Consider the following 144,179-nt stretch of genomic DNA (forward strand, 5'->3'; position numbering starts at 1 on the left):
TAGCAGTCCTAATACTGACCCCTGAGGAACACTAGTCACTGGCAGCCAACCAGAGAAGGTCTCCTTTATTCCCACTTGTTGCCTGCTGCCTGTCAGTCATTCCTCTGTCCATTCCAGTATCTTTCCTGTAAGACCATAGAATTTTATCTTGTTAAGCAGCCTCACGTGTGCTGAAAAAACAAATATCACAGAATATGCCAGTGATATTAAACCTAATTCTGATATCCGCCTCATGTTCAGCAAAAGAGAACTCTGGTAAGTAAAACTGAACTTTCCCTGAATCCCAATTCTTTTAAACAGGATTTTAACAATGGCTGCTAAACTACTGGGCAAAAGAGTGAAGTGCAAGGGTAGTGTGGGACAGAGGGAAGTGGTGGGTGATAACGAGCTGCTCTCCAGCACTGTGCTTTTCTTGTCAGCTCTGTGGAAATGGAGAGACACACATACACTACTTCATTGCAATTTCCATTGCACTGTGATGAAACTGAGAACCACTATCAATCACAGTGACAGTGCACTCGAGTTTCCCACCGCCCGGTGTCCAACAGTTTCTTGCAGGTGGCTCAGAGAATGTGTTGTCACAGGAGCAGATCCTTTATCGTTACTGAAAATGAATTAAAGTTTATCACCTTCCACAATCAATGGTCACAGGCCATCTCTATCACTAAATTAAAAATGTCTGCAACCAGCTACTCAAATTAAAAGGAAAAACTCAACATGCCAAATGTGAATGGGCTGTCCTGGGACACCAAAAATAGAGGTTCACCGAGAGTGTCCTCTGAAACACTAATCACTAGGTTGTCCAGTCAGCTGGTGGCACTGCAGTTTTTTCAGCAATCTGGAATGGTGAACAGCACGCTTCAGTGCAGAGTAAACTAGAACCTGAGCAGGCAGTCATACCAAGGCAATAATAAACATATCTTAGCCGTGCTACACCAAGGGCCAGATATGTTACCCTTTACCAAACTAATCAAAGACTGATAAGTGCATGCTGTACTCCGAACATATAGTGCCTAACGCTAGTTCAGCTAGGCTGTTTAATTCAAACCAACAAGGAACCTTGTGGAAATCTGGTTCCCCTGTGGGTAACGCACAAGTTCATTGTTATCATTGTGGGTGTGGACTGTGATTCAACTTTATATGTGTGGCTCGTAATGGGCAATACATCACACCCTGGACAACCTGACACTCCAAGTATTGCAATATGGCAATTACAAATATCACCTTTCTAGCACAAAGTATAGTCAGAAGTTATCCAATATAAAGTTAGTGTCTACACCATGACTATTAGCTACCACAATAAACACTACTGTATCCCTGAAGTCATATTAACAACAGTGCCACAGCCTAACCTCGACATCAGTGCACAGACGTGACTACAAGCCAATGGAATTAGCGATCAGAAGTGAAATGATTTCACCTGACAGCCATTTAACAATGATCAGACCACACCAGGCTGTCAGAGCAGCAACTGCGTTCACAGGGCACTGAACAAGTGCAGGGTGTGGACCTCCCTCCGTCTCACATGCACTTCACTCAACTACAATGAAAATCTCACACATTTTTCAAGGCAGAGAAATTTTTGCTGTGTCGCACAGACTATCAGAACAGAACACAGAAAAACAAAGGTCTCTTTATAATGGTAAACGAGTATATTACAATTATTTTGCTCTGCATCTTGCCTGGAGTTAAGGCCTCACACTAGGCCAGATGTGTGAAAAGTCTTCAGTTCTAGTCAGTCTAAAAAACATTATTTTTGTTTTAAGTATTGAAAAACATTTAATTATATAACCCTTCATCAGCGTTCTATTCTCTCGTCCAGGTTAAATTCTCTTCAGTGGAGGCCAGGTTTACGCCAGCAATTGGCAGAAAGATTACAAATACATCCGTCTCACACCAATCACATGATGAGTTCGTCCTGAGGGGTTTCAGCAGTCCTCACACTGGAGTTCATGACAGTTTCCAGAGGTCAGCAGACCCTCTCGCTGCACAAAATGCTGCCACGCATCAAAAATAAAGTAGAAATCAAATCTGCCACTTGAGAAAGGCAACTGCCAGACTCCTTGTATCTGGAGCGAAACCATATTATACTAAGTTATCCAAAGATATACAATCGATGGTTCCGCCTGAAGCCTCCACAGAAACACAGCGGAAAGGCCTTAGTGTCCCTTGTAGTGCACATAGTGTGCGTGCGCCCGCCTTCACAGCTGGGCTTCAGTGCAGGTTGGCAGCAGCAATGGCAAAAGCTTCCTGGATCTCTCGCACGGTCAGAATCCGAGTCAACATCTGCTCCATGTGCTCCTTACTAATGGGCTGGGTTGAGTACCAGATCGGACTGTTCGGAGCCACCACAGGCTCGGGCGTCAGGTAGAAGGTGTCGTTCCTGCCTTTCACACTCTGGGGACTGAACAAGATATCACAGGTTATTTGGGAAAATCAATCTTGTAAGACTTGCAACAGGTTTGATAAGAATTCAATGCCCGTCACCTAGGTCACACCAAGACACCCCCTCCATTGGCACCAGTCACCAGGTGAGAGCACACTCATCACAACTGTCCAAGCAACCGGTGGCAGGTCCTCAGGGAGTTCATGACAACCCTACGTCACCATGAGCAATAGTAAGGGCTGTCCTCAATAGATGATCATTTCAGTATTAAATGGACATCCCTTTATTCTAAGGCTGTACCCTCAAGGCTTAGACACCCCCCCCCCCCAACTACTGGAAACACCTCCTCCACACCTACTATCTAGGCCTTTCAGTATTTGATAGGTTTCAATAAGATTCCCCTCATTCTTCTAAACTCCAGCAAGCATAGGCCCAGAATCAAACACCTCATACACCAATCCTTTCGTTCCCAGAATCATTCTCATGAACCTCCTCTGGGCTCTCTCCAATACCAGCACATCCTTTTATAGATAAGGAACCCAAAGCAGAACAGTTTTCAGCCAGCCAGGGAATCAGCACAGAAGAATACGGTGTATTGACCTTCATCGATCATGGAATTGAATTTAGGAGCCGAGAGGTATTGTTGCAGCTATATAGGACCCTGGACAGACCACACATGGAGTACTGTGTTCAGTTCTGGTCACTTCACTATAGGAAGAATGTGGAAACCATAGAAAGGGTGCAGAGGAGATTTACAAGGATGTTGCCTGGATTTGGGAGCATGCCTTATTAGAATAGGTTGAGTGAACTTGGCCTTTTCTCCTTGGAGTGACAGAGGATGAGAGGTGACCTGATAGAGGTGTATTTAACACTGAGGCTCGCCCAGCTCATGTTCATCTAGGGTAATCAGCCTTAGGCTCCACCAAACTGGGTAATCACGTTTGTGTGGATGCTGTGTAATGTACCTCTCGTTACAAACCCACAACGCAAAATATCAGACAGTACACCACATGCAATTAAATGATAGACTTTATGAATCTTAATCTGAATATAGGGTTAGTAATGAAAATAAACAAAACAAAAAGAGCCAAAGTCAAAGTCCCCGTTGGAGCTCACTCAGTAGTCATTCTTCCACCATCGGTCTCCTCCGAACATCGCCGACCTTCGGACCCTCAGATCTCAGTCCACTCTGTCCGGTGGTCTACCAGCTCTTTCCACATGTGTCCACCCTCTTCATCTCTCCTCAGCAAAAGAACCACGAGAAACCCGGCTCCCAGACACACAAGAGCGAACAACATTTCTCCCATTGGATAGCCACTGAATTCCAAAGTCCCTTTATCTCTAGTCATAACCCAAACATTGCTGCTACAGAGAAACCATTACCTTAACAGTGGAACATTACTTAGAAGCCATTACATTAGCCTTAGCAGTGAAACCTTACAGCGTGTTACATGTATAACATGATGAGAGGCATTGATCATGTGGATAGTCAGAGGCTTTATCTCAAGGCTGAAATGGCTGCCACAAGAGGGCACAGGTTTAAAGTGCTTGGAAGTAGGTATAGAGGAGGTGAGTGCATGGAATGGGCTACCAGCAATGGTGGTGGAGGTGGATATGATAGGGTCTTTTAAGAGACTTTTAGATAGGTACATGGAGTTTAGAAAAATAGAAGGCTATGGGTAACCCTAGGTAATTTCTAAGGTAGGGACATATTCAGCACAACTTTGTGGGCCTAAGGGCCTGTACTGTGCTGTAGGTTTTCTATGTTTCTAAGAAATGACCACCTACACTTTGAGGACAAAGTATTTGTTTGAATACATGTCAGAGATTCCCAAAGTGGGATCCACAGACCCCTTGCTTGTTGGCCATGGCATAAAACAAGTTGGAAACCACTGATACAAATAAATGAATTATTACTATGAAATAGCTCAATGCTGTTCATTGGCTGACCCAGCTGGAATCCACCCTGTCAAATCTAGGTAGTCACATGAGAGCACTCAACTCATTCTAAGTACAGTGCAAGAGAGTTTAGTTCAATCCCCGAGTGTCATTCAGCCAGGCATCAGCCAAGTGGAGATCACTCTGATCCACTGCAAGTGGCTGGCTAGATCAATGCTAAAAACCACGAATGCAATAGGAGAATTCATCAATAAGTTTGAGGATGGAGGCATTTGCCCCTCATTTACAGAAACATTCTCACCATTTGAAGAGGTAGAAGTCATACAGTTTGATGGGACAGCGCAGTGGGTTCTCAGGGTTCTCCGACTGCTCTGCATACATGTCATCTGTAACTGAAACGCAGACAGATTTCAGATTACAAATCAACATTACACGTCAGCATAGGACTGATGTTCTGCACTTTGAGAACAAAGTATTTGAACACAAATCAGGGATTTCCAATCTGGGGTCCACAAACCCTTGGTACTAGCCTTGGCATAAAAAAAGTTGGGAAAAGTCCAAGACAACTGGGGACAGGCAGTAATGCTGCCAGAGTCTGTTCAACTATCCCCAAAAACCATTGCTGTCTTGCCCCAGCTTCTAAACTAGTAGCAGGTCCGATGTCAAGTTGGAGGAGGAGGTTTAGCGAGACAGTGAACTCTAGTATAAGTGTCTGCTCTCAGAAGGGCTTGGGATGAGAGTACCAAGGCTTCAGCAGGGGTGGTCTCGGTGTGGGGGCAGGCTGAATGGTGACGGGGGGGGGGGGGGGGGAAGAGAAAAAAAAGAGAGAAACATAACTACAAATGCTTGAATCTGGAGCCAAACTGCTGGAGGAACTTAGGAGGTTGATTAGAATCTGCGGAGGCAGAGGGATAGTAAATGGATCAGGACAATATCCTGATTCAGTCCTGGCATGGGCCATTACCACACCTCTGCCTCCACAGGCGCTGCTCCATCTTAGTTCAAGGCAAGGTTTGAGCAGCCAAAATCTTCCTGAATGGTGCAGAGAGTTGAATGGATATATGGCAGCTTGTGCTCCTAGTTATTTACTCCACACTGTCCTTTCCCATTTATATTCTCTTTGGGGATTCTTCTTGTCAGTTTGTCCTCCATCTTCACTTCTTTATAAAATTGGATAGCCTACACTCAGTCCTCCATCAGAGCCTTTAAGCATAGGTTGCAAATGGCAGGGTTCAGTCCCAACCCCCACCAGTAACCCCCCCCCCCACCCTCAACACTGATTCTGTTTTCTGTCCCCTAACTAATTTCCCTCAATTCTAGTATCCCTAATCAAGTGACTCCTATTCTGAGAGCTGTGAGGTCCATATCAGAGGCACCAAGGTGGGAGTAGAGGATACTGCAGTATCAACATACACTGAGTGGCCAAGTTAACCTGCTTGTTAATGCAAACATGTAAACAGCTAATCAGGTGATAGCATCTCAATGCATAAACACATGCAGACATGGTCAACAGATTCAGTTGTTGTTCAGACCAAACATCAGAATGGGGAAGAAATGTGACCCAAGTGACTATGACTGTAGAAGGATCGTTGCTGCGAGATGGAGGGGTTTGATCATCTCACAAACTGCTGATGATCTCCTGGGATTTTCACCCACAACAGTCTCTAGCATAGGGGTTCCCAACCTGTGGTTTACAGACCCTTGTTTATTGTTTAAATAGACAATAGGTGCAGAAGTAGACCATTCGGCCCATCGAGCCTGCACCGCCATTTTGAGATCATGGCTGATCAATTACCATCAATACCCGGTTCCTGCCTTGTCCCCATATCCCTCGATTCCCCTATCCATAAGATACTTATCTAGCTCCTTCTTGAAAGCATCCAGAGAATTGGCCTCCACTACCTTCCGAGGCAGTGCATTCCAGACCCCTACAACTCTCTGGGAGAAGTAGTTTTTCCTCAACTCTGTCCTAAATGACCTACCCCTTATTCTCAAACCATGCCCTCTGGTACTGGACTCTCCCAGCATCTGGAACATATTTCCTGCCTCTATCTCGTCCAATCCCTTAATAATCTTATATGTTTCAATCAGATCCCCTCTCAATCTCCTTAATTCCAGCGTGTACGAGCCCAGTCTCTCTAACCTCTCTGCGTAAGACAGTCCGGACATCCCAGGAATTAACCTCGTGAATCTACACTGCACTTCCTCTACAGCCAGGATGTCCTTCCTTAACCCTGGAGACCAAAACTGTACACAATACTCCAGGAGTGGTCTCACCAGGGCTCTGTACAAATGCAAGAGGATTTCCTTGCTCTTGTACTCAATTCCCTTTGTAATAAAGGCCAACATTCCATTAGCCTTCTTCACTGCCTGCTGCACTTGCTCATTCACCTTCAGTGACTGATGAACAAGGACTCAGATCTCTTTGTATTTCTCCCTTACCCAACCCTACACCGTTCAGATAATAATCTGCCTTCCTGTTCTTACTCCCAGTGGATAACCTCACACTTAATCACATTAAACGCCATCTGCCAAGTATCTGCCCACTCACCCAGCCTATCCAAGTCACCCTGAATTCTCCTAACATCCTCATCACATGTCACACTGCCACCCAGCTTATTATCATCAGCAAATTTGCTGATGTTATTTTCTATGCCTTCATCTAAATCATTAACGTAAATGGTAAACAGCTGTGGTCCTAATACCGAGCCCTGTGGCACCCCACTAGTCACCACCTGCCATTCCAAGAAACACCCATTCACCGCTACCCTTTGCTTTCTATCTGCCTTTTTTATCCATGTCAATGTCTTCCCCCCAATGCTATGAGCTTTGATTTTACCCACCAATCTCCTATGTGGGACCTTATCAAATGCCTTCTGAAAATCGAGGTACACTACATCCACTGGATCTCCCCCGTCTAACTTTCTGGTTACATCCTCGAAAAACTCCAATAGATTAGTCAAGCATGATTTACCCTTGGTAAATCCCATTAACAATAAGTATACCGTACTGGATACTGTTGATGGGGATGACCTACCAGGAATGAGTTGTAGTGGTCCTGCCTCTGGCACAGAGGTTGAACCCTCAACTAGAAAGGGGAGGAGGGAAGAGAAGAGAGCGATAGTTTTAGGGGATTCTATAGTCAGGGGGGCAGATAGGAGATTTTGTGGGGCAGATCGGGAGTCTCGGATGGTATGTTGCCTCCCTGGTGCCAGGGTCCGGGACATCTCAGATCGGGTGCAGGCTATTCTTGAGAACGAGGGCATGAACCCAGATGTAGTGGTCCATGTAGGGACCAATGATGTAGGTAAGGTGAGTGAGGGGGTCCTGTTTAGAGAGTTTAGGGAGTTAGGAGTGAAGCTGAAAGGCAGGACCTCCAGGGTGACAATCTCGGGATTGCTACCTGTGCCACGTGCGAGTGAGGCGAAGAATAGAATGATTAAGCACACTAATACGAGGCTGAGAGCATGGTGCAGGAAGAAAGGGTTCAGGTTTTTGGATAATTGGTCTTTGTTCCAGGGACATTGGGATCTGTTTCGAAGGGACGGTCTACATCTGAACCGGAGGGGTACTAACATTCTTGCAGGAGTGTTTGCCAGTGCTGCTCGGGGGGGTTTAAACTAGATGTGCAGGGGGCAGGGATCCAGATCCAGAGGGTTGGTCAGAAGGAGCATGGGGTTAAATGTGTAGAAGGTTTGGGTGATCTTGAGAAGGTCATCAAAATTCAGGGTGCAATTAGCCCGATGGAAGTTCAAGGAGCTGGGTTAGGTACAGTAGACAGTGTTTTAAGCAAAGAGAGGAGGAATGGGCTAAGAATTCTATACTTGAATGCGCGTAGTATCAGAAATAAGACAGATGAGCTTGAAGCTCAGATGAAAATGGGGAACTACGATATTGTTGGGATAACGGAGACATGGCTGCAAGGGGATCAGGCCTGGGAATTGAGCGTACCAGGGTATACGTGCTATCGTAGAGACAGAAATATGGGAAGAGGGGGTGGGGTGGCCCTGTTGGTGAGGAATGAGATTCAGTCCTTAGCAAGAGGTGACTTGGGAACAGGGGAAGTAGAGTCTGTGTGGATTGAGCTGAGGATCAGTAAGGGTAAAAAGACCCTAATGGGTGTTGTGTACAGGCCCCCAAACAGTAGCGTGGATATTGGGTACGTTGATTAGGGAGTTAACATTGGCATGTGCTAAAGGTAATGCAGTCGTTATGGGAGATTTCAACATGCAGGTGGACTGGGAGAATCAGGTAGGTGCTGGACCCCAGGATAGGGAGTTTGTGGAGTGTCTAAGGGATGTATTTTTGGAACAGCTTGTGCTTGAGCCAACCAGGAACGAGGCTATTTTGGACTTGGTGATGTGTAATGAACAGGAATTGATAAGTGATCTTGAAGTAAAGGAGCCATTAGGAAGTAGTGATCATAACATGATAAGTTTTTATCTACAATTTGAGAGGGATAAGGGCAGATCAGAGGTGTCAGTGTTGCAATTAAATAAAGGAGACTACGGAGCCATGAGGGAAGAGCTGGCCAAAGTTAAATGGGTGGATGCCCTGGCAGGAAAGACAGTGGATCAGCAGTGGCAGATATTCTTGGGCATAATACAAAAGATGCAAAAGCAGTTCATTCCAATGAGAAGGAAGGATTCAAAGAGGGGGAAGGGGCCACAGTGGTTGACAAAGGAAGTCAGAGATTGTATAGCATTAAAGAAAAAGAAGTATGACAGGGCTAAGATGAGTGGGAATACAGATGATTGGGAAAGTTTTAGGGAACAGCAGATCTTAACTAAAAAAGCAATACGGAGAGAAAAAATCAGGTATGAGCTCAGTCTAGCCAGGAATATAAAAGGGGATAGCAAAAGCTTTTTTAGCTATGTGAAGAGAAAGAAGATAGTTAAGAACAATGTTGGCCCCTTGAAGAATGAATTGGGAGAAATTGTTATGGGAAACAGGGAAATGGCAACAGAATTTAATGCGTACTTTAGATCTGTCTTCACCAGGGAGGACACAAGCAATCTCCCAGATGTATGGATGGGCCAGGGTCATAAGATATCAGAGGAATTGAGACAGATTGACATTAGGAAAGAAACTGTGATGAGTAGACTGGTAGGACTGAAGGCTAATAAATCCCCGGGTCCAGATGGTCTGCATCCGAGGGTTCTAAAAGAGGTGGCTCAGGAAATTGCGGATGCATTGGTAATCATTTTCCAATGTTCCTTACATTCAGGATCAGTTCCTGAAGATTGGAAAGTGGCTAATGTTGTCCCACTTTTCAAGAAGGGAGGGAAGGAGAAAATGGAGAACTATCGCCCTGTTAGCCTAACGTCAGTCGTGGGGAAGATGCTTGAGTCCATTATTAAGGACGAAATAGTGGCACATCTTGATGGCAGAAATAGGATTAGGCCGAGCCAGCATGGATTTACCAAGGGCAAATCATGCTTGACTAATCTGTTGGGAGTTTTTTGAGGGTGTAACAAGGATGTTAGACGAGGGTAAGCCAGTGGATGTTGTGTATCTAGATTTTCAGAAGGCATTCGATAAGGTGCCACATAGGAGATTGGTGAGTAAAATCAGAGCTCATGGCATTGGGGGCAGGGTTTCAACATGGATAGTAAACTGGTTGGCAGATAGAAAGCAAAGGGTAGCAGTGAATGGGTGTTTCTCGGACTGGCTGGAGGTGACTAGTGGGGTACCACAGGGCTCTGTATTGGGACCACAGCTCTTTACGATTTATGTCAACGATTTAGATGAGGGCATTGAAAACTATATTAGCAAGTTTGCTGATGATACTAAACTGGGTGGCAGTGAGACATGCGAAGAGGACATTAGGAGAATACAGGGAGACTTGGATAGGCTGGGTGAGTGGGCAGATACTTGGCAGATGTCATTCAATGTGAATAAATGTGAAGTTATCCACTTTGGAAGCAGGAACAAGAGGGCAGAGTATTGTCTGAACGGTGTAGAGTTCGGTAAGGGAGAAATGCAAAGAGACCTGGGAGTCCTAGTTCACCAGTCAATGAAGGTGAATGAGCAAATGCAACAGGCAGTGAAGAGGGCAAATGGAATGTTGACCTTTGTGACAAAGGGAATTGAGTACAAGAGCAAGGATGTTCTTTTGCATTTGTACAGGGCCCTGGTGAGACCACACCTGGAATATTGTGTACAATTTTGGTCTCCAGGTTTAAGGAAGGACATTCTGGCAATTGAGGAAGTGCAGCGTAGATTCACTAGGTTGATTCCTGGGATGGCAGGGCTGTCTTACGCAGAGAGATTGGGCTTGTACACGCTGGAATTGAGGAGATTGAGAGGGGATCTGATTGAAACGTTTAAGATAATTAAAGGATTTGATAGGATTGAGGCAGGAAATATGTTCCAGATGTTGGGAGAGTCCAGTACCAGAGGGCATGGATTGAGAATAAGAGGTCAGTTATTTAAAACAGAGTTGAGGAAAAACTTCTTTTCCCAGAGAGTTGTGGAGGTGTGGAATGCACTGCCTCGGAAGATGGTGGAGGCCAATTCTCTGGATGCTTTCAAGGAGCTAGATAGATATCTGATGGATAGGGGAATCAAGGGATATGGGGCCAAGGCAGGGACTGGGTATTGATAGTGAATGATCAGCCATGATCTCAGAATGGCGGTGCAGACTTGAGGGGCCGAATGGTCTACTTCTGCACCTATTGTCTATTGTAAATCCATACTGGCTCAGCCCAATCCTATCACTGCTATCTAGATAAGCCACTATTTCATCCTTAATAATGGACTCTAGCATCTTTCCCACCACCGATGTCAGGCTGACAGGTCGATAGTTCTATTTTCTCCCTCCCTCCTTTCTTAAAAAATGGGATAACATTAGCCATTCTCTAATCCTCAGGGTCTGATCCTGAATCTAAGGAACATTGGAAAATGATTACCAATGCATCCGCAATTTCCAGGGCCACCTCCTTTAGTACCCTCGGGTGCAGACCATCTGGACCTGGGGATTTGTCAGCCTCCAGTCCCATCAGTTTTCTCATCAACGTTTCCTTCCGAATGTCAATCTGTTTCATTTCCTGTTACCCTATGTCCTTGGCCCATCCATACATCTGGGAGATTGCTTGCGTCTTCCTTAGTGAAAACAGATCTAAAGTACTCATTAAATTCTTCTGCCATTTCTCTGTTTCCCATAACAATTTCACCCAATTCATTCTTCAAGGGCTCAACATTGTTCTTAACTATCTTCTTTCTCTTCACATACTTAAAAAAGCTTTTGTTACCCTCCTTTATATTCCTGGCTAGCTTGTGTTCATACCTCATTTTTTCTCCCCGTATTGTCTTTTTAGTTAAGTTCTGTTGTTCCTTAAAAATTTCCCAATCATCTGTCCTCCCACTCACCTTAGCTCTGTCATACTTCCTTTTTTTTAATGCTATGCAATCTCTGACTTCCTTTGTCAACCACCGTGGCCCCCTCCCCCCCCCCCCTTTGAATCCTTCCTTCCCCGGGAGATGAACTGATTTTGCACCTTGTGCATTATTCCCAAGAATACCTGCCATTGCTGTTCCACTGTCTTTTCTGCTAGACTATCCGTCCAGTCAACTTTGGCCAGCTCCTCCCTCATGGCTCCATAGTTTCCCCTGTTCATCTGCAACACTGACACCTCCGATCTGCCCTTGTCCTTCTCAAATTGCAGATAAAAGCTCATCATATTATGATCACTACCTCCCAATGGCTCCTTTACTGTAAATTTCATCGCACAAAAAGTTTGAAAGCCCTGTTCTGAAGTATACAAAGAACAATGAGAGAAACAAAAAATATATCCAGTGAGTGGCAGCTCAAAGGGTGCATATGCCCCTTGAATGAGCGGTCAGAGGAAAATGGCCACATTGGTTTAAACTGACAGAAAGGTGACTAACTTAAATAACCATACATTACAAAAGTGATGTGCAGAAGAGCATCTCTGAATACATGACACGTTGAACATTGAAGTGGATGGGCTACAGCAGCACAAGACCATGAACATACACTCAGGGGCAACTATTAGATATAGGAAGTACATGATAAAATGGCCACCGAGTATAGAAAACAGCGACAGACCAATTGGCCCCAAGAGTTGTTCTGCTATTTAAATAGACAGGGGATGACATGGAATTAAGTGTTGCTGATAGTGAAGGTTACTGCAGATTACAGGGAATCTTATCAATTTGGGAAGTGGGGAGGCATGGCAAATAGATTTCAACACCGATAATGTGAAGGGTGTACTTTGGACAAGTCAAACCAATGTTGCACTTGCACTATGAATGATAGAGCATTAGGGAATGTCATGGAAGAGGAACTTAAGAGCACATTGCTCATTGAGAGCAGCAACGAAGGCAGACAGGAGGGTGAAATGGGTGTTTAGTACACTGACCTTCAGGATGATTAGATAACTGGATTTTAAGACACAAAAGACATCAAGGTTATCCAAAGAGAACAAGAACACTATTGAGATAGTGGAGAGGAGACAGCTACAAATCAAAGGGTACAGTATAGTACAGGCCTTTCAGCCCACAATGTTATGCAAATCCTTCAACCCATTCCAACATCTATCCCTTCCCCACCACATAGCTCTCCATTTTTTAAAATCATCCATGTACCTAACTAAGAGTCTTAAATGTCCCTAATGTATCTGCCTCTACCATCACCCTGGCAACATATTCCATGCACTCACCAGTAAAAATAAACCCTACCTCTGACACTTTCCCCTCCATGCATTCCTCCAATCACTTTAAATGATGCCCCCTCATATTAGCCATTTCTGCCCTGGAAAATAAGCTCTGGCTATCTACTCGATCTCTGTCTCTTGCATACATCTATCAAGTCATCTCTCATCCTCCTTCACTCCAAGGATAAAAGCTGTAGCTCACTCAACCTCTCCTCAAAAGGGACACTCTCTAATCCAGGCAGAACATGTTGGAAAGGCTGAATAACCTGTAAGGCAACTGCACTTCAATCTCAGACATGATTTAAGGCTTAACAGACATTTTCACATTTAAACCAGGTCATCCCAATTCAGATACAGTGACCAACACCAACAATTCCATCAGCGTGCCTGGATTACAAGAGAGAGGAGCAGAGCAGGTTTCATTTACCAAGATTAATTCAGAATTGGGTTAGCGTTTCTTCTCTATGGAGCTGTGAATCTCTGAACCTGGCTGCAGACCAGATAGTTAATTGATGTTGCCCTTGTCCATCGATACATTTTGGAAAGTTAAACCAAGCCAGGACATAGTGACTGGTAGGGCCTTGGGGAGCGTTATAGAACAGAGAAACCAAGAGACACAAGTGGTGACACAGGCAAAAAGAATGGTGAAGATAGAGCTTGGCACATTTACCTTCATTCAGGTCACTGAGTACAAGAGTTGGGACATCATGTTGCAGCTGTACAAGACATTGGTGTGACTGCAGTTAACAGTATTGTGGGCAGACACACTACAAGAAGGAATTCACTTAGCAGGAAAGATTCACAAGGATGTCACCAGGATTGAAGGACTGAAGCTAGGACTGTTTTTCTTGGAATGGAGGAGGCTGAGGAGTGACCTTACAAGGTCATGAGGGGCCTAGATAAAGTGTATAGTCACTGTCTTTCCCCCAAGATATAGCAAATTTAGAGGGCATAGATTGAAGGTGAGGGAGAAAGATTTAAAGGCACCTGAGGGACAACTCCTCTCATACAGAGGATGGTGGGTATATGAAATGAGCTGCCAGTGAAAGTGGTAGAGGCAGGTGCACTAATAATATTTTAAAGATATTTGGATAGGTATATAAACATGAAATGCTTAGAGGGATACGAGCCAAATGCAGGAAAACTCAGGGCAACTTGCTGGAACTGGGTAAGTTGGGCCAAAAGGCCTGTAAAGCTCTATGACTGGTGGGACCAGCTCGAGATGCCTGATGGTCTACATCTATATCTTTGTGATTAGCAGCATCTCCTCCATGATCTCCATCAGCTTAGGTGCACCACAAGGCTGTGTACTTAGCCCTCCTGCTCTAATTGCTTTATACTTATGAAGCTCCAATGCCTTATTTAAGTTTGCTGATGCTGAATCAAAGGTGGTGACAAATTGGCATATAGGAGGGAGACTGAAAAATCAAGGAGCTGTTTATTCACTTCTGGAGGAGGAAACCAGAAGTTCCATGAGCCAGCTCTCATCAGGAGACCAGAGGTGAAGAGGGTCAGCAACTTTAAATTCCTCGGTGTTATCATTTTGGAGAACTTGTCTTGGGCTCAGCACACAAGTGCAATTACGGAGAAAACACAGCAGCACCTCTACTTCCTTAGTAATTTGTGAAGATTCAGCATGATATCTAAAACTTTGTTAAACTTCTAGTGATGTGTGGCAGAGAGTGCAAAACCATTTCCACCATTGAGCACATCTAAATGAAACATTATCGCAAAAAAGCAGTATCCACCATCAGTGACCCCACCACGCAGTTCGTGCTCTCTTCTTGCCACTGCCATCAGCGCACCAGGTTCAGGAACAGTTATCACCCCTCAACCATCAGGCTTTTGAACCAAAAGAGCACAACCTCTTTCAAATTCACTCACCCCATCAATGAACTGTTTCACAACCTCTAGACTCAAAGCATCCTCTCATCATGTGTTTTATTATTGTATTTGCAGTTTGTCTATTGCACACTGACTGTTTGTCCTTCTTGTTGAGTGCAGTCTTTCATTCATTTTATTGAATTTCTTGAACTGAGTATGACCACAAGAAAATAAACCTCAGCGTTGTATATGGTGACACAAGTACTTTTGAGTGTAAATTTACTTTGACTTTGAGTTCTGCGACCATTCTTAATAAACTAGGAACTGTCAGCCTTGTGTGCATCTTGTGTAAATGTCTCCCTTTAGAGCTGGAAGTACTTTCTCCAGAGTTTCAGAGATTCACCCCCTTGTTGCATATGCAATCTCTGGGATGAAGCAAAACCATGAACAAAGTACTAACAAGTAATGAACAAGTAACAGATTTAAACTACCAAACCAGTGTGTTTCAAATGCCCAGTTTTCCAGCTGCACAACCATTTATGCTTAGCATTTACTGAGATTTAGGAACTAATTTTGGAAACCAAACATCCAATCTTTGTTGTGTAAACGTGGAGGACTCCCAGGGAGGGAATTGTCAGGAAAACTGCTTCCCAATGACATACAAATAGTTTGAGACAGGTAGGTGCTGACCTTTCTGACCAGTCTGATGGAGACCCAATGCTTTCAGATAACGAATACTTGTGCTTTTGTCCTTGGGATTGACTGGGTTCTTTTTTGTCTGTCGAACCACCTTTGAGAAGGCCAGTTTCATGTGCTGTTCCACACTCTTCAATAGGAAGTACCTGAACAAAGAGAACAAGACGAAATTTTGCTATACATAGAAACAGAAAACCTACAGCACAATACAGGTCCTTTGGCCCACAAAGTTGTGCCGAACATGTCCCTACCTCAGAAACTACTAGGTTTACCTATCGTCCTCTATTTTACTAAGCTCCATGTACCCGTCTAAAAGTCTCTTAAAAGACACTATTGTATCCGCCTGCACCACTGTTGCCGGCAGCCCATTCCACGCACTCACCACCCAAAGTAAAAAATTTACCCCTGACATTTCCTCTGTACCTACTTCCCAGCACCTTAAACCTATGTCTTCTCGTGGCAACCATTTCAGCTCTGGGGAAAAAAGCCTCTGATCAATGCCTCTTATCATCTTATACACCTCTATCAGGTCACCTCTCATCCTCCTTCACTCCGAGAAAAGGCTGAGTTCACTCAACCTGATCTCATAAGGCATGTTCTCCAATCCAGGCAACATCCCTGTAAATCTCCTCTGCACCCTTTCTGAGGTTTCCACGTCCTTCCTATAGTGAGGCGACCAGAACTGAGCGCAGTACTCCAAGTGGGGTCTGACCAGGGTCCTATATAGCTGCAACATTATTTCTCTGCTTCTAAACTCAATCCCATGGTTGATGAAGGCCAATACACCACAGCCTTCTTGACCACACAGTCAACCTGCTTTCAGCGTCCTATGGACTTGGACCCCAAGATCCCTCTGATCCTCCACACTGCCAAGAATCTTACCATTAATACTATATTCTGCCATTCCTACATACTTGTTCTTTGCAAACCATGCACAAGGACACTGCACCCCTCTGTATTTGGATAAACTTTATTTGTGCTGCCAAAGTGGATAATATCACATTTCCTACAGTATACACCATTTGAGGGACCTCTGCACACTCACTTCACCCATTTCTCTTTACAGCCTCCTTATGCCGTCTTCACAATTCACTTTCCTATTGATTTACCAGTCTTTTGTGATGTCCACAGCTAAACCTTCAGCTCTTCTCATCCATATTATTTATAGAAATTGTAAAACCGAGACCCCACCACCAGCCCCATGCCTACCCACACCAACATGGTACCAAAGAGCCTGGGAATTTTCTGTTCCACTATAACTGTTGCCAGGTTTTTAAATGACTAATAGAAATGTGAGCGGACATCTGCTTGTTCCTCTTCACCCACAACATGTCTCTTAGAGTCATAGTGTTACTTCTTCAAAAAGCTCTAATAAATTGGTTGGAAACTATTCCTTTTCTCAAAGCCATCTAACTTTGCTGATTAACCTGAACTTTGAAATGCTGTGCATTAACTTTTTAAAATCATTTTTGCCTAAAAAAGTTGACCACATCAGCCTGAATATTGCAGATTTGGTTCTGCCATTCATGTGGGATAAATTCTAAACTTTAAAACCAATAGGTTTATATCCATTTTTGCTTTCCCTTCCACTCCCTTTTCAAATGAAGGACTTACATTTATTATTTTTTAAAATTTAATGGAGCTTCCCCTCTATGTGGAGGTGAGAATTATTTTAGCTCCGCACCAAAACATAGGAGACAAAACTGAAGCATACTTCCCAGTGTGAAGCAGATACACTTTTCCCAAACGCACATGGGATCATGCTATCCGTAATTGTTTGCACAAGAATATGGTATATTCATGGCATCAGCTTTATAACATATAAATGCAAACCATAAATGCAAACAGACACTGAATAGCAGCATTGGTGGTACTCACTTGGTGTTGAAGAACATGAGGGTTGTGAGGAGAGTGGAAGGTGAGTGAGCCCCGAGCTGTTTGCATTCCCACAGCATCTCCTCAGTGATGTGACTGGGGATGATGTAACCTATTAAACAATACATCACATTATAAATGTTACATGACTAGATACTAGCTATTTAGTAAGTACTTCCGAGAGCCTCTGGCTAAGTTGGGAACATCAATGCCATCTTGGGAACCAGAGCTAAGATTTTCTGAGAGCAAGTTACTCAGCAAGAGGGACAGTTAACCTGATCAGAACTCAGCAATGGTAGTCAATGTAAAACAAGCTTCCCATGTCCCAATCAGCTCATCTGCCATCTAGATGTTTTCGTTTCTTTTTTATTAATTTTTTTTTAATAAGTTTCTACAGGACATAATGTCTCTAAGCCATTGAGCATGAGTGGGTGGGGCAACATCTCTTCACCCAAGAACTAAACGTCTAGCCAAAAGAGATGAAAAAGATAATGTTTGACGTTTAGTCGGACTCAAATGCATGTCAACTTCACCTAAGGTGCCAAAAAGAGCAAAGGGTTAGGTTCTAAATGGCAATTAAGAATATGGGATAAAGTTAAACATCCCTCCAAAATTTCTCCAAACTAGGATATATGAATAAGAGAAACCTCGCCCCCTTTACACTTATCAAAAGGGACTAATATCAGGATAGAACCGCGATAATTTAGTTTTAAACCTATGAGCCATATGTACAACCTTGAACTGAAAAAGGCACATAAAGAGGTTGAGTTAACTGATTTAAGAATTGAATCCCAAGCCTCATCGGACAGAGAAATATTTAAATCACGCTCCCAGACAGTTCTGATTTTATCAAAGGGGACATGCCTCAAGGTCACTAACCTATCGCGAATGGTAGATATTAAACCTTTGCCCAATGGGTTTATACAAAGAAACAAGACCACAACGTTTTTCTCGGGCATCTCAAGAAAGTTTGATATTAAAGGGCAAGTAGAATGTCTTATTTGAAGATATCTAAAGAAATGAGTATTTAGTAGGTTAAACTTTGCAGAGTTGTTCAAAAGTTGCAGAACGATTATCAATGAAAAGATCTTCAATGCACCTAATGCCCTTTCTGTACCAGTCATGAAATGTTAAGTCTTGCATAGGAGGTCAAAAAAGATGGTTATGTAAAATAGGACTAGAAAGAGAGAAACCGTGAAGGCCATTACATCTTCTGAACTGAGCCCTTATTCTCAAAGAACATCTAACAAGAGGACTAACAATTAGTCTAGGCAAATGACAAGGAAGTGCAGATCCAAGAAGTGCAGAAATGGAAAAATCCTCACTAGGGTTCAACTCCATTGCCACCCATTTTGGGCAGTCAGGCTGATTATGAAAGAAAGTCCAAAAAGTAAGACAGCATATGTTGGCTGACCAGTAATATAAACAAAAATTGGGCAAGGCCAGACCAGCTTCCTTTTTAGGTTTTTGAAGGTGAACTTTAAGTCTGGAATGTTTGCCCTTCCAGAGATAGGATGAAACAATAGAATCTAATGAATCAAAAAAGCTTTAGAAATAAAAAATTGGTAAAGGTTGAAGTATAAAAATTTAGGCAGGATATACATTTTAACATCTAGCTGTTTTCTAAACTTTTCAAAAGTACAAATAATAGGAAGTAGAGTGCACATAAAAGCTTAAAACCAAAAGTTTAACAAAACTTAAATCAGTGAGGCAAACTGGCCAGTTTTAATGCATGAATTAAAAGACGATTTATAAGCAGGCAGGTGAATTAATTTCACAAATAGAATTGAATGGGGCAATTCAACAGTGATTGCAGGGATGTAGTTGCAAAGTGACCAAGATCAAGAATGTTCCTGGATGGTTAACTTTAGAAGAGAGATAAAATGGAAGACATAGTTGGGAACCGAGGATCTGATAGTCAGGTGGTCTTTCTGGAAAAGTATATTTTCATCCAAAGACAGAAAATGATTTAGTTTATGTGAAACCAGACTGCGGACGACTGGTGACAGGACAAGTGAGTGAGGAGTAATACTAAATGCTGGGGCAGTAAGCCCACAATGGTGTGGAGGACTGGTGACAGGAGAGTGAGGGGTAACATTAAATGCTTTGGTAGTAAGTCAGCAAATATTAACATTCAGGAATAACGAGAGAGGGATCAGGACCATTCAAGGATAGAGGAGGAAGCATGCTTGGAGGCAGAGGATGTGGGCAAGGTCCTAAACAAGTATAGCACAAGGACCACAGTCAGTGCACCTAGAGTTCAGGTCCTGTCAGCAGCTAGCCCTGGGGATGATATCAAAGATCAAAGACCAAAGGTTAAAGGAAGTTGAAACCCAACTGCCAAAGCCTGGAGATCTGTCCTGGAGCTGAAGGACTGCCCATGATTATGGGTGGGTGGGTAATAACAGGACTTCCTTTTGTTGGTTGTGGTGTTCTGCTGAACATTGTGGGCATTTATGTCAACAGCTGCCTGAAAATGTCTGCACAGATAGACAGTGGTAAACACAGCACATGTACTTTCTTCATTAGCCAAGACACTGAATTCAAGAGTCAGGAAGTTACAATGCAGCTTTAAAAAATTGATTAAGCCTCATTACATTCAATTCTGGTAACCCTATTACAGGAAGTGCATAGAGGCTATTAATATAGCCATATAACAATCACAGCATGGAAACAGGCCATCTCGGCCCTCCTAGTCCGTGCCGAACTCTTAATCTCACCTAGTCCCACCTACCCACACTCAGCCCATAACCCTCCACTCCTTTCTTGTCCATATACTTATCCAATTTTACCTTAAATGACACAACTGAACTGGCCTCTACTACTTCTACAGGAAGCTCATTCCACACAGCTATCACTCTGAGTAAAGAAATACCCCCTCATGTTTCCCTTAAACTTTTGCCCCCTAACTCTCAAATCATGTCCTCTCGTTTGAATCTCCCCTACTCTCAATGGAAACAGCCTATTCACATCAACTCTATCTATCCCTCTCAAAATTTTAAATACCTTGATCAAATCCCCCCTCAACCTTCTACGCTCCAATGAATAGAGACCTAACTTGTTCAACCTTTCTCTGTAACTTAAGTGCTGAAACCCAGGTAACATCCTAGTAAATCGTCTCTGCACTCTCTCTAATTTATTGATATCTTTCCTATAATTCGGTGACCAGAACTGTACACAATATTCCAAATTTGGCCTAACCAATGCCTTGTACAATTTTAACATTACATCCCAACTTCTGTACTCAATGCTCTGATATAAAGGCCAGCGTTCCAAAAGCCGCCTTCACCACCTTATCTACATGAGACTCCACCTTCAGGGAACTATGCACTGTTATTCCTAGATCTCTCTGCATTCCTCAATGCCCTACCATTTACCCTGTATGTTCTTTGGAGAGCACAGAGAAAAATTACCAGGATGCTGCCTAGATTAGAGAGCATGTGCTTATTAGGAGAGATTACAAACTTGGATTGTTTTCTTTGGAGAAGCAGATCCCAAGGGGAGACCTTGTAGATATTTATAAGATTACTAAGGTTATAAAACAGCTAAAAAAAAAATCACTTACAGAATTCACAAAAACACCAAACATTGAGTATTGAGTAAAATTCACTCTTATGTAAATTTATTTTCACAAATGTACAAGAACTGGTTTGCAAAGAGCAATGATTGCAGGCTGCCAGTTCACAGCAGGAAGCCACTTAAGGGATTTGCTTTGGCAACTGACAAGGCAATCTCTTCTATTGACAATTATACAACAATACTTTATCCAGCAATGGAACAGCTGCAAGTCAATCTAGTAATTAAAATTACAACCTTTTCTCTTCTACCTACAATTAGAATTTCCTTGCCTGTCATCTGTACACCCACTGGAGAAGAGGGATCATGTTACAGAAAATTTCTGTTAGAACACAGCCCCTCCATGTCACAGCAATACACTATTATTTCAAGGGACAACCATTTTCTAAAAATAAGGCAACGGTTAAACACATGTGGCTGTAGTGAAGAACCTACAGCATCACTTACCCAGAGAGCTGACCTGAGGTTGCCAGTCCTTTAACACTTCCTGTAGTTTTTCAGTGAACTTTGTATAGTAGATATCTGAAAATATATCATCTACTCTGCCATTTTCAAATAGATACTGCAAAAAAGTTAGAGAAATTTTCAATTTAACATTAAATCAGGTATTGAATCTCTGCAAATGATGGAAAGTTGAAACAAAAAGCAGCAAGCACCCAGCAAGTCAGGCACAAAGAAACTGGTTGACAATTTATTTTATTTTTTGGAGATACAGTGTAAAATGGGCCCTTCTGGCCCATCAAGCCACTCTACCCAGAATCCCCCAATTTAATCCTAGCCCACTCATGGAACAATTTATAATAACCAATTAACCAGCCAACCGGTACATCTTTTGATTGTGGGAGGAAACTGGAGCACCAGGAGGAAACCCATACAGTCACAGGGAGAATGCACAAACTCCTTACAAGCAGCTGCGGGAATTGAGCCTGCGTTGCCCGTACTGTAGACTACCATGCTAACCACTACACTACTGTGCTCCCCAAGTATGATGTGTATACAGCTGAAGAGTTCATTAAGCAGCCAAGTTTTTCCCCTTCACAGGCACCGACTGCCCCCACCAAATAGATCCATCAACTTACAACTTTGTTTTCACAAAGGAATAAATGATTGTGCGCAATAAAAACAGAATACTCAGCAGGTTCTGTAGAGAGAGAAACAGCTGTTATTTCAGGAGAACTGGAGAAGTGAGAAAACAAGATGCAGAGGACAGGAAAACAGGAAGTAACTGCAATAGGATGCAGACTATTGTCCAGCTGACAACTGGCTTTAGTGCCAATGAGATTTAGGCTTTAGATGTTTCAGAAAGGACAGGGAGGGAGGCAAAAGAGTTGGGGGCAGCTGCAGAAAAGGAGAAAGTCATGGAGATTGTCTACTGAGTCTAGAAGTTAGAAACAGGAAGGGGTCAATAACTCTTCTGGGTGTTTTTATATACACACACACACAAAATAGTAACAAGGACATCAAGGAGTAGATAAGCAGACATTCTGAAAAGGTAATAATAATAATAATAGGGTTGTCGTGGTGGGAGATTATAATTTCCCAAATATTGATTGGTACCTCCCTAGAGCAAGGGGTTTAGATGGGGTGGAGTTTGTTAGGTAATATGTAGATAAGTAACAAGGAGAGGCTGTATTTGATCTGGTATTGGGAAATGAAGCTGGTCAGGTGTCAGGTCTCTCAGTGGGAGAGCATTTTAGACACAGTGATCACAATTCTATCTCCTTTACCATAGCATTGGAGAGATACAAGAACAAACAAGTTAGGAAAGCATTTAAGCGGAGTAAGGGGAAATATGAAACTAACAGGCAGGAACTTGGAAGCATAAACTGGGAACAGATGTTCTCAGGGAAATGTACAGCAGAAATGTGGCAAATGTTCAGGGGATATTTGCATGGTGTTCTGCATAGGCACGTTCAATGAGACAGGGAAATGACAGCAGGGTACAGAAACCATGGTGTACCAAGGCAGTTGAAAATCTAGTCAAGAAGAAAAGCTTACAAAAGGTTAAAAAAAATTAGTTAATGATAGAGATCTAGAAGATTATAGGCTAGCAGGAAGGAACTTAAGAATGAAATTAGGAGAGCCAGAAGAGGCCATGAAAAGGCCTTGGTGGACAGGATTAAGGAAAACACCAAGGCATTCTACAAGTATGTGAAGCTCAAGAGGATAAGGTGTGACAGAATAGGACCAATCAAGTGTGACAGTGGAATAGTGCGTATGAAACCAGAGGTACTTCGTGGATACTTTACTTCAGTAATCACTATGGAAAAGGATCTTGGCAATTGTAGGGATGACTTACAGCGGTCTGAATAGCTTGTGCATATAGATATTAAGAAAGGGGATGTGCTAGAGCTTTTGGAAAGCATCAAGTTGGACAAGTCTCCAGGACTGGATGAGATGTACCCCAGGCTACTGTGGGAGGAGAGAAAGGAGACTGCCAAGCTTCTGGCAATGATCTTTGCATCAATGGAGATGGGAGAGGTTCTGGAGGATTGGAGGGTTGCAAATGTTGTCTCCTTATTCAAGAAAAGGAGTAGAGATAGCCCAATAAATTACAGACCAGTGAGTCTTACTTCAGTGGTTGGAGAGTTGGAGAAGATCCTGAAAGGCAAGATTTACGAACATTTGGAGAGGTATAGTATGGAGGGATGGGTTTGTAAATTTGCTAAATGACACAAAGGTTGGGGTTGTTGTGGATAGTGTGGAGGGCTGTCAGAGGTTATAGCAGGGCACTGATAGGATGCAAAACTGGGCTGAGAAGTGGCATATAGAGTTCAACACATGTAAGTGGGAGGTGGTTCATTTTGGTAGGTCAAATATGATGGCAGAATATAGTATTAATGGCAAGACTCTTGGCAGTGTAGAGGATCAGAAGGATCTTGGGTTCTGTGTCCATAGGACGCTCAAAGCAGCTACTCAGGTTGACTCTGTGGTTAAGGAGGAATACGGTGCACTGGCCTTAATCAACCATGGGATTTGAGTTCAAGAGCTGAGAGGCAATGTTACAGCTGTACAGGAACCTGGTCAGACCCCACTTGGAGTACTGTGCTCAGTTCTGGTTGCCTCACTACAGGAAGGACGTGGAAACCATAGAAAGGGTGCAGAGGAGATTTACAAGGATGTTGCCTCAATTGGGAATAGGTTGAGTGAACTTGGCCTTTTCTCCTTGGAGTGATGAAAGACGAGAGGTGACCTGATAGAGGTGTCCAAGAATTGATATGAACAGCATTGATCGCATGGATAGTCAGAGGCTTTTCCCCAGGAATGAAATGGCCAACACCAGAGGGCACAGTTTTAAAATACTTGGAAGAAGGTACAGCGGAGATGTCGGGAGAATGTTTGTTTTTAAATACACAGAGTGATGAGTGTGTGGAATGAGCTGCTGGTGACTGTGGTGCAGGCGGATACAATAGGGTCTTTTAAGAGACTCCTGGATAGGTACATGGAGCTTAGAAAAACAGAGGGCTATGGGTAACCCTAGGTAATTTCTAAAATAAGTACATGTTTGGCACAGCATTATGGGCTGAGGGGCCTGTACTATGCTGCAGGTTTTCTATGTTTCTGTGAGAGAGGAGAGAAGTTGTTGGAAATATACAATTGGTGAGATAGCATCTGGAGAGAGGAATGGACAGATATTACAGGTGGATTACCAATTCCAACATACCAGAAGGGATGATTATCCAAAACTGTTTAATTCAGTGGACACTACAGGCCCAGATTCATTAGCTGGACACTCAACCACTTGTTGACACACTTCTCCCACTCTACACAACTAAACTCACTTTTCTCAGTATTCTACTTTTGACAGACTGTTTCTCTCTACCAACAAATGCCCAGTATTTCCAGCTTTTTCTACTGCATTTCCCCCCAAATCTCAACTTCTGTAGTATTTTATTTACTTCAATAGGTTACATGAAAACAGACTGCACACAGTGAGATCAGGCTTGCTTGAAATTTTGACCTATTTACTCAATCTTCATACCTTTTGAATGCAGAGACAGATATAGTAGAGCATGTCTGGATCATAGGCATCCCCCTCTGGGTTGCGGGCTTCTTTCAGCATCAGGCACAGTCCGTAGTTCAGTTCTGCCACCGCTGAGGACAGAAGGTTTTCCTGGAAGCGCAGTGGCTGGCGGCCTTGCCGAGAAAGAAGATAGCATCATCACTGGTGCACTGCATAAATGTACCTTCTCCAAATTTATTCTGTCAAAAGTAGCCTGTCCTTGGGACTGACCAACAGCAGGATATAATGGGAATGTACTACGAACATTATTCCTGTCTTCGGAAGTGAAAAATCTGGAAGGGGCAACTTTCTTCCCCCATAGAGGGTGGTGATATATTGGACGATCTGTATGAGGAACTCGCAGAGGTAGGTACGATTACAATATTTAGATATTGGATAGGTACATGGATAGGACAGGCTTAAGAGCAGGGGTTCCCAACCTTTTAAAAAAAAAAATGCCAAGGGGATCTGTGAATCCCAAGTTGGGACCCATTGGTTTAGAGGGATATAGGGATAAATTGCAGGCAAGTGGGATGAGATTGAGTGGACAACTTGGTCAAATTGGATCAGTTGGGCCGAAGGGCCGGATTCCAGTAAACCACAAGACAGAGGAGCAGAATTGTGCCATTTGGCCCATTGAGTGTGCTCTGCCATTCAATCATGGCTGATCCTTTATCCCCTCTTCAGCCCCACTTCCTGGCCTTCTCCCTGTAACCTTTGATGCCATGTCCAGTCAAGAACCTATCAATCTCTCCTTTAAAAACACCCAATGCCTGGCCTCCACAGTTGCCCGTGTTAACAAATTCACCACACCTGGCTAAATAAGTTTCTCCGCATCCGTTTCAAATGGATGCCCCTCTAGGCTCATCCTAGATTCTCCCACAATGGGGAACATCCTTTACACATCTGCTCTGTCTAGGCCTTTCAAATTTGAAAGGTTTCAATGAGATCTCCATTCATCTTTCTAAATTCCAGTGAGTACAGACCCAGAGCTATCAAACATTCCTTGTGTGATAACCCTTTCATTCCCAGAATCATCCTCATGAGCTTCCTCTGAATTCTCTCCAACCCCAGCACATCTTTTCTTTAATAAGGACCCCAAAACTGTTCACAATGATCAAGGTGATGCCTCACCAGTGCCTTATAAAGCCACAGCATCACATCCCTGCTCTTGTATTCTAGACCTTTGGAAATTTACCTTCCTCTGCACAGGGATTCCCAAGGCCCTCAGCAGCTCAGATTTTTGGGTTTTCTTCCTGCTTAGAAAATACTCTGCCCATTTATTTCTACTACCAAAGTGCATCACCATGCATTTTCCAACATTGTATTTCACTGGCCACTTTCTTGTCTACTAATCTGTCTAAGTCCTTCTGTAGCCTACCCGTTTCCTCAGCACTTCTGCTCCTCCACTAATTTTTGTATCATCTGCAAACAAGGCAACAAAGCCATCTATTTCATCATCTAAATCATTGATATACAGCACAAAAGGAAGTGGTCCCAGTACAGACCCCTGTGAAACACCACTAATCACAGGCAGCCAACCAGGAAAGGATCCTTTTATTCCACTCACTGCCTACTACCAATCAGCCAATGCTCTCACCACACCAGTAACTTTCCTGTAAAACCATGGGCTCTTAACTTGGTAAGCAGTTTCATGTGTGGCACCTTGTCAAAGGCCTTCTGAAAGTCCAAATATGCAATACCCACTGCATCCCCTTTATCTATGCTACAAAGAATTCTCCTCAAAGAATTCCAACAGGTTCATCAGGCAAGATTTCTCATGAAGGAAACTATGCTGATGTCGTCCCATCTTGTCCTGGGTCATTAAGTACTCCATAACCTCATCCTTAACAACTGACTGCAAAATCTTCCCAACCACTGAGGTCAGGCTTACTGGTCTATTAATTCCTTTCCGCTGCCTTCCTCCTTTCTTAAAGATTGGAGCATCATTTGCAATTTTCCAGTCCTCTGGCACCATGCCAGAGTCCAATTACCACCCTGGAGGTCCTGCTTCTCAGCTTTCTGCCCAGCTCTTGAATTCACTTTTCAGTACCTTGTTGCTTTTTCTTCCTTTGTCATCAGTACCAATATGTTCCACGACAAATAGCTGCTCTCCCTCTGCCTCCAAAATGCCATGGACATGATCCGAGACATCCCTGAACCTGGCACCTGTTCAGTAGTAGAAGAGACTAGGAACCGAGGCAACAGCCTTAAAATAAAAAGTCCTTTAATACTGAGATGGAGAACTTCTTCAGCCAGAGGGCAGTGAATATAAAGAATTTGTTGCCACCAAGACATAGGTGTATTTAAGGCAGAGATTCTTGATAGGTAAAGAGGTTCAGTATTACGGGGATGTGGTGAGAAAATGGGATTAAATGGCAGAGCTGACTAAATGGCCTAATTCTTACAGAGCGCAGGCTGACTGTGCTGTGCCCGAAGCATTTTCTATTTGGTTTATTTTAATCTCAGTTGCTCCCATTGTAATAACAATAGTTGAACAACATGCTTGACAGTTATGACAGTCATGCATACTAGCACTGTTTACTTTCATTGTGACTCAGGACTAACCCAACACATCAGTTACACAGAGCAGGTGAAATAATGTTTGAATAGAAGCACCACATAAAAAGGACTGCCCTGGCACATACCTGGAGAATTTAGAACCAAGCCACAAGCAGGTTTATTTGACCACCACAGAGTTAATATTTATTTTATCTGAAAACTATTTTGTCTTTACTACTTTTCCATTTCACCATTTCCTAATTTGAGGAAGCACCATCAATACTAAACTCTGCACCAACTGCACTGCTTATAACTTTATATATGAGTGAATCAAATACTATTACACCAAGTAACACATTGACCTGTGAACAAAGCAATACACAATGAACCAGAGGTGTAGAAAAAAGGAAGCAGATTCTCCAAGCCCTAGAGTACAGGTGCCCAAAACAAGAGCACATAGTTTTAGAGGGGGTATAAAGAATCACTCAGATGTGGTTGGAATCTGGGACTATTTGTCAGGGGGTAGTGAAGGTAGAGACTCTCACCATATGCAAGAACCCAGACAAGTAGCTGAACCGCTGAAGCAGAGATGGGTATAGACAATTATTAGTAAATGGGATAAATATAGGTGGGTACATGGTGGCTGGTGCAGACACCGAGCCATAGTCCTAACCCTAATGCAATGAAGAAAATGAACACATTCAGTGCGCATATCAGCGCTCAACTTAATCCTTAAATGTGATCACACATTCTTAGACAAACTTTTTCTAGAGAAAGAAAAACAGATTTCTGGAAGCAGTCCTTGCACACGAGACAACACTTCACCTGTGAATCTATTAGGATGGTCTAGTGTCTCCAGTGTTTCCAATGCTACACTGGTGAGACCAGACGCAAATTGGGGTACCACTTAGTCGAGCACATTTGTTCCATCTACCAAGAGAGGATTTTCCCAGGGGCCAAATATTTTAATTCCCAGACCAACATGTTGGTCCATAGCCTAATTTGCCATGATGAGGCCACTTCAAGGTGAAGGACCAACACCTCATTCTGTCTGGATAGCCTCCAATCTACCAAGCGAGGATTTTCCCAGGGGCCAAATATTTTAATTCCCAGACCAACATGTTGGTCCATAGCCTAATTTGCCATGATGAGGCCACTTCAAGGTGAAGGACCAACACCTCATTCTGTCTGGATAGCCTCCAATCTGATGGCATGATCACTGATTTCTCCTTCCAGTAAAAATTTCTCTTTCTATTCCCACTCAGGCTTCATACCTCTTCTCACCCACCTATCCCCTCCCCCCCCCCCATGCCCCACTCATCTCTCCTTATCAGATTCCTTCTCTCATCCTTTACCTTTCCCACCCACTTGGCTTCACTTCCTAGCTGGTCCTCCTATCCCCATCCCTGACCTTTTTATTCTGGCATCCTCCCCCTTTCTTTGCAGTCCTGTTGAAGGGTCCGAGCCCAAAACACCAACAGTTTATTCATTGCCATAGATGCTGAGTTCCTCCAGCATTTCGTGTGATGCTCTAGATTTCCAGCATCTGCAGATGCTCTTGGCTAGCAGATTTGTTTTAAGCGTTCTTGTACATCTCAGTATCTGATGGACGGAGTCACACTCTTCAATAGACCCCACTTCTAAACACCAGCTTTGACTGCATATATTTCTTCCCCCCCCACCCCCCCACTTCCTCATATTCTGGAATTGAAGTTAATCAAATCTCACAGCCCAGTACATTGATGCATTACCTACAGAGACATTCTTTAAACAGGTTATTCAGCTGTAACAGTACTTACGGCCAATGGGAGCTGGTCTGTTCTCAGAGTCCTTGTCAAACTCTGCATTCTTGGTCTCTGCCCAAGTTTTCCAAACGCCAAGGCCTTCCTCCGGTTTCAGAGTGTTTGGCAAAAGCATTTCTGAAGCTGCTGGAGGCTGAGGTTCCACTTCAGCCACCTGCACTGCTTGACCCTAGTGCCCAACAAAAACAAGACATTTCCAATGCTCTGACACCGTGAACAAGCACAAAAATATAAAAAGCCTAAACACAGGCGAGCAAACATAGGTGTGTGCTACATTTCATTCTGGAAAGCACTGAACAAATGTGGGGCCACTCTGGGGTTTAGCATGGTTTGCACTTCTTTATAAATTGACATTTTATAGAACACTTACAGCTTAGTTTTCCCACAAATAAAAAGTTACGGTAAACTTGGTTTGCAGAAGTTTGACATCAAGTCATGAGAAGGTAGCTTACTAAGTTTGTGTGTCTGTCAGTTTCATGCTAAGATAGACTGGCAAATGATACTTAAAAGGGTTGACGGTGGATATGCAATGGCAAGCATTTAAAGATCGCATGGATGAACTACAACAATTGTTCATTCCAGTTTGGCAAAAGAATAAACCAGGGAAGGTAGTGCACCCGTGGCTGACAAGGTAAATTAGGGATAGTATCAAGTCCAAAGAAGAAGCATATAAATTAGCAAAAAAAGTGGCACACCTGAAGGACTGGAAGAAATTCAGAGACCAGCAGAGGAGGACAAAGGGCTTAATTAGGAAAGGGAAAAAAGATTATGAGAGAAAGCTGGCAGGGAACATAAAAACTGACTAAAAGCTTTTACAGATACGTGAAAAGAAAAAGATTGGTCAAGACAAATGTAGGTCCTTTACAGTCAGAAACAGGTGAATTGATCATAGGGAACAAAGATATGGCAGACCAATTGACTAACTACTTTGGTTCTGTCTTCACTGAGGATGACATAAATAATCTTCTGGAAATAGTAAGGGACCGAGGGTCTAGAGAGATGAAGGAACTGAGGGAAATACATGTTAGTAGGGAAGTGGTGTTAGGTAAATTGAAGGGATTAAAGGCAGATAAATCCCAAGGGCCAGATGGTCTGCATCCCAGAGTGCTTAAGGAAGTAGCCCAAGAAATAGTGGATGCATTAGTGATAATTTTTCAAAACTCCTTAGATTCTAGATTAGTTCCTGAGGATTGGAGGGTGGCTAATGTAACCCCACATTTTAAAAAAAGGGAGAGAGAAACCTGGGAATTATAGACTGGTTAGTCTGACATCGGTGGTGGGGAAAATGCTAGAGCCGGTTATCAAAGATGTGGAATACAGCACATTTGGAAAGAGGTGAAATCATCGGACAAAGTCAGCATGGATTTGTGAAAGGAAAATCATGTCTGACGAATCTTAAAGAATTTTTTGAAGATGTAACTAGTAGAGTGGATAGGGGAGAGCCAGTGGATGTGGTATATTTAGATTTTCAAAAGGCTTTTGACAAGGTCCCACACAGGAGATTAGTGTGCAAACTTAAAGCACATGGTATTGGGGGTATGGTATTGATGTGGATAGAGAATTGGTTGGCAGACAGGAAGCAAAGAGTGGGAGTAAATGGGACCTTTTCAGAATGGCAGGCAGTGACTAGTGGGGTACCGCAAGGCTCAGTGCTGGGACCCCAGTTGTTTACGATATATATTAATGATATAGACGAGGGAATTAAATGCAGCATCCCCAAGTTTATGGATGACACGAAGCTGGGCGGCGGTGTTAGCTGTGAGGAGGATGCTAAGAGGATGCAGGGTGACTTTGATAGGTTAGGTGAGTGGGCAAATTCATGGCAGATGCAATTTAATGTGGATAAATGTGAGGTTATTCACTTTGGTTGCAAGAACAGGAAAACAGATTATTATCTGAATGGTGGCCGATTAGCAAAAGGGGAGGTTCAACAAGACCTGGGTGTCATTGTACACCAGTCATTGAAGGTGGGCATGCAGGTACAGCAGACGGTGAAAAAGGCAAATGGTATGTTGGCATTCATAGCAAAAGGATTTGAGTACAGGAGCAGGGAGGTTCTACTGCAATTGTACAAGGCCTTGGTGAGACCGCACCTAGAGTATTGTGTGCAGTTTTGGTCCCCTAATCTGAGGAAAGACATTCTTGCCATAGAGGGAGTACAAAGAAGGTTCACCAGATTGATTCCTGGGATGGCAGGACTTTCATATGAAGAAAGACTGGATCGACTAGGCTTATACTCACTGGAATTTAGAAGATTGATGGGGGGATCTTATTGAAACATATAAAATTGATGAAGGTAGTGCAGTGAATGTAGTGTATTTGGATTTCAGTAGGCATTTATAAGGTCCCCCATGCGAGGCTCCTTCAGAAAGTAATGAGACATGGGATCCAAGGAGACCTTGCTTTGTGGATCCAGAATTGGCTTGGCCACAGAAGGCAAAAGATGGTTGTGGGTGGTTCATATTCTGCATGGAGGACAGTGAGCAGTGTTGTTCTCCAAGGATCCGCTCTGGGACCCCTCCTCTGTGATTTTTATATAAGACCTGGATAAGAAGTAGAAGAATGGATTAGTAAATTTGCTGATGACACAAAAGTTGGTGGGTGTTGTGGATAGTCTGGCGGGTTGTTAGAAGTTACAGTGTGACATTAATAAGATGCAGAACTGGGCTGAGAAGTGGCAAATGGAGTTCAACCCAGATAGTGTGAAGTAGTTCATTTTGGTAGGTCAAATTTGAAGACAGAATATTAATGGTAAGACTCTTGGCAGTGTGAAGGATCAGCGAGATCTTGGGGTCCATGTCCATAAGACACTCAAAGCTGCTGCACTGGTTGACGGTGCTGTTAAGAAGGCGTATGGTGTATTGGCCTTCATCAACCATGAGACTGAGTTCAAAAGCCATTAGGTAATGTTACAGCATGCAAGACCTTAGCTAGACCACACTTGGGAGTACTGTGTTCAGTTCTGGTCACCTCACTACAGGAAACATGTGGATACTACAAAGAGCGCAGAGCAGATTTACAAGATTGTTGCCTGGATTGGAGCATGTACCTCATGAGAATAGGTTGCATGTACTTGACCTTTTCTCTATGGAGCAATGAAGGATGAGAGATGACCTGATAGAGGTGTGTAAGATGATGAGTGGCATTGATTGTGTAGATAGCCAGAGGTTTTTTCCCAGGACTGAAATGGCTAACACGAGGGGCTTAGTTTTAAGATGCTTCTAAGTAGGTACAAGGGGGATGTCACAGGGAAGATTTTCCCCGGAGAGTGGAGGGTACATGGAATGCACTGCCAGTGAAGGTGGGAGAAGCAGAAATAATAAGATATTTTAAGACACTTAGATAGGTACATGGAGTCTAAAAAAATAAAGGGCTATGCAGTAGGGAAATTCCAGGCAGCTTTTAGAGTAGCTGGTTGGCACATTGTGGGCCGAAGGGATTGTAACATGCTGTAGATTTTCTATGTTTCTATGATACCAACAAACCTCAATTAAATTAAGAGTTAGTAATTTTATGCAAGGTTGATTCTTGATATAAACAGATCTTTGGATTCAATTACTGCAAGGCTGAACTGGAAACTGGTGTCTCTACTACAATTGATGTGTTTAGTTATTTATCAGAAATTCTGAAATTTGATCTCTAATTATTTCCTTGCAAGGCCCTTTAAGCATGATATGAACGGTTAAAACACGAGCTATGGACTCACAATAGTGGGTTGGACTACAATAGCAAGGCTGCTTTGAACACAATCATTGGTCAAGCCCCGACTGGTATGCCATATCTAATTTTGGTCACAATAGTTTAGGTTCTAAAGAGGTCAGGGAGAAAATGACATGGAAAGGTTGCAAGGTGAGGGGTTTCACCTACAAGATTGGAGAGGTGAAAGGGGTTGTCCTGTTAGATCTGTTTGATGCCCACAAGGTCCTCACTGGCTAAAAGGGCATTTAGACAGAAGCTGCTTCCAACTATGGATGGTTCAAAGAACAGGGAATTTTCAAAGTTCTGAGCAAGACATGGAGAGGACTGGGAATACTTCAAGGGCAGTGAAGGTTAGTGATGAAAATGAGAAATACCTGGTGGTACAGTCAAGTCCCAGTGATTTCCTTTTCATTGTTATTGCTTCCTTAAATCTTTCCTCTTTAAGATAATCCACAAAATCTCTTAGTCACCTGTCTCAGTATCTCAACATCTGTGATGCAGGGTCTCAACTCAATAAAATGACGTATACCCTTTGCCTCCATAGATGCACTTGACCCACTGAGCTCAGAGTTCAGCATCTGCAGTCTGTTGTCTTCTCTAATTTCTCTTTTGTCGGTCAGAAGCAGAGTCATAGAGCACTACAGCAAAGAAACAGGCCCTTTGGCCCATCTAGATCATATCTATTATTCTGCTTAGTCCCATTGACTAGAACCTGGACCATAGCCCTTCATATCTCTCTAATCCACCCACGTATCCAAATTTCTCTTAAACACTGAAATCTCTCCTGCACCCACCACTTCTGCTGGTAGCTCTTACTGAGTGAAGTCCCCCCCCCCCCCCCCGTTCCCCTTAAACAATTCACCCTTAACCCATGACCTCGAGCTGTAGTCTCACCAAACATTCATGGAAAAATCTGCTTGCATTTGCCTCATCAATTCCCCTCAATTTTGTCTACTTCTATCAAGCTTCCCCTCATTTTCCTACACTACCAAAGGAAATTGGAGATGGCAAGTAGAGGGGCATGGGGCTGTGGTAAGATGTGTTACCGATTCAAGAAGCTGTAGCTGACTCCGCAGAGACCAGGAAGAAACGGGTGAGCAAGGTAATTACTCTCCTGCAGCCCATTATACACAGTCAGCTACGGCTCACTGTCACTCTGCCTTACCTGTAGTTGCTGTGGTGGCTGCTGCTGTTGCTGCGGCTGTTGTTGCTGTTGTTGCTGTGGGTCCCAGAGTTGTACAGACTGCGCCTGAGCCTGGTATGAACCTCCCACTGCCTGCACTGCCACTGGAATATGGATGTTCCCATTCATGAACTGTGCCGGAAAGATGGTGTTGGCCAGTGTGTGAACAACCTCCTCATGAGAGTTCTTCATTACAGAGGTCACCAGCTTATCTTTATCATCCTCCAGCTTCACAGCTGCCACAGTGGTGGGTGAGCCGCTGACGTGTACCACATTATAGGCCTCCTGAGGGATGGCAACGTGTGTGGGCGTTTGTTGCTGCTGGATATCAGTACGTGGTTGTGTGGAATACACGGGGATGGCCCACGTTTCCCCACTAGGACTTGTGATTGTACCAGCTGCAGTCGTATAGAGATGAGCACTGTCCACTGTCAGAAGGTCAGGCCTCAGAGACACATATCCTTGCTGCTGCCCCTGTGGAATAGTCAGCACTGTGGCTACCGGCTGCCCAGTAATGGTGTAAGACACAGTGATTGGCATGTCCACCTTGCGCTTCTTGACTGGCTGGAGTACGTTTGAAGTACTGGATCGCCTGTCCCCCTCACGGGGAGACCCCTGTGGCTGAGTTGGGGAGAGGGTACCCACTGTCTGAATCTGTATCTGCTGAGCTTGGCCAGAGACGAGCTGGGCTTGGATCTGCTGGTGCTGAATGTGCTCCTCGGAGATTTCCGATGTCTGCATTTGCTGGGAAGGCTGGATGTGCTGTACAGAGATCTGGGCAGCCTGCAGCTGCTGTGCCGTGTTGGGACTGTGCATGGTCTGAATCTGCTGTGAGGGCTGCTGTGGGGCAGCCACGGGCTGTGACTGCACCTGCACTGGAATCTGATCAGGCGATGGGTGCAGCTGGGGAGACAGCTGCTGTGTGGACACATGCTGCGGAGACTGCTGCACCTGAACCTGGACCTGCAAAGACCACAAAAGCACAGGCATTTTATAAAACAGCACTTCCCAATCTCATCCATGTCTATTTTTTTTAAAAAAACCAGGCCAGGGTAATAGTGGAGAAATAACAAGTCAAGTCACCGCACAGTAAAAATTTAAACAGCAGTTCTACAATGACCTTGATAACTTTGAAAGCTTTGTTTAATGATTAGCTCTTTTGGGTAATTCCACCCACTGGCAGAAAGAAAGAAAAAAATTGATTTGTGTGGTTAAACAGCACTGCCTGAAAGATTATAGAAGAGATTCAATCCAGTCTGAACCAGACCAATTTACAAACTGCAAAACACTGCAGGAACTCAATGTCAGGCCAAGCGAGAGCAAGACAGATGGAGAGCATCATGGAAGTTCCTCAGCTAAAGGCCCTGTTTCACTTCCAATTTTCTAAAACTGCCATCTCACAAAGGGCCCCTCCATTTCTGATCCAAAAGCATGTCCATCTGAACTAAATGACTAGTAGACTACTCAATGGAACCACCTTGGTCATGATGGCTACAATCTTGCTACTGAACACTTTCCAACTCCTCTGCAGCGCTGAGAAGAGGAAAATGGAAAGCAAAAACAGGATAAGGAAAAGCCAACAGTGCCATATTACTAGTGAATCTCCTCTGCACTCGCACTAAAGCTTTCACATTCTTTCTACAATGCGGTGTTCAAGTGTGGTCTAACCAGGAATTTAGAGCTGTAACATCATCTCACAGCTCAAACTCAATTCAGTGACCATCCAAGGCCAACATCTTCTTAACAACCCTATAAACTTGCATGACAACTGACATGGATCCCAAGGTCCCTCTGTTTCTCCACACTAAGAATGCTGTCATTAACCCTGTATTCTGCCTTCAAATTCAACCTTCCAAAGTGAATTACTTCACACTTCTCCAGATTGAACTCTCAGTCTATGTCACATAATCGATGACAACTCTCCATAACACCAACTGGACACAGTATTCCAAGTGTGGTCTCAACAACCACTTACATAGTAAATCTGCAACATAATGTCCCAACTCCTATACTCAGTGCCATGATTCAAGGAACATTTGATGGCTCTAGGTCTGTACTCACTGGAATTCAGAAAGATGGGGGTGGGGAGGCAGGATCTCACTGAAATCTTTCAAATATTGAAAGGCCTAGACAGTAAATGTGAAAAGGATGTTTCCCATGGTGGGAGAGACTAGGACAAGAAGACACAGCCTCAGTATAGAGGGGTGCCCTTTCAAAACAGAGATGCAGAGAAACTTCTTTAGCCAAAGGGTGGTGAATTTGTTGCCACATGCAGCTGTGGAGGCCAGGTTGTTGGGAGTATTTAAGGCAGAAATTGATAGGTTCTTGAATGGACACGGCATCCAAGGTTACAGGGAGAAGGCCAGGAAACAGGGTTGAGGAGGAGATAGAAAAAAAGATGCATCAGCCATATATGGCAGAGCAGACTCGATGGGCCAGATGGCCCAATTCTACTCCTATGTCTTATGGATTCATGAAAGCCAACATGCCAAATGCCCTTTTCACCATCTTGTCTGTGTTGCTGCTTTCAACAAACTATGCATCTGTACTCCTAAGTTCGTCTGTTCCATTACATTCCCTAGTGCCCTATCAACCGTTATACGTCCAACAATGGTTTGACTTTCCAAAACGCATTACTGCACACTTATCTGTATTGAAATCCATTGCCACTCATTGGGCCACTTACAAAACTGATTAAGGTCAGCCTGTAATTTATGATAACTTTTATCAACAAAACTTAAATTCATGGCATCTGCAAACTTTTTGATTAAGTCTTGTGCATCTACATCCAAATCATAATGAATTACAAGGGTCAAACACTGACCCCTGCAACATGCTACTAGTCACTGGCCTCCATTCTGCAAAACAACCTTCAACCAGCACTCTGTTTCTATCATCCAAGCCAATTTGGAATCTCCCTGGATACCATGGGACCTTACCTTCCAGATTATGCAGCACCTTGAAGTCCTAGATAAAGTCTAAATCAGGGTTTCTTAATCAGAGTTCCATGAAAGGTCACAATAAAAAAAAAACGCATTGTTTTTTGAACTTCACGCAACATGTTATGCTAGCACTCGCAATGGTGGGCAGTGACCGAGCAGTTACGTTACCAAGAGGTCCCTCAGCCCAGTATGGTAGTGCACAGTAGTATTGTGTTTAATTGGTTGTCCAATCTCAGTTTTTGACAAAAGATGGGAGAGGCCGTTGATAATTGATGAGTGCTGCATTGCACTGAGGGGTGGACTGTAGGCCTTTGAGGAGCATGAAGTGCATTTTACAAGCATTGAATGGACGTGCCCAACTTGGGCTGTGATGCCAGCCTCTCCCTTCTGAATTACCTCCCCCAACTTCCCCTTACACACCCCAACTGACTTAAGGGAGTAAACAAAGTTTACTAATGTGTAGAAAATTGGAGGGAAATTTTCATTCTAAAGAGGTAATTTTTTTAACATGTCATAACTCATCAGAACCTATTACCCAGAAAAGGGAGGGGGGGAGAAAATCACACGGTTGGTGAGAAACTAATAATATCAACATGTAAACAGTGGGTAAAATGCTAGGACAAGATGCAGTATGAGAAATTGAAAAGGTTTCACTCTCAATCAGTACTAAAAGTTTATGTATTGATGATGTCACATGACACAGAAGAGGTTTGTATGATAAACTGACAAACAAAAGTTTCTCTAACCATGTTAATGAGTTAACAGATTTCACTCATTAATGTCATGATGCAAGATGACATTTGTAAGATTTGTAAACAGTGAAATTCAAGAAAACTTTCTGTTGCAAAGAGCTGCAGAAAGGAGCAAAAGCCAAGATATATTTAATGTTTTGTCTTCATATCTGTAAATAAAATGTCTGTCTTGGAGGAACTGGCTGGCATCTGTATCGATTGTGCCCCAATGGTTGGCTCCATGAGGGGTTTCATTTCTTTTGTTAAAGTTGACACAACACACTGCTTTCTTCAGGTGTTGATGTCAAAAACTCTTGGAGATGAAATGCAAAAGTTCTAGATGATGCTACAAAAAGGTTAACTTTATCATACAAAGAACAGTTCATTCAAGAATGTTTTTTTTAAAAACTGAAAATCTGGACAAAGAGCACAGCAAACTCCTGCTACACACAGAAATCCAGTGGCTTAGCAGAGGAAGAGTTCTCAACAGGGTGTTTGAGCTAAAAGGTGAATTGCAGGAATACTTTCAAGAAAATATTAAGCCAGATTTTGCTGAGTGCTTTGAAGATGAAGAATGGCTACAGAAACTAGCCTACCTAGCCACACTTACATCAACCGGTTGAACAAGTGTCTGCAACGCCCCGGAGAAAATATTGACTTCAAGTGACAAAATTCTTGATTTAAACAGAAACTAACAACTTACTAATCATGCTAATGATATTTTATATATAATATATACAATTTACTTTTTTTAAAAAAACACAAGCGTTTCCTGAAAGCTGAAAATTTCAAGGGTTCCTTCAGGGCAAGAAGGTTGAGAAAGGCTTGCCTAAATAGACAATATTCACTACGCTATCTTCATCTACCCTTTTGGTTACCCCTTCAAAAATCTCAATAAAAGTTTGAGAAAAACTACTTCCCACTCCCAGAGTTTGTCTATCCAAATATCAGAAGATCCCTTCTCTCAGATTACCTTTCAGTAACTTCCCCACTACTGATGGCAGGCTGTCCAGCCTGTAGTTGCCTGGCTTGAAAATTACTAAGACAAACATATTTCAGAAAAACTGAAACAATCTTATGCTGGTCACACATAGTCTAAGCTGGGCTAGCCTACCACAAACTCAAAACACTGAATTCAAAAGGCAGTGAAAGTTATTTTGCTGTGTTCCAGACACAAATAGCAGTTCACAGGTTTAATCAAACTTTTGAAAGTTGAAGTCAAAGGCCAAGGAAATTTGGGCCTCCTAGCTTTATTGAAGAGATAATCATGTCTACCATTTTGCATACATTACTGCTCATACAAAGTTCAAGTAAGTGCTTTTGACACAAAAATTGTTAGCTATTTCTGCAGCTACATAATTACAGTTACACAAATACTAGATTAAACAAGATCACCTCTCTGGTGTTACATTATTTGAAGAGAGTATCTGATTGGTTAACTCTTATCTACGAATTTGACTGGAATGCTTATTTATTGAGATACAGCACAGAACAGGCCTTCCTACCCTGAGACGCACTGCCCAGCAATCTCCCAATTTAATTCTAGCCTAAACACCGGACAATTTACCAATTAACCTACCATTTGTACATATTTGGACTGTGGAAGGAAATCGGAGCACCTGGACAAAACTCTCACGGTCATGGGAAGAACTTACAAACTCCTTATAAGCAGAATTGAACCTGGGTCGCTGGTATTCCAAAGGTTTGGGCTAACCACTAGGCCACCACGTCACCTCAGTTTCTCATCTTTGAGTATAAATAGAGCTGACCATGAGGTGACACCTTCTTTACCTCTCTTCCTCCTGCTCCTATGCTCTGCTGCAGTTACTCTCATTTTCAATTCTTTGTTCTATTAATGCTTAAAATGAGACTGTTGCCTGCAACAGCACCAGCTGTGACTCGCTTCATGCTGTGAACTCAGTTTTGTGAACTTTAGTTCTGAATGGCACTGTATTGTTTGCACAATTCGTTTTTCTGCATGGGTGTTTGACTGTCTTTTTTTAAAAATGGGTTCTAATGGGCATCTTTGTTTTGTGGCTGCCTGTAAGAAGATGAATCTCAAGGCCGCTTATAGCATACACACTTTAATAATAAATGTTTTTTTGATCACTGAGAAAATACTCTTGATTTTTTAGATATTCAAACATTCTTTAGAGTTTGACTTGTAAATAATACAGACAAATATTCCTATTTCTTAACGAGTGCAGAACTTAAACCATTACGTGGCTCATTCTGCAAGTGATCCAGTTAATTACTTTAACAGCCGTTGTTCAATAAAATGGAAGCTGGCTGCTGGGATTAGAAGAATTCTGAAATGGAAAGCTGCCACCACTTGCAATAATTTCTTCCCTTTCCATCCAAACCTTTTACTCACACAGACATGTACAACAATCATCAGTGACAAAGCAGACAATAAAGTGAAGTGGTAGCAATTCAGTTATACAACATTGAAACTGGCCCTTCGGTCCATCGCATCCATGCCCACCCAGAGCTAGTTCAACTTGTGTGTTTAACCCTTTCCTTCCTGGCTTTTCAGCTTAATGTACCTGCCTAAATGCCTTTTAAATTTAATGGGCTCACTCTCTACCACTTCCATATTCCATATACCCACTGCTATCTCCGAAAAACTCTACAAGTTATTAAGATGTGACTTGTGGAGTCAAAAGGGTTGTAAATGTTGGTATTTCAGTTTGAAACTCTTCATCAGCACAGGGAATCAGATTTAATATCACCAGCACGTCATGAAATGTATTGTTTTGCAGCATAAGTACGAGGCAACACATAATGAAAATATAAATTTAAATTAGTGCAGTAACCAAAACTCAGGACACAGATAGTCTAGAGAAGTGAGGCAAACATGGCATCAACTTCAAGCACCCTGTACAGACTACAAACAAGGGTGTTTGCTGTCTTGAAGCAAATTAGGGTGGATAAATCCACAGGCCTGACCTGACAAGGTGTTCCCTCGGATCCTACAGGAGGCAAGTGCAGAGACTGCAGGGGCCCTAGCAGAGACAAAAGTACCACCAGAGTATTGGAGGACTGTTCAAGGACAGTTCTAAAATAAACCAGGAAATTATAGGCCAGTGAGCCTGACATCAATAGTGGGAACGTTATTGGAAGAACTTCCAAGGGAGTGACCATACATGTATTTGGATGGACATGGACTGATTAGGGATAGTCAGCATGGTTTTGTGAGTGGCAGATCATGCCCAATCAATCTTAGTTCCCCCCCCCCCCAAAGGAAATTACCAGGAAAGTGAATGAAGGCAAGGCAGTGGATGTTGTTTACATAGATTTTAGTAAGGTACTTGACAAGGTCCCACAAGGGAGGGTGGTCAAGATTCAGAGGCTCGGTATTCAAGATGAGGTAGTAAACTGGATTAGACATTGGTTTTGAGGGAGAAGTCGGAGGTAGTAGATGGTTGCCTCTCTGACTGGAGGCCTGACTAGTGGAGTGCCGCAGGGATCAGTGCTGGGTCCTTTGTTGTTTGTCATCTGTATCAATGATTTGGATGTTAATGTGGTTAACTGGATCAGCAAGGCCATCATGACTTGCAGAGGGATCTGCATCAACTGGAAAAATGGGCTGAAAAATGGCAGATAGAATTTAATGCAGACAAATGCAACTAGGATAGGTCTTAAACAGCGAACGGTAGGGCACTGAGGAGTGTGGTAGAAAAAAGCCATCTGGGAATTCACTGAAAGTGGGGTCACAGGTTGGTAGAATCATATAGAAAGGTTTTGGCCAAATATCCTTCATAAAACAATGTATTGAGTACAGTAGATGCGATTTAAGTTGAAGCTGTACAAAAATTAGGGAGGCCTAATTGGAGCGTTCTGTGCAGTTTTGGTCACCTACCTACAACAAAGATGTAGAAAGGCGTAGGCAAGATTGAAAGAGTACAGAAAAAATTTACAATGATACTGGATCTGGAAGATCAGATTTATATAGAAAGACTGAATAGGTTAGGGTTTTAAACCTTCAATTATAGAAGACTGAGTGGAGATATAATAGAGATACAAAACTATGAGGGACATAGGGTAAATGCAAGCAGGCTTTTTCCACTGAGGTTGAATGGGACTATTAAGAGGTCATGGGTTGTGAAAAGTTAAAAAGTTTAAGTGGAACATGAGGGGAAACTTCTTCACTCAGGAAGTGAGTGTGTGGAATGAGCTGGCAGCACAAGTGGTGCATGGAAGCTCAATTTCAATGTTTAAAAGAAATTTGGATAGGTACATGGATGGCAGAACGGAGGGCTACGGTCCTGGTGCAGATCACTGGGAATAGGAATTTTCAATTGTTTGGTATGGTCTCTATGGACTAGAGGACCTGTTTCTCTGCTGTACTCTTTTTTTTAAATAGGGCAGAGCAAAGTGATGATGCCACTAAATGACGACTCCTCTGCTTGCATCTTCAGAAACAGCTCTGTTCCTATCTTTCATTTCCCTTTCAAGGGTTCTTCTGAAGACCCTGACCTGCAGTTACATTCTGACTTTGGTTCTTTGCATGAATGGGCCAGGCCATTTGATATCCCAGGCTTTTTGATATCCCAAGAACATGACCTGAAAGACTAGCACGCCTACAGGATGCTGGATTTTCATGGGTCTAGAGACAGGCTGATTCGAGGCCAATGCGCCTGACTAAGGCGTTGTGGGAGAACACAGATCATCAGGAGCAGTGGTCCGTGTCCAGAGACTTGACCCTTGGCGTCAACTGTCACGTAGATCTTGGAAAAAGCGACACAACAGACTTAACATTATAAATCAACAAAATGTTTGTTATGTCTCCCTTCTTGCTATGAAATGGGGACACCTCTCTCTCCCTTATTAAAGGGAGAGAGAGCCTGTGGTATGTCGAATTACAGGGTGAATGAGTAGTCTTTGGGGTACTGCAGCTCTGTCTTTATTGATGCTTTGCTGCATGCTTGAGTGCTCGGTGGGGGATGCCAATGCTTTTTTGCTGGTGGGGGTGGGGGGCTTTGCCTTGCTGCTGCTTGTAGAGGACAGGGGAGCTTTGGGATTCTAACATTTAACTGTAAATCATTCTTTAGGACACTTCTGTTTTCGTGCATATTTGTGAAAAAGAATTTTGGGATGTATATTGTGTGCATTTCTCTGACATCAAATGTACTTATTCATTAAAATAAAGGAGAGGGGGAATGATGAAACAGGAGACAACTGTGAATGGTGGAAGAGATGGGGAAGATGGGAGACAGAGGCAGGTATATGATGGATGGAGGCAGAGGAGTTTTCTAATTTTAGATATCCCTTCCTTCTCCCCACCCTGGCATCTCCCTATTGTCCCCATTCCATCCCCCCCATACCCTCATCATCCATCTTTAACCCCCACAAGATATAGGAGCAGAATTAGGCCATTTGACCCATCACATCTGGTTCACCATTTCATCATGGCTGATCCAATTTTCCACTCACCCTTGATCTCCTGCCTTCTCCCTGTATCCCTTCATGCTCTGACCAATCAAGCATCTATCAATCTCTGCCTTAAATATAAAGACATGCTCTCCATAACTGCCTGTGGCAATGAATTCCACAGATACATCACCCTCTGGTTAAACAAGTTCCACCTCATCTTCATTCTAAAAGGACACTCCTCTATTCTGAGGCTGTCCCCTTTAGTCCAAGACTCCCCCACCAGAGGAAACATGCTCTCCACATCCACTCTATCTAGACCTTTCACCATTCGATAGGTTTCAATGAGGTCACCCTTTATTCTTCTGAGTTCTAGTGAATACAGGCCCAGAGCCATCAAGCGCTCTTCACATGACAAGCCATTCAATCCTGAAATCTCTTTCATGAACCTCCTATGAGCCCTCTACAGTTTCAGCAAGTAATTTCTAAGATGATTTTTAAGAGGACAGCGAGGCTTGAGAGGAAGTGCGGCGGAGGCCATTTTCAAATTGTCCAATTGCTTCTCAGATTGGAGTTCTGAGAGGCGGGACTGCGCAGGCGCGTGAAGGAGGCCCGGGAAGGAGGGAAGATATATAAAGAACGCCACCTTAAGAAGCGGGCAGCGGAGTGAGCCGGGCGCAGAGTGTAGGGCTTGGGCTCAGAGGGCACAGTAGGCTTATCTTTTAGTTCTTGTATTTTCAGTTATTTGGGAGGTATGAGTGTGAGGGCAGCTTGTTGTTCTCGGTGTCGGATGTGGGAGATCCTGGAGTCTCCGAGCCTCCCGGACGTCCACATCTGCGCCAGGTGTGCCGAACTGCAGCTCCTGAGGGACCGAGTTAGGGAACTGGAGCTGCAGCTCGATGACCTTCGCCTGGTCAGGGAGAGTGAGGAGGTGATAGAGAGGAGTTAAAGGCAGGTGGTCACTCCGGGACCACGGGAGGCAGATAGGTGGGTTACAGTCAGAAAGGGGAAGAGGCAGGTACTAGAGAGTACCCCAGTGGCTGTACCCCTTGACAATAAGTACTCATGTTTGAGTACTGTTGGGGGGGGGGAACAGCCTACCTGGTGGGAGTGACAGTAGCCGAGCCTCCAGCACAGAGGACGGCCCTGTAGCTCAGAAGGGTAGGGTTAGAAGAAAGAGGTCCATAGTAATAGGGGACTCAATAGTCAGGGGCTCAGACAGGCGTTTCTGTGGAGGTGACCGGGAGTCCCGGATGGTAATTTGCCTCCCTGGTGCCAGGGTTCGGGACGTTTCTGATCGCCTCCAAGATATCCTGAAGTGGGAGGGTGAAGAGCCAGAGGTCGTGGTACATGTAGGTACCAATGACATAGGAAGGAAAGGGGAAGAGGTCCTGAAACGAGAGTATAGGGAGTTAGGAAGGCAATTAAGAAGAAGGACCGCAAAGGTAGTAATCTCGGGATTACTGCCTGTGCCACTCGACAGTGAGAGTAGGAATGGAATTAGGTAGAGGATGAATGCGTGGCTGTGGGATTGGAGCAGGGGGCAGGGATTCAAGTTTCTGGGTCATTGGGACCTCTTCTGGGGCAGGAGTGACCTGTTCAAGAAGGACGGGTTACACTTGAATCGTGGGGGGACCAATATCCTAGCGGGGAGGTTTGCTAGGGCTACAGGGCAGACTTTAAACTAGTAAGATGGGGGGGCAGGAGACTATTTGAGGAGACTATGGGAGAGGAGGTTAGTTCACCAGTGGAGCAAGTAAATAGACAGTGTGTGAGGGAGGAAAGGCAGGTGATGGAGAAGGGATGCGCTCAGCCCGAAGATGTAGGGGAGAAGAAAGAAAAGGATAATAAATTTGAATGCATTGTTAGGGATGGAAAGAGAGGAGGAGATGGAGAGTATCTTAAATGTATCTATTTTAATGCTAGGAGCATTGTAAGAAAGGTGGATGAGCTTAAAGCGTGGATTGATACCTGGAATTATGATGCTGTGGCTATTAGTGAAACATGGTTGCAGGAAGGGTGTGATTGGCAACTAAATATTCCTGGATTTAATTGCTTCAGGTGTGATAGAGTAGGAGGGGCCAGAGGAGATGGTGTTGCATTGCTTGTCTGAGAAAATCTTATGGCGGTGCTTTGGAAGGATAGATTAGAGAGCTCCTCTAGGGAGGCCATTTGGGTGGAATTGAAGAATGGAAAAGGTGCAGTAACACTGATAGGAGTGTATTATAGGCCACCTAATGGGGCGCGTGAGTTGGAAGAGCAAATGTGTAAGGAGATAGCAGATATTTGTAGTAAACACAAGGTGGTGATTGTGGGAGATTTTAATTTTCCACACGTAGACTGGGAAGCTCATTCTGTAAAAGGGCTGGATGGTTTAGAGTTTGTGAAATGTGTGCAGGATAGTTTTTTGCAACAATACATAGAAGTACCGACTAGAGATGGGGCAGTGTTGGATCTCCTGTTAGGGAATGTGATAGGTCAGCTGACAGATGTATGTGTTGGGGAGCACTTCGAGTCCAGTGATCACAATAGCATTAGCTTCAATATAATTATGGAGAAGGACAGGACAGGACCTAGAGTTGAGAGTTTTGATTGGAGAAAGGCTAACTTTGAGGGGATGCGAAGGGATTTAGAGAGAGTGGATTGGGTCAAGTTGTTTTATGGGAAGGATGTAATAGAGAAATGGAGGTCATTTAAGGGTGAAATTATGAGGGTACAGAATCTTTATGTTCCTGTTAGGGTGAAAGGAAAGGTCAAAGGTTTGAGAGCACCATGGTTTTCAAGGGATATTAGAAATTTGGTTCAGAAAAAGAGGGATGTCTACAATAGATATAGAGAGCATGGAGTAAAGGAATTGCTCGAGGAATATAAAGAATGTAAAAGGAATCTTAAGAAAGAGATTAGAAAAGCTAAAAGAAGATACGAGGTTGGTTTGGCAAATAAGGTGAAAGTAAATCCGAAAGGTTTCTACAGTTATATTAAAAGCAAGAGGATAGTGAGGGATAAAATTGGCCCCTTAGAGAATCAGAGTGGTCAGCTATGTGTGGAACCGAAGGAGATGGGAGAGATTTTGAATGATTTCTTCTCTTCGGTATTCACTAAGGAGAAGGATATTGAATTGTCTAAGGTGTGGGAAACAAGTAAGGAAGTTATGGAACCTATAACAATTAAAGAGGTGGAAGTACTGGCGCTTTTAAGAAATTTAAAAGTGGATAAATCTCCGGGTCCTGACAGGATATTCCCCAGGACCTTGAGGGAAGTTTGTGTAGAAATAGCAGGAGCTCTGACGGAGATCTTTAATATGTCATTAGAAACGGGGATTGTGCCGGAGGATTGGCGTATTGCTCATGTGGTTCCATTGTTTAAAAAGGGTTCTAGAAGGAAGCCTAGCAATTATAGACCTGTCAGTTTGACATGAGTGGTGGGTAAATTAATGGAAAGTATTCTTAGAGGTAGTATTTATAATTATCTGGATAGACGGGATCTGATTAGAAGTAGCCAGCATGGATTTGTGCGTGGAAGGTCATGTTTGACAAACCTTATTGAATTTTTTGAAGAAGTTACGAGGAATGTTGACGAGGGTAAGGCAGTGGATGTAGTCTATATGGACTTCAGCAAAGCCTTTGACAAAGTTCCACATGGAAGGTTGGTTAAAAAGGTTCAGTCGTTAGGTATTAATGCTGGAGTAATAAAATGGATTCAACAGTGGCTAGATGGGAGATGCCAGAGAGTAGTGGTGGATAATTGTTTATCAGGATGGAGGCCGGTGACTAGCAGCGGGGTGCCTCAGGGATCTGTTTTGGGCCCAATGTTGTTTGTAATATACATAAATGGTCTGGATGAAGGGGTGGTAAATTTGATTAGTAAGTATGCCGATGATACTAAGGTAGGAGGTGTTGTGGATAATGAGGTGGATTTTCAAAGCTTGCAGGGAGATTTATGCCGGTTAGAAGAATGGGCTGAACGTTGGCAGATGGAGTTTAATGCTGAGAAGTGTGAGGTTCTACATTTTGGCAGGAATAATCCAAATAGAACATACAGAGTAAATGGTAGGGCATTGAGGAATGCAGAGGAACAGAGAGATCTAGGAATAACTGTGCATAGTTCCCTGAAAGTGGAGTCTCATGTAAATAGGGTGGTGAAGAGGGCTTTTGGAACGCTGGCCTTTATAAATCAAAGCATTGAGTACAGAAGTTGGGATGTAATGCTAAAGTTGTACAAGGCATTGGTAAGGCCAAATTTGGAATATTGTGTGCAGTTCTGGTCACCGAATTATAGGAAAGATATCAATAAATTAGAGAGAGTGCAGAGACGATTTACTAGGATGTTACCTGGGTTTCAGCAATTAAGTTACAGAGAAAGGTTGAACAAGTTAGGTCTCTATTCATTGGAGCGTAGAAGGTTGAGGGGGGATTTGATTGAGGTATTTAAAATTTTGAGAGGGATAGATAGAGTTGACGTGAACAGGCTGTTTCCATTGAGAGTAGGGGAGATTCAAACTAGAGGACATGATTTGAGAGTTAGGGGGCAGAAGTTTAAGGGAAACACGAGGGGGTATTTCTTTACTCAAAGAGTGATAGCTGTGTGGAATGAGCTTCCTGTAGAAGTAGTATAGGCCAGTTCAGTTGTGTCATTTAAGGTAGAATTGGATAGGTATATGGACAGGAAAGGAGTGGAGGGTTATGGGCCGAGTGCGGGTAGGTGGGACTAGGTGAGATTAAGGGTTCGGCACGGACTAGGAGGGCCGAGATGGCCTGTTTCCGTGCTGTGATTGTTATATGGTTATATAAGGGACCCAAAACTGTTCACAATGTTCCAAGTGAGGTCTCACCACTGCTTCAAAGTCTCAACATTACACCCTTGTTTTCATATTCTAGTCCTCTGGAAATGAATGCTAACACTGCATTTGCCTTCTGCACCAAAGACTCAACCTGCTTATTAACTTTCAGGGAATCCTGCCCAAGGACTCTCAGGTCCCTTTGCACCCCAGTGTTTTGTATTTTCTCTCCATTTAGAAATGGTCAGCTCTTTCATTTCTTCTACCAAAGTGTATGACTGTACATTTCCCGACACTGTATTCCATCTGCCATTTTTTTGCCCGTTCTCCTAATCTGTCCAAGTACTTCTGAAGCCTCTCCATTTCCTCAAAACTACCTGCCCCTCCACCCGTCTTCATATCTACAAACTTTGCTATCAATTCCACCAAATTATTGACATTTAATGTGAAAAGAATCAGTTCCATCACAGATCCCTGTAAAAACACCATTAGTCACTGGCAGCCAGCTAGTGCTTCATTCCCACTCAGCCTCCTGCCACTGCTTTAGCTATGCTAGAATCTTTCCAGTAGTACCATCAGCTTGTAGCTTGTTAAGCAGCCTCCTGTGTGACACCTTATCAAAGGCCTTCTGAAAATCCAAGCACACATCAACCGATTCTCCTTTGTCTATCCTGCTTATTTCTTTAAAGAATGCCAACAGATTTATCGTGCAAGAATATCCCTTGAGGAAGCCATGCTGACTATGACCTATTTTTAAATCAGCAGACTAGGCAGCAACTATGGAAAAAAAGAACAGTCGATGCTTCGGGCCGAAAAGCTTCGGCAGGACTGGAGAGAAAAAGCTGAGAAGTAGATTTAAAAGGTGGGAAGGGAAGAGAGAAACACCTAGTGATAGGTGAAGCCTGGAGGGGGAGGGGTGAAGTCAAGAGCTGGATCCCTCCCCCTCCAGGTTTCACCTGTTTCTCTCTCCTCTCCCCACCTTTTAAATCTACTCAGCTGCCCCCCCCCCCCCCCACAGTCCTGTCAAAGACTTTTGGCCCGAAATGTCAACTGTACTTTCTTCCATAGATGCTGCCTGCTGCCTGGCCTACTGAGTTCCTTCAGCACTTTGTGTGTGTTGCTCAGATTTTTAACATCTGCAGATTTTCTCGTTTGCTTATTTTATCATGTACCTCCAAGTACCCTGAGACCTCACCCTTAATAATCAACTCCAACATCTTTCTAGCCTATAGTTTCCTTTCTTCTGCCCCTCTCCCTTCTTGAAGAATGGAGAAACATTTGCAATCTTCCAGAACCATTCCAGACTCTAGTGATTCTTGAAAGATCATTACTAATGCCTCCACAATCTCTGCAGCCACCTTTTTCAGAACTCTGGAGTGCACACCATCTGGTCCAGGGTGACTTACCTGCCTTCAGACCTTTCAATTTCCTAAGAACCTTCAGTCTTGTTCTGGTAACGTCACACACATCATGCCCCCAACACCTGCTTCATCATACTGCTGGTGCTTTCCAGTGAAGACTGATGCAAAATACATATTCAGTTCATCCACCATTTTGTTGTCCCCATTACTTCTTCAGTGGTCCAATATCCACTGTCTCCTCTTTTACACTTCCTGTATCTGAAGAAACTTCTGGTATCTTCTGTATTATTGGGTAGCTTCCTTTTGTATTCCATCTTTACCTTCTTAGTGACATTTTAATTATCTGTTGCTTTTTAAAAGCTTCCCAATCCTCTAACTTCCCACAAAATTTTGCTCTATTATATGCCCTCTTTGGCTTTTATGTCAGCTTTGACTTCTCATTAGCTATGGTGTATCATCTTTCTTACAGAATACTCTTTAGGATGTATACACCCTGTGCCTTCCAAATTGCTTCCAGAATTCCAGCCATTGCTGCTCTACCGTCATTCCAATCAATTGTGGCCAGCTCCTCTCTATTGTCTCTGTGATTCCCTTTCTCTACTGTAATTCTGATACATCTGACTTTAGCTTCTTCTCAAATTTCAGGGTGAATTTGACCACTTGCCCCCAAGGGAGATAACTCTGCACTGGCTCCTTAACCCTTTTACGGTCTCTAATCAATTCTGGTTCATTGCACAACAGCCAATCCAGAATAGCTGATCCTCCAGTTGGCTGTTCTGAAAAGCCATCTTGCAGACATTCTAGAAATTCCCACTCCTGTAACCCAGCATCACCCCGATTTTCCTAATTGACCTGCATATTGAAGTCCCCCACGACTACTGTAACTGTCCCTTTGGCATGCATTTTCTATCCCCCATTGTAATTTTTAGACCACATCCTTACTACTGTTTGGGGTCTGTATACAACTCCCATCAGGGAGTTTTTACCCTTGCAGTTCCTTAGCTCTACCCAAATTTTTTTAAAACACTTTCCAACCCTATGTCACCAATATCTAATGATTCGATTTCATTTTTTTTAAACCAACAAAGCAATGCTGCACCCTCTGAGTTCCTATCTATGCATTCAATACAACTGAGTATCCTTGGACATTAAGCTCCCAACTATAATCTTTCAGCCATGATTCGGTGATGCTACAACATATGTGCCAATCTGCAATTGTGCCGCAAGTTCACCTACCTTATTCCATATACTGCGTGCATTCAGATACAACACCTCAGTCCTGTATTCACCACTTTAGATTTTGTTGCACTATGATCAGCCTTTTGATTCCCAACTTGGTCAGAGGTCTTACCAACATCTGCCTCCACAATCTCTCCACTAATGGCTTGGCACTCTTGTTCCAATTCCTCTGCAACTCTAGTTGAAACCCCACCATGCAGCATAAACAAACCTTCCCACTAGGATATTACTGCCCTTCCATTGCAGATGCAAACCATCCCTCTGTACAGGTCCCACCTTCCCCAGAAGGGAGACCAATGATCCAAAAAAATCTTATGCCCTCCTTCCAGGTATTAACTGTATAATCTTCCTAGTTCTAGCCTCACTAGCACGAGGCAGGGGTAGCAATCCTGAGATCACAACCCTGGAGGCCCTGCCCTTTAACTTAGCACCCAACTCCCTGAACTCCAAATACAGAACCTGGTCATTCATCCTATCCATGTCATTGGTACCTACATGGACCAAGACGTCTGGCTATTTCACTCTCCCACTTAAGAATTTTGAGGATTCGATTTGAAATGTCCCAGACCCTGGCACTTAGGAGGCAAAATACCATCTGGGAATCTTGAACTCACACACAGAGCCTCCTGTCAGTTCCCGTAACTAATAAATCCTCTAACATTACAGCATGCCTCTTCTTCCTTTCTGAGTCACAGAGGCAGAGTGCCAGAGACCTGACCACTGTGGCTTTCTTCTGTTAGGTCACTCCCCTGCCCCTCTTCCCCACAGTGCTGTTGAGAGGGATGGCCACTCTGCACTGGCTCCTTAACCCTTTTACGATTATAAAGGTAATTACACCCCATGTCCTGCACCTTGGGTGTAACTACCTCCATGTCCCATCTATCACCCCTCAGCCTCCCAAATGATTCTGAGTCCATCCAGTTCCAACTCCTTAACGCAGTTTGTTAGAAGCTGCTGCTTGATGTACCTGTTGCAGTTGTAGTGGTCATGGATTCTGGAGTTTTCCCTGCCTTCCCACATCCCGCAAGAGGAGCATTGCACTATCCTGCCCGACATCTCTACTGTCCTAGCCGAGCAGACATAAAGGGAAGGCGAAAAATTTGCTTTTCTTTCCTCTGCTTTCTCTGAGTGAAGCCTCGAAGAGTTAAAGCCTTTCTCTGAGCAATCTGATAACAGCCACTGCACTTGCCCCTGCCTTCTTTTAATTTGCTCTAATTTTTTTTGGTAATTTTTTTTTAATTGAAGTTCATCATCAAACATTTCCATAAGATGTATTTCAGACATTGTACATATATATCACAAATTTCCACAAAGTATTTATCTGAGGTACACACTTATAGAAAGGAGTGGAAAGAAAAAACAAGCAAAAGGAAAGAACTAAGTACAAGTAGGGAGTGATTTTTTTTTTTAAACAACAGATTCATTGATCTGTAAGAATAAAATCAGGCCTATGAGGCATTATGTAGTTAAACCATTCTTCCCCAGTATCAATCAAATTGTTCCAAATTGGATAAAATTCTCTTACACTTGATTGGATTTAATAGCCCATTTACATTAAAAGAAATGAATTTTACCTTGTCCTTACATCTGTATTTATCTGTCAATGTATCATTGAAATTAGAATAAAATTTAAATCTATCTACTCCCTGAACAAATAAGAACCAAGAAATGCAAATAATAACAAAAATGGCAATGAACGTGTGATTTCAAGGCTAAGGTCTCTAGTAGATGACCCTGCGTTGAGCTAGAGGAAATGTCAAGCTGTGGGGGATAACCCCTCCTACTTGTGAGTTGAGGGCCCCCATTGCAGTATTCATAAAAGCCAGTGAACAAATCCATTACACAGAAAAGATTTCCCTGTGTATTCTTCCTATATATATATTCTCTCTCACTCTCCCTCTCACTCATTTTGGTGGGAAAAAAGGAGTGAGCAAATAAAAAATAACAACTAGGTAATATAAAATCCACATTATAATAAGTATTTCTCGAGATAGGTATATCACCATGTACTTCTGCTTTCATTTAGCTTCTCAACATTTTTAAAGTTAGCTAAACCTTATGGCTTTTTTGAAGGGGTTGAGGACTGTCTTTGGGAAACTCCCGATCTCTTCCTGATTATATTTCTCTCGGCCTCCTCCCATCTCCTGCCTTCTTGATTCTTGCACTATTTCCCAAGCGAAGCAGGATAATTCCTCGGTCAGGCTTTCCCTCGTTTTGGTCATGCTGACGGGCAACCCTCTGGCCTTCACAACTGTAGTCGCCTCTTCCACTGCTTGGTACAACCGCATCCCGTTGTCATAAAACACTCGAAGTTTAGCAGGGTACGAAGTTTGAAATCTAATCTTATTTTGCTTTAGTACTCACTTTACTTCGGAGTATTCTTTGCATTTCCTCAGGACCGCGGGGGGGGGGGGGGTAATCTTGGTCGAAATATATTATCATCCAAAAAACACTCTCTTCTTACCCCAGGCCCTTCGTAGAATCTCCGCCTTGGTGCGATACAGAAGGAATTTGATTATTATTGAGTTTTGCTTTCTATCCTGGGTAGGTTTCAGGACGAGCGCACGGTGGGCTCTTTCGACTTCCAGCTTCATAGCCGAGGGAAGATCCAGCGTGTCCCGCAGTAACTTTCCAACAAACTCCATCATAGACAAGCCCTTTGCTCCTTCGGGAACATTGTAGATTCTCATATTTTTCCGCTGTGACCTTCCCTCCAGGTTTACCTTCTTGGTGATGTAATATTTTTATTGTCTTACTCAGTATCCATTCCATGTTTTGAACTCGATCTTCCACCTTCTCAATTCGAGTCTCTGCCACTGCTATTTTTTTGATTGGCGCTGGCGAACTCTGACTTAATATCATGGAGCTGCTGTTTTACATCTTTCTGGATTATCTCATTACCTTTCAGGATTTCGAACATATTCGCTGCTTCGCCTGAACAAGGCCCAGCGTCCGCCTCGCTAGCACACGGTCGGGTAGGAGAGCCGCTCGCTGCACTCCTCTCGGTCGCAGGCTCCGCAGTGTCACTTTTTAAATTAATATTATATTTGATGGGTTAACAGGGCTTAATATGCATTTTTCTGGAGGAGCTAGTGACTTAAGCTGCCATTCTCAACGATGACGTCACCGGAACCTCTGCTCTTACTAATTCAATTCTAAATACCGACTGGCCACTGGTCAAAGCTCTATTACACAACTGTCTTCTTTCCCTGTTCTATCCATCGACTACAAGCAAAATTCACTCTCAGGTTTCCTTCTTTTTCCTTTCCCCATCTAGTTCTGGTTCTAGCTGCCATTGACTTCTCTCCAAATGGTTCCATTACCACCTCAGAGTGTCACACTGGTATTCATGTTTACCTCCCTTCAGCAGCTGAACACCTTTACTCTCCTGTTGCCTTCTCCACTACATGCCAACTACCTCCATTTCCCCATGACCACCCACCATGCACCCTCTCTCAACCTCACCCCCTCCACCTGCCTCACTACTCCCCCTCTCCTCTTTATACTGACCATGTCCCGGGGGGGGGGGGGGGGGTGAGGGGGCAATGTCTAATGAGAAAAAGCATAATTTTAAGGCAATTGGAGGAAAGTGAGGACTTTTTTAAAAAAAATATATACACAGTGGTGGGTCTGTGGAATGCCAAGGGTGATGCTAGAGCCAGATACATGCATTAAGGAGATTTACGAGACTTAGATAGGCACATGGATGATACAAAAATGGGTATGTGGAAGAGAAGGGCTAGATTGATTTTAAAGTAGGTTAAGAGATCAGGATATCATGAGCTGAAGGGCTTGTACAGTGCTGCACACATTATTCTGCCTCTGGAGGCCCTTTGGCTCTATATATGGCTGATGAAAGAATGTAAAATTTAGGAACAGAATTAGGCAATTTAGCTCACTAAAAAGGTCAAAGGGGCCTGTATTGTCCTAAATAAAGTAGAAATGTACATTGAGACATACCTGGATCTGCTGTGGTTGCTGTTGGATCTGGTGCTCCTGCTGTTGTACAGTTGATGTGACCGGACATGCAAGCTCAAGCAAGGAGCCAGCCACCTCAGTGCTGTCTGTGTAGATGCAGTTGCCACCCTGCTGATACACAGTCATGGTGGTCTGCTGGAATTCCTGCAACGCTTCTGGCCCTTTTGCAGCCAGTGACTCCAAGAACTCCTTCATTCTGTGCTGGGGGATAGTGCGTGCTTTCAACCGAATGTACTCTTCAAACGACATAGCGTTATCCAATGAATTATTCATGGTTACAGTTTACCTATAATCCTAAACAAAGGTTTAACAAACATTAAAACATAATAAATGTGCTAATATCAATTCCCCTCATCCAAGCCACACTCCTTGAAGATCAATATACTTCTGGGTTCCCAAAAGACAGGACTGCAAAAAGGTGGTAAAAAAAAATCTGGCCCAAGGCTTCAGTCTCAGGATTTTAATGTGAAATGCTTGTTGAAAGAAAAGCTGCAGTAACTCAGCTTAAAAACAAATTCATAGGTTTTATAAGACTTTGGTCAGACCACACTTGGGATTGTGAACCATTTTGGGCTCCTTGTTTCAACGAAGGATGTGCTGGCATGTGGAAGGTCCAGAGGTGGTTCACAAAAACGATCCTGGGAATGAAAGGGGTTAACCTTCATTCCATCTGTCTGATCTTTACTAATCCTTTCAAAGTACTTCACTCATCAGTAAATCTCACCTTTCACTGCTCTGCCCCCCTCACTAACATCATCCTGCAAGAGTGCTGACCTCACTGTCAACACCACCAACCCGTGGTAATCATGGTCACAGGCTTTCAAAGACTGAAGCAATTCTCCACCCTCTGGTCATCATTACCAAGCCAGCTTTGGTTCCAATATGCCCCGAATCCCAAGGGCTCCAACACATTTAGATCAGTTTCATGGGAAATTAATCAAGGTCTGACTTGAAGAAATAAGTCTAATTATAATATTGGAAGTATCATTTTATTTACAGATACAATGCAGTAACTGAACAATGAGCCTATCCTGTGCCACGCAATGTGACTGCTTAACCTACCTACTGGTAAATCCTCAGATTGGGGAAGGCAGGAGCACCCAAAGAAAACCCACATTGAGAATGGGTTTGTACAGAGAGGGTGTACAAATTCCTACAGATAGAAGTGGGTTGCTGGCACTGTAAGTAAGTGTTACAATACACAAGTACAAGTTTAATTGTCGTTCAACCATACATGAATACAGCCAAATAAAACAGTGTTACTCCATGCAGCCCTTTTATAGAGCAGCTGATGAGGGAAGGTGAATGAGTAGAAACAGAAAAATTACGTACTTAAGTCAATGATAATGAGAACATTTCAGCAACAAGCTGGAAATTAAATGCACAATCCACAGATTCAACACAACAGTACAAAGCAACTGGTGGATGAGTAGATGAAAAATCATGGAGAATGAGAAGTGTTATATTTTGGTAGGAAGAATAAGGAGGGGCATTACAAACTGGAAATCACATGCTTCCTGCAGCAAGGTATCAGAATGCACAATACTCCAACTGAGGTCTAACCAGTGATTTATACAAGTGTAACATGATATCCCAACTCCTCCACTTATAAGGGCAAGCACAGACCATGTGGGCTGAATGGCCTTGTTCTGTGGAATCACCATTCTGTGATTCTAACCTCCTAGATTTCTAGGAGTTCAATAAACTCCTAGAATAAACCAGTCTCTTGCTCCTTCAGAAAAAAGTTTTTTTTTTAAAAAGTGATATGCATGCTCTAGATTCCTGTACTTGCTAAACAGTCCAAGAATTGTGTTTAACTTCGTAGTAGATAGCAATTCTCAGATGTTTCTTACTTAAAAGGCTTTCAATACAAAAATGTCAAAAACAAATTTTCAAGCGTTTCAGTAAACATGCTACAGTTTGTGCATGAAAAGATGCACAAGAGTGCCTTGCTGCACCAGTTAACCAAAGCACTCCACATCTCAATGCTTCCACCTACACGGAGACCTTGCACTGACCAGGTTATCTGATCATTTAATGGACTGAGAATTAAAAGGAGAGCATGTTTACTTTGTGTTAAATTCTATGTTCCGCTATGAATATTCGGTCTGTCACAATGTTAAAATGTTCAACACTCAGGAGGGTGGACAGGTTTAATTTGCCACATGAGGGAACTTAATTAAATACCTTACATTGATTAGGAAGCCACCTCAGAAAAAGGAACCAGGAAGAGTGGAAAGCTTGTAGCATGTTCAGGTGATTGACAGTAATATTGAGGAGAGCCTGAAAGCAGAGCATACAGTCTGTGACAATCAAGATGCCAATTTAGACAAATCCCACCTGACTGTTCACATACCCAAATACTGCTACTGTATCTGCTTCCACCACGTTCCAGGGACCTAGCACTCTAAAACCATTACCCTGCACATCTTTCAACTTTCCCCCACTCACAGAACACCCTTTGGCATTTGATATTTTCATCTTAGGCAAAAGGCTGATCCAAGATAAGAAACCTTTATTTATCCCACAGGAAATTAGTGTTGCAAGGTTGCTCAGTCAGATATACAAATTGTAAGCATTAAGGTACAAAAAACCCCCCAAAATGTTCATTAAACAGTGCAAAATACGGACATGCAATGAAACCATTGAGTGACCTATGCGGTAGTAGGGGTGATGGGCTTAAATAATTAGAATAGTAAGCAGTTATGAGGGCCACAGGATACACCTCCATTCTCAACCTGCCCCCTCTTCCCATCTCCCCAACAAGAGAGGTGATATATTGAGGGCAGGACAATGGATACATATACTTTGACTAAGGAAAACTTTCAACAAGGTTCCTCGTGGTACGCTGATTCACAAGTTTAACACACAAAATCCATGGTGACTTTGTAAACTGGACGAAACATTCATAGACAAACTTGGATTGTTTTTTCTGCAGCAGCAGCTCAGCATGGATAGGGTGAGTCAGAATATTTCCCCCTTCCCCCAAGTGTAGATATGACAAATACTGGAGGGCATAGCTTTAAGGAGAAATGGGGAAACTTAAAAGGCATAAAAACAGAGTGTTAGGTACCCAGTATGTGCTATCAGGGGTAGTGGGATTGGGGGTGGGAGAGTAATGAACCAAGAACGAGGCGGGGACTGGAGGGGCAATATAGACCTTGGATGGGGGAAGGGGAGACTTAGACCCTTAACAGGTGGCTTTACTTGGATTTCCAGAACCATTTGAGAAACACAGAAAACCTACAGCACAATCCAAGCCCTTCGGCCCACAATGCTGTGCCGAACATGTACTTAATTTAGAAATTACCTAGGGTTACCCATTGCCCTCTTTCTGAGCTCCATGTACCTATCCAGGAGTCTCTTAAAAAACCCTATTGTATCCACCTCCACCACCATCACGAGCAGCCCATTCCATGCACTCACCACTCTGTGAAAAAAAAACTTATGCCTGACATCCCTTCTGTACCCATTTCCAAGCACCTTAAAACTGTGCCCTCTCATGTTAACCATAAGATGCCACATAAAAGACTTATCCGTAAGATAAGGATGCATAGAGTTGGGGGTGATAGAGGATTGTCTAGTAGAAAGCAAAGAGTTGGGATAAATGGGTGTTACTCCAGTTGGCAATTATGAGTGGTGTGCCACAGGGGTTGGTGCTGGGCCTGCAACTGTTCATGATATTCAGTAACAATCTGTAGTGTATCTTAGTTTGCTGATGATACCAAATTGAGTGGAAAAGCAAATCATGCAGAACATATGGAAAGTCTGCAGATGGTGTACAATGGTGTTAATGCGAGGTCATCCATTTTGGAAGGAAAAATAGAAGAGCAGATTATTATGCAAATTGTAAAAAATTACAGCATACTGCTGTGCAGAGGGGCTTGGGAGTGCATATGCATGAATCACAAAAGGTCGGCTTGTAGGTGCAGCAGGCCATCAAGAAGGCAAATGGAATGCTGGCCTTCATTGCTAGAGGGATTGAATTTAAAAGAGAGGTAATACTGCAACTGTACAGGGTACTGCTTGCAGATCTGGTTTCCTTATTTGAGGAAGGATATACTGGCTTTGGGGGTGGTGCAGAAGAGGTTCACCAGGTTGATTCCAGAGATGAGGTTAGACATGAGGAGAGGTTGAGTTGCCTGGAACAGTACTCGCTGGAATTCTGAAGAATGAGAGGAGATCTTCTAGAAACCTATAAAATTATGAAAGGAATAGATAAGATAGAGACAGGAAAGTTGTTTTCATTGGTAGATGAGAGTAGAACTAGGGGACATAGTCTCAAGATACGAGGGAGTAGATTTAGGACAGATGAGGAGGAGCTGCTCCACCGAGTGGTGAATCTGTGGAATTCTCTGCACAATGAAGCAGTGGAGGCTACTTCAGTAAATACATATTAGATAGATCTTTGCACAGTAGGGCAATTAAGGGTTATGGGGAAAAAGGCAGGTAGGTGCAGAGGAGTACACAGCCACATCAGCCATGTGCCAAAGTGCAGACTGAGCTTTTCTGTGTGCTGGGTTTATAACATCAATTTAAACACACTAGCTACAGCAGCTCAACGTACAACATGGTTTAAACATTTTTTTCTTCTGAGTGCATCATGTATGGCCCAGTCCAGATGGACTTCAGGCTATGGTTTGAAAAGTAGAGTTAGTGAGATTGCTCAAGCACTGGCATTAATGTTTTCAACATTTCCTTGATTAGACCACAAGACACGGGAGCAGAGTTAGGCCATTCAGCCGTTCAAGTCTGTTCACAACTCTCTCATGGCCAAGAACCCATCAACCCCCACATTAAATATACTCAGTGACCTGGCCTCCATGGCAATGAATTCCACCACTCCCCAAATTCCCAGATCTCTTTGTTCTACCACACTCCTTGTTGGCCTACCAGTCACTGTATAAGACCTGTCCTGTTTGGTCCTAAAAATCTCGCACTTGGCTGCATTAAATTCTATTTGTCATTTTTAGCTCATTATTCCAGCTGCTGCAGATCCCTCGGAATGCCTTCCTCACTGTCCCTACACCTTTAATCTTGGTGTCATTTTCAAATTTGCTAATCTGGTTAACCACATCCTCAACTCGATATAGATGACAAACAGAGGACCAGGCACTGATCCCCATGCCACACTACTAGTCACAGGCCTCGAGTCAGAGAGGCAACCCTCTACTACCACTCTCTGGCTTCTCCCACAAAGCTAATGTCTAATCCAATTGACTACCTCATCCTGAATGCTAAGTGACTGAACCTTCCTGACCAGCCTCCCATGTGAGTCCTTGTCAAATGCTTTACTGAAGTCCACATAGACAACATCCACTGCTTTGTCTTCATCCAACTTCCTGATGAACACATTTCACGACACATGCCAGTGATATTAAACCTGATTCTGATAACTTCCTCAAAAAATCTCAGGTTGGTTAGACATGACCATGGGCCACACTGCCCATGCTTAATTAGACCATATCTACCCAAACACTTTTATATCAATCCCTTAGAATACTCTCCAATAACTTCCCACAACTGATGTCAAACTCACTGGCATATAATTTCCTGGTTTCGGCTTACAGCCTTTTTTAAGTACCGGAACAACACTGGCTACTGCCCAATCCTCTGATACCTTTCCTGTCCCCAAGGATGTTTTAAATATCTCTGCTAGGGCCCTAGCAATTTCAACACTTGTCTCCCATAGCATCCAAAGGAACACCTTGTCAGGCCCTGGTGATTTATCCACCTTCATTGGCCTCAGGGTAGGAAACACCTCATCCTCTAATCTGTACAGGGTCCATGAAGTTGATGCTGCTTTGCCTCACTTCTATACACACTGTATCTGTCTTCCAAATAAACAGATGCAAAGAATGAATTTACTAATGGCCCAAGTAGCTGTTTACATGTGACTACAGCCACACCCCCAGTGTATAGGCCTCCGTTAGTCTCGATAGACCATGGATTTGCACCTTGGAAAGTTTCCAGGGTGCAAGCCTGGGCAAAGTTTTTTTTTTTAAATATGGAAGACCAGCAGTTGCCCAAGCTGCAAGTCTCTCCTCTCCACGTCACCAGTGTTGTCCAAGGGAAGGGCATTAGACCCCCAGTACCCAGTTTCAGTAGGCAAACTAAACAAGTCATACCCTGGTGAGACAGGGACAGTGCTAACTAACATGCAAAATCACCTCTGGTGGACTGGGCAAATGAGATCTAGAGTGAGGTACAACAGCCAGGAAGGCAGTATTACAATGTTCCATGGAGAGGAAAGGGCATGACAAGGCACAGAAGACAACATGGCCATCCACTACAACTAACACTGGACCCAGAACGGGGGAGGGGGATCAGCTCTTTATCTAATTGGTGAGAAATTACAAAGCTCGGATTCAGGTATTTCGTCCAGAACTGCAAAGGTCTACAGGTACCCCAGGTAATTAGGAATGCGAACATCATTATCTTTTATTGCAAGTGGCTTGGAATACAAAAGTAGGTTATGTCTCAGTTATATAGGGCACAGGTGAGTGTACATTTGGAGCACAGCAAATTGTATCAAGCTGTGTAGTTAGATGCCAAGGTATTGAAAACATCTCAGGAAGTTAAGACGAATCCCGACAATGGACACATTGTCTCATGAAGAAAGCTTGCACAGGCCAGGACTGTATTTGCTTAACAAATTGATTGAAACACAAGATTCTGAGGGTTGTGTCAGCATTGTAGTCTAGGACAGAGGACTCAACTTGGGGTCCACAGACTCCTTGGTTAATGGTAGGGCTCAATGGCATAAAAGAGTTTGGGAAGCCCTGGTTTAGGACTAATGCTATTTAGAAACATGAACTCTCCTACACAACAAAACTGAATTTTGTTTCAGGCAGGTTGTGGTTCTTTGGCATTTTCATTGTCAAAAGGTCAAAAACAGAAAGTGGGAGCAAAATTGAAATTTTGATGAGCTAGGGGTGAAAACTCATCAGGGCTTGATAGGAACACAAAGTTACAAAAACACAGTGTCAGAGCAGGTTTGAGGAATACTGAGGCTTACTCCTGCTAAACTGCTGGTTACTATGTCAACCAGCTCTCATTAACTTTGGTGCAAGTTCTGACATCCCAGTTGCACAGAACTTACAACAAAGATACCACTCCACTGTGCAAGACTCTCCAGCAAGATGAAAGTTTAAAGACATCATCCCACTAGGTAAGACACTCTCGCTGGGTGAGAACTGTGAAGATGACATCTTACTCACCGCATCGCAAGGATTTTTAGGGGTTGGAAAAAAATGTCAGGAGATACTTAAACCAAAATAAAATTCAGATGGGTGACAGCACCCTCACCCATTCTGAGGAATGGGTCTCTAAACATCACACCATTCAGACAATGATGTGAACTGCGAAATCCCTACCTACTGTCTGTGCCATGTTGCTCTTTTTAAATTGAGACGCTCGCAGATTTTATGCAATTAAAAACAGGCAAATCGATGTGGGTCATACTGGACAAGGTATTGAGAGCTCAGACTGGCCTCTTATCCTTTTATACATGCAAAGATGACTATCCTAGTAGACCAGCCACAGCACAACACTGGCACCTCATTCTCAAATACAAAGCGACTTTATAAAACTGTATCAGCAAATACACAAATGGCTGCCCAGGACAAAATGGATAGGACTTGTATGTCAAATGTGAAGCTTTATATTGTCAAAATGAAATTCTGAGGGTCTTAACAGACACTGAACGTTTCGCTCTGGGGGGGGGGGTGGCATACAGAACTGGGGTACAGTTATAGGTTTGTGAAGCTTCACAATTCTTTACTGCAGACTTGTCTATGGAAGTTCTCAGTCATGGACTTGTTGTGTTGTCTAGAAGAGGTGTTCTTATCAAAGGGACACTCCTTTGATGATAACAAAGTGCACATTTTGGACGGGTGGTTGTGAGAGAGGGGTTAAGTAAGTCTTCTTTGTCAAACTGGAAAACCCATCCCTGAACACAAGGGGTGGATATGACACCACCCATCAGCTACTTACAATGTAGTCCCATCATCTCTACCCCTGTGTCTCCACAAGAGTTTTCACCTCCATTCATGCAAAGACTAATGACCCTCTCATTACCTCTGACTCTTAACAACCCTCATCTGATTGCTATACCTTTAAATTCAGTTTATAAACCGGAAAACTACCCACCAAGGATCAGAACTGAAGAAGCCTCTTGGATGAGTGGTGAAATGTCTTCCAAACATACAGCAAGTCCAGATGCCTTGATTTACTACTGTTAGTTATTTACTGCAAACAGCAGGGACTATCAGTCATCAAATACAGCCAAGACTGGAAGCTGATTTTTGACTGAGAAGAAAATCAAGGATTAAAGAAAGATACAGCAAGGAAACAGACCTTTTGGCCCAAACCACCCATGCTGACCCAAATGCCCATCTAACCTAGTCTCACCTGCCATATCTGTACATTTGATTTAATCCCTCCTAAAATTGTAATTTTATCCACTTCTGGCAGCTTGTTCCAGATACCGGTCATGATGAAAGATTCCCCTCAGGTCCTTTTTCAATCTTTCCCCTCTCACCTTAAATCAATTCCTCTAGTTTGACTCTCCTACCCGGAAAAGAGACCTTGACCATTCATTTATCTATGCTCCACCTGATTTTATATAGCTCTACTATCTCACTACCAAGGTTCCTGTGCTCATCGTTGGTAAGTTGCTGGAATCGATTGTTAGTGATGAGATTAGAGTACCTGGAGGAACATGACAAGATAGGCCAAAGATAGTATGGTTTCCTGAAAGGAAAATCCTGCCTGACTAATCTAATGCAATTTTTTGAGGAAATTACAAGCAGGGTAGACAAAGGAGATGCAGTGGATGTAGTGTACTTGGATTTTTAGAAGACGTTCGACAGGGTGCCACACATGAGGCTGCTTAACAGGAGCCCATGTAATTACAGGGGAGTTACTAGCATGGGTGGAGCTTAGGCTGAGCGGCAGAAAGGAGGGAATGGGAATAAAGGGATCCTATTCTGGCTGGCTGCCTGTTACCAGTGGAGTTCCACAGGGGACTGCTGCTTTTTACAATGTATGTCAATGATCTGGACCAAGGAATTAATGGATTTGTGGCTAAATTTGCCAATGTTACAAAGATAGGTGGAGGAGCAGGTAGTGTTGAGAAAACAGAGAGCCTGCAGAGAGACTTAAATAGTTTAAGAGAATGGGCAAAGAAATGAAATATAATGTTGGAAAGCATATGGTCACATACTTTCATGGAAGAAATAAACTGGCAGACTATTATTTAGATGAGGAGAGAATTCAAAATGCAGACATGCAAAGGGACTTGGGAGTCCTTGTGCAGGATACCCAGGTTGAGTCAGTGAAGAAGGTGAATAGCATTCATTTCTAGAGATACAGAATACAAGAGCAGGGATGTAACGTTGAGGCTCTCTAAGGCACCCATGAGACCACACTTGTGTGCAGTTTTGGGCTCCTTATTTTAGAAAGGATGTACTGACATTGGAGACTGTTCAGAGAAGATTTGTGGGAATGATTCCAGGAATGAAAGGGTTACTGTATGAGGAAAGTCTGGCAACTCTTGGGCTGTATTCTCTGGAGTTTGGAGAATGGGTGGGGAGGGGGAATCTCATAGAAACACTCCAAATGTTAAAGGCATGAACAGATTAGATATGGCAAAGTTATTTCCTATGGTAGGGGAGTCTAGGACAAGAGGGCATGCCCTCAGGATTGAAGGACATCCATTTAGAACAGAAATGTGGAGAAATTACTATAGATCTATGGAATTTGCTGCCACGAGCAACTGTGGTAATTGGGTGCATTTAAGGCAGAGATAGATAGATTCTTGATTAGCCAGGGCATCAAAGGATATTGGGAGAAGGCAGGGGAGTAGGGATGACTGGAAGAACTGGATCAGCCCATGACTGATTGGCAGAACAGACTCCATGGGCCGAATGGCCTACTTCTGCTCCTATATCTTATGGGCTTAAATCAGTTCCAGCTGGTCAGGCTCTTATATCTGCAGCCTCAATATCCTTATGAATCTTTTCTGCACCCTTTGCAGTTTAATGGTATCCTTCCTACAGCTGGATGACCAGAACTATGCTCAACATCCCTAGTGTGGTCTCACCAATGATTTATAGAGCTGTACCACAATGTCCCAACTATTGATGAAGGGTCTTGGCCCAAAACATCAACTGTATTCATTTCCATAGACTGTGCATTGCTGTGGATTTCCAGTACTTGCAGAACTTCATGTTTATGATTTACAGTATTTAGTATCCCGATCAATGAAGCCGAGCATGCCAAATTACCTCCTTGTCCACCTGTGACATCATGCTCAGGGAACTATGTATCTGCACCCCCCCCCCCCCCCAACTCTCTATTCTACAGAAGTGCCAAAATTGTGAGTTACTGTGCAAGTCCTGTCCTGGATGCCACACCTCACTCATCAGGGTTAAGTTCCATCTGCCACCCCTTAGCTCACTCAGTTGGTGCAGAGATCCTGTTAACCACACCTCAGTTTTGGTGTCATCCACAAACTTACTATCCATGGTAACAACTGTGCCATCCAAACTGTTAATGTAGATGCCAAACAGCAGTGGACCCATCTCTGATCCCTTTGTCGCTGGTCACAGGCCTCAAAAATTACTAACAACTCTCCAGTGCCACCCTCTGCCTGCTTCTTGGAAGCAAAGTTTGCATCTAATTAGCTGGCTCACCCAGGATCCCATGAGATCTCACCACCAGCCTCGTTTACCCCAGCCCTTGTCAAAAGGCTCTCTGTAATGTAAACATCTACTACCCAGCCTTCAATCTTTCTCAATCCCTTCTCAAAAACTTCAGTCAAACTTGAGACACTGCCATGCTGACCATCTCTTACTAAGTCTTTGCTTTTCCAAATGCACTAAAATCCTGACGCTCAGAAAAGCCTCATGGAATTTTCCCACTGCTGACTTTAGGTTCACCAACTTGTAGTTCCCAGGACTGTAGGCACAGCATTAAATACAGGCAGCTTAGCCATCCTCCAGTCTTCTGGTATCCCTGCACTGATACAATTCCTGCCAGGCCCTTGGAAATTTAATCCCTGGCTTCCCACCTGATCAGGACCCAGAGGTTCACCTGATCAGAGACACCAACAACCTGATAACATGAACATCGATTTCTCCAACTCCTGGTAATTGCCCTCTCCTTCACCAGTCCTGTTCTTCCCCCCCCCACCCCCACCTCATCTCCTTGCCCGCCCATTCCCTCCCTCTGGTGCTTCTCCCCCTTCCCTTTCTTCCATGGTCTTCTGACATCAGAATCCCCTTCTTCAGCCCTTTATCTCTTTCACCTATCAGCTTCCCAACTCTTTACTCTCCTGGTTTTACCTATGATCTGCCACTTTGTATTTCCTCCACCTTGTTACTCTGACTTCTGCCCTTGTCCTGATGAAAGGTCTTGGCCTGAATCATTGACTGCATATTCATTTCCATAGCTACCTGACCTGCTCAGTTCCTCCAGTATTGTGTGTGTTGCTCTGGATCTCCAGTGTCAAAAATTTCCTGTGTTTATTCATTTACCTTAACACTTTGAGTTTCTGAACTTTCTACACAGCAAATACAGATGAGAAATACACATCCTTCCCTCATCACCCATTTGCTCCTAACTGCTCCTTTGTCATTTGCAGTTAGCTTATTGCCCTTAATTTCCCTACAACTCTCGCGGGATTCACTTTATCTCTGTACCTCTACCTGATAGATGGCCTGACCAGAAAAAGGAGGCATCTATATCAGTCATCAATCCTACCAAACTTGCCCTAAGCTCTACTTTTTAATAGCCTCCCACTCATAGTGGGCCGTAACTCAAATAGCAATGAGTCAGAGTACAGGAAGGAGACAAAGATTATTGACATGATGTCATGACAACCTTTTTCTTCAAATGTTAATGGGGGGGGGGGGGGGGGAAGAATCCTCAGTGAGGTGAGGACTGTGCACATGCTCCTGCTTACATCAACGGTGTTGAGTTTGGGAGCTTCAAGTTCCTGTTACTGAACATCACCAACAGCCTGTCCTGGTCTAACCACAGACAAGAAAGTTCACCAGTGCCTCAGGAGGCTAAAGAAATTCAGCACGGCCCCATCAGCTCTTACCAATATTTACTGCTGCACCACAGAAAGCAACATATGGCAACTGCACACACTGCAGAATTGTGGACAAAGCTCAACACAACACTGGAACCAACCTCCCCTCCATAAACTGCCAACACTTCCTGCTGCCTCAGTAAAGTGGCAAGCGTAATTGAAGACCACGACCACCCCAGACATTCACGCTTCTCCCTCTCCCATCAGGCAAAAGATACAAAAGTCCAAAAGCACATCCCACCAGTTGTAAGATGACTCAATCTTGTTATGGTTTTGCACCTTACTGTTTATCTGCACTGCACTTCCACTGTAACTATTATACTTTATTCTGCATTCTGTTATTGTTGTACCTCAATGATCTGATGACAAGCTTTTCACTGTATCTTGGTATATGTGACATGAACTACATAGCTTGGGGTGCCAGAGTTCAATTCTGGCATCCTCTGTAAGTGCATTCCTTTCCAAGTGCACAAGGGTTTCCTCCACAGCCCATTAATAGGTCACCTGGTCACTGCAAATCATCCTGTTGGGGTTAATTGGGGTTGCTGGCAAGGCTTAAAGGGTCTGCTCTCTATTGCTTCTCTAAAATAAAGACCAATACCCCAGGGCAAAGATGTCCAACAGTAGAGAATACTGCAGAGAAAGTCTGAAGGGGCCTGCAACATACACAGCGAGTAGTAGTGACAGAGAGACATAAAACTGTAGCATTTAAGAGGCTTTCGAAAGGCCTGTAAATGTACAGGAATGGAGGGAGATGGCTCCCATTCAGGCAGAAGGGATTAGTTTAATTTGGCATTGTGCTCAGCCATTGTGGGACTTAGTGCCTCATAGTGCACCGTTGTGTTCTAACCTCTTCTGTGGCAGAGGAGGCAGACTAGGGACATCTAAGAAACTCAGACATATGGATGAAAGAAAAATGAAGGGCTACATGGGAGGGAAGGGTTAGAACAGGGGCTCCCAATTTTTTTATGCCATGGACCAATAACATTACGCAAAGGGTCCTTGAACACCAGGTTGGGAACACCTGGTAGGTCAAAAGGTCAGCACAGGGACCTGTACTGTACTGGTCTACATTCTATGCCTCTGATACAGGTAATCTCTGCCCTGCACCAGCTCCTCAGCCACACATTCGTTTGACGAGTCCTTAACTGTGAGAATGTCTGGAGCACAGAGAGTAACCCAAAGACGACAAGCCGAGGTTCTGCTCTAACTCCCTAGATTCACTCTTTGGTATGTGTGGCTGTTCACCCTCCACATCAATGTTCTGCAACCAATTGGAGACATCCTTGATAGTGACACCAGGAAGGTAATGCACCACTATGCCACACAGACTTATTTCATGCCAATCCCTCCCCTTCTCCCCCAGCACAGTTCTCCTCATCTCCAACCTTAACCACTGTACGAGCCAGTCCTTGTAACACAGCCCTTCTCAAAAAGAGATCTCCCCCAACTGTCTAAAACAAGATGCTTGTTAGCAATGGGTTTGTGCATTCTGCCTATTCCCTCTGCTTTTCCTCACAGCACTCTCCCTGCCCCCCGAACTACAACATCTCAGGTGTGAACACCTCACTTAAGCTCCTGTCTGCCATGCTCTCAGGTGGGAAAGAGCAAGGTGTTGGAAGAGGCCACAGAATATCCAAGCAGGCTTGGGGTCACACATCCCATTTCCAATTCTATATTACAATGATGGTCAGAGTGGGGACACTGATGAGCACAGGAGAATGTGAGAAGTGCACAAGACCAGAGGCATCAATTGAGTACACAGCCACAAGGCAGAAATGGACAAGGGGTGTTGTTTTAAGATGATTGCAAGGACAGTTTGAAGTCAGGGGTAGTTATTTTTTTAATTACAAAGTGGTTGTGGGTGGTGGTACAAGCAAATACTTTAGGGACATTTGAGAGACTCTTAGACACATGGATGACAGAAAAATGGAGGGCTATGTAGGAGAAAAGGGTTAGATTGATCTTGAAGTGGGTTAAAGCACAGCACAACATCATGGCCCAAATAGCCTGTAACATGCTATACTGTTCTGTGTTCTAGGAATGGCAGAAGCACAAGAACATGATAATAAGAGGAAAAGACAAGGGCATCTCACTGAATTGGAGATACCTACCAGAGCACACTCCACTGTATTCCATCTGCCACTTCTTTGCATAGTTTCTCCTAGTCCAAGTCTTTCTGTAGCTTCGCTGCTTCAACACTCTCTACCCCTCCACCCATCTTCAAATTATCTGCAATCTTGGCCACAAAGCCATCAATTCCGTCATCCAAGTCATTGACAAATAATGTGAAAAGAAACAGCCTCAACACTGACTCTTGCAAAACACCACTGGTTACCAGCAGCCAACCCTCTACCCATGCTCCTATCTTTCCTGTAATGCCATGGGCGTCTTACCTTGTTAAGCAATCTGTCAAAAGCCTTCTAAAAATCCAAATGAACAACATCCACGACTCTTCTTTGCATATCCTGCCTGTTATTTCCTCAAAGAATTCCAGATCTGACAGGCTAGGGTTCTGCTTAAGGATCCAAAACTGACTTTATCATATGTACCCAATTACCCCAAACTCTCATAACAGACTCCAGCATCTTTCCAACCACTAAAGTCAGGTAAAGGGCCTTCAGATGCCCTTCCAGTCCTTTGAGCTGCACCACCAGCAACCCATGACAACTCAACCTAATCACAGGACAATTTACAATGACCAATTCATCTACCCAGTACTTCCTGGACAGTGTGAAGAAATAGGAGACAACCATGCATTTCACTGGGAGGAACATAAAGACTCCTTACAGAGGATGTCGGGACTGAACCCCGAACTCCAACCCACCTAGCTGTAATAACCCTGTGCTAACCACTCTGCTACCGTGGTGCATGTGACTTTGGTAACTTCTTTTACGTCATTAGCAAGATCCCTTTCATGTTTCATCTTTTCTCTCCTTACTGCTTTTTAGCTACTTCTTTAAGCTTCCCAATCCTCTAACTTCCCACTAATTTTTGCCCTATTAGATGCCCACTCATTTGTTTTTAATATTGTCTTTTTCTTCCCTTGATTACCTCATCCTCCCTTTAGAATACAATCTATCCTGAGCCTTCCAAACTGCCCTCAAAGCTTCAGCTAAGACTATTCTGCTATCATCCCTGCTACTGCCCCCTTCCAATCAACTTCATCCAGCTCCTCTCTCATGCCTCTACAATTCCCTTTACTCCACTGTAGTACTGATACATCTGACTTTAGCTTATCCTTCTCAATTATCAGGGAGAATTCCAACATATCACGATAAAATTCTATCATATTATTCTGACACAAATGAGAAAACAACAGAAAGCAGGGAAGTGTGAAGGTTTGTTGGAGTGCAGATGAAAATGGGAGCTATGAGTGTAGGGCCTATGATGCACTGGGGTGTAGGACATGTTCAGCAGGTGTTCAGAGCTGGGGTTGTAGGAATGGCAGAGAGTGACATGTGAACAACTAATAATTAAGAACAGATCTACAGCTGCTCAAAACCTGAAAGAAAAACAGAAAATGCTGGAAATACTCAGCAAGTCAGGTAGCGTCTATGAAAAGGAGCCAGAGTTAACATTTGAGATTAATGACATTTCAAGTGAGGTGCGGTACTTCATGATTCTGATAGGGACCATTTCCAGGAGAGAACGGGGCTGGAGGAAGGAGAAGGGAGAAGAGGAAAAAAAGCGGGGGAGAAAATAGAGGAGAGGGGGCGTGGGGCGAAGGAGAGGCCTCAGAGGCAGTGAGGGGAATGCTACCCGCATCTGCCTCTAAGTGAGACTCAGGGCCCCTCCCTGACCTGCAGCCTGGCCCGGGAGAGGAGGTGCAGCCACTCACCGAGGGAGGCCCGCGGCCTATAACCGAGCCACCGTTTGTCGGGCCCCGCCGCCGCTCCACCGCCGGGTCGGCGTCAGCGCGTCGTGCAGCCGGGAACGCGCACGCAAGCAGGCGCCGTGGCGTAGAGGGAGCGAGCGCGCTGAAACGTAGCATCTGCAGGCATCGCCCGTGAGCGTCCGAGGAATGCGCGGCCTCCCGCCCGTGGCCCCGCTGCTGGATCCCGCGCCATAGAAGAGCCCGAGGCTCGGGCCCGCGCTCGGCCGCGCCACCGTTCCGCCATTCCCGCAGTGTCCGCCCACCGGCCGGCGACGTCCTACTGCCCGGACTAGCCTTACCTGAGCCCACCGGCCGTAGTGTCCCGGTACCCACCGCACCGCTCCGCTCACTCGCCACAGTTCCCGCACAGTCCGCCGCCCGCCCTCTTATTGTGTTTCCGTCCGTCTAAAGTGCCCACTCCGCCATCTTACAGCCCGCCCGCCGCAGCCAATCCGCGCCCTCCAAAACCCTCATCCAATCCGCATCGGCCGCCCGCGGCACCCCACCCAATCGGCGCTGACGCCCGCGCAAGCCTCGCGATACTTTGCTGTCGACCTGGCGCTTCTTAAAGGGCCGGGTGCAAGGGGCAATTCAGCCCTTCTCTACTCGTACTGGCATGGTTCCGCCACAATAGATGCAGGGGGCCATCACCCACACTAGAGAAGGTTCATTCGGCCCGTCCCCGCCGAACTAGCAGGAGACCATTCAGCCTCTTCCCTGCCATACTAGACCTACCCATCGTAGCATGAGACCATTCAGACCCGTATTTGCTTTTATTCCTCCAGTCTTAAGAAACCACATGCTCCCGTTTCTCTAACAAAACTTGGAATCATGATATTATCCTGGTATTATTCTTCAAAACTACAGCAAGTCTCCTCTGAGTTCAGAGAGCATGGAACAGGCTCTTCAGCTCAATTTACTAATGCCAGCCACAACGTGAGCTGAGTGGGTCCCATCTACAGCATTTCAATCTTAATCTTTTCAATCTCCTGTACCTCTATTAAATGTTGTAATCACACTTGCCTCCATCACTGCCTCCACGTGGAAATGCTGCCCTTCAGATTCCCTTTAAATCATTGGTGTTTCCATAAGACATAGGAGTGGAATTAGGCCATTTGGCCCATTGAGTCTGCTCTGCATTCAAACAAGGCTGATTCTTTTTTCTCCTCTCCTCAGCCCCACTCCCCGGCTTCTCCCTGTAACCTCTGATGCTGTGTCCAATCAAGAACCTATCAATGTCTGCCTTCAAATACATTTAACAACCTGGGCTCCACAGCTGTCAGTGGTAACAAATTTCACAGATTCTCCAACCTCTGACTAATTTCTCCGAATCTCTGTTTTAGATAGATGCCCCCTCTATCCTGAGGCTATGCCTTTTTGTCCTAGATTTCCCAGTATGGAAAGCATCCTTTCCACATCTATTCTGTCTACACCTTTCAACATTGGAGATGAGATCCCCTCAACTTTCTAAATTCCTGCAAGGACAGACCCAGAGCTATCAAACGTTCCCGTTTCATTCCTGGAATCATGCTTGTGAACCTCCTCTAAATCCTCTCCAATCCCAGCACAACTTTTCTAAGATGAAGGGCCCAAAACTGTTCACAATACTCAAGGTGAGGCGTTACCAGTGCCTTATAAAGCCTCAGTATCACAACCCTGCTCTTGTATTCTAGACCTTTTGAAAATAATGCTAACATTGCATTTGCATTCCTCACCATTGACTCAACCTGCAAGTTAACCTTCAGGGTGTTCTGCACAAGGACTCCTAAATCCTTTTGCATCTCAGATTTTAGGATTTTCTCCCCATTTAGAAAATATTCTGCTCAATTATTTCTCTTCCTTATAAGTTTGTAAAGATTTGACATGACATCTAAAAGTCTGACAAGCTTCTATAGGTGTGTGGTGGAGAGTATACTGACTGGCTGCATCACAGCCTGGTCTGGAAACACCAATGCTCTTGAACAGGAAATCCTACAAAAAGTAGTGGATGCAGCCCAGTCCATCGCGGGTAAAGCCCTCCCCACCATTGTTCACATTTACAAGCTGCACTGTCGCAGGGAAGTAGCATCCATTATGAAGGACCCTACCACCCAGGTCATGCTCTCTTTTCGCCACTGTCATATGGAAGAAGGGATGGGAGTCTCAGGACCCACACCATCAAGTTCAGAAGTAGTTATTAACCCTCAAACTTGAACCAGTGGGGTAATTTCATTTGCCCCATCACTGAACTGTTTGCACAACTTACAGACTTACTTTCAAGGACTCTTCATCTCGTGTTCTTGATATTTATTGTTTATTTATTTATTTATTTATTATTATTATTTCTTTTTTCCTTGTTTATATTTGCACAGTTTGTTGTCTTGCACATTGGTTGGGTGTGGTCTTTCATTGATTCTATTATGTTTCTTGGATTTATTGGATATACCCTCAAGAAAATGAATCTCAGGGTTGTATATGGTGACATAAATGTATTTTGATAATGAATTTACTTGAACTTTCAACTAGAACAGCAAGCTGTTTACAGTTTATCTGTGCTGTGCACTACATGCACTTTGCATTATATTTTACTAACCTATTTATGGTAATATTTTGGTTTATGCAATATTGTGTTATATATTTTGTGGGTGCACCGTGGTCCAGTGAAATGTTGTTTCATTTGGATAATAATAAACTAGAACTTGAACTTGTATTCCTGTCTGTGTGCTACACTCTCCCAAGGTTCTCTCATTCACTGTGGAAACCGTGTCCTGGGTTAACTTCCCAAAATAGATGGATGAGAGGGTTTTAGAGGGCTATTATGGTCCAGGTAAGGGATTGATGGGATGAGGCAAAATAGCAGGTTGGCATAGACTAGGTGGGCCAAAAAGCCCATTTCTGTACCGCTCTAGTTAAATTCCCTCTGCTATTCCATAAAACATAGTAGCAGAGTCAGGCCAGTAAGCCCATGATGATTGCTCCACCACTCCATTATGGCTGATTTATTATCCCTCTCAATTCTATTCACCTTTTCTCTCTCCATTACTTTTGACACCCTGACTAATCAAGAACCTTACAACCACGGCTTTAAATATACCCAATGACTTGGCCTCCACAGATTCACCACCTTCCAGCTAAAGAAACACCTCATCTCAGTCCTAAATGGATGTCCTTCTAGTCTGAGGCTGTGACCTCTGGCCCTAGACAACAGGAAACATCTTCTCCGCATCCACTCTATCTGGACCTTCAATTATCTGGAAATATCTGGAAATTCAATAGTTTCAATGGCATCCCTCCTCATGCTTCTAAATTTCCACGACTACACGTCCAGAACCATCATACACTCCTCACGCCTTATCCTTTTCATTCCTGGAATTATTCTTGTGGACCTCCTCTAGGGCCCTTTCCATTGCTAGCACATCTTTTCTTAGGTAATTCCTTGGCCGATGAAAAATCAACTAGTATTGGCAATCTAATAGAATAGGAGCAGATGGAGTGATTTAACTTTTTAAAGGCTAGCACGTCATATGCCTTCTGAACCACCCTGTCATCTTGCACAGTTACTTTAAGGGATCTGTGGACGTGAATTCTATGTTCTTGATCCCAGAGTTGTGCATTGAATATTGGGGTTGTAATGTTATTTTGCAGATGTACAATACTGATGCACCATCAATAACTCACTCTGAGATGTAAGGGCGAGATATCGGCTTTTATTGACTGGAAGAAGGAACCAGCAGTGAATGACCATCATACTACGTCCTGGAGACTGAGGCCGAGCATCAGGCCTCGATCGCCTTTATACAGGGGCCTGTGGGAGGAGCCACAGGAGCAGTCAGCGGGGGGCGTGTCCAGACAGACACACGTAGTTCACCACAAATACATTAGCAAGGCTGAACCTAGAACACTGCAGACAGCTTTGCCTATGCTTTTTAATAGGAAATATGTCATTCAGATGGAAAGAGGAACACAGAGAAGAATTACAAGGATGTTGCTAGGATTTGAAGGGTTAATTATAGGGAGAAGTTGGACAGGCAAAGATTTTTATCCTTGACCCTTTTGAAGTGTATAAAATCATGGGTGGTACAGATAGGGTGAATGCAGACAGTATTTGTCCAGAAGGGAACAGTTAAATCAGATGTTCACAACCTTTTAATGGCCTGGACCAATACCATTAAGTAAAGTTGAGAACCCCAGGGTTTAATTGATCTTTGAATAGGTTAAAGAGTTGGCACATCCTGAGCCACAAGGTCTGTACCGTAGTGCTCTGCTCTACAGTTTGACAGCCAGAAACATCCAGTTCTATTAGCACAGTAGAGTAGCAGTTAGTACAGCACTATTAAAGCTTGGGGCATCCTCAGTAAGAAAGTTTATAAGTTCTTCCTGTGTACATGTTTCCAGCTTCCTCCCACAGTCCTGAGATGTACCTGTAAGGTTAATTGCTTATTGTAAATGATCCTTTTATTAGAGTGGCTTGCTGGGCTGGAAGGTCTGTTGTGTCCTGTATCTCTAAATCAGAGGTTCATGGAGAGCTCTATGGCATGACAATAGTTGGGAAACCCTGTTCTAAATAAATAACATCAAAACAAGGTTATAAGGATCATGCACAGACAGATGTGGAGAATAAAATGCCATCACGATTGGTGCAGATGTGGGGATTAAAATGCCATCATAATTGGTGCAGATGTGGGGATTAAAATGCCATCATAATTGGTGCAGATGTGGGGATTAAAATGCCATCACGATTGGTGCAGATGTGGGGATTAAAATGCCATCACGATTGGTGCAGATGTGGAGATTAAAATGCCATCACAAAGGTACCAGTGGATATAGGTAGGTCACTGTTTGCGGATGATGGGGCCTTGTGGAAAAGAGGCAGGAACATGGAGCATATAATCAGGAAACTACAAGGAGCAATTGATGAAGTGGTAGAGTGGGGTTATGATTGGGGATGTAGATTTTCAGTAGGAAAAACTCAAACTGTATTTTTCCACCAGGAAAAGAATAGAGGTAGGGAAGAAGTTAAGGATGTATGGGTTTGAATTAGAAAGGGTTGGATCATTTAAATTTCTGGGAGTTATATTTGATTCACAATTAACATGGGCAGACCATATCAGGAAAGTTGAGGAGAAATGTAAAAAAGTAATAAATGTGATGAGATGTTTGACTGGTAGGGAATGGGGAGCAAGTTGTTCCGCATTGAAGAGAATGTATGTGGCTTTAGTAAGATCTATGTTGGATTATGGAAGTGTAGCATATGGATCAGCAGCCAGGTCTCTTATAAGGAAACTGGATGTGATTCAGGCTCAGGTTTTGAGAGTGTGCAGTGGGGCTTTTAAAACATCACCAGTATCAGCCCTGCAGGTAGAAATGGGAGTAAGTCCTTTGGAATTAAGAAGGATGCAATTGATGCAAACTGCTGGGCTAATTTGCGGGGGCACAATGATTCTCACCCTGTTAAAGGAGTGTTGCAGGAGTCCTGGGAAATTGGGAGGTTTCAGAGGGAAAACTTTAGTCAGGTAGGGAATGATATCGCTAAAGAATGTGGAGTGTTTGATCTAAGGATAAATCCTTCAATAGTTTATCCGGTTGTAGCTCCACGGAAGCTTGTATGGCCTGACATAGACTGGCATTTGTTGGAGGTAAAAAAGAAAGGAAAATGTAAAACTGATTTGGTAAGTGCATTAAACTGACATGTGATGGAAAAGTAAAGCGATTATACTCAGATTTATACGGATGGTGCTAAGGAACCTGAAACAGGAGTAACAGGGTTTGGGGTGGCTATACCAGCAAAAGAAATTGCAATCAGCAGAAGAACATCAGATAAGTTAGTGGTGCATACAGTGGAGATGCTGGCAGTGTTGGTTGCGTTGTGATGGGTGGAGAAAGGTAGACTAGTCAAAGAGTTGATATGCTCAGATTCATCCTCATTTCCAGCAAGTTTATGGTCTTTTCACTCAAACAGCCGGCAAGATGTACTTTATGAAGTCCTTCAGTCAGTCACAAGAGTTGCAAATCAGGGAGGTCAGGTTAAATTTCTATGGGTTCCAGCTCATGTAGGGGTGAAGAGGAATGAGAGGGTGGATGAATTAGCAAAGAGGGTGTTAAAGAAAGAAAATATAGAAATGCACATTATTATCAGTGAAGCAGAGGTTAAGTGTGAAATCTGGGAAAAAATTAACCAAATGTGGCAAGAAAGATGGGACAGGGAGAGGAAAGGGAGGCATTTATATCAAATACAAAAAAATGTTGCAGGTACCAGGGTAGGTAGTGGATACAGAAGAGAGGAAACTGTGTAGACTAGATTAAGGCTGGGACACTGTGCACTAAACAAAACACTGAAAATGATAGGGAAAGACCAGACAGAATTGTGTCAGGAATATCAGGAAGAGGAGTCAGTAGAACATGTAGTTCTGAGTTGCAGGAAATATGGGATACAGAGAGAGATGATGAGAATTAATCTAAGGGAATTGGGGGTGCAGGAATTCACATTAAAAGGGTTGCTGGGCATGGGTGAGAGAGCACAGGTCAGGGTATTTTTAGCTTTCTTAAGGGATACAGGGTTTTTTTTTATAGGATATGATGGATGAACAGGAATAGTGTACTAGGTTGGCTAAAGGTAGGATAAAATGTAGGTTAGGGTGTGTGTGTGTGTGCGCGCGATTGATTGGGTGAAGGGATTTAGAATGTGAGTCTATTGCACACTCCGGAGCAGAAGGTGATGGTAATGCACCATTAAGCTGGGGGGGGGGGAGGGAGGGAGAGGGAGAGAGAGAGAGAGAGAGAGAGAGAGAGAGAGAAGGAGGAGGAGAGAGAGAGAGGAGGAGGAGGAGGAAGAGAGAGAGAGGGGGGAGAGAGAGAGAGAGAGAGAAGGAGGAGGAAGAGGGAGAGAGTGTGGGGGGAGAGGGGGGAAGAGAGAGAGAGAGGGAGGGAGGGAGGGAGAGAGAGAGGGAGAGAGTGTGGGGGGAGAGAGAGAGAGGGAGAGAGTGTGGGGGGGAGAGGGGGAGAGAGAGAGAGGGAGAGAGAGGGAGGGAGGGAGAGAGAGAGATAGAGAGGGAGGGAGAGAGATAGAGAGGGAGAATGTGGGGGAGAGAGGGAGAGAGAGAGGGGGGAGAGAGAGAGGGAGAGAGAGAGGGAGGGAGAGAGAGGGAGTGTGGGGGGAGAGGGGGGAGAGAGAGAGAGGGGGAGGGAGGGAGAGAGAGAGAGAGAGGGAGGGAGAGAGAGAGAGAGAGAGAGTGTGGGGGGAGAGAGAGAGGGAGGGAGGGAGAGAGAGAGATAGAGAGGGAGGGAGAGAGATAGAGAGAGAGAGTGTGGGGGGAGAGATAGAGAGAGAGAGTGTGGGGGGAGAGAGAGAGAGAGAGAGGAGGAGGAGGAGGAGGAGGAGGAAGAGAGAGAGAGAGAATGCCATCACGATTGGTCCAGACATGCTGGGCCAAAAGGCCTGTTTCAGTACTATAGTGTTCCATCCCGATTGGAAGCAGGGCAATCAAATCTGGCTGACCTGGTGGAGGTGTGTCCCTGGGTAGTGGGGGATGGAAGAGGTGATATCGCAGGTGTGTCATTGTCTTGGGTGCATGGAAAAGTGCCGAAAGACACATAATGTAACTGGATACAAAGGCCTGCCCAGGGAGTCACCGATGGAGAAGTCCCTTCAAAATGCCGAACGGGTAGGTGAGGAAATGTGTCTGATGTGGGAATCATGTCAAAAACCACAAAGAATAGTCTGTTGAGTGTGGAGGCTGCTGGGAACTCTGAATCCTGTTCTGGCCCAGATCCAGGCGAGGGCAGAGTGAAGGACTCTGTCCATCATAGAGAGAGGAAGCCATGGATCAGGAAAGAAGACAGTGTGAAATGTCTTGTTGTCAGAGGAACTGAAAGATTGGCAGGATTGAAGAATCATCGAGATAACCATGGGGCTGTAATGAACATTTGTGGTGAGAAATTCCTGAGACAGAGAGATCCAGAAAATGGTCAAAGAAGGACTATGTGAAGGAGAAAGCAGATAGGTAGCTGACAGCTAAAGCAATGAAATTTGGAATTGGATTGTTGCCTGAATTGTGCAAGAATGAGAGGTTGGACAAACTTGGATTGTCTTTTTTGGAGTGGCCATGGCTCCCTGGCAGGAGATCTGATAGAGATTCACAAGATTATGAGAGGTATAGGTAGAGCAGACACACTGTCTTTTTTTTTCCAAGGATTGAAATGCCTTATACTAGAAAGCATGCATTTAAGGTGAGAAGAGGTAATTTTAAAGGAGATGCGAGGAGCAAGTTATTTTAAACACACAGAAAATGTTGGGAGTCTGGGGTGGTGGTACAGAGACCTTTATGACCTTTCAGATAGGCACGTGAATGGAATTGTGCAGGCAGAAGGGATTATGTTAGTTAGCCATTTGATTACTAATTGAATTGATTTCAACATAGAACGGTACAGCACCGGAACTGACCACAAAATCCATGCTAACCACATGGTCCATCTCCTATAGTCACGTGTCTGAAATGCCACCTTAGTCCAGAACTGGGTATACAACAGTCATAGAACAAGACAGCACTGCCTCCAGCCCAAACCATACACATTGATCATGTGTCCACGTTTGGCCCGTATCCATCTAAACCCCTAACTATGAATTATCCAAATGTATCTGAACTGTTGTTATTGTACCTGTCACAACCACTTCCTCTGGCAGCTCGTTCCAAATACTCACCATTCTCTGCGTGAATTTCCCTCATTTTGGGTGGCCGTTGTTTTCCCCTTGCATAAGCATTTCGCTAGCGCTAGTAGTAAAAGAGGCGCTTAGAATGTTTTCGATGAAAAAGCGAGCCTATAATGAGATAGTGGTGAAGTAGCTGTAGCCAAACAAGCAGGACCAAGAGTCGTTTCGCTGTCTAGTTTACCGGTGGAGAAAGCGAATTGATTAGAGAACACAAATATAGAAAGTCCAGGGGAAGTCCAAACACACGTTAGGCACTATCTGGTACATCAAGCGCAAAGTGTTTACTTTTCAGCATTTAAATAAATACTATCACTTAATCTTCAGTAGTTCTTCCCTACTTAAAAGTATAATGCAGCCTCTGCAATGTCAGTCTTGCCTTATGTTCAGAAACTTGCTCCCTTGGAGTGTTCATATGCGAGAAATGTTAGCTAATTCAACACCTCGAGAACAAGTTGGCTAAAGTTGAGGAGATAGCTGACCTGCGAAGTTTACAAGAATTGGCAAATGTGCTACCAGATGTCCCTTAGAGAGATAGTGTGCACTCAAAGAGAGGCACGGGTTGAGGCTCCAGACCAGAAAGAAAGATGTAAGCGGACATGGGAAGGAAGTGCAGAGTAAGAGGTGCACACTGTCCGGGGGTTATCAACTCAAGAGTTGGAAATGTCCAACCATTTTGAAGACCTAGTGATGCTTGACAATGACCAAGAAACCTGAGATGGTAGGCAGGACAGAGGAGCCCCATAGGACCTGCTCTAATTTCAAACCTAAATCCCTTAAAAAGGAAGGTATGATAGTAGAGGACTCAATTATCAGGAGTTGAAAATCAGGTGTGTACTGACAAGGAGTCTCGTATGGTTTGGAACCTACTCAAGAGCACAACAGACCTTCCTGGACGAGTAGATAAGCTTCTGGCCAGAACTGGGGAGGATCCAGTAGTCATTGTCCACGTCGGAACAAATGACAGAGGTAAGGGCAGGCTGTCACACGCAGAAGATGTTAAAGGTGGGGTTCCAGAGGGATTGGTTTTGGAGCTACTACTGATGACACAAAGTTAGGGAGACGGGCTGATAACATTCAGTTGGTAGAATCAATAGTTAGATCTAAACCAAATCCAGATGCAGGCAGGTAAAGGGCAGATAAAATTTATTGTAAGTTGTTACGAACCCCGTAACTGGGTCACTTACCAGCAAAGATAGAGAGGTCCGTTGAAGTCTGATGGTACTATTTTTAACAGTATTTGATAAAAATACACAAAAATAATATCAATGCAAACATACAGATAATATACGTCGTCAATACTAAATCTAAAAGTGCGGATATAATAATAATCAATAAGAAATAGCTCTATCTTTGTGTGTGTGTCCATCCTTGCCCGGATGACGAGTCTTCCACGGAACAGCCTCGCTAAAGGACGAATATGGATCAAGATCGGAAAAAGGAAAAGCTGGCAAGTTTCTAAAATCTCTCTCTCTCTCTCCAACAATTGAAAACCCAGCAGTCCCCAAAGGCTGAAGCCTGTATGAACTGAGTGACTTTTATATTTCCATCGGACAATACATTATTCCCTAGACGAGTCCCCACCGGTCTCATACGTTTCTCCTGGTGCATCTAAAGGGGTTGTTCCCCAGACCCGCTTTTATCCTTACTCATGGGGTCTCAGATGTCAATCAGGTTGGGATGATGCAATCCCTCAACCAGCCCACTCTGGTCATTCCCTAGGGCTTCAATGAATAATACAGTACTCAATGCACAATTCCTTCTCCAAGAGACAATGGCCGTTATCCGTGGCTTTGTATCGCTGAGGCCAGGACACACATTCCAAACCCTTGTGGATTCTCCGTGTCTCTCTCTCTCATTTCCTGGGTCCCAGACCCGAATTAATAGCGATCTTGCGATTCTCGAAAAGGAGGGGGCTACTTTGTACCCTTCGGCCCCTCAGAGTTGTGGCACATTCGTAACATCCCCTTTCTTCAAAGCGTTTTTACCAGCGGTGAAAACGAAGTAATACAGAGTCTTACAGGATTTTAGAATCTAACACAATACAAGTTTTTTTTCACTACAGAGTAATACAGTTATACATTCAATTCAGCATCTAAACAGTTAACGATTACATTGTCACTTCCTTTAACATCTCAACAGCTTGTACCTTAATAAATTCTTGTAGCATCAGACTTCAATTTAATAACCACCTGTCTTTTTTAAATTTCTTTCCTTCAGCAAACAAAAACTAAAGAGTTGTGATCTTAGCTTACGTGTATACTACAAAAGTTCATGCAAATACTAATCTTTATTGTTACTTCCAAACTTAACAGTCAATCTTCCATGGGGGTTGTCTTTATTATTCACTTGCTTTGTCGAAATCCCTTCAAACCGGATCCTGCTATTTAAAATGGCATCCCGTCAACCCTCGCCCCTTTTCCAGTTAACTCCCATGTGGTGAGCTTGTGCACCATGGCGAAATAGGCTTTTGCCCGCTCCTGTCATAGGAGTTATTTTATCAACAATGTGTTCCAAACTTAGACCATTTTCCGAATTTCCACACAATTCTTTAAGTTTAAGCAAGTTGCTAGTTTTCTCTTCAGGACCCTTCATGCTATTAGTTCTCAATTTAAGATCTGCAAGCTCTTTGTTCAAACAGCATTTCGAATTCTGCTTTTTCACACCACACTCTGGAATAACAATATCGTGTGGGGCACCTTTACATTCCAACTCAACCTGTAATTGATTGGCAGGCACCGCGTTACCAAGCCATTGTCTCTGCTTCTGACATCAATCCAGACTTTAAATTTTCTTCATTCAATTTTGGAACTACACTTTTCCCTTTTCCTTCAATAATAATATTCACCTCACCACCTTTGATCTCCTCACTAACTTTTAACACACCTTCAAACACAAACAACTGGGAATTCTATTCCCAGTTACCAAGGTTAACCCTTTCTTCACTGAACCAAGTCCATCTGACCCACAAGGACTGCATTCCTTTTCAACTGAATCAAATACCTCAGACTTTTTCTGAGCGCCATTACTAGGCTCAGTACCACGTGCATCCACATCTTGAACACACTCAAACGGGACATTTGCCTCTTCCAGGCTTTCAATACCCGTACCCTTTTCAAATTCTAAATTCCCCTGATCCTCCCAGCTACTCTCTGGGCAACTCCCTTCTGGAGTAAACTCAACCCCGCGGGCTGAAACAACCTCATCTGCCAACCCCGCAGACTTCTTCAAGGTAATGGCATCCTTTTCATCTCGGACTGCCCTCATTTCATTACTGGGAACACCTTTAGAATTTTCAACTTCTTCAAACAGTTCTGCCAAACCAGACAGATCATCCATGTCCAACTCTGGACCTTTTAACAGCTTTACCTGTTTCTCATCTTTACTTCATGCCTCTATAAATTTTCTCCTCACTAAGGGCAGGACTACCTCCTCTCCCTTACTCTCTTTCACTTTCCTATTCTCCGTTTTTCCACCCTCTAAACCCTCGTGGTACAGGGTCGGTAAAAACGTCTCGGCCAAATTGATACTGGCCGGATTTAAACTGCCTTTCTCGACATGCTGCGAGTGGCCACGCATGCGGGATAGATCTTGGAATCTAGGGGCAGGACCTCAACACTCACAGACTGGCTCATCAGCTTCATTGCTGACCAGCTTCATTTACTAAATCGTTACCAAGAAGGACGTCCGCGTCAGTTCTCGGGAATTCTGATCGCACCCCCATTTCAACTGGTCCAGATACCAGCTCACAATTTATAATGATCCTATGCAAGGGCACCATTTCTGTCCCTTTTCCTATTCCTTTCACAGCTACCATTTCTGTCTTGCGACCAAAATCCAATACCTTACTGCTAATCAATGACAGTTCAGCTCCCGTGGCTCTCCAGATCCGTACTGGAACTGGTGTGTCTCCCTCTCTCACAGACACGGTTCCTTTTGACATACATGTCTCAGAACCTTCTCGTACTCTGTCTACCTGGGGCTCCCTCGTCGATTTACTGATTACCACAGCACATCCTATAGGGACTGCTGCTTTCCATTTTCCTGTCTCCTTCCTCGGAGCGGGGCACCTAGATGCAATATGTCCCCCCTTTCCACAATTAAAACAGGTCAAGCCAGGAACTCTCCTGCCATCTTGCCTCTCCTCCTCAATCTTACCACTAGCTCCCGGCAGGACCTCTGCCTCAGCCGGCAGGCTTTCTCAACCATTCCCACGGTCTCTCTGGTAACTTTTATTCAAGGAAAACTTTGTCTTGTGGGTTAGGGCATATTCATCTGCGAACCTAGCAAATTCGGAGATGGACTTATTCGGCTTCTCATTCAAATACATCTGGATATCCTCCGAAACACAACCTTTAAACTCCTCAATCAGAATTAACTCCCTGAGATGCCAAAAATCTTCTTCCACTATTTCTGCTGCACATCAACGATCCAAGAGCACACCCTTCTCATAGGCAAACTCGGTATACGTCTGATTCCACCCTTCCTTTAAACTTCTGAACTTTTGTCTAATCTTCAGGTACCAATTCGTATGTCCGAAGAATGGCCTCCTTTACTTTCTCATAATTCTCAGACTCTTCCTCTTCCATGGACAACGCCTTATATGCCCGTTGTGCTTTCCCTTTTAACACACTTTGTAACAACGCCACCCACTCCTCTTTTGGCCACTTCTGATTCACTGCCACCTTTTCAAAATGCAAGAAATAACTATCAACATCCATTTCCTCGAACGGAGGTACTAATCTCAACTCCCGACTAACATTAAACCGCTCCTCTCGGTCTGACCCTTGAACTCGTCACTCTTGCCTTAACTTCTCCATATCCAAGTCATGTTGCCTCTGTTTCTCTTTCTCCTCATACTCCCTCTCCTTCTTGGCTCTTTCCTTCTCTTTCTCGGCCCTTTCTCTCTCCTTTTCAGCTGCTTCCAGCTGTTTTAACTGAATTTCATGCTCGCTTTGTTTTTCAGCTCTTTCCTGCTCCCTCTTCACCTCTAACTCCTTTAGCTGGAGCACATGCTCCCGTTGCTTTTTGGCTCTTTGCTGCTTTTTCCTTTTCGGCTCTTTCTTACTCTTTCTCAGCTGCTTCCAGTTGTTTTAATTTAATTTCATGTTCCAACCTTAATTTCTCCAACTCTAACTGAGCCATCCCACTGGCTGGTGCCTTTTCAGGGATATTTTCCAATACCTCAGCTGAAAACACATTCTTCACAATATAATACTGAGTTATGGCCCTCCGCACCTCCCGCTTTTTCATTGACAACCTCACCTCTACGAGGTTTAGTCCTTTCGCAATATTTATCAATTCTGACTTTGTGGCCGCCTCTAGCGCCTCCAGAGTCGGGTTTTCTATAAATTCATCCATGTCCATCTTTGCTGGTTTCCCGTCTGGCTACCCGCGCAACCAGATCCAAGTTTGGACTTAAGCCCGATTCACTGGCCCTCCAATTTGGTATCAAATCCCGAGACGAGAATCCCAAGTTGTTACGAACCCCGTAACTGGGTCACTTACCAGCAAAGATAGAGAGGTCCGTTGAAGTCTGATGGTACTATTTTTAACAGTATTTACTGATAAAAATATACAAAAATCATATCAATGCAAACATATAATATACGTCATCAATACTAAATCTAAAAGTGCAGGTATAATAATAATCAATAAGAAATAGCTTTATCGTTGTCTAGGGGATAATGTATTGTCCGATGGAAATATAAAAGTCACTCAGTTCACACAGGCTTCAGCCTTTGGGGACCGCTAGGTTTTCAATTGTTGGAGAGAGAGAGAGATTTTAGAAACTTGCCAGCTTTTCCTTTTTCCGATCTTGATCCGTATTCATCCTTTAGCGAGGCCGTTCCGTGGAAGACTCATCATCCGGGCAAGGATGGACACACACACACACACACAGTCCCCACCGGTCTCATACGCTTCTCCTGGTGCGTCTAAAGGGGTTGTTCCCCAGACCCTCTTTTATCCTTACTCACAGGGTCTCAGATGTCAATCAGGTTGGGATGATGCAATCCCTCAACCAGCCCACTCTGGTCATTCCGAGGGCTTCAATGAATAGTACAGTACTCAATACACAATTCCGTCTCCAAGAGACAATGGCCGTTATCCGTGGCTTTGTATCGCTGAGGCCAGGACACACATTCCAAACCCTTGTGGATTCTGCGTGTCTCTCTCTCATTTCCTGGGTCCCAGACCCGAATTAATAGCGATCTTGCAATTCTCAAAAAGGAGGGGGCTACTTTGTACCCATCGGCCCCTCAGAGTTGTGGCACATTCGTAACAAAGTAAATGTAAAATATTACATTTGGGGAGTGGAAATATTAGATGTAACTATACAGTTGGGGGTCTTGAGTTAGAAAATGTGCTGTATGAGAGGGATTTGGGGACCTTGGTAGACTCTTCACACCTAGAATAGGAATGCTAATAGATCGTTGGGCTATATAACGTGTTCAGTGGAGGGACGTTCTCCTTAAGCTATATTATGCATTTGTAAGGCCACACCTTGAATATTCTGCACAATTTTGGTCTCCATACTGTGTGAGGGATGTGAAGGCACTGTAGAGAGTCCAGAGAAGGTCAATTAGACTCATTCTAGGACTGTGGGATATGAGCTATGAAGAAAGATTGGAAGAATTTAATCTTTTTAGCCTAAGTAGATGTAGAATGAGAGGAGACATGATATAAGTTTTCAAATCATTAGGGGTACAAGTAACCTCTTCCTCAATGCCAACAAGACAACATAGTTTATTGACTTTTGGAGTACCTTTGGAAAGCATCCAGCCCAGAAGGGGTACCTAGCTGAGTACTGAAAACCTGTGCTGATCAACTGGCTGGAGTGTTCACAGATATCTTTAACCTCTTGCTTCAACAGTCTGAGATACCCACCTGCTTTAAGCAGGCTTCAGTTATACCAGTACTTAAGAAAGTGGTAATCTGCCTCAGTGACTACCCTCCAGTATCATTTACATCCATTGTGATGAAGTACTTTGAGAAGTTGGTAATGAACCATATTAACTCCTGTCTGTAAAGCAACTTGGGTCCACGCCAATTTGCCTACCATCGCAACATGTCCACAGCAGATACCTCCTTTTACAATTTGATCCTTGATTTCCTTACTTGCAGATCTCAGTCACTTTGGATTGGCAACAGCTTCACAATCTCCAGCAGGAGTACCACAAGACTGTGTGCTTAGCTCCCTGCTCTACTCATTTTACACTTTTGTTGTGTGGCTAAACACAGCTCCAATGCCATACTCAAGTTTGCTGATGACACCACCGTTGTAGGCTGAATCAAAGGTGATGGCAAATCAACATATAGGAGGGAGATTGAAAATCTAACTGAGTTAGAGGTAACAACTTCTTACTCAATGTCAGCAAGACCAAAGAGATGATTATTTATTTCAGGAGGTGGAAACTGGAAGTCCATGAGCCAGTCCTCATTGGGTAAGTCAGCAGTGGAGAGGGTCAGTAACTTTAAATTCCTCAGTGTTATAATTTCAGAGGGCCTGTCCTGGGCCCAGCATGCAATTGCAATTACAAAGAAAGCACGGCAGCACTTATACTTCCTTAGGCGTTCTGACATCTAAAGCTTTGACAAGCTTCTGTAGCTGTGGTGGAGAGTATATTGACTGGCTGCATCATAGCCTGTAATAGAAACACCAACAGCTTTGAACTGGAAATCCTACAAAACATGGTAGATATAACCCAATGCATTATGGGTATATCCCTCCCCACTATTGAGCACATCTACACAAAGCGGTCACCAGCATCTAGCATTAGGGACCCCACCACCCAGGTTATGCTCTCTTCTCACCGCTGCCATCAGGTAGAAGGTACAGCAGCCTCAGAACTCACATCATCTGGCTCGGGGGCAGTTACTACCCCTCAACCATCAGGTTCTTGAAACAGAAGGGAAAAATTCACTCAACTTCACTGAAATGTTCCCACAACTTATGGACTTAATTTCAAGTACTCATCTCAGGTTCTTGATATTTATTGTTTATTTATTATTTTTTTCTTTTTTTGCATTTGCAGTCAGTTGTCTTTTCCACACTGTTTGTCTATCCTGTTGGTGCAGTCTTTCATGGATTCTAGTATGGTTATTGGATTGAGTATGTCCACAAGAAAATGAATCACAAGGTTGTATATAACTTTGATGCTCCATCTGTTGTTAGAATCAGAATATTGCTGTTCATCATGCTCTTGTGGTGGTGAACCGATGCAGTCTGACAAATTGTACTGGTACAGCTGTGGAGTGGCAACAGAGGAGGATTTGGAGCTACATTGACCCGACTGGGCAAGGACAGCACATCCACTCCCCTGAAGAGCATTAGTGAACAAGATGGATTTACACAATCCTGTTGTTTTCATGGTTATTACCATGTAAGGGATAAAGACCATATTTGGAGCACCCTCTCCAATGCCAGCACATCCTTTCTTAGATAAGGGGCCAAAATTGCACATCCACTCTACATTTGGAGTACCCTCACATGGGCAACCATGAAAACAACAGGGTTTTATAAATCCACATTGGAGTGGATGTGCAGTTTTGGCCCCTTATCTAAGAAAGGATGTGTTGGCATTAGAGAGGGTCCAGAGGAGGTTTATCAGAATTTTCCTCGGAATGAACTGGTTAACAAATCAGGAGCATTTGATGGATCTGGGCCTGTCCTAGCTGGAGTTTAGAAGATTGAGGAGGGATCTCATTGAAACCTATCAAATATTGATAGATTGGATGTTTCCTATAGTGGGTGAGGCTAGGGGCAGAGGGAACATCTTCAGAATAGAGGAATGCCCACATAGAATAGGAATATTTCTTTAGGCAGAGGGTGATGGACTTATTGTTACCGACAGCTGTGAAGCCAAAGCATTGGTTACATCTAAAGTGGAGGGTGATAGGTTCTTGATCAGCCAGGGCATAAGAGGTGATGGGGAGAAGGCAGGAGAATGGAGTCTGAAATGAATTATCCATGACAAAATGGCAGAGCAGAGTCTATGGGCCAAAATGATCTAATTCTGCTCCTATGTCTTATTTCCCCAAAATGCATTAGGGGTTAAACTGGCAGGTTCCTGAATGCCACTCACTCTATCTACTACACACCAAGGTAATTCCTCTCTCCTCCACTAGTACCATGACCACCCATCCTCCCCAACACCCCTGCAATGCTATCCTGCATGGAGGGACCACAGAGTCCCTCTGCATCCTGAGATTCACCTGCTACACCCTCTGCAGCTTGGCTGATCCAATTTTTCTCTCAGCCTCAATTTGATTTCTCCCCATATCCCATCATGCCGCCCAATGTCAATGTCAACCAATGTACATAAAGACTTTCAACGAATTAGGGACCCAAATTCGCAAATCCTTTTATTCTACCACATTCCTCAGTGCCCTACTATTCACTGTGTAAAACCTACCCTGGATGGTTCTACCAAAGTACAAAACCTAGAACTTGTCTGCATTAAATTCCATCTGCCATTTTTCCAGCTGATGCAGATCCCTCTGTAAGCTATAACAGCCTTACTCACAGACCGCTACACCCTAAAACTTGGCGTCATCAGCAAATTTGCTGATCCAGTTAACCACATTATCATCAAGATCATTGATATAGATGACGAACAACAGACCCAGCATTGAATCCTATGGCACACCACTAGTCACAGGTCTCCAGTCAGGGGTAACCCTCCACTACCACACTCTGACTTCTCCCACAATGCAAATGTCTAATCCAATTAACTACCTCATTCTGAATGACAAGCGACTGAACCTTCTTGACCAGCATCCCACTTGACCTTGTCAAGTGCTTTACTAAAGTCTGTGCAGGCAACACCCACTGCCTTGCCTTGATCCACTTTCCTTGAAAAACTCTACGATTGTTAGACATGACCTATCATGCATAAAGCCACGTTGATTATCCTTAGTCAATCCATGTCTATCCAAATATTTGTATATCCAGTCTCTTAAAATGTCTTTGAATAACTTACCCAAAGCTGATGTCAGGTTCAGCAGCCCATGGTTTCCTGGTTTAGATTTAGAACCTTTAAAAAAAACACGGAACAACACTGACCATTCTCCAATTCTCTGGTACCTCCCTTGTTGCTAAGGGTTATCTAAGTGTCTCTGCTAGGGCTCAAGCAATTTCTGCACTTGCCTCTTGTAGGGTTCAAGGGAACAACTTATCAAGCCCTGGGTATTTATCCACCCTGATTTGCTCAGGATATTTGCCCCCACCTCGGATACTCAGACCACATCTCTGTTATGCTAATCCCAGCATACAGACCGCTCGTCAGGCACTCCAGACCAGTTCAGAAGCAGGTGAAAACCTGGCCAGCAGGAGCCATCTCTGCTCTTCAAGACTGCTTTGAGAACACTGACTGGCACATGTTCAGGGAGGCTGCAACCGATGGCAACTCTACCAACTTAGAGGAGTACACAGCATCAGTGACCAGCTACATCAGCAAGTGCATTGATGATGTTACTCTGTCCAAGACCATCACTATACGTGCCAACCAGAAGCCATGGATGACCACAGAGGTGTGTGCGCTGCTGAGGTCCCGCAACTCCGCCTTCAGAGCAGGTGACAGGGCAGCTCTAACAACAGCTAGGGCCAAATTGTCCCGAGCCATCAGAGGGGCAAATCATGCACACACCCAGCGAATCCACAGCCACTACAAGGACAGCGGTGACACATGGCGCATGTGGAAGGGCATCCAGGACATCACCAATTACAGGACAACATCACCTGACTGTGCAGGTGATGCCCCCATCCCAGATGTGCTGAATAACTTTTACGCCTGGTTTGAGGTGGAAAATGACATGGCGGCGAGGAAGTCCACCCCTCCTACAAATGACCAGGTGCTGTGTCTCTCCGTGGCCGACGTGAGAAGAACCCTGAGCAGGGTCAACCCACGGAAGGCTGCTGGACCAGACAACATCCCTGGTAGAGTGCTCAGAGGATGTGCAGACCAGCTAGCAGATGTTCTCACTGACATCTTCAACATCTCCCTGAGCAGCGCCACCATTCCAACGTGCTTCAAGGCTGCCACCATCATCCCCGTGCCGAAGAAGTCTTCAGTGTCCTGCCTCAATGACCACTGTCCCGTTGCACTTACATCCATCATCATGAAGTGTTTCGAGAGGCTCGTCATGAGGCATATCAAGACCCTGCTGCCCCCCTCACTGGACCCCCTTCAGTTTGCGTACCGTCCCAACCGTTCAACAGACGACGCCATTGCCACCACCCTCCACCTGCCCTAACCCACCTGGACAAAAAAAAAGACACATACATTCAGATACTGTTCATAGACTTCAGTTCAGCATTCAACACAATCATCCCTCAGAAACTGATTGGAAAGCTGAGCCTATTGGGCCCGAACACCTCCCTCTGCAACTGGATTTTAGACTTCCTGACTGGGTGATCTCAGTCAGTCCGGATCGGGAGCAGCATCTCCAACACCATTACACTGAGCACGGGGGCTCCCCAGGGTTGTGTGCTCAGTCCACTGCTGTTCACTCTGCTGACCCACGACTGTGCTGCAACACACAGCTCGAACCATATCTTCAAGTTCGCCAATGATACCACCGTGGTGGGTCTCATCAGCAAGAACGACGAGTCAGCTTACAGAGAGGAGGTGCAGCAGCTAATGGACTGGTGCAGAGCCAACAACCTGTCTCTAAATGTGAACAAAAGAGATGGTTATTGACTTCAGGAGGGCACAGAATAACTACTCCCCGCTGAACATCGATGGCTCCTCGGTAGAGATCATTAAGCGCACCAAATTTCTTGGTGTTCAACCTGGTGGAGAATCTCACCTGGTCCCTCAACACCAGCTCCATAGCAAAGAAAGCCCAGCAGTGTCTCTACTTTTTGCGAAGGCTGAGGGAAGTCCATCTCCCACCACCCATCCTCATCACATTCTACAGGGGTTGTATTGAGAGCATCCTGAGCAGCTGCATCACTGCCTGGTTCGAAAATTGCACCATCTTGGATTGCAAGACCCTGCAGCGGATAGTGAGGTCAGCTGAGAAAAATCTTCGGGGCCTCTCTTCCAGCCATCACGGACATTTACACTACACACTGCATCCGCAAAGGAAACAGCATTATGAAGGACCCCATGCACCCCTCATACAATCTCTCCTCCCTCCTGCCGTCTGGGAAAAGGCTCCGAAGCATTCGGGCTCTCACAACCAGACTATGTAACAAGTTTCTTCCCCCAAGCTATCAGACTCCTCAATACCCGAAGCCTGGACTGACACCTTGCCCTACTGTCCTGTTTATTATTTATTGTAATGCCTGCACTGTTTTTGTGCACTTTATGCAGTCCTGTGTAGGTCTGTAGTCTAGTGTAGCTTTCTCTGTTTTTTTTTAAATTACATATTTCAGTCTAGCTTTTTGTACTGTGTCATGTAGCATCATGGTTGTCTCATTTTTACTATGCACTGTACCAGTAGTTATGGTCGAAATGACAATAAAAGTGACTTGACTTGATATCAAATACCTCCTCTGCAATCTGTACAGGGTCCATGAAGTTGATGCCGCTTTGCCTCACTTCTATAGACTCTGTATCCAACTCCTGAGTAAATACAGATGCAAGGAATTAAAGATCTCCCCCCATCTGTTTGGGCTTGACACATTTTGGGCTTCCAGAGGAATAATTTTGACCCTTGCAATCAATTCGCTCTTAACGTATCAGTAGAATCCCTTAGGACTCTCTTTCATCTTGTCCACTAAGGCAACTTCATGCCTTCTTTTAGCCTTCCTGATTTTTATTAAGTATCCTCGTACTCGATAAACACCTCTTTTGTTCCTACTGCCTATACCTGTAATGCTCTTTTCTCCCCCTCTTATCCAGGGCCTCAAAAGCTCTTGAAAACCAAGGTTCCCCACACTTACTCTTTTATTCTTACAGGCACAACATACAAGCTTTGTACTCACAAAATTTTGTTTTTGAAAGCCTCCCACTTACTAAATACACTTTTGCCAGAAAACAGCTGATCCCAATCCATGCTTGTCAGATCATTTCTGATACCATCAAAATTAGCCACTTCTCCAATTTAGAATCTCAACCTGTGGACCAAAACAACCATTTACCATATTTACTGTAAACTAATGGCATTCTGGTCACTGGATGCAAAGTGTTCCCCTACATAAACTTTTGACATCTGCCCTGTCTCATTCCCCAGTAATAGATCCAGTATTGCACTCTCTCATTGGAGCTTCTTTGTATTGATGAAGGAAACTTTCCTGAACACATTTGACAAACTCTATCCTATTTAGTCCTTTACACTACTGGATTCTCAGTCAATATGTAGGAAGTTAAAAATCACCTACTGTAACAACCTTGCTTCTCACAACAGTTCATCATCTCTTTACAAATTTGTTCCTCTAAATCCCTAGGACTGTTGAGTGGTCTGTCATTTAGTCCTACTAATGTAGTCATACCTTTCTTATTTCTCAGGTCCACCCATTACGCCTCACTAGTTGAATTCTGTCCTGATGGAGCACTGCTGTGACATTTTCCCTGACTAGTAAACCACTCCCCCTCACTTTAATACCTCTCACTCTGTCACAACAGAACCCCAGAGTATTGAGCTGCCAGTCCTGCCCCTCCCTAATGGCTACATCACAATTCCAGGTGTTGATCCATACCTGGATCTCATCTGTCTTTCCTATGACCTTTTGATTCCTGACTTTTCTGAGGTCTTTCCAACAAATGCCTCCACAATTTCTCCACTATCTGCTCTGGCACACTGGCTCCCATTCTCCTGCAACTCTAGTTTAAACCCCACCGTGCAGCATTATCAAACCTTCCCACTGGTATCCTGGGTACCTGTCCGGCTTCTCATTCATTTAGCCTCATACATTGCAATGCTCACCCACCTCCAAACACAAAGGCCAACAGATCCTTTCCCAGGGAATCTGGAGTAATCATCTTCAATCCCATCACACTTACTCTTCCCTGACCCCCACTCCCCTCAGTCTTAGTGTACCTGTCTGAGGCCAAACCTCTGTGTGGGACTTAACTGAGGTGAGCATCCCTCACATACTGCAAAGGCAGACACACATCTCCAACAGTACCATGGCATCCATGTCAGTTATACAGCAGAGGAACAGGCACTTTAGCCCAACTCACATGTGCTGACCGAGATACCCATCCGGGTTAGTCCCATTTGGCCCAGATCCCTCGGAACCTATCCTAATATATATTTTTAATGTAATTGTACCTGCCTGAATACTTCCTCTGGCATTCCATAAACCTACCACTCCATACAAACAAGTTTCTCTTTAGGTCTCCTTTTAACCTTTTCCCTCCCAACTTAAACATTTGCTCTTTAGTTTTAATCTCCCTACCCTACCAACAAGACTGTTTTCTACCGGCAGAAAAGATCCAGAGATGCTGGATGAACTCAGTGGGTCAGGCAGCATCTATGGAAAGATGACAGAACAAGGCGGCAAGGGGAGGGGAAGGAGTAAAAGCTGACAGGTGAGAGGGAAGAGGACGACGGTGTAAGATGTAAGGTAGCCTGAAGAAGGAATACAACAGGAGAGGAGATTGGACCGTGGGAGAAAGGAAAGGAAGGATGTCAGAGTGAGGTAATAGGCAGGTGAGAAGCAGTGGGGAATTGAAAGGGGGGGGGAGGGAGGGTTTTCTATCTACCCTTTCTTTGCCCCTCGTGATGTTATAAACCTCTACAAGGTCAACCCTCAGTCTCCTTCCATTCAAGGAAAACAGTCCCAGCTTGTCCAGTCTCTCCTCTTAACTCCAGTCCCAGTGACATTTATGAATATTTCCTGCACCCTCTTCATCTTTCCTGTGGTGTCTGCACACAATGCTCCATGTAAAGCCTGATCAATACAGTACAACTGCAACATCACACATCACCGCTTCACTCAATGCCTCTTGCTAGTGAAGGTAAGGCTTCTTCACAACCTTAACTACCTGTGTCACCACTTTTGGTGTACCCCAAGCTCTGTTCTCTAATATTCCCCAGGGCTCTGTTGTTTACTGTGCAAGTCCTGGCTTGGTTAACTTTCCAGACTCAGAGTTAAAATCTATCTTCCATTCCTTGGCCCAATTTCCCAATTGTTCTCAATCCTGCTGTAATCAGACAGCCTCTTCACTGTCCAGCACACCTCCAGTTTAGATGCCAAAGTCCTCATCTAGGCTTCTGTTATCTGTAAATGTTTCAGTCTCCTGGCTGGATCCTCATGCACAGCCACAGTTCAGTCCCAGGCACCCATCACACATGCAGATCTGTACAGGTTTCCATTGCTCTTACTCTCCCTGTGGTCTACTACTTCCCTGTATCACCACCCTCCTGCTACTCTTTCAACCCAAGTTACTGCACTTTCCAGTAAATGTCTCCTCCACTGGCCAGCTCCATCACCTGCTGTCTGCACCTCCGTGACAGTCAGTGCTGACGGTTCCTCGCCATGTTGGGCATTAAAGTTAGTTTATAAATACACCCTGTCAATGGTGAAGATTGTGTTTCGCACATACTCTTGTGATGTAGCAGGTGACCACTAGGCCATAAAGGGGGCCCCATATTGAAGAAAGGGTGTGCTGGCATTGGAGCAGGTCCTGAAGAGGTTCATAATGATTTCAGGACTAAAAGGATTAATGTTCAATAGCTCTGGGCTTGTACTCACAGGAATTTAGAAGAATGAGGGAGAAATCTCATTGAGACCTACTGAATGTTGAAAAGTCTAGAGAGAGTGGACATGGAAAGGATGTTTCCAATAGTGAAGAGTCTATGACAAGAGGGCACAATCTCAGAACAGAACAGATGAGGAGGAATTTCTTTAGCTACAGGGTGGTGAATCTGTAGAATTCATTGCTACAGACAGCTATGGAAGCCAAATCATTGGGTATATTTAAAGTGGATCTTGATAGGCTCTTGATCAGTCAGGGCGTCAAAGATTATTGGGAGAAGGCAGGAGAATGGGGTTGAGAGGGATAACAAATCAGCCATGATGGAATGGTAGAGCAGACTTCAATGGCCAAATCGCCCATTCTGCTCATGTGGCTTATGGTGTTATCACGTCCATGCTGGCTCTGACAGCAATGCCAGCAGTGTTTCTCCACATACATTCCCAATCCAGATTCTTCCACCACCATCTACACCCAGGGGGCAGTTTACAGCAGTTGATTAACTCATTAACCTGCATAGTGTTGGATGTAGGAGGAAGCTGAAGGATCTGGATGAAACCTACAGTTACAGGGAAACCTCCGCAGAGAGTGCCGGAGGTTGAGATTGAAGCGCTGCTCCACTGTGCTGCCCTAATCCTGAGGCTGGGTTTCTGCAGAAGCACACCAACAGCAGGGCAGGGAAGTTACTCCAGTGTACTTCAAGCCAGGAGCCTGTCCTGAAGCTGTCTACTGACTGCATGATGACAGCCACTGTTCGAACCTCTCTGGTGGGGAGGGAGGGGAGTACTCCCACAGCATTGAGCCAGTTCAGTGGAGGAGGGGGGCTCGCACAGTATTAGGTGCAGCACCTGTGACTTTGGGAAACAGGAACTCTGGAATTCCACAACGACAAGGGAGGGGCTCCAAAAATCATTGCTTTATTTTTGCAAACCAGACATCAAACATCAACTGTTGCAAGAAATTTGAGCTAAACAGTGGTAGTGGGAGAGAGGGTGAGGGGCATGGCAACAGCCAAGGAGGGGGTGTCACTTGGTGGGGGGGGGGGGAGGGATGGGCTGAGCTGGGAAAAGGAGTGCAAATCAGTTAGCAGGTTACCGTGGTGTTTCCACACTAGAGCTAGATGACCTCTGACATGGCCCATCTCACCCACACCAGCTTCTTCCCATCCGAGATCATAAAACACTCCTCCTCCCCGTATAGCAGGTCCCCTTGCACCCTCTCCCCTCCCCCCCAGCTTTCTGGGGCACAGCTGGTCACTGTGAGGGTCCACCTTCCTGCTGCTTGATCTTCTGGACAGTTACCCAGATCAATCGATCAATTGGAGGGCTCCAAGTCAAAAGAGTGTAGATGGCGTACAGAGGACTGCAGGGAAATTCTTCGCTGCCTCAGCTGATCTCCTGCAGTCTCATGTCAAGTTTATTACTGTGATGATTCAAGGGGCAAGAAGCAACAGAATCTCCTTTGGTCAGAAGCTGCAGCGTGGTGTAGGTGTGGGTGTGGGTCTGCACAGCTCAGCTCACATCTTTCCAGGATCCTCCTTCAGCGTCACAGTTCTGTTGAACACCAACTGCAGAGGAAAAGCAAGAAACTCTGGCACCAATATTAGGGAACAGCCTGCCTAACTCAGTGTGGTGTGGATGAACAAAGAGGCTTTAGTTGTCAAGTGTACAATGAAGCATACAGTGCAATGTGTTGTTTGCAACAACCACCAACATCGTCTGAGGAATGTGATGGGGGCAGTCTGCAAGAGTTGCCATGCTTCCAGTGCCGATATAGCACGCCTACAATTTACTAACCCTAACCGGTATATGGTTTTAGAACGTGGGAGAAACTGGGAAAAACCCACGTGGTCAAGATGAGAATGTACAAACTCCTTACAGACAGTGGCAGGAATTGAACCTGTGTCACTGGCTCTGTAAAGTGTTACATGAACTGCTACGCTACCATGCTGTATGCAAGTGAAGGGTTACCATGGCACTCCTTCACCACTGGAGCAGTATGCACCCACTATAAACCCTCCTGCAGCAACTCTCCCAGTTCCAACGTCTCCTCCCAAACCCACCATCTCTCCCACCATTACAGGGTCTGATCTGATCTCTGAAATCCCTTCCCCACTAGCACCATGGGAGCATTTTCCTCTGGGGGGGGGGGGGGAATTAGGGATGAGCGATAAATGCTGGCATTACTGGTGGCGACCAGACCCAGAATGCATCAAATAGAAGGCAGAGAAGGTGCCAGAACGACGACTTACTGGGTGTGAGGAGGGGTCAGGCTAAGAAAGGTAGGGAGTTCCTGTTTAGCCTGAACTAGCCCTTTAGGGAAGATATTTACTTCTGGTCAAAATGGCTCCAAGCTGTGATGTCTAGATTCAAGGCTCAGACATATTTAAAAAAGAAAGGTTTGTAGGGATGGTTTTGGGGACAGCAGAGGGAGTTAGAGGACAGATTAGGATGTAGGGGACAGATGAAGGGAGTTAAGAGATTGGCTCAGTAAATGAGGAGTGTAAGGCAGGTGCCTCAGTCCAGGTTGAAGTGCGCTGTGGTAGAGACCAGTGAGAAGATGTCAAGCCTCGTGGATGAGAGCTGATGGCCATCTCCTCCAGGTTGGCCATCTCCCTGCCTGAATTCAGCATTACAGCTCCGTGGCTGCTGAGTTGCTAAACTGAGGCTCTGTATCTGTGAGTACAGATCAGCAACCAGAGGTCATCTGTCCTGGGGCTGAGAGAGAGTGAGTGGGTAAATTGGAGGCACAGATGTGACCTGCCCCAGGGGCGGGAGAGAAACAGAGACAGAGAAAAGATGGTTTGTTTTGATGTTGTTTGTGTTGTTCTGCCAAGCACTGTGGGCAATCAGTGTTGGTACTAGAATGTATGACAACATTTGCAGGCTGTCCCCAGCACACCTATAAGGGTGTTTGTCATAACTGTAGCTTTTGATTTAATGATAAGCAAATTAATCTGAATGGTTCACAGTTCTTCCTCAGAGCACAGTGTTGGGGTGGAGGGATTGGAATGTGATAACGAGGGTGATTTGGTGTGGGTGGTGCACCCACCATCAACACCCCTCACCAATACACAAATACACAGCACACTGGGATCATCATTGCACTCACCTTCTGCTCAGTGCTGTCCGGATCCACAGAGAAATAACCAACGCGCTCAAACTGGAACTTATCAAACGTATTGGCATTTTTCACCGAAACATCTACCAACGCATTGGGGATCTCCTGCAAGGAGTTCTGGGAAGAGATGAAGAAGATTGTCATATTGAATAATGAGAGGCACACTTCATAAACTAGGCAAAGCAATATCAGGTGGGACTTAATCCGGCCAAGTACAAGCTGTTGTTTGGGGAGGAGACTCACACAAGGAATGATGGGGTCCTATTTGGCGGCACAGGAACACAGGTGGTGAAGGCTATACTTGGGATCCTCCTGACTGCAGGTCTGTGAGCAGCAATGGGGGCTGCTGCTCGTCTGTGGTGCCTATGCAGGGAACAATGGTGGGGCTGCTGCAGGTGTATGAGCTGTGGTTTTGCGTAGGGAACAGTAATGGGACTGCTGCTGTTTGCAGTGCAAATCTTGGTTGGTTGATTCGCAAGATTGCAGAAGACAAAAATTTGCAGTTGTGGAGGTTGACAAGGGATTCAGCAGAATATGGAACAGCTGGAAGTGTGTGCAGAGAAATGGCCAATAAGAGTTTATTTTGGACAAATGTCAGGTGTTGCACTTCAGGTTGTCAAATGCAAGAGGAAAGTGGCAAGACCCTCAGGAGCACTGATGTACAAAGGGATCTTGGAGTGCAAGTCCACATCTCCCTGAAAGGGGCAACACAAGGAAACAGGGTGGTGGAGGCACACATATGTCAGTTTGGGCTTTGAGTATAAAAGTTGGGAAGTCACAGTGTAGCTGGACAAAACTTTGGTTAGGCCACTTCTGAGTGCAGTTCTGGTCTCCTAATTACAGGACAGATAAGACCTTGGAGAGGGTGCAGAAGAGGCTCACCAGCATAGAACTAAATGAATCCTTTTTGCCTGCACAAGGCCCATATTCCTCACTCTCTGCACAACCATGTGCCTATCTAAGAGCCTCTATCAGATCTGCCTACAGCACCACTCCAGGCAGCACATTCAAGGGACCCAGCACTCTGTAAAAGACTTGCTCCTCACATTTTAAAATCTTATTTCGATTTCAAGATATATCACAGAACCAGCGAGCCAAACCACCCAGTAAACCACCTATAACCCAAGACCAATCGCAGGGCAATTTACAGTGACTAATTAACCTACAAACTGGTACATCTTTGAAATATTGGAGGAAATTAGAGCATCCAGAAGAAACGCATACATTCATGGAAGGTCATACAAATTCCTTACAAGAGGACACTGGAATTGAACTCCAACACTCCAAGTTGTATAGCGTCATGTTAACTGCCATGCTACCGTGTCACCATATCTTCTTTGACTGGGAAAGGAATGTCTCAAGTGGGTTATGTTCTGAGACTGAGCAGAGGCACCTTTCGGTTGGGAACATTTACATGTCCTGGATGACAGTGACATGCCTTGTGTCCACCGAATCAACAACTGTATTTAGTATGCTGGGGGCAGGGTCACACAGTTAAAGATAAAGTCTTTCCCAAGCCTTATAGGCTCATCAGGCCGGTGCTTATGCCAGTTTCTGTGGTGTACAGCGATTAAGAGTACGAGACTCCACCCCCCCCCACCCCCAGATAGGACGCCAGTCTATCGCGAGGTTAACCCCCAGCATTTTTTATGGGTGGACTGGAGCAACGTGTGGTTAAGTGCCTTGCTCAAGGACACGCTGCTTTGGCTGGGGCTTGAACTCACGACCTTCCGATCGCTAGCCCAATGTCTTAACCACTTGGACACATGTCACTCAGACAAGTCTCAAAGGACTTTTTAAATGGACATTTGTCACAAAGCAGCTCATGGGATCTTCCTGTGTGCAGTGCTGCCACATTAACTGGTACAACTTGTGTGACTCACTCCTCCAGAGAGAGGGGCAGCAGACTCCTTCCTCAGTCACACCTGCAAAATATCAGCCACTCTTCAGCCTGTGGAGATGGGTTCATTCCTGGAAATGCTAACCCCACCCCTCTCTCAGTGATCAGGGCATAGTCTTCATGTTTCAGGTGCAATACTCACTGGGTTAATGTCTGACAGGAAGCCACCGGGCACCTCACTTGTGTCCTCAGGACATTTATGGAGGAATCTGCAAAATGAGACATCAGGTCAAGGCATCAACCCCACCAAAACCCTCAGACCCCCAACCTGAAAAATCCTCCTAAACTCTGAGAAACCCTCCAAAACCTCAACTCTGAGAAATCCTCTCAGAACCGCACTCCCTCTCAAAACTGACCCCATTCTGAGAAACCCTCCCTTTGCAAATCAGCCACCCTCAGGAAACCACCTAAAACCTACTAAATGAGTAGGTTCCTGTGGTTAACACACCATTGGGTGTAGGTACAGTCACCTGACCCACTGTATAACTCCAACCTCCAACCATAATGCTTCACAGCAAGGCCATGGAAGTTTCCAGAACAACTACTTTTCAACCACTTGGTTCTTGAACAAACTGCCAAAAGAGTAACCTCTAGCTCAGTTTAGCAAAACTAGCACCATATTAATCACTTTGCACTAACTTCAACATTTTTTGTTGTAATTGGTGCTTCTGTAAAATTTCTAGTATACAGTGGTGCTAGAAAGTTTGTGAACCTGTAGGATTTTCAATTTCTGCATAAATATGACCTAAAATGTGATCAGATCTTCACGCAAATCCTAAAACTTGATAAAGAGAACCCAATTACATAAATAACAGAAAAACATCATATTTGATTATTTATTTATTTATTGGGAAATGATCCAATATTACATGCATTTGTTGGAAAAAGTATGTGAACCTCTGGGGTAAAGCTTTTTACAAAAGCTATCTGGAGTCAGGTGTTGCAATCAATGCGATGATATTGGAAGTGTGGGTTATAGAGGTGCCCTACCCGATATTAAAAAAAACACAGTAAGTCAGGTTACCGATGGAGCCTTCTCAAGAAATATCTGTTCACATGTACCATGTTTCCATCAAAACACTTTCAGAGGACCTTAGAAGAATTGTAGAGATGCATGAAGTTGGAAATTGTGTGCAGTTTTGGTCACTGAATTACAGGAAGGACATTAATATGGTGGAAAGAGTGCAGAGAAGGTTTACAAGGATGTTGCCGGGACTTGAGAAACTGAGTTACAGAGAAAGGTTGAATAGATTAGACTTTACTCCCTGGCGCGTTGAAGAATGAGGGGAGATTTGATAGAGGTATATAAAATTATGATGGGTATAGATAGAGTGAATGCAAGCAGGCTTTTTCCACTGAGGCTAGGGGAGAAAAAAACCCAGGGGACATGGGTTAAGGGTGAAGGGGGAAAAGTTGAAAGGGAACATTGACTGGGGGGGGGGGGGGGCTTCTTCACAGAGAGTGGCAGGTGTGTGGAATGAGCTGCCAGATGAAGTGGTAAATGAGGGCTCACTTTTAACATTTAAGAAAAACTTGAACAGGTATATGGATGAGAGGTGTATGGAGGGATATGGTTCAGGTGCAGGTCAGTGGGACTAGGCAAAAAAATAGTTCAGTACAGCCAAGAAGGGCCAAAAGGCCTGTTTCTGTGCTGTAATGTTCTACGGAAAAGGATACAAAAGCATTTCTAAAGCCCTAAGTGTTCATCAGTCCACAGTAAGAAATTGTCTACAAATGGAGCAAGCTCAGTATTGTTGCTACTCTCCCTATGAGTGGGCATCCTGCAAAGATCACATCAAGAGCGCAATGTGCAATGCTGAAGGAGATGAAAAGAACCCAAGGGTAACAGCAAAAGACCTGCAGATATTTCTAGAACTTGCTAAAGTCTCTGTTCATATGTCCACTGTAAGAAAAATCAATGGTGTTCATGGGAGGATGCCACAGAGGAAACCACTGCTCTCCCAAAAAAAACCATTGCTGCACGTCTCAAGTTTGTAAAAGAGCACCTGGATGTTCTACAACCTTCTGGGACAATGCTCTGTGGACAGATGATACAAAAGTTGAACCTTTTGAAAGTGGCCAGGGAGTGAGTGGGCCAGTGAAGGAGTGGAGATTTGAGGCTTTGACTCGAGAGGCTTCAACGAGAAGAGGCGGAGGATGAGTTTGTTCCCAGTTAGTCTTTACAATGCCTCCTGAGATGCTGATGTGCCTCTCCTGTGAGATGTGGCAGTCTTGGGGAAACTCCCCTCTCCCGTAGAGTCACATCTACCAGAAGTGCTTGCGGCTGGGCGATCTGGAAGACCGTGTGAGGAATCTGGAGCAGCAGCTGGATGACCTTCGACTATAAGGGAGAATGAGGCAGTCATAGATGAGAGCTACAGGGAGCAGGTTGTTAGGTGACAGTCCAAGGGGAGAAAGCAAAGGAGAGTAGACAAGTAGTGCAGAGCTCCCCTGTAACCATTCCCCCGAATAATAAGTTTACCGTCCTGGATGCTGTTGGCGAGGACGACCGACGAGATGTGAGCCACGGTGGCAGGGCCTCTGGCACTGAGTCTGACCCTGTGGTGCAGAAGGGTGGGACAGAGAAGAGGAGAGCTGTTGTCACTGGAGACTCTAGTCAGGGGAGCAGACAGTAGATTTTGTGGACGTGAGAAGGACACTCGCATGGTTTGTTGCCTCCTGGGTGCCAGGGTCCGGGATGTCTCTGACCGGGTGCATGACCGGTTATGAGCAGGAAAGCAACCAGAAGTCATGATACATGTTGGTACCAGCGACATAGGCAGGAAGAGGGATGAGGTCCTGAAGTGTGAGTTTCGGGAACTAGGCAGAAGGCTGAAGAACAGGACCTCAAGGGTGGCGTTCTCAGGATTGCTGCCAGTGCTACGTGATAGTAAGAATTGGAGGAGATGGCAGTTGAATGCGTGGCTGAGGAGTTGGTGCAAGGCGCAGGGTTTTAGATTTTTGGATCATTGGGATCTCTTCTGGGGAAGGTGGGACCTGTACAGATTGGATGGGTTGCACCTGAACTCGAGGGGGCAGCAATATCCTTGCAGATAGGTTTGCTAGCATGGTTCAGGAGGGTTTAAACTAATTTGCAAGGGGGATGGGACTCAGAGCGATAGAGCAGTGAAAAAAGTGCATGGAGTAAAGCCAGATGTAACATACAGAGAGGCTTTGATGAAAAAGAAGCAGAATAAAGGGTGTAAAGATAATAAGGTAGAAGGGCTAAAGTGTGTGTACTTCAATGCAAGAAGCATCAGGAACAAAGGTGATGAACTGAGAGCTTGGATACACACATGGAATTATGATGTAGTGGCCATTACAGAGACTTGGCTGGCACCAGGGCAGGAATGGATTCTCAATATTCCTGGATTTCAGTGCTTTAAGAGGGATGGGGGGGCGGGGAAGGGGAGGAGGGGTGGCATTACTAGTCAGGGATACTATTACAGCTGCAGAAAGGGTGGATAATGTCGCAGGATCGCAGGATCCTCTTTTGAGTCAGTATGGGTAGAAGTCAGGAACAGGAAGGGAGAAGTTACTCTACTGGGGGTATTCTACAGGCCCCCTGGTAGCAGCAGAGATACCGAGGAGCAGATTGGGAGGCAGATTTTGGAAAGGTGCAAAAATAACAGGGTTGTTATCATGGGTGACTTTAACTTCCCCAGTATTGATTGGCACTTGATTAGTTCCAAGGGTTTAGATGGGGCAGAGTTTGTTAAGAGTGTCCAGGATGGATTCCTGTCACAGTATGTTGGAAGGCCGACTAGGGGGAATGCCATACTAGATCTAGTATTAGGTAATGAACCGGGTCAGATCACAGATCTGTCAGTGGGTGAGCATCTGGGGGACAGTGATCACCACTCCCTGGCCTTTAGCATTATCATGGAAAAGGATAAAATCAGAGAGGACAGGAAAATTTTTAATTGGGGAAGGGCAAATTATGAGGCTATAAGGCTAGAACTTGCTGGTGTGAATTGGGATGTTTTCACAGGGAAATGTACTATGGACATGTGGTCGAAGTTTAAGGATTTTTTGCAGGATGTTAGGGATAAATTTGTCCCGGTGAGGAAGATAAAGAATGATAGGATGAAGGAACCATGGGTGACAAGTGAAGTGGAAAATCTAGTCAGGTGGAAGAAGGCAGCATACATGAGGTTTAGGAAACAAGGATCAGATAGGTCTATTGAGGAATATAAGGTAGCAAGAAAGGAGCTTAAGAAGGGGCTGAGAAGAGCAAGAAGGGAGCATGAGAAGGCCTTGGCAAATAGGGTAAAGGAAAACCCCAAAGGCATTCTTTAATTATGTGAAGAACAAAAGGATGACAGGAGTAAAGGTAGGACCGATTAGAGATAAAAGTGGGAAGATGTGCCTGGAGGCTGTGGAAGTGAGCGAGGTCCTCAATGAATACTTCTCTTTGGTATTCACCAATGAGAGGGAACTTGATGACGGTGAGGACAATATGAGTGAGGTTGATGTTCTGGAGCATGTTGATATTAAGGGAGAGGTGGTGTTGGAGTTGTTAAAATACATGAGGACGGACAAGTCCCCAGGGCCTGACGGAATATTTCCCAGGCTACTCCACGAGGTGAGGGAAGAGATTGCTAAGCCTCTGGCTAGGATCTTTATGTCCTTGTTGTCCACAGGAATGGTACCGGAGGATTGGAGGGAGGCGAATGTTGTCCCCTTGTTCAAAAAAGGCAGTAGGGATAGTCTGGGTAATTATAGTCCAGTGAGCCTTACGTCTGGTGGGAAAGCTGTTGGAAAAGATTCTTAGAGATGGGATCTACGTGCATTTAGAGAATCATGGTCTGATCAGGGACAGTCAGCATGGCTTTGTGAAGGGCAGATCGTGCCTAACAAGCCTGATTTGAGTTCTTTGAGGAGGTGACCAGGCATATAGATGAGGGTGGTGCAGTGGATGTGATCTACATGGATTTTAGTAAGGCATTTGACAAGGTTCCACACGGTAGGCTTATTCAGAAAGTCAGAAGGTATGGATCCAGGGAAGTTTGGCCAGGTGGATTCGGAATTGGCTTGCCTGCAGAAGGCAGAGGGTCGTGGTGGAGGGAGTACATTCAGATTGGAGGGTTGTGGCTAGTGGTGTCCCACAAGGATCTGTTCTGGGACGTCTACTTTTTGTGATTTTTATTAATGACCTGGATGTGGGGGTAGAACGGTGGGTTGGCAAGTTTGCAGATGACACAAAGGTTGGTGGTGTTGTAGATAGTGTAGAGGATTGTCAAAGATTGCAGAGAGACATTGATAGGATGCAGAAGTGGGCTGAGCAGTGGCAGATGGAGTTCAACCCGGAGAAGTGTGAGGTGGTACACTTTGGATGGACAAACTCCAAGGCAGAGTACAAAGTAAATGGCAGGATATTTGGTAGTGTGGAGGAGCAGAAGGATCTGGGGGTACATGTCCACAGATCCCTGAAAGTTGCTTCACAAGTAGATAGGGTAGTTAAGAAAGCTTATGGGGTGTTAGCTTTCATAAGTCGAGGGATAGAGTTTAAGAGACACGATGTAATGATGCAGCTCTATAAAACTCTAGTTAGGCCACACTTGGAGTACTGTGTCCAGTTCTGGTCGCCTCACTATAGGAAAGATTTGGAAGCATTGGAAAGGGTACAGAGGAGATTTACCAGGATGCAGCCTGGTTTAGAGAGTATGGATTATGATCAGAGATTAAGGGAGCTAGGGCTTTACTCTTTGGAGAGAAGGAGGATGAGAGGAGACATGATAGAGGTATACAAGATATTAAGAGGAACAGACAGAGTGGACAGCCAGCGCCTCTTCCCCAGGGCACCACTGCTCAGTACAAGAGGACATGGCTTTAAGGTAAGGGGAGGGATGTTCAAGTAAGGTTTTTCACTCAGAGAGTGGTTGGTGCGTGGAATACACTGCCTGAGTCAGTGGTGAAGGCAGACACACGTGAAGTTTTAGAGACTACTAGACAGGTATATAGAGGAATTTAAGGTGGGAGGTTATATGTGAGGCAGGGTTTGAGGATCAGCACAACATTGTGGGCCAAAGGGCCTGTAATGTGCTGTACTATTCTATGTTCTATGTTCTTTTGGCAGAAATGCACACTGCTATGTTTGAAGGGGAAAGGGCGCTGTGCACCAACACCAAAAGCTCACCCTAAGTGAAGCATGGTGGAAGGAGGATTGTGGTTTGGGGCTGCTTTAGGGCCTGGACAGCTTGCAATTGTTGAGGGAACAACAAATTCAAAATTGTATCAAGACATTTTACAGGAGAATGTCAGGGTAGCAGTCCATCACCTGAAGCTTAATAGAAGTTGAATAATGCAACAAAACGATCTGAAACACAAACGTAAATCAACAACAATGGTTTAAAAAGAAGAAAATTTGTGCTTTGGAATGGTCGAGTCAAAGTCCTGATCTTAATCCTATAGAAATGTTGTGGAAGGACCTGTAGCAAGCAGTTCATGCAAGGAAGCCCAACACCCCAGAGTTGAAGCACTTTTGTGAGGAGGAATGGCATAAAATTCCTCCAAGACGATGTGCAGACTGATCACCTGGAGATGCTTGGTTGACGTTATTGCTGTACAAGGGAACACACCAGTTACTGAAAGCAAAGATCCACATACTTTTACCAAAAATGCAAGTAATATTAGATAATTTTCCTCAATAAATAGTATAATGATTTCATTTTTTTTATTTAATTGGGTTCAGATCACATTTTAGGTCATATTTATGCAGAAATAGAGAACATTCTACAGGGTTCACAAACTTCCTTGCACCACTGTAATTTATGTATTGTACTCAATGGCCACTTTATTAGGTACACTTGTACACCTGCTCGTTAATGCAGATATCTAATCAGTCAGTCCTGTGGCAGAAACTCAATTCATAAAAGTATGCAGATACAGTCAAGAGCTTCAGTTGTTATTCAGACCAAATATCAGAACGAGGAAGAAATGTGACCCAAGTGACTTGGACCATGGAATGATTGTTGGTGCCAAACGGGTTGGTTCAGTAACTCAGAAGCTGATCTGGTGTTTTCACGCACAAGTCTCTACAGTTCAGAGAACAGTGTGAAAAACATCCAGTGAGTGGCAGTTCAGTGGGGGAAAACACCTTGTTCAGAGAGGTCAGAGGAGAATGGCCAGACAGCATCTCTCTGAAAGCACAGCACGTTGAACCTTAAAATGGATGGACTACAACAGCAGAACATCATACTGGGTTCCACTTCTGTACCTAATAAAGTGGCCACTGAGTGTGTTTTTCTTGTGAATGTTGCTGCAGGTAAGGTTTTCATTTCCTGTGTCACTTGGGCAGCATTCATCATCAAGGACCTCCACGATTTTCAAGAATTCCATCTCATATCCTGCTCATTTATGATTGTTTCTTCCCCCTTCTGTATTTGCAGTTTGTGTTTTGTACTTCAGTTGTCTGCCCTGCTGTGTACGGTCTTGCACTGATTCTACTGTTCCTTCGTATTTATTGTGAATGCCCACAAGAAAATGAATTTCAGTTATATATGGTGACATATGTACTTTGACAGTAAATTTACTTTGAACTTTACATGTGCCTATGACAATAAACTTGACTTTGACATGGTCTTTGAGAACCATTTCCCATACTATTGAACCACTTCTTGGTGAAAGTGGACACAGGATGAGATTCAGCAGCATGGACAGATGGTGGAAGCCTTGTTTAGACAGCAGAGGAAGCACATCATATCACCCCACCTCCTGTCTCATCTGTGGGGAAACCTGCAATTCAGTTCAGAGCACACTAAACCTGAAGGGAAGTGACCCTCCATCCCCAGGACTGCCTCTACACTCCCAGATCTATGGCTGTTTGGTGGGAGGGGCAGGAAGATGAAGGGAGGCAAGTGTGGATTTAGTTGGACATAGCCCACTCTTCTGCTATTGTACCTCACCAGCCAGTTTCCCATGTTGTCCCTTGAGGGCCAGCATCAGTCAGAACACCAGCTGGGCACAGACAGCCTCACCACCCCTCACCTCCGCCCCAACCCTAGTATGACTTACAGTGTCTCATAGAGCCGCAGTTCACACGTCAGAGGATTGGACACCCAGTGAATAAAAGCCTTTGGTTTCTCCACGGAGTCAGACTTCTTACAAGTTGCCTCCAATTCAATCACCTTTCCATTGCTATCCTGGAGAGTGAAAAATGCAAGGAACATTCCTGTTTCATCAGATTCCTCAGGTAGTTTTGTGTGTTGAATTTACACAGAAAGGGTCAAGGATCATCTTTATTCACCATAAACATTCACATGGATTAGGAATTTGCTGTGGTGTGTTGGTCAGGGTGTAATATGGAACAAAAAAAATTAACAATTACACAGAATAAAGAATTATATGAAAATAAAGTTGGAAATACAGATATGGAATAAAATGTGCCAAAGTACACAAATGCCAGCATGAATTTACAATGTAAACAGCATTATAAGGTTTAAATTGTTTGTAGTATAACACAGTGATTGGGAAACAGATGAGGGTAGGGCTAACTAGAATGGTTGATCAGATTAATTACCTGGGGGGGGGGGGTGAGGGGAGATGGTATGAAGTTTTTGTTTTAATAATCCTAGATCATAAGACCATAAGATACAGGAGCAGAATTAGGCCATTTGGCCTATCGTATCTGTTCTGCCATTTCATCATGGTTGATCCATTTTAATTCTCAGCCTCAATCTCCTGCCTCTCCCTGTATCCCTTCACACCCTGAATAATCAAGAATCTATCACCTTCTGCTTAAATACACCTTCTGGAAAAGTTAATTTGCAGGGTGGGTGGTGTTTACAATGATTTTTCCTGCCCATTTCTTTGTCCTGGACACGTACAACTCCTGCAGTGATGGTAGGCTGCAGACAATGACCTTTTCTGCTGACCTGACAGTTCACTGTAGTTTTTGAATATCGTGAGAGGATGCTGCACCAAACTAGACAGGAATGACTGATGTGAGGTTGCTCTCTGTGTAGAATTACACCAGGATATACTGGGGAGAACTGAATCTTACCAACTGCCACAAATCCATCCTCTGCTGAGCTTTTTTGTTGTTGCAGGAGATATGGTTCTCCCACATGAGGTCCTGAGAAGTAAGGATGACCAGGGAGCCAAATGATGAAACTGTGCTAACTGTAGAGTTAACGATGATGAGTGGATGGAGACACACACATCTCCTGAAGTCAATATGCATCTCCACATAGGCAGCTCGTTCCTCTACCCTGAGTAGGAGTTGTGTTGAAAAGGCAGGTTCATAGCTACATTGACACAAAGGCTTTGCACAGTGAGAAGGGACTCAGAAAGACTGCTCCACTACATGTCGTTTAGCAGAATACAAAACAACTCATAAGATGTACAAGATTCTGAGGAAAAAATATTTAGGATTGATTCCTTAGGTCAGAAAGTCTAGAAATGGGACAGTGTTCTCAAGGTATCAAGTCCCAGGATTATCAGAGGTTTATGGACAAGTTCAAAGCATTCTGAACACTAAGAGAATGAGGACATTGTAGAAAATGCATGTCATGCCATTGTGGGCAGCAGCAAACGCAATGAGAGGTGGGAAAAGTGAGAAGTAATCAATACTCCTGCACAAAATACAGTACAAAAACTACAGTATTTATAACTGTTGAGAGATTGTGTAGAGGTGATGCTCAAAAGGGACATGGGGAGGGTATGGTCTCATACACAAATCACTGAAAAACAACTTCAGAAGGTGATTAAGGAAGACAGGAGTTTGCTGGCTTCTGTGACAATGTTGGAGTATGGGAGCCAAGATGCATCATTGAAGTTGTCAGGACTTTGGTCAGACCACTCCTGAAGTCTGGCTCTTCTTGTACAAGGAGGTACAGTGCTTACTAGCCTGGTTCTGGGACGGTGTGCTTGTGGTATATGAGTGAGGAATCTGGGATATATTCCCTGAAGTTTAGAATTAAACACAAGCTTCAGCAGGTTAGCCAGTCAGGACACAGGGAGCCTGTGGCTCTGCTGAATGAAGGGCCACAGTTACGTAATTAAGGGGTCAGCTAAATAGGGCTGAGATGGAGGGGGAGTTTCCTCACCCTGGAGTTGGGAATTCTCTATGAGAGGGGGCTTCATCAAAAGTGGGCTGTGAATTATTAAAGGAATCAAGGGTATGGGACAGCACTGGAAACTGGCAGCGAGCCTAGTCTACCACCTCACACCTCCTCCATGACAAGACAGAGGACCACTTGTAGTACTGAAGAGGGGAGCAGGATCCTGCAGTGTAATAGTTTCTACTCTTGTGAGAGCCAGAAGAGGACCAAGGTCTCATGAGGACTTTGCTCCTAGTTAGGAACTCTGACTTCAGTTAGTTGTTGGTGGTGTTGATGAGACTCACCTTTATGACACTCTGGACCAAGATGACATAGCCAGCATGCCGGAGTCCAACGGGTTGGTCGGGAGTCAAACGCTTGTAACCCTTCTCCATCACCTGCACTCAGACCAGTGTATATCAGCATCAGTGGATCCAGCAGAGTATAAAAGCCAGCAGTTCATGTGAAAATCATACTGGTGATGGCCCACCCTGTCTCTGATCTCAGTCCCAGTGTCAATCACCTAGTAACACCCAGCTGGATCCCAAAAACACACAGTCCCAAGCAATTAATGCTCAGTCCAAATCTAATTCTGAACTAAGTATCAATCCCGATCTCAATCTGGTCCTAAATACAGCTGGATCCTAATCCCATGATTGGTCCCTTAAAACCATAAGACAAAGGAGCAGAATTATTCCGAACCCAGTATTAATTCCATGCCAGAAGCCCACTCCTATGACTGACTATGTGATCCATTTCTCCACACCAGGCTTGGAAAAGAGAGACTCACCTCCCGGAAGTCCGACTGTTCAATGTAGATTGTGGAGGTGATCGGTACCACATGGAATCCTTTGCTTTCATCTGCTGGGAAATTTGGAACGGAGACTTCCAGAGGCTGAGGATAACAGACAGCTTTATCAGGAGAGGAGGCATTATATTCATCAGCACCTTCCCTTCATACTCTGTCCACTGAAATCTTATCCAGGCATTAGGACCTCTTAGCCAACACCATGGCATCAAAAGGTTGAGTGAGCTAGGGCTCTTCTCTCTGAAGCAAAGGAAGATGGCAGGTGACTTGATTAAGTTGTACAAGAGGCAGAAATTGAGTGGACAGCCAACTTTTTCCCAGGGTGGAAATTCAAGGGCACATAGCTTTAAGGTGATTAAAATATAAGGCAGATGTCACAAGAAAGCTTTCTTAAAAAAAAAGTGGTGGGTGTATGGAATGTCCTACCAAGGGCAGTGATTGAGGCAGATACATTAGGGACATTTAAGACACTTGTAGAAAGGCACATGAGTGATAGAAAAATGGGCTATGTGAGAGGGAAGGGTTAGATTGATCTTAGAGTAGCTTAATTGATTGGCACAAGAGATTCTGCAGGTGCTAGAAATCCAGAGCAACATACACAAAATGCTGGAGGAACTCAGCAGGTCAGGCAGCATCTATAGAGGGGAATAAAAAGTCGATATTTTGGGCCAAGACCCTTCACCTGGACTGAAAAGGAAGGAGAAAGCCAGAATAAGGTGGGGGGGGGGGAGGAGAAGGGAAGGAAGACAAACTAGAAGGTGGTAGGTGAGACCAGGTGGGTGGGGGGGGGGGTGGAAATTAGGAAGTAAAGGGCGGAAAAGGCAAAGAACTGGTGAAGTAGGAATCTGATCAGAGAGGAAAGTGACCACATGAAAGGAGGAGGGAGATGCCAAGTAGGTGTGGAGAGGCAAGGGGGGGGGGGCAGAATGGGGAATGGAAGTGAGGGTGAGAAGAGAAATTACCAGAAATTGGTGGCTACCCAGACAGAATATGAGGTGCTGCTCTTTCAATCTGAGAGTGGTCTTGTTGTGGCAGTAAAGGCAGCCATGGACCAACATGTCAGAATTGGAATTAAAATGGTTGGCCACCACTTGTTGTGAATGGAGCAAAGGTGCTCGGCAAAATGGTCCCCAATCTATGTTGGTGTCACTAATTTAGGGGTTGTATTAGGAGCACTGGATATAGTAGACGATCCCAACAGATCTGTAGGTCAAGTGTTGCATTACCTGGGAATACTTTCTCCCATGGTCCACTCTTTTCTTCTGTCAGATTCCTCCTTTTCCAGTACTTTATTTTCTCTACCAATCAGCTCCCAGCTTATTTCATTCCCCCCCCACAACCTTTCCACCCACCTGACTACACCAATCACCTTCTAGCTTATTCTTGCTTCTTCCCTCTCCTTTCTAGTCCTTAAGAAGGGTTTTGGCCTGAAGTGTTGACAGTTCATTTCCATAGTTACTGCCCAACATGCCAAGTTCTCCAGTGTTTTGTGTGAATAGAACACACCTACTTCCCCAGGTTAATTCCCAATTTCACACACACTGCAAACCACAGTGGGTACATTCTTGCACTGTCCATAGATGAAACCACCTTCTTGCACAGGGAACACGTCAGTGGGTCTGCAGACATTAATCGTTAGTTATCTGTGTCAGTGAGTGATATCTTTCTCCCTGGCAAGAACCAGCCAGAAGGAACTGCGGCTGTTGAAGGCTGCTTTGCAATCAGAGGCTGCTGACTAATGCCACAGTTGGTGGTGCTGGGACCCTTATTATTTATATAAATGAGTTAATTGTAATGCATGCGGTTTGTGAAAGACACACAATTAGCAGGTTTTGTTGATAGTGGTTATTGTAGATTACGGGGGGGGGGGGGGGGGGACCTTAATCAGTTAGGGAAGTGGGCTAAGGAGTGGCAATGGATTTCAATATAGATAAGTGTGAGGTGATGTATTTTCAAAAGTAAAACCAGCGTAGGGAGTAATGGAACAGAGGGACCAAGGAGTGTAGGTGCATAGTTTGTTGAAAACAGTGACACAGGCAGAAAGGGTAGTGGAAAGGCATCTGGCGTACTGGCCTTCATCAGTGGGCCTGAGCATTGGAATCAGAACATTGTGCTGCAGTTGCAAAAGCCGTTAGTGAGGCTGTACCCTGAGTACTGTGTAGAGTTTTGATCACCATGTTATAGGAAAGGTTACACTGGAAAGAGTGCAGAAAAGATTTGAGGATGTTGCCAGGACCACAGGACCAGTTATAGGAAGAGGTCAGGCTGGGTCCTTATTCCTTGAAACATAGGAGAATGAGAGGTGAACTTACAGAAATGTTTAAAATTCTGACAGACAGATAAAGTGGATGGTAACAGTCTTTTCCCCAGGTTGGGGGAAACCAAAACTAGGGGGTGTAGGTTAGGGTGAAAGGGAAGAGATTTAAAAGGGCCTGAGGGGCAACTTTTTCCACGCAGAGGAGGGGAGTATATGGAACGAACTGCCAGAGGAAGTGGTTGAGGTGGGAACAATAGTATAATTTAAGCAGCATTTGGGCAAATACTTGCGGGGTAGGAAGGATATGGGCCAACTGCAGGGAATTGGGACCAGCTGGTGGGTACAGCAGTTGGCATGGACTTGTTAGACCGAAGGGCCCATGTCTGTGCTGTATTGCTCTGCAACCCTCTTAAATAGGCAAGCCCTTTAAAAAAAAATTAAACCCCTTGTTCCAGAATCCTCCACAGTAGTAAACATCTCTACATACATCCCTTTCAGAGCTTTAAGTTTTAATTTTCCCATACACTTGAGGCATATATTTCGAGGCACCAAATTTCTTGGTGTTCACCTGGTGTAGAATCTCACCTGGTCCCTCAACACCAGCTCCACAGCAAAGAAAGCCCAGCAGCGTCTCTACTTTTTGCGAAGGCTTTGGAAAGTCCATCTCCCACCCCCCACCCCCCCATCCTCATCACATTCTACAGGGTTGTATTGAGAGCATCCTGAGCAACTGCATCACTGCCTGATTCGGAAATTGCACCATCTTGGATCGCAAGATCCTGCAGCGGATAGTGAGGTCAGCTGAGAAGATCATCGGGGTTTCTCTTCCCACTATCACGGACATTTACACTACACGCTGCATCAGCAAAGGAAACAGCATTATGAAGGACCCCATGCACCAGTCATACAATCTCTTCTCCCTCCTACCATCTGGGAAAAAGCTCCGAAGCATTAGGGCTCGCATGACCAGACTATGTAACAGTTTCTTTCCCCCAAGCTATCAGACACCTCAATACCCGAAGCCTGGACTGACACCTTGCCCTATTGTCCTGTTTATTATTTATTGTAATGCCTGCACTGTTTTTGTGCACTTTATGCAGTCCAGTGTAGGTCTGTAGTCTAGTGTAGCTTTCTCTGTGTTTTTTTATTTCGTAGTTCAGTCTAGTTTTTGTACTGTGTCATGTAACACCATGGTCCTGAAAAACGTTGTCTCGTTTTTACTTTGCACTGTACCAGCAGTTATGGTCGAAATGACAATAAAAGTTGACTTGACTTGATATATCAAGTGGACAAAAACTTCTTCTCAGGGTGGAAATGGCTAATACAAAGGGCATAATTTTAAGGAGATTGGAAGAAGGTTCATGGGGGGGCAGCGAGTGGGAAATATCAAGAGCCAATTTTTTTAGCATTTATACAGAATGGTGGGTGTGTGGAATACCTTGCCAAGGGTGGTTACAGGCAGATACGTTAGGGACATTTAAGAGACTCTCAGACAGGCACATGGATAATAGAGAAAAAAATGGAGTATAGCGTAGAGGGAGGATTAGAATGATCTTAGAGTAAATTTTAAGGTCTAGACAACACTGAGGGCTGAAGATCCTATACCGTCATGTTCTATGTCCTTCTGACTCCTCAAACTTGAGAGGATACAAGCCCAGGGTCTCCCATCCTTCCCCATTCCTGACATCACTTTAGTAAATTTTCAACTTCTTCCAGTGCACAGTTGCTTAGTGAAGACCCCAATGTTAGGTCAAGTTGTGCTATCCTGAATGTGCTCTCTGGCTGAAACAGAACTTCCCGATGCATTGTTTTCAACAGGTGAAATTGGTGGCATTCCTATGTGAACCTGAATGTAAGCCTTTCATGAATATTACCAAGATGTCCAGACCCTTGTGTCCCAGAACTCTGCAATCTCTCACCATTCAGACAAATGGCTTTGTTCATCATTACTACCAAATTAGACAATTTCACATTTTCTCCTCATTAAACTCCATTTGACAGACCTTTATCCACTTCCTACAGCTATCTATATCCTTCTAATGTCATTTTCTTAAACTATGCTACTACAATCCTATCTGTACATGTGGCAGGAATGATCACTGGGCTGTTTGGAAAAGATACTGTATACTTTCCTTTATTAACTGACACAGAATGTATAAGCAGCAAGTTATGCTATAACTGTTCGGCTACAGCATGTTGCCACAACTATAAGGATGAACTAGGAGTGCTTCCTCTGTAACAGAAGAGGTTGAGGGAAGACATAAAAGGGTTTAGATTTAATACCTTAAATCCCCATTGCTGTGAGCAAAATACAGGGGAGATTGATTTAAACAAATTGGCAGAAGGATTAGGTGGAGTTTTAAGTGATACAACACAGAGACAGGCCCATTGACCCACTGAGTCTGTACTATCAATCACATTCACATGTTCTCACTTGATTGACTCCCAGTGGATTCTCCCATCACCCACCTGCAGCCCAGGAGCCATTTATAGTAGCTACCAACCAACACAATCACAATGTGCAAACTCTACACAGACAGTGCCAAGATTGAAGCTAGGTCTCTGGTGCTGTAAAGCAGACACGCAGAAATACACTGTGACTTGGGATTGGGAGGGTGTCTGCAACTGTGGAGAGAGGCGGCCAGCCAGACACCCGTGTTACAGTATTTGGAGGTGTTCCCCTAGTGCTGCCCATAAACACGCCGCATTTGCTCAGTACTTTTCCTCGGCACTAACACGTCAGTACTGGCACTTCCCCACCACCTGGAACACCAACCACCCTGACTGTTACCAAGGAGGCTGCTGTGACTTTGAACTCAGTGCTGGGAGCAGCAGCACAGTGAGTGAGGGGGAGCGAGGGAATGGGGTTGGGGTTGGGGTTGGAAGTTACCTGGTCACATGGGAAGTTGGTTATGGAGACTTTCAGTGGCTCGAGGATAGCCATGGCCCGAGGAGCAGTGTCGTTGAGCACATCTCGAACACACGACTCCAGGAGGTGAGGCGCCATCGTCGTCTGTGCAACCGTCACACCAACCTGTGGCAGGGACAGAGGAAGCAGTTAACCTGTGTGTCTGAGAGGGTGGGGTGTTGTGTGTGTATATACACACAGGGGTGAGTTGTTGCAAGGTGCCGAGTGTGAGGTAGTGTGTGATAATAATTGTGCAAGGGGCATTACGTCAGAGCTGGGCTGATAGGATGAGCGCTACTCATGGCTGTAGAATCCTTCAGAAGCCATTGCGCCTGACAGATTAGGAAGGACACGGGGGGGGGGGCTTCTGGCCACTGCAGCCCTTGAGTGCTCTGCACTTACTGTGACCACGGTCGGTTTTTACCCCAGCTCCCCGTCACTGCAATAAATGATCTCTGCCTGGAACAGATTGTGGCTCTTGGCAGAGGGTTCCTGACATTCACTGCCCAGTGGCTAAGAGGATTGCTTCTCAACTCTCTCTTGAATGGCCTACCTTAGCACAGAAGTTGTTGATGGCCTCTGGGGGGAAGCCTCTCCTTCGCAGAGCAGTCAGTGTAAAGAGGCGGGGATCATCCCAGTCCCTACAGATGAACAAAGTATACAGATGATAGGATGCCCCCAAGGGAACCTCCTGCCCTACCCACAGGGTATTTCACCCCTCCCCCACACACAGGACATTACCTGCAATACCCATAGTGATGGAGATCCCAATACATCACCCACAGGGGATCCCTCAACAGAATGCTCCATTGGGGTGGGGTGGGGGGGAAAAGAAATCCCATCCTGTAGAAAACTGCCCATCCAGGTTAACTCCACTCACAACAGAACACCCCTAGTGGGAGCCCTCCCACACACCACACCCAGGCATGAAAACCACTGCACATCACCCAGAGTGCGATCTCCCAACTTTCCACTGTGGGTGGAATGCTTTCCCTGTGGGTAACCCCTCCACTCAGAGGAAATGTCTCCAGTCCAACACAAGCATTCCACCCACAGTGGAAAGTTGGGAGATCGCACTATGGGTGATGTGCAGTGGCACTTGCCACTACTCTCCCCATCCCCATCTTCTCCTCCTCTCCACCCTCAACCTACAAGACCTGCCCCCCACGCACCCCCGGACTAAAGTATGCGAACTGGGTGACAAGATCCCTGAATTACTGTAAGGAGGCTGTCAGACAACTATAGTCACCCTCATAAATAACTGGAGAAACCCTGCCTTAGCACTGCAAACCACCCAGGGTGCCGAGATCTCTGCGAGGACACCGTGGGACACACAGACTCTTTCACGGGTAGGACAGTTAGGAAGGATGAGCCTTTGGGTGGGTGGCCCTATTCTGGGCCTCGAGGTTCAGAATGCAACCAGAACTCTCCCTCCCCACTTTGAATCCATACCCTATGGAGGCATTACAATTTTTCAATCAACCATAAGACAGCCAATTCAGCCCATTGATTCTGCTCCACCATTTCATGATGGCTGATTTATTATCCCCCTTAACTCCATTCTCCTGTCTTCTCCCCATAACCGTTGATGCTCTGATTAATTAAAAACTTATCAACCTCCACCTTAAATATACCCAAAGACTTGGCCTCCACAGCCACCTATGGCAATAAGCTCCAGATTTACCATCTGGCTAAAGAAATTCCTCATCTATTCTACATGGATGTCCCTCTATTCTGAGAACATCCTTTCTACATCCACTATCTAGGCCTTTCAATATTTAATAGGTTTCAATGAGATCCTGCTCATTCTTCTAAACCTCAGTGAGTACGTCCAGAGGCATCAAACACTCCTAATACATTAACCCTTTCATTCCTGGAATCATTATTGTGGACCTCCTCTGGATCCTCTCCAATGCCAGCACATCCTTTCTTAGTTAACAGGCTCAAACCTGCTAACAGTTCTCCAAATACAGTCTGACCAATGTCCTATAAAGTCTCATCACTACATCCTTGCTTTTGTATTCTAGCCTTCTCAAAATAGATTTGCCTTCCTTACCCCGGACTCAATCTGCAAGTTAATCTTTAGGTAATCCTGCACAAGGACTCCCAAGACCCTTTGTTCCAAGGGTTTTTGAATGTTCTCCCTATTTAGAAAATTGTCCACACCTTTACTCCTTCTACTAAAATACATGACAATATGCTTTGCTGCTACTATATTCCAGCTGCCACTTCTCCAGACTTCCTGCTTTCTCAACCCTACCTGCCCCTCCACCCAACTTTGTATCATCCGCTAACATGGCCAAAAAGCCATCAACTTATTATCCAAACAATTAACATAACGTAAAAAGAAGTGGTTCCAACACAGACCCCCATGGATCACCACTATTCACCGCAGCCAAATAGAAAAAGCCCCCTTTATTTCGACACGCGCCTTCTGCCAGTCAGCCAATCTTCTATCCATGCTAAAATCTTTCCTGTAGTATCATGGTCTCTTATCTCATTAAGCAGCCTCATTTGTGGCACCTTGTCGAATGTCTTCTGAAAATCCAAATAGACAACATCCATTGACTCTCCTTTGTCTATCCTGCCTGATTCCCCCCCCCCCCAAAGAATTTCAACAGATGTGTCAATAAGATTTCCCCTCAAGGAAACCATGCTGTCTTTAGCCTTTAGCCTTTGGGGGTGGGGGGGGGTGGAGACATACGCACACAACCCCCTCCTCCCCCCCCCCATCTGCACCATGAAGGTTGAGAGATCTTTACCTGGAATGGATCACAGTTTCTCATCTGCCCTTACTATTAGTCCCAAAGTATACAGTGAGTGCATCCAAACCCCAGGATTACTCAGTGGCATGAAGCCCGAGTGTCTGCACTCTGTATGGAGGCTTCAGGCCCTGAATTAACCAGACTGCTTCTGAGAGCTGGCTGTAGGAGCCCTGGGTGCAGGATTCACAATGTGGCAACAGATTACTAAATGGAGCTCACAATCACTCTGATTTTGATCAATTTAACCAAAAAGATATGTTTTATTGCATTAAAAACTTCAACAGATCAGGTTTCTGAAAGGACCAGGAACCCATGACCTCGCTATTTTTGCTCTCCTTTTAACTACTTAATTCTATATATACATACACATGTTATTTATCTTATTGTAATTCTTGCACAGTACTGTTGTTGCAAAGCAAATTTCACGACGTATTTTAATGATAATAAACTTGGATTAATTTTCCTTTTTATTGGTTGTGTACGTTACTGAGTCACCGAACACTGATTGAAAGGAGGCCATTACCTGACTATGTGGACTGGCCATGGATGTTACTGAGTTAACAAATGCTCTGAATGAAGAACAGAATGTTACCTCACTGCCCCTTTCTCCACCAGTTTGATGATCTTCCTTTTTGACACCACTGTGTACTGCAGGTTCAGTCGACCGTATTCCCACTGCACAGGGCAGTAGACATCCAGAGCGTTACACAGCCAGTAGTAGGATGACCGCCTGTCAAAAACAACGTATCAGACTTCATAACCCCTCTCTCACATACTATCCCCCAGTTGTTCTTCCCCTCTGTCTACAGGGTTGCTCAGAGGTCATCTGTTAATAACCTAAGAATGTCCCAAAAGACTTTACAACACAGAACGCTAGAAAATTATGTGTTACTCTAAATTTGCAGTAATACTTGCATAATCTGTTGTAATCATCATTTGAAAACAGTCCTTTGCAAATTAACAATAGGCTATAAGATATAGAAGACTTAAGCCATTCAGCCTATTGAGACCATTCTGTCATGGCTGATTTTTTTTCCAACCGCATTCTCCTATCCTTCCCATAATTCTTCAGCCCTTTTCCAATCAAAAACCTATCAATGTCGGCTTTAACAAAAATGTCCGTGGCAATAAATTCTGTAGATTCACCATCCTGCAGTTGAGAAATTCCTCCTCATCGCTATTCTAAAGAGACATCCTTCTACTCTGAGACTGTCCTATGGTGCTAGACTCTAACGGAGACATTCTCATAACATTTTCATGTTATGGAAGGTTCAATGAAATTCTCCCCTCATCTTTATGAAATCCATCAAATACAGGCCTAGAGCCATTCCTGAGATCATTCTTGTAAAATTAAGGCAATGAAATACCAACTTCTACATTGTAATCTCCCTAGAGCAGCAACTTGGAAAAGGTACCTCATTGCCTTAATTTTATGATGACAGCCTACTTTTAATAAGTATTTGGGCATCAGATACCAACTTGATACTATGGCTATACCCAGGAGAACAGCAAATTGAAGCCAAAATGAACTCAGTGTCAGCAATCACAATACAATGTGACTGGAAGACCGTTTTCAGTCCTTGCTTTCTATAATGCAATTGAGCAAGCCATTTTCAATGGTTCTATTTAATATCAGAATGAATACAGTATACCACCTGAAATACTTACTCCTCACAGACATTAATGAAAACAGAAGAATAAATGACAGAAAAACGTTAGCACCCCGAGTACCCCTTTACCCCTCCCGTGCACAAGCATCAAACCTCCACCTCTCCCCACTTATTGCAGCAGGAAGCATCAGTGTTCACCACCCACCATGTAAGCAAAAACAAAGCCCCCAAAGCAAGGCCATGATTTGCAATCCAACAAAAACTATTGCTCGCCCGACTTTTCGACATGCCACGGGTTTCTTTTGCACACTGACAAGGGATATGTGAGGAATAAACAACACTGGCTATGCGAGGAGGAAGCTCATCAGGGTCGACCATGGATGTTGTGTCCCAGCTGTCTACGTAACACACAAGCCCAGCCAGTATGATATAGAGAGCAAGCTCCTCGCCATAAAGCTGATGAATCCAAATGAATGGCAGACATACACTTGGAACCAGATAGATCACAGGAGTTGCCAGTCAGTAACGTAGGACTGCCTTAAGGATTTCAGCTCCAGACTTTTCCATTGGAGTTAACTCCATATTTTTAAGAGTTTTGTCAGAACAAAGTAGGCTGTCACAAAGAGACATGGATCTTCCTAACTCAATCCTGAACTAACCCTATTGCCCCGCAGCCTCATTTGTCCTTTAAAAATGGGATACTACCACATTACATGTAGTTATCTAGTCATTCAGCTCTACAAACATGCAGTGCTACAGTGTCCTTCCTTGTAAAGATCTTTTACCAAACCACTCAGGCTTCTGTTAGTAATACTGTAGTTAATGCTCCCCCATTACTAACTGCCTTACCAACAACTACGAATCCCAAGAGATGAAGAAACACTAGGTAGAGCTCACCGGGCCTGGAATTCCTTGGTGCAGAGCGAGTGCGTGATGTTTTCAATAGAGTCGCACAAACAGTGAGTGTAGTCATACGTTGGGTAGATGCACCTTCAAAGGACACACAAACAGGTAGTGAGAACCTGAAAAACACCAAGCACTGTAGTGGGGGCAGGGAAAGGGTGACAGTGAAGGGGGCAGGCTGGGACCAGTGGGGGAAAGAGACGAGAGACAATGGGCTGAGGTAGAAAGCAGTGAGGGGTTTGGGAACCAGGGTCAGTGAGCTGAGGCAGGGTTGGGAGAGTGACAGCAGGGGAGCTGCGTGGGCAGTGACTAATTTGGAGAGAGTGAGCTCAGACAGCAGCTTACCATTTATCGGCAGTTCGATGGTGAGGGGTGTATTTTATCCTGTAAGCCACAGGATCCATTTTTCCATCCTCCATAGTCAGCTTCATGCGAAGGGTCACCTCTCCTTCTGCAAACATTCCCTTCCGCATTTTCTGTGAGGCAGATGAAGGAAGCTCACTGACTCATGAGCACTTGCAGTGTGCAATCCTCAATAATCTGTGGTCGAGAATGACCACCAGCTATGACTTATGCTCCAACCCAACCCGCAGGTCCCCCTACCACGCCAACTCTTTTTTTTTGTAATTTATTTATTTTTTATTGAAGTTCATCATCAAACATTTCCATAAGATGGATTTCAGATATTGTACATATATATCATATATATCACAAATCTCCACTAAGTATTTATCTGAGGTATACACTTATAGAAAAGAGTGGAAAGAAAAAACAAACAAAAGGAAAGAACTATGTACAAGTAGGGAGTGATTTTTTTTTTTACAACAGATTCATTGATTCGTGAGAATAAAATCAGGCCTATGAGGCATTATGTAGTGAAACCATTTTTCCCAGTATGAATCAAATTGTTCCAGCTTATGGTTAACAGATGCTGTTATCCTCTCCATTTTGTAAATGTCCATTGTAATTTCCATCCATGTATTTAAAGTTGGGCTCTCCTGTGATAACCATTTCCTAAGCAGGAGTCTTTTTACCAGCCACCAACAGTATATTCATTAAATATTTATCTCTTTTCAACTATTCTTGAGGTATATATGATGTTGTATTATGATGTTGTAGCTATTAGTGAAACATGGTTGCAGGAAGGGTGTGATTGGCAACTAAATATTCCCGGATTTAGTTGCTTCAGGTGTGATAGAGTAGGAGGGGCCAGAGGAGGAGGTGTTGCATTGCTTGTCCGAGAAAATCTTATGGCGGTGCTTTGGAAGGATAGATTAGAGAGCTCCTCTAGGGAGGCCATTTGGGTGGAATTGAAAAATGGGAAAGGTGCAGTAACACTGATAGGAGTGTATTATAGGCCACCTAATGGGGCGTGTGAGTTGGAAGAGCAAATGTGTAAGGAGATAGCAGATATTTGTAGTAAACACAAGGTGGTGATTGTGGGAGATTTTAATTTTCCACACGTAGAAAGGGAAGCTCATTCTGTAAAAGGGCTGGATGGTTTAGAGTTTGTGAAATGTGTGCAGGATAGTTTTTTGCAACAATACATAGAAGTACCGACTAGAGATGGGGCAGTGTTGGATCTCCTGTTAGGGAATGCGATAGGTCAGCTGACAGATGTATGTGTTGGGGAGCACTACGGGTCCAGTGATCACAATAGCATTAGCTTCAATATAATTATGGAGAAGGACAGGACAGGACCTAGAGTTGAGAGTTTTGATTGGAGAAAGGCTAACTTTGAGGAGATGCGAAGGGATTTAGAGAGAGTGGATTGGGTCAAGTTGTTTTATGAGAAGGATGTAATAGAGAAATGGAGGTCATTTAAGGGTGAAATTATGAGGGTACAGAATCTTTATGTTCCTGTTAGGGTGAAAGGAAAGGTTAAAGGTTTGAGAGCACCATGGTTTTCAAGGGATATTAGAAATTTGGTTCAGAAAAAGAGGGATGTCTACAATAGATATAGGCAGCATGGAGTAAAGGAATTGCTCGAGGAATATAAAGAATGTAAAAGGAACCTTAAGAAAGAGATTAGAAAAGCTAAAAGAAGATACGAGGTTGGTTTGGCAAATAAGGTGAAAGTAAATCCGAAAGGTTTCTACAGTTATATTAAAAGCAAGAGGATAGTGAGGGATAAAATTGGCCCCTTAGAGAATCAGAGTGGTCAGCTATGTGTGGAACCGAAGGAGATGGGAGAGATTTTGAATGATTTCTTCTCTTCGGTATTCACTAAGGAGAAGGATATTGAATTGTCTAAGGTGTGGGAAACAAGTAAGGAAGTTATGGAACCTATAACAATTAAAGAGGTGGAAGTACTGGCGCTTTTAAGAAATTTAAAAGTGGATAAATCTCCGGGTCCTGACAGGATATTCCCCAGGACCTTGAGGGAAGTTTGTGTAGAAATAGCAGGAGCTCTGACGGAGATCTTTAATATGTCATTAGAAACGGGGATTGTGCCGGAGGATTGGCGTATTGCTCATGTGGTTCCATTGTTTAAAAAGGGTTCTAGAAGGAAGCCTAGCAATTATAGACCTGTCAGTTTGACATGAGTGGTGGGTAAATTAATGGAAAGTATTCTTAGAGATAGTATTTATAATTATCTGGATAGACGGGATCTGATTAGAAGTAGCCAGCATGGATTTGTGCGTGGAAGGTCATGTTTGACAAACCTTATTGAATTTTTTGAAGAAGTTACGAGGAATGTTGACTAGGGTAAGGCAGCGGATGTAGTCTATATGGACTTCAGCAAAGCCTGACAAAGTTCCACATGGAAGGTTAGTTAAGAAGGTTCAGTCGTTAGGTATTAATGCTGGAGTAATAAAATGGATTCAACAGTGGCTAGATGGGAGATGCCAGAGAGTAGTGGTGGATAATTGTTTATCGGGATGGAGGCCGGTGACTAGCGGGGTGCCTCAGGGATCTGTTTTGTGCCCAATGTTGTTTGTAATATACATAAATGGTCTGGATGATGGGGTGGTAAATTGGATTAGTAAGTATGCCGATGATACTAAGGTAGGAGGTGTTGTGGATAATGAGGTGGATTTTCAAAGCTTGCAGGGAGATTTATGCCGGTTAGAAGAATGGGCTGAACGTTGGCAGATGGAGTTTAATGCTGAGAAGTGTGAGGTTCTACATTTTGGCAGGAATAATCCAAATAGAACATACAGAGTAAATGGTAGGGCATTGAGGAATGCAGAGGAACAGAGAGATCTAGGAATAACTCTGCATAGTTCCCTGAAAGTGGAGTCTCATGTAGATAGGGTGGTGAAGAGGGCTTTTGGAACGCTGGCCTTTATAAATCAAAGCATTGAGTACAGAAGTTGGGATGTAATGCTAAAGTTGTACAAGGCATTGGTAAGGCCAAATTTGGAATATTGTGTGCAGTTCTGGTCACCGAATTATAGGAAAGATATCAATAAATTAGAGAGAGTGCAGAGACGATTTACTAGGATGTTACCTGGGTTTCAGCAATTAAGTTACAGAGAAAGGTTGAACAAGTTAGGTCTCTATTCATTGGAGCGTAGAAGGTTGAGGGGGGATTTGATCGAGGTATTTAAAATTTTGAGAGGGATAGATAGAGTTGACGTGAACAGGCTGTTTCCATTGAGAGTAGGGGAGATTCAAACTAGAGGACATGATTTGAGAGTTAGGGGGCAGAAGTTTAAGGGAAACACGAGGGGGTATTTCTTTACTCAAAGAGTGATAGCTGTGTGGAATGAGCTTCCTGTAGAAGTAGCAGAGGCCAGTTCAGTTGTGTCATTTAAGGTAAAATTGGATAGGTATATGGACAGGAAAGGAGTGGAGGGTTATGGGCTGAGTGCGGGTAAGTGGGACTAGGTGAGATTAAGGGTTCGGCACGGACTAGGAGGGCTAAGATGGCCTGTTTCCGTGCTGTGATTGTTATATGGTTATATGGTTATATATCCAAAATATATGGTCTTACTCTCTAAGGGTATTTCACATTTAAAGATGTCTTGTAGGGCATTGTGTATCCCCCTCCAATAGTTTTTGATAACAGGGCAGTCCCAAAAAATATGATAATGATTTGCATTTTGATTTCCACAATTTCTCCAGCAAACAGGGAGCTTACTGTCATAATGGGATTTCTGAGAGGGTGTAATACCTTATCAAGTTTTTCCATCCAAACTCCCTCCATTTCTGTGAACTGGTACATATCCATTGATATCTCCATATTGTTGTCCATTCTTCCTCAGATATAATTATCCCTCCTTCCTTCTCCCATTTTGTTTTAATGTATGAAGTCGAATGTGTTTTAAGATTTGACAACCCCTTATGCATGCTTGAAATGATTCTACTACTATTATCTGAATTATATGTTTTTCTAAAGAGCTCTATCAAGCATGTATTTGCATTGTTTACATTTTTAAGCGTCTTATTAACATATTGTCGCATCTGTAAATACCAATAAAAATCTTGTTTTTCTAATAAGTGTTTCTTTTTAAGCATTTCAAAACCGAACAGTGTTCCTTCTTTCATTATGTTGCAAAAAACTGTTATTCCTTTAGCTGTCTAGTCCTTAAATCTAGCATCCAATTTATTTGGTGTAAAATCCAAGTCATATGCACACCATTTAAGAATTGCAATATCTCCCTCTAGATTATAGTCTTTTATAGTAGTTTTCCATATTTTAAGAGTCAATTTCACCCATGGGTTATCAATAGTATTTATGTACCTTTGCAGGTTGTTATCAGCCAAAATTGCTTGTATGGGGATGGGAAATACCCGCTCCTCAATGTTTTTCCATTGAGCGTCATATGATGGGTTACACCAACATATCACAGCTCTCAACTGTGCTGCAAAATAATAATCTCTAAGAGAAGGTAGGCCCCATTTCCCCTTTTCCTTTGCTAATTGCAAAGTTTTAAGATGAACTCTAGGCCTTTTACCCTGCCAAATATACCTCAATAGCATCTTGTTCCATTCATTGAATTGATTTTGTTTAATCTCTATTGGTAGGGTCTGAAAGAGATATAACAGTCTGGGCAGTATATTCATTTTAATAGACTCAATCCTTGAACTGAGACTGAAAAAAGGAATCAGGTTCCATCTTGCCACATCTTCCTTAATTTTTTTTATATAAAGGCTGATAATTACATTCTGATAATTATGCCAAATCTTTTGGCATAATGATGCCCAAATATTTGAAAGACTGTGTGCCAAGCCCAGGGATATCGACTTTCAATTTCTCTTGGTGGACTATAGTAATATGAAAGTAATTGGGTTTTATCTATGTTGATCTCGTATCCTGATAACTGACCATGTTGTTCAAAGGATTGCATCAATTTAGGTAAAGAGTATGTTGGTTGCCCTGGATGGATCAAAATGTCATCCGCATAACAAGCCAATTTATGCTCTGTCCCTTTAATAGTCATTACCGATATCTTCATTTTGTCTGATGTATTGAGCTAATGGTTCTAGATATAACACGAAGAGTAGTGGTGACCATGCACAACCCTGTCTCGTGCCCCTTTCTAGGGTAAGACTATTTGATAAATATCCATTGATTTTAATCCTAGCAGTAGGATTGTCATATAGTGTCTGTAGAGTTTTAATAATTGTGTCTTGGAAACCAAATCTATGTAAAACTCTGTAAAGAAAATTCCAATTAACCAAATCAAATGCTTTTTCAGCATCCATGCTATCACTATTGCTTCGATTTTATTTTTTTTGTATATGATCCATAATATGAAGTGTCCTTCGTATATTGTCGAGTCTGGCATTGTCGTATAAAACCTATCTGATCATTACGTATCAGTATGGGTAGAAACTCCTCTAATCGTTTGGCCATGATGGAAGTAAATAACCTATAAATTACATTAAGAACGGATATTGGTCTAAATGGCTCACATTCTATTTTATCCTTGCCTTCTTTCGGTATAGCTGAGATTATCGCTTCCAGTTGGGCATTTGTGCCTTTTTTAGAGCCCAGTTCAGTGTGGGGAGTAAAACAGGAATTAACTCATATTTAAATTCTTTGTACCACTCTGCCGTATACCCATCTGACCCTGGTGACTTGCTTAATTTAAGCCTACTAATTGCAGCTTTTAATTCAACTTCAGTTATGTCAGTAGTCATCATTCTATTTTGTTCTTCGCTTAAAGTGGGTAACTCTAGAGAACTCAAGGTGGTGTCAATTTGGGTTATGCTTCCCCCTGGAACTTTGGAATATAGAGTTTTGTAAAACACTTCAAAAGCTTCTTGAATTTCACTTAGCTTATTTTTTATCATTTTCATTCTTGGGTCCCTAATTCTATGAATTGTATTTTCTGCTATTTTTTTTTTCAGTTTCCACGCCAGTATTTTCATAGATTTCGATCCACTTTCATAATGTCTCTGTTTCAGAAACATTAAGTTTTTCCTGATTTCTTGCGTAGTCAAACTATTTATTTCATTCCTAATTCTTTTAATTTCCCCTAATGTATCCTGTTCCAAATTCAATTTGTGTTTTATCTCTAGTTCCTTCAGCTTATTTTGTAATTCCTCTAATGTTTTATTCCTTTTTTTTCTTATATGAAGATATCACTATAATTTTCCCTCTTAAGACCGCCTTCAGAGTATCCCATAAAATGGGAGGTGAAACCTCTCCATTATCATTAAATTCTAAGTAGAGACCAATTTATTTTTTAATTTGTTCCTTAAAGTACAGATCATTGAGTAGACTTGAATTTAGTTTCCAAATAGTATTCTTTGGTTGTAGGTCAAAATCAACAGGTAAATATATAGGTATATGGTCATTTACATCTATTGTCCCAATTCCACAGGTTTATTTTGTCTTTGTCTTTTCCAAATGTTATGAAATAGTCTATTCTTGTATACACAGAATGTGGAGCAGAATAGTGAGTGTAATCCCTTCTGTCAGGGAAAAGGTCTCTCCATATATCAATTAAACCAACATCTTCAAGAAGTGTATTAACTTTCTTACGTAAAGATTTTGTTCCATAGGTTTTTCTATTGGAAGAGTCTAAGTTTGGCTGTAATTGTAAATTTAAGTCTCCCCCACATATCAGGAGACCTTCTGTTTCCGTTACCATAATATCAGTAATTTTCTGAAAGAAACCAATATCACTTTCCGGGGTGCGTATATATTCAATAGAGTAACTGAATTACCTTCTATATTCCCCCTTACCAGAATATATCTGCCCTCTTTATCTCCCATTTCGAATACTTTTTCAAAATTTAGCTTACTTGAGATAAGAATAGCAACTCCTCTCTTGTGTCCTTATTTATATGAGGAGAAAAACAGATTAGTGAAGCCCATTCTCTTTAGTATTTTATGCTCATTATCACTTAAATGAGTTTCCTGTAAATATAATACATGGGCTTGTTCTTTTTTCATTTTGGATAAAATTCTCTTGCATTTGATTGGATTTAATAGCCCATTTACATTAAAAGAAATGAATTTTACCTTGTCCTTAGCCATCGGTATTTATCTGTCAATGTATCTTTGAAATTAGAATAAAACTTAAATCGATCTACTCCCTGAACAAATAAGAACCAAGAAACGCAAATAATAACAAAAATGGCAACGAACGCATGATTCCAAGGCTGAGGTCTCTAGTAGATGACCTTGCGTTGAGCTGGAGGAAATGTCTAGCTGTGGGGGATAACCCCTCCTACTTGTGAGTTGAGGGCCCCCATTGCAGTATTCATAAAAGTCAGTGAACAAATCCATTACACAGAAAAGATTTCCGTGTACTCCTCCTATACATACATATACACACACACACACACATACATATATATACACACACACACATATATATTCTCATTTTGGTGGGGAAAAAGGAGTAAGTGAGCGAATAAAGAATAACAAGTAATATAAAATCCACATTATAAGAAGTATTTCTCGAGATAGGTATATCACCATGTACTTTTGCTTCTGTTTAGCTTCTCAACATTTTTAAAGTTAGTCAAACCTTATGGCTCTTCTGAAGGGGTTGAGGACTGTCTTTGGGAAACTCTCGGTCTCTTCCAGATATATTTCTCTCAGCCTCCTCCCATCTCCATTCTCACATTATTTCCCAAGTGGAGCAGGATAATTCCTCAGTCAGGCTTTCCCTCGTTTTGGTCATGCTGACGGGCAACCCTCTGGCCTTCATGTCTGTAGCTACCTCTTCTACTGTCTGGTACAACCACGTCCCGTTGTCATAAAACACTCGAAGTTTAGCAGGGTACGGAGTTTGAAATCTAATCTTATTTTGCTTTAGTACTCGCTTTACTTCAGAGTATTCTTTGCATTTCTGGAGGACCGCGGGGGGGGGGGGGGGGGTGTAATCTTGGTCGAAATATATTAATTTATCCTCTAAAAACACTCTCTTTTTACCCCAGGCCCTTTGTAGAATCTCCGCCTTGGTGCTGTACCGAAGGAATTTAATTATTATTGAGCGTGGCTTTCTATCCTGGGTAGCTTTTGGGACTAACTCGCGATGGGCTCTTTCGACTTCCAGCTTCATAGCTGGGGGAAGATCCAGCATGTCCCGCAGTAACTTTCCGACAAACTCTGTCATAGACGAGCCCTCCGCTCCTTCGGGAATGTTGTAGATTCTGATATTTTTCCGCCGTGATCTTCCCTCCAGGTCAAGCAGTTTACCTTCTTGATTTAATATTTTTATTGTCTTACTCAGTATCCATTCCACGTTTTGAATGCAATCTTCCACCTTCTCAATGCGAGTCTCTGCCACCGCTATTTTTTGATTAACACTGGCAAGCTCTGCCTTGATATCACAGAGCTGCTGCTTCATATCTTTCTGGACTTTCATTATTTCTTTCAGGATTTCGGAGATATTCGCTGCTTCGCCTGAACGAGACCCAGCAGCTGCCTCGCTAGCACGCAGTCAGGTTGGAGGGTCACTTGCTGCATTTCCCTCGGACGCAGGCTCCGCAGTGTCGCTCTTTTAATTTCCATTTCTTTTCCCCATTCTTGCCCCTCTTTTCAGTTCAAATATTTTTCGAAATATATTGTATTTGACAGGTTAACGGGGCTTAATACGTGTTTTTCCGGAGCAGCTAGTGACTTAAGCTGCCATTCTTGACGATGATGTCACCGGAAACCTCCCACTCCGGCTCTATCCAACCTGCTTCCTCCAGCCCAATCCACAGGCCCCCACCCTCCCACCTTCATCCACATGGTTAATAATAGTAAGGTGTGGACGGGTTTGCCCAAAGGATTTCAAATGAGGCTCCGGTTGGAGCTCTGGTGGGTTCTGCCAGCAGACATTGGGGACTATGCTGTTGCCACCACCTACCTCGAACAGGAGGAGGGATTCCTCAATTGGCCGATCCCTCCACGGAGAAGGGGGAGGATTGTGTCCTTTAATCTCATCCACTTTCTGGTGACAGGCATATGCCATGTTCCTGCATGATAGTGGAAACAGAGAGAAAACGTTAAATTCAAGGTATGGTGCAGAATTTTACCACATTCAAGAGCTGTAGATAGAGCTACTTCCTCAGTGCCAGACACCCCGGTTCAATTCGATCCTGACCTTCAGCACTATCTGTGGAGTTTACCCATTCTCAGTTTCTCCTGGGTGCTTCAGTTCCCTCTTAGACATGTACATGGAGGGTTAACTGCTCCCAGTATGTAGATGAGAAATCGAATGTTAATAAGAATAAAGAGTGGGATTAGTATGGACAGGTAGCTGGTGGTCAGCCTGTTTCCCTGCTGCCTTTCTCTATGACATACAGCTGCAAGAAAAAAAGGTTTGAACTCTTTGCAGTTACCTGGTTTTTTGCTTTAATTACTCAAAGTGTGGTTTGTTTTCCAAACCACAATAATAGACAAACACAATCCGCCTAAACTAACAACACACAAACAATTATACTTTTCACATCTTTATTTAACCCATTATTTAATCAATCACAGTCCAAGGGAAATAGTATGCGAACCATTGTATTTAATAACTAGTAGAACCTCCTTTAGCAGCAATAACCTCCACCAAACGCTTCCTGTAGATGCTGATCAGACTTGCACAATTACAAGGATTTTTAGACCATTCCTCCATACAAAGCTGCTTCATTAATATTTCTCGGATGCCTTGCATGAACAGATCTCTTCAGGTCGTGCCACAGTATCTCAATTGGGTTAAGGTCTGGACTCCAACTCGGCCATTGCAAAACACCAACTTTCTTATTTTAAAACCATTCTGTTGTTGATTTACTGGTGTTTTAGATCATTGTCTTGTTGCATCATCCAACTTCTATTAAGTTTCAGGTGACAGACCTCTATCTTGACATTCTCCTGTAAAATGTCTTGATACGATTTTGAATTCATTGCTTCCTCAACAACTGCAAGCTGTCCAGGCCCCGAGGCAGCAAAACAGCTCCAAGCCATGATGCTCCTTCCACCATACTTCAATTAGGGTGAGCTTTTGGTGTTGGTATACAATGCCCTTTTCCCTCCAAACATAGCATTGTGAATTTCTGCCAAAAGTTCAACTTCTGTCTTAACTGTCCACATAACATTCTCCTAGAAGCACTGTAGAATATCCAGGTGGTCTTTTGTAAACTTGAGAAGTGTAGCAACTTTTTTTTGGGAAAGCAATGGTTTCCTCCATGGCATCCTTCCACAAACACCATTCTTGTTCAGTGCTTTTTCTTATAGTGGACACATGAACAAGTGCTTTAGCAAATTCTAGAGACTTCTGCAGGAATTTTGCTGTTACCCTTGGGTTCTTTTTCATCTCCTTCAGCATTACACATAGTGCTCTTGATGTGATCTTTGCAGGATGTCCACTCTTAGGGAGACTTGAAATAGTATTGATTTTTTTCCATTTGCAGGCAATTTCTTACTGTGGACTGATGAACACTAGGGTCGTTAGAAATGTTTTTGTAGCCTTTCCAGTTTCATGCATCTCTACAAATCTTCTAAGGTCCTCTGAAAGTTGTTTTGATTGAGACATGTTGCACATAAACAGATCTTTCTTGAGAATAGTAAGCTTTGTCAGCAATCTGACTTTGTGGCTTCTTTAAAGGGCAGGGCACTTATACAACTCAGACCTCAAATCTAATCACATTGATTGCAACACCTGTCTCCAACTAGCTTTTGAGAAGGCATTATCCCAGAGGTTCACATACTTTTTTTGAACCCAGATTGTGATTGCTTAAATGGTCTACTCAGCTTGGACAAGAAGAAACAATTTTATGGGTTGAGTTAAGAAATGGCAAGGATAAAAGAACCCCAATGGCAGTTGTATAGAGGCCTCCAAACAGCAGCCAGGATGTGGATTACAAATTACAGCAGGAGATAGAAAAGGCATGTCAGAAGGGCAATGTCATGATAATCGTTAGGGATTTTAATGTGGAAGTGGATTGGGAAAACCAGGCCAGCTTGTTGTTGAGCCCACTAGGGGATCGGCTCTGCTGGATTGGATGTTGTGCAACGGTCCAGAGGTGATAAGAGAACTTAAGGCTAAGGAACCTTTAGGGATATGATCGAGTTCACTTTGTAATTTGAGAAGGAAAAACTAAATTCCAATGTGTCAGTATTTCAGTGGAATAAAGGAAATTACAATGGCATGAGAGGGGAGGCCAAGGTTGATTGGAAAGGGACACCAGCAGGAAGTTCAGCAGAACAGCAACGGCTAGAGTTTCTGTGAAAAATGAGGGAAGTGCAAGAAAGATATATTCCAAATAAGAAGAAATTTTCAAATGGAAGAAGGATACTACTGTGGCTGACAAGTGAAATCAGAGCCAAAGTAAAAGCAAAAGAGAGGGCATACAAGGAAGCCAAAGCTAGTAGAAAGATAGAGGATTGGGAAGCTTTTAAAAACTTGCAGAAGGTCATTTTAGGAAGGAAAAGATGAATTATGAAAGGAATCTGGTGACTAATATCAAAGAAGGTACTAAAAGCTTTTTTAAGTATATAAAGGGTAAAAAAAAAAGTTGAGGGTAGATATAGTACCAATAGAAAATGACACTGGAGATATTGTAAACAGAGACACAGATGGCAGAGGAACTGAATGTATATTTTGCATCAATCTTCACATAGAAAACATCTGCAGTATACTGGACATTCAAGAGTGTCAGGGAAGTGAAGTATTTGCAGTGAAAATTACGACTGGGAGGTGCTCAGGAAGTTTAATGGTCTGAGGGTGGATAAATCTCCTGCACCCTCGGGTTCTGAAGGAAGTAGCTGGAGATTGTGGAGGCATTAACAATGATCTTTTAAGAATCGATAGATTTTGGCATTGTACCGGATGACTGAAAAATTGTAAATGTTACTCTGCTATTTAAGAAGGGTAAGAGGCAGCAGAAAGGAAACTATAAACCTGTTAGCCTGACATCAGTGGTTGGGAAGTTGTTGGAATCGATTGTTAGGGATGAGATTATGGAATACCTAGAGGCAAATGACAAGATTTGCAAAGGCCAGCATGGCTTCCTGCAAGGGAAATCCTGCCTGACTGCCCTTCTTGAAATTTCCTCAATTTTTTTTGTGGAAATTACAAGCAGGGTAGACAAAGGAGATACAGTAGATGTGGTGTACTTGGATTTTCAGAATGCTTTTGACAAGGCCACACATGAGGCTGCTTAGCAAGATAAGAACCCATGGAATTACAGGGAGTTACTAGCATGGGTGCAGCATTGGCTGATCGGCAGAAAACAGAGTGGGAATAAAGGGATCCTATTCTGGCTGGCTCTCGGTTACCAGTGGAGTTCCACAGGGGTCAGTGTTGTGACCACTGCTTTTCACGATGCATGCCAATGATTTGGACTATGGGGTTAATGGATTTGCTGATGATACAAAAACAGATGGAGGAGCAGGTATTGTTGAGGAAACAGAGCCTGCAGAAAGACTTAGACAGTTCAGGGGAATGGGCAAAGAAGTGGTAAGTAAAATACAATGTTGGAAAGTGTATGGTCATGCACTTTGGTGGAAGAAATAAACGGGCAGACTATTATTTAGATTGGGAGAGAATTCAAAATGCAGAGATGGAAAGGGACTTGGGAATCCTCGTGCAGGATACCCTAAATGTTAACGTCTAGGTTGAGTCGGTGGTGAAGAAGGCAAATGCAATGTTGGCATTCATTTCTAGAGGTATAGAATACAAGAGCCAGGATGTAATGTTGAGGCTCTATAAGGCACTTGTGAGACTACACTTCGAGTATTGTGTGCAGTTTTGGGTTCCTTATTTTAGAAAGGATGTACTGACATTGGAGAGGGTTCAGAGAAGATCCACGAGAATGATTCCAGGAATGAAAGGGTTGCCATATGAGGAACATCTGGCAGCTCCTGGGCTGTACTCTCTAGCGTTCACGAGAATGAGGGAGGATCTCATAGAAACGTTCCAAATGTTAAAAGGCCTGAACAGATTAGATATGGCAAAGTAGGAGAGTCTAGGACAAGAGGGCACACTTTCAGGATTGAGGAACGTCCATTTAGAACAGAGATGCGGAGAAATTGCTTTAGTCAGAGGGTGGTAAATCTGTGGAATTTGTTGCCACCAGCAGCTGTGGAGGCCAAGTCATTGGGTACATTTAAGGCAGAGATAGATAGGGTCTTGATTAACCCGGGCATCAAAGGATATGGGGAGAAGGCAGAGGAGTGGGAATCACCGGAAGAATTGGATCAGCCCATGATTGAATGGTGGAGCAGAATCGACGGGCCGAATGGCTTACTTCTGCTCCTATATCTTATGGTCTTTGTTAGTTTAGGCAGATTGTGTTTGTCTATTATTTTGACTTAAATGAGGAGCAGACCACATTTTATGAGTGCAAAGGGCTCAAACTTTCTTGCAACTGTACAGTAAGACAGCGTCAGAATCAGGGTTTAATTCCCACCACTGTCTGTAAGGAGTCAATGCTCTCTCCATGGCTGGATACTCTGGTCTCCTACCACATTCCAAACATGTACAGGTTCGGGCAAACAAGTTGTAGACATAGTGCTGGCACCTGAAGCATTGCAACACTTGCTGGCTGCTCCCAGCATGTTCCTTGGACTGTGTTGTTAACACAAACAGATCTCACTATATGTTTCAATGCACGTGACACAAAGAATCTCTCTTGACAGTGAAACCTGCCATCCTCATTGTCCAGTCTACATTATCCCCTCACCTGTCTGGTCTTCCCTCACTTCATCTGGTCTACATGTGACTTCAGACTATAGCTGATTTTTACTCCCCTCCTATAGTAATCCTTAGTTCTGTTTGCAGGCATCAGATTGGTAGTGTATTTCAAGGGCATAAAAGGAGACTACAACTGCTGGCCTGGCCGATAATGCCCAGAATAAACTACAATGGACAAGATAGATATTTCTATGTGTGCTGAAGACCAAAAGTAGCAGAACTCACAGAATGGAAATACAGAATTCCAACAGATCCTGGTGAAACTTTGTTTAGTCCATGGGCAGAAGGCAGAACACTCTCTTGGGAAGTGAAACTTAATAAACACGATGGAGAGGGGAACAGGGGTATGGGTGGGGGGGGAGCAATGAAAGTGGCCCTTAGTCATTGGGCAATGGAGAAACATTGGCTCAAAGTAGAAGAGATGAATGGCCTGTTCCTGCGCTGTACATTCTGTGCACCCACCTTTTAATTAATTCCACTGCCCAGTCGTACAGTTGGTCAAAATAGTCAGATGCATGGGTGATCTCGTATGGCGTGTAACCTTGAGGAAGATGAGATGGTTAGAGGAGGTTCAGTACCATGTGTAAGTACCACAAACTAAGTATCACAACTGTACTCTTCACATTCAATCCCTCTTTCAATCCAAAAGGAAAACACCCAGACAGCAGATCTCACACTGCAGTGATTGTGATCACATCCCTACTTATTGTGTCAGGTAGTGACTTCTTGTCCCCTCTGGGGAAAGAGAGCAAGGCACTTAGGACTGTCTATTCAGAGATAGTACGGTTCAGACCAAACCCAGTATCTGAACTCCGAAGCATTGCCTGAAAATTTAACAAGGGATGGGATCAGTTTGCTTAAGGGAACATTGAGGAGACCCTTCCTCCACAGTCTGTCAGTCAGGACAGCAATGAACAGCAGGGTAAGAGAGCCCAACTTTTTTGTGTGTCATAGGGCAGGAGCTGATTTTTGATGGAGCTGGCAATGTCCACAGAGAGTGATGATTGTGAGGTCTCCTAGCCTTGCGACGGAAGGTGTGCTGGGCACAACCAACCCTGGTTCAATGTAAAAGTTTAGTACCACTGTGGAAGGTGGGTAACCGTTCCTCAGAGCATCAGCTCCTTTGAAACAAGTACACAATTCCCTGAAAGTGATTACATAGACAGGCAGAATGGTGAAAATGGCATCTGGAATACTTTACATGATCAGTCATTGAACTGAGCCCAAGAACATGGAACATTACAACACTGTACAGGCCCTTCAGCCCATGTTGTTCCTCCAGCTTTTTAACCTTCTCCAAGATCAATCTAACCCTTCCCTTATACATCCATGTGCCTATCCAAAAGGTTCTTAAATGTCCCTAACATATCTATCTCTACCACAACCCCTGCAGGGCATTCCATGCACCCACCACTCTGCATAAAAAAAACTAATCCCTGATATCCCCCCTATATCCCCCCCTCCAATCATTTTTAAATTATACCTCCACCTCTTGTATTACCCATTTCTGCCCTGAGAAAAAGACTCTGGAAACAAGAGATGGGATGTTATCTTGCAAGAGCTCAGTGATAGCACAGTGGGCTGCTGAGCATGATTTCAGTCACCATCAGAAAGCAACAGGTTCACGAGGATGTTACTGAGACCAATGGGCTTTAGTAATGACAAGAGACTGGAAAAGCGGTGATTGTTTTCCTTAAAGCACAGGAGATTGGTGGGGGGGGGGGGGGTTCTGTTGTGGAGGTGACCTTATAGAGGGCTATAACATAATGAAGGGCATAGATGGGTGGGTGGTCAGGCTTTTCCCCAGTTTAGGGTGTCAAACTAGAGGTCAGAGGTTTAAGATGCAAGGGTAAAGATTTAACAGCTGACCTTTTAAACTTTGTCCACACAGAGGGTGGTGGGTATATGGAACTAGTTGAAGAGGTAGCGATGGATACACTTACTTCATAGATGGAAAAGGTTTACAGGCATATGAGGCAAGTGGGACTAACTGAGTTAGGCATCTTGGTCAGCATAGATGAGCTGGGCCAAAAGGCCTGTTTTGGGGCTACATAACTCTGACTTTGGTGGGGTGGGGGAGGGGGAAGGAATGCAGAAACACTGCCAGGTCCAGGAGATCGAGCTCAGCAGGAATTTGGGAGCAGATGAATCCAGATCACTGGAACTGCTTGGAATTGCCAATCTGTTCCCACCAACGTATTGTCTGAGAAATGACTTACAATCAAATCTGTTTGAAATCATACACCAGAGAACAAACAGCACCCATCTGCCTGACACAGCTCATCTCCAAACATACCGAGCCATTCCACCATCTCCCTGATGCCTCGGAAATACTTTTCCTCTTCTTTCTCAGGGTTTGTGTCATCGTACCGAAGAAAGCAGATCCCATTGTTTGCCTGCAATCAACATTTACCCTAATCAGTAACAGCGGACAGCACCTCAACCTGGCATACAAGTATACAGATACTGTGGGAAAGAGGCAGCAAGATGCACAAGGTCAAAAGGTGACAGCAGTTCTTCACAATGCCGACAGGAGAGCTATAAATGCAGCAAGTCTGCGACAGATACAGTACTGGGATACCACACCGATGGGATCACGTCAGTCATTGTACAACATGGGGGTGGGGTGGGGGGGGGAAGTAAGGTACCAGTGGGGACCAGCCTGTCACTGTATAACACCGGGGCACGGTACCGGTGGGGACGGGTCTGTCACTGTATAACACCGGGGCATGGTACCAGTGGGGACGGGTCTGTCACTGTATAACACCGGGGCACGGTACCGGTGGGGACGGGTCTGTCACTGTATAACACCGGGGCACAGTACCGGTGGGGACGGGTCTGTCACTGTATGACACCGGGGCACAGTACCAGTGGGGACGGGTCTGTCACTGTATAACACCGGGGCACGGTACCAGTGGGAATGGGTCTGTCACTGTATAACACCGGGGCACGGTACCAGTGGGGACGGGATTGTCACTGTGTGACACCGGGGTACGGCACCGGTGGGGACGGGTCTGTCACTGTATAACACCGGGGCACGGTACCAGTGGGGACGGGTCTGTCACTGTATAACACCGGGGCACGGTACCAGTGGGGACGGGTCTGTCACTGTATAACACCGGGGCACGGTACCAGTGGGGACGGGTCTGTCACTGTATAACACCGGGGCACGGTACCGGTGGGGACGGGTCTGTCACTGTATAACACCGGGGCACGGTACCGGTGGGGACGGGTCTGTCACTGTATAACACCGGGGCACGGTACCAGCGGGGACGGGTCTGTCACTGTATGACACCAGGGCACGGTACCGGTGGGGACGGGTCTGTCACTGTATTACACCGGGGTACGGTACCGGCGGGGACGGGTCTGTCACTGTATAACACCGGGGTACGGTACCGGCGGGGACGGGTCTGTCACTGTGACACCGGGGTACGGTACTGGTGGGGTCGGGTCTGTCACTGTATTACACCAGGGTATGGTACCGGTGGGGACGGGTCTGTCACTGTATAACACCGGGGCACGGTACCAGTGGGGACGGGACTGTCACTGTATAACACCAGGGCATGGTACCGGTGGGGACGGGTCTGTCACTGTATACCACCGGGGTACGGTACCAGTGGCAGTGGGTCTGTCACTGTATAACACCGGGGTATGGTACTGGTGGGGACGGGTCTGTCACTGTGCAACACTGGGTTCAGTACCAGTCATTAATTTACATCTACCACTCGTTACAGATACCCAAACATTTAGGAAGGATTTTAATAAAACGAGTGACGATTTCTTTTTGACATTGCACATTCCGTGAATGGGGTGAGAGGATGGTATGTGGAGCCTCTCCACCACAGAGCTCTGTAGAAGGTGGCTTAATGGACATGCAGTGAGGAATGAGGATAGAGAGTCAGGCAGGACACACAGAGCTAAACACGGAAACACTCACCTTGGCATAACCAAAGTTGAAGTTGATGGCCTTAGCATGGCCAATATGGAGAATCCCATTAGGCTCTGGGGGAAACCGCGTCCGCACCTTGAAGAAAGCAACATAGGGATGAGTGTGAAGGTCTTAGAGTGCTTGAGATTCATTTAACTCCTTTCAAACAACCAACCCCAACATCTGAAACAGTGTTGGATTGGGGCCAGTGATGGACAGACATGAAGAGCACCTGGGAAAACATGGCCAGATCAAGCCTCTCATTGTACCAGAACATCAGATATAGGCATGACCAATTTCACAATCGCATGAACATTAGGGACCAATCAGAGACCAAGGGGTAATCAAAGGTTGAGTAGCACTGTACTCCCACTGTCCACAACACAGCTCACTCCAAGTGCCCACCACTTCACACACAACTCAGACCCCAGCTGAAATACTCAAACCCTACACTGGGACAGATGCCAACATTAGCAACAATCTTCAGGACAGAACATGCAGTTCTGGCCTCCTGGCCTTTCTCCAGCCCACTCTCGCACAGTGTACACCACCAGGGCGCTGGCATGACAATGGACTCCCACTAGCCAATAAGACTTAGGAGCAGAATTAAGCCATTTAGCCCATCAAGTCTGCTCCACTATTCCATGACAGCTGATTCATTACCTATCTGAACCCCATTCTCCTGCCTCCTCCCCTTAATCTTTGGTACCCCAACTGATCAAGAACCTATCAACATCAGCTTTAAATATAAACAATGACTTAACTTCCAGTCTTCTATAGCAATAAATTCCATAGATTTACCACCCTCTGGCTAAAGAAATTTATCTTCATCTATTTTAAAGAGACTTTGTATTCTGAGCATGAGACCCCGGTCTGAGACTCAGCCACCAAAGGAAATATTCCCTCCACATCCGCTATCAAGACCTTTCAGTATTCAATAGGTTTCAATGAAATCTCCCCCATCCTTTTTCTAAACTCCAGCTAGTACAGGCCCAGGACCATCAAATGCTCTTCACATGTTAACCCTTTCATTCCTGGAATAATTTTCATCAACTTCTCTGAACCCTCTCCAATGCCAGCACATCTGTTCTTAGCAGAATGACCCAAAAACTGCTGACGATACTCCAAGAGTGGCCTGTTCTCTCTTCCTTCCCAGGAAGACCCATCATTACAAGGAATTTCTGTGGCATCATTTCAGCACAGCAGGAGGTCACAAACCCAAACCATCTCAGCTCCCACTTCCCTGTTCAATCAAACTTTAAAAACAAGTTTTTGATGAGCAATGTTCGTAATGGGACACGAGCATAGCTTGCGTGGTGGAGGTGCTTGACAACAGATGCTGCTTTCCTGTGATAGCACTTCATGTAGATGCGCTCATGATAGTAGTGTTAGAAAACCATCAATGGGGAGTGAGTCCTGTCATGTGAAACCGATTTTTGCAATAAAGGGACACAACATCTCATCACACATTACATTAGGACAGCCAGGGCCAGAGAGATAAGTCTTAAACAACAGTCTCAAGGAAGTGTGGGGGAGGGGGTGTGGTTAGTGTGTCAGAAACCACCCTACCTGACCTCCGGTAACCTCTAGGTGTTTCTGTAAGAGCTTCATAGTGTTGGCTGTAACAACATAACCTTCCGTCTTATAATTTTCACCTTCAGTGAAGAAAGGAAATTAATTGTGACAATGCATAGCATGAAGTGTCAGCATTAACAGCAACACCTGTCTCAGGTCACTCTTGATGGAAAGTATCAGGTTTCCAGACATCTATAAACTGGCAATAAACACACAACCAGGACTGACGTACAGTGAGAGTCCAGTGTCTTCAGTATCTAAATCCCACGTTCACCCAAACCAGCCACACAGCCCTGTCTTTGTCCCACACTAATCCCAGTGCCCACTCTTCCTACAACCGTACCAGTCCCCACACTAATCCCACTGTCCACTCTCCCCACAGACCTGAATCAATCCCACACTAATTCCACAGCCCTACTTTTCTCCCCACAGCTCTGCATCAATCTCACACAAATCCCACTGCTCTGCCCTTTGGTGAGAACAAGGTGGGAATGACTGGCCTAAGTAAACTGTGACTACTCCCCATCAGAGCATTGTGTCTGGTGTCAGAATGGAACCACCTGGAGAATGCTCCTTTGTAGAAAGCAGGGAATTAAATAGTCAGAGAAGCTGAGCATGGAAACAGGCCATTCAGTTCATCTCTCACTGAATAGTGGGCACCATTTCCATTAATGAAATCTCCCAGCACGTGACCCAGCCCTTCAACCCCTCTGGACACTTCGTACACAACAGGGCCCCCTCATACCCCTCTGAATCAGTCTCCACTCTATCTTCCTGGGATCCCCACCCCCCCCGAAATTCCTACTCCACTCTGCCCTGCACTGTGGAAGCCACGGTACAACTGCCCCTGAACAGAGTGCCTGGGTTTTGCGTGGATGGACACTGAGCAACTCCAGGGTTTAGGGGTGGGGGTGCACTGTGGACAATGGATGACTCTGGGGAGGGGAACACTCACCTGGCTGATGGAACTTTATTGCCTCCCCACGTAACTGTTCCAGTACAGATGCAGAGTACAGCTTTAGTTGGTCTGTGGAGAACAGAATGCGAAACCTTCAAACTCCTGTTTAGCAATGTGAAACCTTAGAATCGCAGTTGTGCGGTACCATAAACACACCCATCTGCCGCTGGACCTCAGTACTGTACTTTCTTACCCCTTGCTTGAGTGAATTCCTCTCCTGAAACTCTGAACAGAAAATGCCCCAGGCTTACACTGCATGTGAGATCTCACTGATTACACCTCAGCTTGGTGCTTGCACCACTCTGGACCCCCACCCACTGGTGCAAGTACAGATCACCCATCACCCCAAGCCTGGCACTTGATCTGTTCCAGACTGGACCCTCTGCCACCCCCGCCCCCCCACCGAGCTTGTACAGATTCTCCACATCGCCCCACAAGCCTGGTTCTCCACAGATCCAGACTGCAACCCATTCACCCAGATCACCCCTCCCAAGCAGCTCTGGATTGTACCCCCCCAACCACAGTGAGTAAATATTCCACCACCCCTCCCACCGCACAAGCCAGGTTCACCACAACTCCAACGGGCAGCCCCTCCAACAAAGTACAGATCTTGGCTCCATGAACATAACTCCCTGAAAGCGGCCACACAGGTTGACAGGATGGTTAAGGTGGCATTTGGCATTCTTGCCTTTATTACTCAAGGAAATGAGTTCAAGAGTCAGGAAGTTATGTTGCAGCTTCATAAAACTCTAGTTAGGTCACATCAGGAGTATTGTATACAGTTCTGGTTGCCCCGTTATAAGATGATCTTGGAAAGTGTGAAGGGATTTGTCTGGAGTGCATTGGCTGAGGGGAGATCTGATAGAGGTTTCTAAGATTATGAGACACAGAGTACACGGGCTGCATCTTTTACCCAGGGTTGGAAATGTCTAATACCAGAAGGCATGTATTTATCAGAATCAGATTTATTATCATCAGTATGTGTCATGAAATTTGTTAACTTAGCAGCAGCAGTTCAATGCAATAGATAATACAATATAAAAGAAAAAAATAATAAATTACAGTATACATATATTGAATAGATTAAAAATTATGCAAAAAACAGAAATATTTTTAATAAGTGAGGTAGTGTTCAAGGGTTCAATGTCCATTTAGGAATCGATGGCAGAGGGGAAGAAGCTGTTCCTGAATTACTGAGTGTGTGCCTTCAGGCTTCTGTACCTCCTACCTGATGGTAACAGTGAGAAAAGGGCATGCCTTAGGTGCTGAAGGTCCTTAATAAGGGACACAGCCTTTTTGAGACACTGCTCCTTGAAGATGTCCTGGGTACTTTGTAGGCTAGTACCCAAGACGGAACTAACTAAATTTACAGCCCTCTGCAGCTTCTTTTAGTCCTGTGTAGTAGCCCCTCCATACCAGTCTGTCAAAATAGTAGTAGTAGTAGTAGTCGTCACTTTTATTGTCATTTCGACTAACTACTGGTACAGTACATAGTAAAAATGAGACAATGTTTTTTTTTCAGGACCATGGTGTTACATGACAGTACAAAAACTAGACTGAACTAAATAAAAAAAAACACAGAAAAAAGCTACACTAGACTACAGACCTACCCAGGACTGCATAAAGTGCACAAAACAGTGCAGGCATTACAATAAATAATAAACAGGACAATAGGGCAGTAAGGTGTCAGTCCAGGCTCTGGGTATTGCTCTCCACGGTACATCTATAGTAGTTTTTGAGTGTATTTGTTGACATGTCAAATCTCTTCAAACTCCTAATTAAGTATAGCTGCTGTCTTGCTTTCTTTATAACTACATCAATATATTGGGATCAGGTTAGATCCTCAGAGATCTTGGCACCCAGGAACCTGAAACTGCTCACCCTCTCCAGTTCTGATCCCTCTTGTGTTCCTTCATCTTATCCTACCTGAAGTCCACAATCAACTCTTTCGTTTTACTTATGTTGAGTACCAGGTTGTTGCTGTGGCACTATTCCACTAGTCAGCATATCTCGCTCCTATATTCCCTCTTGTCACCATCTGAGATTCCGCCAACAATGGCTGTATCATCAGCAAATTTATAGATGGTATTTGAGCTATGTCTAGCCACACAGTCATGGGTATAGAGAGAGTAGAGCAGTGGGCTAAACACACACTCGAGGTGCACCAGTGTTATTGTCAGCAAGGAGATATCACCAATCCACACAGATTGTGGTCTTCCGGTTAGGAAGTTGAGGATCCAATTGTAGAGGGAGGTACAGAGCACCAGGTTCTGTAACTACTCAATCAGGATTGTGGGAATGATTGTGTTAAATGCTGAGCTAGTCGATGAACAACATCCTAACATAGGTGTTTGTGTTGTCCAGGTGGTCTAAGGCCACGTGAAGAGCCATTGAGATTGCATCTGCCACTGACCTATTGTGGCCAAGGGCAAATTGCAATGGATCCAGGTCCTTTCTGAGGCAGGGGTTCAGTCTAGTCGTGACCAACCTCT

The 144,179-nt window shown here is 44.1% G+C and overlaps 2 protein-coding genes across 4 annotated transcripts in view; both read right to left on the minus strand.

The window, feature by feature from the left end:
* Positions 1–1,613: 1,613 nt before the first annotated feature.
* On the minus strand, positions 1,614–71,287 carry LOC132377650 (transcriptional regulator QRICH1-like). 3 transcript variants are annotated; one of them, XM_059943846.1, is made up of 11 exons: positions 70,801–71,287; positions 56,717–56,807; positions 54,507–54,818; positions 34,106–35,086; positions 29,239–29,410; positions 24,917–25,071; positions 21,382–21,496; positions 17,362–17,470; positions 15,478–15,629; positions 4,587–4,677; positions 1,614–2,404 (listed from the first exon to the last, which is right to left on the minus strand). In XM_059943846.1, the coding sequence occupies exons 3-11, from the start codon at positions 54,795–54,797 to the stop codon at positions 2,215–2,217; spliced, it is 2,256 nt and encodes a 751-aa protein (XP_059799829.1). In that variant the 5' UTR covers positions 54,798–54,818; positions 56,717–56,807; positions 70,801–71,287; the 3' UTR covers positions 1,614–2,214. The 3 variants fall into 3 exon arrangements, with proteins under 3 accessions (XP_059799829.1, XP_059799827.1, XP_059799828.1); XM_059943844.1 differs by lacking the exon at positions 56,717–56,807 and having other exon boundaries at positions 70,801–71,286; XM_059943845.1 differs by lacking the exons at positions 56,717–56,807; positions 70,801–71,287 and adding an exon at positions 70,466–70,580.
* A 24,443-nt stretch (positions 71,288–95,730) lies between these two features.
* qars1 (glutaminyl-tRNA synthetase 1) overlaps positions 95,731–144,179 on the minus strand; it is a 67,246-nt gene continuing 18,797 nt past the window's right edge. The window contains exons 8-24 of the mRNA XM_059943859.1: positions 141,685–141,756; positions 140,724–140,809; positions 139,164–139,250; positions 137,523–137,622; positions 135,689–135,767; positions 130,412–130,520; positions 121,494–121,624; positions 121,143–121,235; positions 119,228–119,365; positions 116,424–116,511; positions 115,853–115,996; positions 110,688–110,792; positions 110,203–110,295; positions 107,871–107,998; positions 99,997–100,063; positions 97,946–98,071; positions 95,731–96,401 (exon numbers count right to left, since the gene is read on the minus strand). Coding sequence (XP_059799842.1) covers positions 96,351–96,401; positions 97,946–98,071; positions 99,997–100,063; positions 107,871–107,998; positions 110,203–110,295; positions 110,688–110,792; positions 115,853–115,996; positions 116,424–116,511; positions 119,228–119,365; positions 121,143–121,235; positions 121,494–121,624; positions 130,412–130,520; positions 135,689–135,767; positions 137,523–137,622; positions 139,164–139,250; positions 140,724–140,809; positions 141,685–141,756 — 1,697 coding nt within the window. The 3' untranslated portion in view covers positions 95,731–96,350. The remainder of the gene's footprint in view (positions 96,402–97,945; positions 98,072–99,996; positions 100,064–107,870; positions 107,999–110,202; positions 110,296–110,687; positions 110,793–115,852; positions 115,997–116,423; positions 116,512–119,227; positions 119,366–121,142; positions 121,236–121,493; positions 121,625–130,411; positions 130,521–135,688; positions 135,768–137,522; positions 137,623–139,163; positions 139,251–140,723; positions 140,810–141,684; positions 141,757–144,179) is intronic.

Source organism: Hypanus sabinus, chromosome 19 (assembly GCF_030144855.1).
Source record: "Hypanus sabinus isolate sHypSab1 chromosome 19, sHypSab1.hap1, whole genome shotgun sequence".
Classification (NCBI taxonomy): domain Eukaryota; kingdom Metazoa; phylum Chordata; class Chondrichthyes; order Myliobatiformes; family Dasyatidae; genus Hypanus; species Hypanus sabinus.

Bases quoted from the DNA above. Each gene is read 5' to 3' on its own strand.
- LOC132377650 (XM_059943846.1), bottom strand. From the start codon at position 54,797: ATGAATAATTCATTGGATAACGCTATGTCGTTTGAAGAGTACATTCGG. The intron at 25,072-29,238 runs GTAAGTACTGTT...TTTCTCGGCAAG, and splicing joins CAGACCAGCTCCCATTGGCC to GCCGCCAGCCACTGCGCTTC. The intron at 4,678-15,477 runs GTCAGCACCTAC...TCTGCGTTTCAG, and splicing joins CCATCAGACTGGTCAGAAAG to TTACAGATGACATGTATGCA.